Genomic DNA, 144,179 nt, shown 5'->3' on the forward strand with positions numbered 1-144,179 from the left:
ATAATTATTTTTAGATGATGGCAGTGTATTTGTGGGTGTGTCAGGTATGAACAAAAGCACTCTTCACCTTATGTTTTGAACATGTGAAATGACGTTTTGTGATTTATATTCAAGGCAAGTAAAATTATATATTACTATTCCTATTTTTTAAAAAAATTGTGGGAAAAACTTTTGCTGTTTTTTAAAGCTACCACTAGATGGTATGCAAATACTCTTTCTTCAATGCCAGTTCTACTGGTTTTAGATTGTTAGAATATGAGATGGACCTGTATGTGATGATCTGATTTAATCTTATTCTTGCCTTTGAGATGGGGGGGGGGTAGGCAGAAGGGATGCTGCTTGAATCAGGAATTTTTCATTAACTCATCAACTCCACAGGACCAGTTTTATTCCCCTGCATGATAATGGGGATGTTATGACTTATTTTAACTTTAAATTTTCTCATACCATTTCTCCAGTATAACCAAGAAGCAGCTATTAAATAATAATATTTAAGGATTTTCTGCAAGTATACTTTATATCTAGAAGTTCTTTGTACTTGAAGAACTAAAGATATTTTCCATTTGTGATTTTAAAAAATTACTTAGAGTTTTAAAAAACTACTTAGTTACCAAATATAGATATCACCTCATGGCAGGGAAAAAAGAAAAAATAAGTGTTTTTCATATAAATTATCTAATACTTTTAATAGCTAAAATTAATTTGTAATTTAGCCTATCTAAATACCTGTGTCTTTCAATATATGTGAATATGCTGAATGTCCCTCTAACTGAGATTCTGATCTGTTTTCTTCTAACTCATAAATAAAATTAGTGGGCTGCTATTCCAAATGAGGTAATGACATTCATCATTGTGTAACAAATCTATGGTGAGTCTAGGTCTTTCCAAAACAATTATTATTTGAAGTACCAATCAACTCTAGCTTCTAGTATTTGATAGTATGTCCACCATTCCAACTTCATTATTCCTGCTGTAATACAAGATACCTTCTGTGCAAAAGTCACCTACAAGATTTCCCAATTAATGGCTTCCAATCTGGCAGCAGTGGTCTTCCTGCCATTCTTCTGGACGGGGGGGTTAATGAAAGACCAGCAAAGAATAGGGAGGAAAGTGAAGATGAGGTGAGATGGCTATAAGAATCACTGACTCAGCCGTCAATGCTTAAAATTAACATTTTCTCAGACTATGTAACACAATACTTTGCAGTAGTGCAATTTCAGATAAAGAGCATCTGAACTCGTTACATTATTTAGCTGTTTATATAGCCACGTATACCTACACAACCATACACACTATAAATGTAAAAAGCCATCCACACAGAGAACCACATAAATCGTAAGGGAATGCCTTATATCTCAAATTATCTGAATTTTGCTGATTACTCATTTTCAGATAATTGAGACTTCATCATCAGCCTGAACTTCATGTTCCTCTCTTTCATTCCTCTTATTGCTACATTTTTTCTAAATCTTTGTCCTTTGGATCTCATACTTGCTTTCTCTGTTTTTGTTCTGAATCACAAAGTAATCCCCGAGGAAGATAGATAACCATGCAGATTTCATGCAGTACAGAGACCAGCTCAGCAGCAGCCCTTATGCTTGCTAATTTACTGCCGAAGACCCCAAAATAATTATACCCTTTGCTTAAGTTCTAGACTCACTTATTTCACACTTGCACTATTTGTGGATGAACTCACCTCTGGCTTCACTGAAGGAATGGAGACTCTTAGATCCATTCTCCTTGACCTAATTTCACATTTTCTGAAAAATATTTGCAGGAGAAGGTGTAGCAGTCTTTGTAATCCATAATCATTTGCCTTTGATCTCATCATTTGCTGACATAGGAAAACTGCTCCTTTACCTGATTCTGCACTGTTGTTTATCTTGAGCAACTTCTCCTTCTTTAATACATAGTATTTCTTTCTTCTCTTAAGAGAACAAATAAACAAAAACTAATGAATCCTTCCTTTGCCCCTCCACACTTATACCCAGTTACCAAATTTTATCTTTTATTTCACTGAAAATGTGTCAATATTCCAACATTTTTATTCTTCTCTTTATCAACTGTAACCTCTGCAATTTTACATCTGACCCCACTCTTCTGAAAAATGCTCACTTTCCAATATTCCATTTACTGCTACTTCTAATGACATTTCTTATCTGCCTAGACCTGTGGACTATATTTTATTGACCAAACTCCTTTGTGAACCTCCCTTGTGCTGTGAAATCTGTGATCACTACCTTGATTCTTCTCCCATCTTTTAGATAGCATATCCATTTATTTGAGGTCTCCAGCACTTCATTTTTCTTCTTAATTATAAACATTTCTCAGGGGTAACTGCATCCTAATCCTTTGCTCTTCTATTTATTTTCCACCTGTTTACTTTTTTATTCACCATTCCTTTTTTACAGCTATCATACCAGTCTACCCATACCACTACTAAATCTGTTACAGTTTCTTGTAGTATGGCTCTACAAGGAAAAGATCATTACAGAAGCGCTAATTGGCAAACATAGAAAAAATGCTGGGATTAGGAAATCATCATTTTGTAACCACAAAAACTTAAGTATATAAACCATGTAATCATAGTAAAGATTAGTTCAGGCAAGAATCATCAGGGGGGGACTTCCCTGGTGGAGCAGTTGTTGAGAATCTGCCTGCCAATGCAGGGGACACGGGTTCCAGCCCTGGTCCTGGAAGATCCCACATGCCGCGGAGCAGCTAGGCCCATGCGCTGCAACTACTGAGCCTGCACTCTAGAGCCCATGAGCCACAACTACTGAAGCCCACGCACCTAGAGCCCCTGCTCCGCAACAAGAGAGGCCACTGCAATAAAAAGCCCGTGCACTGCAGCGAGGAGTGGCCCCCGCTTATCGCAACTAGAGGAGGCCCATGCACAGCAATGAAAACCCAACGCAGCCAAAAAAAAAAAAAAAAAGGACATCAATGGATGCTAAATCTAGAAGGAAATTTTGATGAGGTGTAAGATATTTGTATTATCTTAAGTTGCCTTTCCAAATATTGGTTAATTGTTGCAAAAGGAATTACAGGAGAAAGTAAGCATCATCTTAGCTGAGTGATAACATTAATATCACAAAAGGAGAGAATGATGAACATCATCTGCCTCCAGATGTTACGCCCTGGTACAACATCACTTAAGCCATCAGTTCAGCTTCCTTAGCAATCAATTGAAGATGTGCCTTGTGAATTCAAGGGCTCAGCACTGTGCCTGAATCATTGTAAGCACTCAGTAAGTGTTAATTTGTTCTTTCAAATTCGTCCACAATAGGTCTTCATACAACACTTCTTACCTTTTATCTCATTGCTCTTCATTATGCCCTCTTCATTCAAGCCACATGTGTGTCTTCTTTCCCCAGCTAGATTGTCAGGTAATGTTTAGTACTGTTTCTCACATACAGTAGATACTGATACATGTTTGTTGTTGCCATTGGTGTTTGATTATTGTATGCACGATTTTGTTTGATGAATTGGAGGAGAAAGGACTCTTCTAATTTATACAAAGTCTGTTGCTATAGATACCACATTTTCCTCTAGGTTTTCATTTTTTTACTTCTCTCTGTGGTACCAGCAAATTATTTTCATCACATCTCTTTTTAACTTGATTTAGCTACACAAATAACAAACAAGAAATGTAATAATTTAATTTAAAAGACAATCTACATTCAATGCTTATAAACAATTGCTCTCATTATAAAGTTTATTTTCTAATAACCAAATATGTTGGAAGACATATTTATTGATTTTGCTGTGGTGTTTTAGCATAAGGCAACACTAAATTTTAAAGTAGTTCTTATCTAATGGTGGCTAAAGAAGCAAGTTAAGACTGCATACATGATGCAATTTAATTAAATAGTTTAAAATCTCATCAGTTACATTAAAATTGTATTGAAAAATCATGTTTATTGATTATACAGAGAAATACAAGGTAACTATTATGTTAAACTAAAGTTATTTTCTAATTGGGTCTAAGAAATAATTAAGGTGTTAAAGTTTAATGCATGATTTATTTTCATTAAATCACTTTGGAACTTCATCCTTTACATTGAAATGTGTTTGTCAAATTAGGAGTTTTGATTTGGAGACTAACAAGAAATATTGTTTTAGTTTTTCTTATTTATTATATTTAGCATAGAGTTTGTGCTCATGAAAGCATATTATGATTTGTCTATAGTATGGCATGAAATAAGCAAAAGGAATATTCATTCAATACAAATAAAATGGATGAATCAGAGTCAATTTAATATTTTGTGTAATTTCCTCAATTGATTGCTTAGTAGTTTAGTGATCTTTGTATAGTGATTTAATTTTTTAGCTGAGACAAAGATTTTTTAAGCTTTTTCTTAGGTAACCTTAGTGAACATATTGAGACAATAAATGTGTCAGAAATTAAGTACATATTCTTCAATTAGAAAATCAAATGCTTGCACTAGAACCTGAATTCTCTGAATATACAAATAAAACCAACCACCTCATTTGGCTAAAAAATTAGAAAAAGATATTAGCTTTATGACATCCTAATCCATAATATTTTGTAGCTTGTTTTTAAATTCAGAGTAGTATTGAATTCTTGAGATAAAAAGCATTGAATAACAAATAGAGCAATTCTGGTTTTTTCTTTGTTTTGTGGTATTTAAAGACACAGTGCTATTAAGAACAACTAAGGAAATGACATAACACTATTCTTTGTCTTAACTTACCTGTAATTTCAATACCTATCAAATAATGAATAAAAAGAAATAAAAAGTATATAACTAGTATATTCACCCAGCCTGGAGGATAAAAGAAGTATTATTTACCAGATTCTATATCAATAATATTAATAACCTCTATTTATCAATCTTGCCAGTATATAAATGGCAACTAACATACATTAATTTTCACCTTAACTCTATTAGCTGTGACAAGTAAGAAAATAGATTTGTATTATCTTTACTTGACAAATGAGAAAATAGAGACTTCCAGAGGTTAAGTAATCTGGCCAAGGTCATGAAGCAAGTATAAGCAGAATCAGAATTCAAAAATAGATCAGTCTGGGTTTAAAGTCTGTAGTTTTAACTGGTATGCATATTGCCTTCATGGGTATGTTTATATTTCAAGTGTGAAGGTCACACAAGCTTTTAGTTTCTATTGTTCTCTTTTGAACATGGATATATTTAACTTTCTTCTCACCAGAAAATTGGTCAAGAAAAATATGAGAACTTTCACATAATGTACCATCTTTCAACATTCCATTCCATGGAAAGAAATTATGGATACCAAGCTTAAAATGGTGATCTTCTCATCCTGATACTAATTACTTCCATTTTAAAATGAGGAAAATAATATCTACCCTCAAAGTTTGTCATAAGGAGTAAATGAGATAAGGCATCATGAAAGTTATGTATAAGAAATTACTCAAGTGTGTTCTACGAATGTGAGCATTATTTTTACATTTCTCTATGCTTTTAATGAGTGCTTAGCATCGTGATTTAGTTATAACTTGAAAGAGGAGCTTCAACTTTTGGATAAATAGTGCCACAAATTAGTTCTTAAGTGTGGTGCTCTAAAAAGTTCTGCATTGCCCCTGGAATGTAAGGCAGATATGAGTAATTTAAGAAATTCCAATCGGTACTCTAATACTCTGATACATTGGCTGGTTTAGACCCTCTGGGAAACTAAACATTTCATGAAATATTTGATTAGAATCAAAGTTTGTGTGTGTTTGCCCTTGTTTTGAAAGTAGATATATATCTATATATCTATGTATATGTATATATATGATTTTATGGATATTATATGAGTTGCCTGCATGCTCACCTGCCATAATAAATAAGAACTTGCAAGGTGACTGGTTCATACATCCTTTTCCTGTTAATGCATACTGCCGTGTGTCCATATAGAAAGTCCCTTCTGGGCAAGAATACAAGAAATACTTTAACATTTTTTCAACAGAGTGCCAAATCTGCACCTGCACATCTGTTATCTAAAGCATATGGCTCTCTCTGATGAATTACGTGAATATTATCATTTTAGACACTTGTCACAGAATTGAATCATGAATTGACTGTGATTTAATACTTGCCAAATGTTCACCTGAGCTAGCTAATGTTTTGGAGGTGGTACAGGGATTCATTAAGTATCCATTCCTCTGAGCTCTCTAAATTCTTCAGTTTTCTCTGTATTATATCAGGCCATCAAAAAGTAATATTAGGTTTTCTTAAAAGTTTAAGCTTCTCATAAAAGAATTTCAAAGTTGGGAAACAGGGGCCCCACCCCTATGGCTATAGCTGGCCACATGCAGATTATTATTCTTCCTCCATCATGAAAAATAACAATTTTATACCCTGACATGTAAAGAATTTGGAATCTTTACTCCCGTGCTCCCAGCAAGAAGAAAACAGAAAAACTGAAAATCAGCACCTAGGGACCCAGTCATAGGCCCACCCACTTTCATTATTTTTACCTTCTGGAACCCTACCAGGTTCTCACAGTGGACTGGAGAAAATCCTCCTGTGCTCAGGCAGGAGGAGGTGAAAAGTAACCATTTTGAGATCCACCTAGAGCATTCTGATCTCCCTAAGAAAGGTCCATCCTCAAGGGAAACTACTTTACCAGAGCCTCACCTGACCTGGGGGAAGGGCACTAAGGCAACTCTAGCGCCCACAAGCCTTCCTGTCTCATATAAATTGAGAAAGAAAAAGGCTAAGAAACTTCTCTGAAGGTCACAGTCCAGGGATTCTGCCCTCCCTTTTCTCCCAAATGAAGATTTAATCATAGGATTAAGAATGCTTTCCCTCTCAAATACTTCATACAATATCATCAGGGCTCTTGTATAATTGTAGCAGATTACATCTAAGAGAGATGTAAGACATAGACTTCCTTTAAGAAGTTACTAGGGAAATTCAAACACAACAGAGTAAACAAATATGAGGACACCAGAGAAACTGAAATCCCTGACACCTACAGCTAGCTATAGCAAACATTAAACATAGCCTAACTCCTAGACAGATAAATATAAAACCACTAACTAAAGGCATGTTTACTTCAGTTCCTATTACACAATATGTCATGTCCAACAGTCAACAGAAAATTACAAGGCATTCTAACAGGCAAGGAAAAATGCAGTTTGAAGAAATAAAGCAAACATCAGACCAGACTCCAGATATAACAGAGATTTTAGAATTATCAGAACAGGAATTTAAAGCAATGATGATTAATATGCTAAGGGCTGTGATAGAAAAAAAATGGACAACACGCAAGAACAGATGGGTAACCTAAGCAGAGAGATGGAAACTCTAAGAAAGAATCAAAAGGAAATGCTAGAAATAAAGCACACTGAAACAGAAATGAAGAATGCCTTTGATGGGCTAATCAATACAGTAGACTGGAAATAGACAAGGAGAGAATCAGTAATATTGTAAATATGGCAATAAACACTTCTAAAGCTGAAATTCAAACAGAAAAAAGAATGAAAATAAAAAGTAATAAAATATCCAAGAAAACTGGGGCAATTACAAAAAGAGAATAGGAATGGGAGTACCAGGAGGAGAAGAAAGCGAGAAAGGAGCACAAGAAATATTTGAAGTAATATTGGCTGAGAATTATCCAAAATTAATGACAGACATCAAAACAAAGATCCAGGTACTCAGAGAACTTCAGCAGGATAAATACCAAAAAGTACACCGAGGTATATAATACTCAAAGTACAGAAAGTCAAATACAATGAGAAAATCTTGAAAGAAGATGGGGTAGTGGGGAGCCTTACCTACAGAGGAACAAGGAGACAAATTACGTTGAACTTTTATTCAGAAATCATGCAAGCAAGAAGAGAGTGAAGTATTTAAAGTCTTAAAAGAAAAAAACAAAACTCACCTATCTTAAATTCTGTACCCAGTGAAATTATCCTTCAAAACTGAAGGAGAAATAAAGACTTCCTTAGACAAACAAAAGCTGTAGGAATTTGTTGTCAGTAGACTTGCCCTGCAAGAAATGTTAAAAGAAGTTCTTTTGGTGATATAGATCAGAGACTCGGATTTACATAAAGAAAAGAAAAGCATTAGAGAAGGAATAAATGAAGGTAAAATAAAACCTTTTTAAATTTTTTAACTAATTTAAAAGATAACTTCAAAATAATTATAGTAACAATGTATGGGGTGATTATATCTTATGAATCAGCAAAATGAATGACAGCAATGTTGTAAAGGATGGGAAGGAGAAATTGAGAATACTCTGTTGTACTCTTCATTACCCATGAAGTGGTATAGAGTTACTTGAAAGTGGACTTAGATTAGTTACGAAAGTATACTACAAAACCTAAGGCAGTCACACAAAAAATGAACGTGAAAGAATAACATCAAAGTTCGTGAGATGCAGCAAAAGCATTGCTTAGAGGAAGGTTTAAAATGTTGAATGCACATACTAGAATTGAAACAAGATATAAAATCAATCATCTAAATTACTACCTTAAGAAACTAGAGAAAGAAGACCAGTGTAAACCTAAAACACGAAAAGAAATGATAAAAATTAGAGCAGAAATTAATGGAATCGAAACAGCAATATTGTAAATAAAACCAAAAGCTAGTTCTTTAAAAAGAACAATAGAACTGATAAACCTCTACCCAGGCTAATTAAGAAAAAGAGAAGACAAATTGCTGATATCAGAAATGTAGGAAGGTCTATCACTACTGATTCCATGATATTAAAGTATAATAAAGAAATATAATGAACAACTCTGTACCTACAAATTTGATAACTCAGATGAAGTGAACCAATTATTTGAAAGACAACATCTACCAAAACTCAAACAAAGAGATAGACGATATGAACAGTCCCATATCTATGAAAGGAACTGAATCAACAACCAACAATCTTACAAAAAAGAAAGTATAAGGCCTAGGTGATGTCACTGGTGAATTCTACCAAATGGTATTTTTTTTTAAGAAAGGCAGACTGCCGCATGAAACACCTCATTTGGGTGTGTGTGGAGTCTTGTAAGCTTGACTACCCTATGTTCTCCTACAAAGGGACCTTGAGAACTTGTTTGGTCTACTAAACATTTAAGGAAGAAATGATATGTATTATCTACATTATCCAGAGAATCGAAACAGAGGGTACACTACCTAACTCATTCTATGAGTCTAGCATTATCCTAATGTCAAAACTAGACAAAGATATTACAAGAAACTACAAACCAACATCTTACATGAACATAGATGCAAAGATCCTCAACAAAATGTTAGCAAATCTAATCCAACAATGTATAAAAAAAAATTATACAGGAGCACTAAGCTGGGGCTTCTATTTTCCCCCATTTTGCTCCCACATGTTCTTTTCAGAGAAGTTAGAAAATATTCATAAGTGAAAAATATTTTAATTACCCATATCACCATTTAAAAATAACCACTGTTAATATTTTCACGGATGTACTTCCTGACGTTTTCTTATGTTCAAATCTCAGCTCCATTATTTAGTATATGACCTTGGACAGGTAACTTAACCTTTATGAATGAGTTTTATCTTCAACAACATGATAATGATAATAATTTTCTTCGTTGAATTGTTGTGAAGATTAAATGAAATAGTGCATGTTAAGTAGTTAGAATAGTGTCTGGTACTAGCTTATAAACTTAAATGTACACCTAGCCTTTGACCTGCTAATTATTCTCCTAGATATTTACTTATATCAATTCTACCCCCTCCCATAATGCACAAATATTGAAAGCAATCTGAATGCCCAGCAACAACAGAATGAAAAAAATGTGATAATGTGATAAATACCACCAAGCCTGAAAAAGCACAAGCTAGTGATAAACTCAACAATATGGGTAATCTCAAAAGCATTTTGCTAAGTGAAAGGAGCCAGAGGCAAACAACTACATAATATAGTATGTAATTCCATGTCTATGAAGTTCAAGAGCAAGCAAAACTAAACTGGTGAAATCAGAAGAGCAGTTACATTTGGGGATGGGGTTACACTAGAAATGGCATGACGAAAATTACTGGGCTATATCTCAATTGGAGTGATAATTGTATGGGTGTCTACATTTGACATAATTCTTTAAACTCTATTCCTAAAATTGCTTCTTTAATTTTGTGTGAGAATTGTACCTCAGTTTTTAAAAAAGTCTTCATTCTCACATAATACTTGACTATCATGCTGTCTCCAGTCTTAATGCTGGTCATTGCCACATCCAATCAACAACTTGTGGAAATCATCCTGTTCTCTTCATCTGCACTGCTGCCTCATGTATTCAGGATATTATTTTCTCTCATACGGTTTACTGAAATATCTCCTAATTAAGATCATTGTCCTCAACTTAGCTGAACGGATTTTTTAAAATGCAAAACAGATCAGATCACATTACATTATTACTTAAAATCCTCCAATGGCTGTCAATAAATCTTGACAATTCTCAAATCCCTTTCTGTATCTTCATGGGACCATTTGAGCTGGGCCCCCACAAACCACTTCAGTCTCATCATTCACTATTTACCCACTAGAATGTTTGGTCCCAGACATTAGAAATGTTTTTATTTAATTTCAACCCCTTTTCTTGATTCTAGTTCTTCCCCCATGCTTTTATTTGATATGGAGCAATTTTATTTTCCTCTTACTTGACTAATCCTACTAGATCATCTGGTTTCAACTGAATTAACCTTTTATTCTAGGAAGCTGTTCCCAACTATGTATTCTGTTCAGGGCATAAGTGCTACCGTAATATCCTATTCTTCTCATACTGTACTTAATTACTTATTTGTCCATATTTCTTTCTAGACTCTAAACATGTGATCTGAAGGATCACATCTGTGCCATTCACACTACCATCCACAACATCTACAACAATCCCTTGTCCATAGTAGGGTCTCAGTAAATATATGATTATTATTAAGCCATTGAATAATTGAATGAGTAAAATAAAGAATGGGTGAACATTATATTCTTGGGCTTTTTAAAAGAGAAACTATAAAATAGCCATTTAAAGAATAGTTGGATATCATCTACAAAACTGTAGTAAAAAGTTTCACACATAGAAGTCTCATGGATGCTTAAGTTTGCCAACATTTGTGTCCGTTGTTGACAAAAACCACTGCCTGATGTAGGGCAAAATGGTCATGACAATTTCTACTAATAATTTCTATATATTAAATATATTATGGTCTGTTTCTGTATAAATAGGATGTAGGTTATCCTGTGACAATAGCTGCTAGGTAGTTTGAAATGAAAATAAACAGTTTATAAGTCAGTCTCCCAAAGGAAACTCAAAGGAAGCAACATAGTTAATATCCTTTTATAAACCATCGTCAGTTTCTAATTAAAATAAAATTTTCAGTAGGAAATTTGGGATGTAGTTCATGGCACCTCTCAGGTAACACAAGAAAGCACAAATATCTAATGATAACTAAATTATTTCTTGTAAATTTATAGCTGCATAGTGACTTCTCATTATTTGTTAAACCTTCAGCATTTCCCCAGTTGAAGCCTGGAAAAACCATTAGATATAAAAACATTTGAGTGATAAATAAAACTTTAAAATAATTAAATAATTTTTTTCCTATCTGAAATGTTTTCAGCTTATTTTCTGTAGCAATAGGTTATAATGCTATTAGCCACCATTTACCACATGGTTATTAAATATCAGGCAATATTCAGTTAGTGAGCACTGGTCTTGTTTCATCTTCTCGAAAACTCAGTTAGGAAAATGAATGGTAGACATATGTCTATAATTTATTATTGGGAAATTAACATATTATTAAAAAACAGACTGACTACAATTATGATTATTTAAAATTATAGATATGCTGTGTATGTGTACATGTAAGAGACCCTAGGCAGATTCCTCACCAAAACGTTGACAAAGATTATGTCTTACTTTGAAAAAAATATTTGCAGGGTTACAAAATTCATTTTATGATGATCACACGTTATTTCACTTATCAGTAACTACCTCTTTTCTCTACACACATCTTCACTTTGAAGAGATATACTAGACTTTTTATTATATTTATAATCGTTCCTCTATTTCCATATCCATACAGAAGCCTCCTATTTTAAGCTTTATGGATTCAGATTTTTTTTCCTGTAGCTATTATGTCTGAATATTTTACCAGAATCAGAGGAGGTGGGAATGGCTCATTGAAAGATAAATGAATCATTTTAAATGGAATAAGTTGTAATTGTGTCTTGACTCCTATCTCTTCTTCTCATTATATACCTAAACAAATTAGTTTAGTTTTAAAATATATTGGATCAAGATGTCCCAACAGAGCTTAAGAATGTAATCACTAATCACATTTTTTTATTCTTTTTTTTTTTTTTTTTTTTTTGCGGTACGCAGACCTCTCACTGTTGCGGCCTCTCCCGTGGCGGAGCACAGGCTCCGGGCGCGCAGGCTCAGCGGCCATGGCTCACGGGCCCAGCCGCTCGGCAGCACGTGGGATCCTCCCGGACCGGGGCACGAACCCGTGTCCCCTGCATCAGCAGGCAGACTCTCAACCACTGCGCCACCAGGGAAGCCCCACATTTCTTTATTCTTAAAAGTTGGAATGTACTTAAGAAATTATTTAAAAACAATAACTTCACATAAACTATACCAAAAACTGAGTGTTTTCAAGACAAGAATTTCCCAGTTTTCAGGCAGACAATACAAAATCACTTCATCCAAAGTCTACTCAACAATTTATGAAGCTGAAACTTGAGACTACAGCTTGCAGCTAACATATTCTAGTAGGCTCAACAAAATCTGTGAACTTCAAGATCAGATATTCTATTAGAGCCATCTAGAGATTTTCTTATTGCTTATACTTACACTTAAAATTTTATAGGTTTCAATTCCTACTTCTCCAGGTTTTAGGGCAACTTTAGAGATCATTTTGAGAAAATATTTGGAACTTATTCCTACAGTGTTATCTCCTCTCAAGAGTACAATGGCACCATACCTTCAATAATGTATGTTGACACAATTACTTAATGAAATGTTATCTAAAGCAAGGGGAGTCTGTTCAACCATTTAAATAATTTCTGCCCTTTAGATATTGACCAGAGAGCTTCATCCTTCTTTATTGACTCTTCCAATTCTTGTCAAACAAATATTTGAAACAAGTGTTCCTTGAGAAAGAAAATCCAGAAAACATGCTATTTAGACTATCAGTAACTAATTGTGCTCACTTTCTTATGAAAAGGCTGCTTCTACAAATAAATCACTTGGAGGTAATTTCCTACTTCAGATGGGGAACCTTAGGGAATATGATCTAGTGAAGGACATGTCCCAGCTTCAGATGACAATAGCAAGTGAAAATTTTTAAATCCATCATGGTTATTTTCTTGATGCTTTGAGACCTGGTTATACTCTTTAATCTTGTGTTTTGAATTAGCATCAATGCTGAGGACCAAGAGGTGCAGTGGTGTCTCATCTTCTATCCATACTCAGTACACCTTGTCTTAGGGCTAAAGATGGTGTAAGAGAATACCTTGTCTTACCGCTAAGGGTTGTAAATGAAGGGAGGTGGTGGGGTGACACTATACTCGTATTCTTTATTTATAGTACTCCAACGAATAGGCTTCCTTCTTTTTGAAGATTTGGAATTTACTCTTTTAATATTGGTAATTGATCGTTTTGTAAAATTTGTACAAAATATTGTGTTCTAGAAGACAGTGATAGATTTTTTTTTTTTTTTTTTTTTACTTCACCTTTTATTCTTTGGACCAACATGCAGGGCCTTCTTTAGAAATGTCTATTGACAGGAAGGAAAGTTTGTTTGACTTCTATCAAGGATCAACTAAGTAAAAAGCCCTTTTCCATCATATACAAATATTTATTGCCCCTTAAGTAAATTGTTGTTCTTCCTAATAAGAAGAAGATAGGGAAGAATGATAAATTACTCAAACAGTTTGGGCAAGAAAATGTCTCTCTCGACAGTCTTTCTCCAAATGGCTGTAAGGATACAATATGCATTCTTTGCTAATCATAGTATACCATGAATTGATATTAAATCACTGCATATATAATTTTAAGAGCCTTATTACAATGTAATTCCATTTATGTCTCTCCTATTTTTCTGAGCTATTTTGTCATAAGTTTTACTTCTATATATGTTCCAAGCACCACATACATTATTACTATTTGTGAAAAATAATCAATTTACTTTAAAAAATTTTTAAGAAAAGAGATAATATTCATCATTCCTTCCTATATATAAGGCTTTCCATCAGGAGTCATTTACCCTAAGCCTGAGAACTTTATTTAGCCATATTTTAGTGTATATTTACTGTAATAAGTTCTATCAATTTTTGTTTACCTGAAAATGTCTTTTTTTTGCCTTGAAATTTTAAACATATTTTTCCTGGATATAGATTTTTTTTTCTTTCAGAATTTTTACCATTATCTTCTGATTTATACTATTTCTAAAAAGATGTAAGCAATATTTTAATTTTTATTCCACTGTACGTAATTTTTCTCTCATTATCAACAGTTTGACTATGATGTGCCTAGGTGCATTTTTCTTTTTATTTATGCTGTTTTGAGTTCACTGAGTGTCCTGCATTTTTGGTTGCTCTTTTTGATCAAATCTGAAAAAATTTCAGCCAGTATTTCTTTAAATATTTTTTTCCTACGCCTTTCTTTCTTCTTCTCCTGGGACTCTAATTTCATGAATGTTATACTAGTTGATGCTGTCATATTGACCATTGAGGCTCTGTTTATATTTTTCAGTCAGCTTTCTCGACATAGTTTAGTTTGGATAATTTCTGTTGACTTCTTTTCATGTTTACTGATCATTTCTCCTCTTTTTTGCAATCTGTTGTTAATCACCTGCAGTGTATTTTTCATTTCAAAATTTTTTTCAGTTTTACATTTTTTCTTTGTTTCTTCTTTACAGTCCTATAGCTTTTCTGAAATTTTCTATTACCTTACCAATTTTACCAACATTTTTCTATAATTCCTTTAACATATTTATCATAATTATATTAAAGTCCTGACTGCTAATTCCAAATCTGGGTCATATGTGGTTTTATTTTTAGTGAATTATATTTCCTGTTTCTTCACATATCTGGGATTTTTTTTCGGTAGTTGACATTATGCATTGTAGAGCATCTGGAATCTGTTATTGTCTTCTGAAAAGTGCTGTATTGTGTAAAAGCATGCAGTTAAACTACAATGCAGTTTATTTGATCTTTGAGACAATTATTTGTAGGCTTTCTTAGAGTGATCAATTTTCATTTTTTCTTTGAGTCTTCTGGCAAACTCCTTAGTCTTTGGGTGCAGTCTTTATTCAGAAGGTGTGACCCTTATGTTGTTTCAGTGGAGACCCTGAGATATTTACCAATTCCCTCAAAATGTTGAAATTCACATGCTAATCCTGTCTCCCCAGCAGAGGCAGCTACTAATATGTAAGTACATCTCTTTCAGCCTTCCAGATATTCTTTTCCCTAAATGGGTCTATTGATATCTTATTCTGTGGATGTATAGTTTAGGGGTCAGTGATTTGAGAGGGGTTTATATGCAGAGTTTCTGTGGTTCTTTCCTTTCTGGGATTCTCCCCTCACATTCTATCCACTCCTAGGTCCATGAATCCTATCGTCTGACCCCTTAAACCAATAAGACAGTGGCTTTTTTTCTTGAGTTTTGTCAAAGGCATGTCGTGTGGACTTGAGAGTTTCCTCAGGGGAAAACCACATAAATGGGGATCTTACCCAGAACGTTTCTACTCTTTCAGGGTTAAACCTCCTCCAGTTTGTACTTGTTTCTGTTACTCTCCAGTTATTTTAAGTATTTATGTTTTATATTTTGTCCATAGCTTATAATTACTAGCAGCAGATGAGTTAGTCCATTATAAGTTTTTCTATCATTGCCAGAAGCTAGACGCTTTCATCACTTTTATTTTCTTAATTTGCAAATTATTAGTGAACTAGGAGATCTTTAAAATATTTTACTAAAATTAAATTCATATGCATGCAAATTACCTCTTAATTATGTGACTGTTGGTACAACAAATGAGTAAGAGCCTCAGAATTAGATATGTCATTATTTTAAAGAATATTAGTCATTATGCAATGAGCACACTAAAATTTACACAGACAGATCCTTGGAAGATAGTAATCAAGAATCTCAAGTCATCTTTATTCAAGTATTTAATGAAGTTGCCAACATGTTTTCTAATATCTATTGCTACCACTCTTGCATTTTGGCTCTGTGATTGTTCAGATTACTTTGCCTATTTAAGGCAGCAGTAAATGTCTTGGGGAAGGATCTATAGATTTATTGCACAAAAATGATTATCCCTAAGGATATCTCACATTCATACAATATAGTTTGCAAACAAAATTCACATATGTTTACCTGGTTTAATTTTCTTGACTATCCTCTGAGGTAGCGTGTCAGTATCTCTATTTTATATTGAATAGATTATAAAATTAGAATCTTAAAGGGATTATGGTGACTTTCAAAAGAAAAAGAAAAGAAAAGAAACCCACAGATAGCAGGTGACGGAGCCAAGTCCCGGACTTGGACTTAGATATTCTGCCTCCCAATAGAACTTTGTTTCCACTAATCCGTAGCAATCTCCTTAACTGGATCCCCTCTAATTCTGCTTTAGATCTCAATGCCCTTCTTTGTATAAGTCAAATACTTTGTGTAATCCTTTTATAATACAGAGTAACATAGGATATTTGATGGTAACTTCAAATTTGAGACTAGTTACCTTGATGAGAAAATAAAATTCAGCAAGGATTAAATAGCATGTAAAGATACATTGATTGACATAGCTCAGATTAGAATTTAAGGATCCTAACTACTAAATGTTCCATTGCTTCATGCTTGGCAAAGTTAAAGAGATGCATTCTGGCTCATTGTTTTCTATTACCCATGTTTATATTTTAAAATATTGATCAGCTGAATACAATTTATTTGCATTTGAGCAGGAAAAGTTTTGTAGGAAAGAAATCAATAACTGCAATTTTGGAAGTAAATGTTAGACAAAAATCTGTCTCTCTTAGCATCCAGTGTCTTATATCAAGCCTGAAAACAAGTTTTAAAAATTACTTGCTAATAGCCTTTTATCTCTGAAATCTAGAACTAGTCGCATTTGTCCTCTGGGGAAAAGAAAAGGAAGATGAACAAGATTCAGTTTCTTATTTACAAGTCTCATTAATTTAACCACGCTTTGAAATTAAACTATTTTTTAACTTCTAGCTTTGAAAATAAAACTTCAGCCTCTCAAGCCCTATACAATGTGCAGCATTTTGATTATATTATTGACTATTGTGGGCATCTCCTTCTAGGTGACTTTTTTGAATTTTGCTGCCTGAGTATCTATTTGGCTTTTCCCTCATTTATGCTATAATTGCACCCTTACTTTGATTGTTAGATGTCCTGTGTAGAAAATGGAGCTGCTTCTGAAAACCTCTTACCTTGCTAACACACTGAAAGCTTGTGATTGTAGAGAGGGAGCTCCTTTAAAAACTAACATGTGATTCTTGTTACCAGGAAACCATATTCCTAGATTAAATCTCTCTCTCATACAGCCATTGCTCAATATAGACATCTATAGATATGTTATACATACATATGCATATCCAAAACTTTGGACATATATAAAAATCAAGTTAAAATAAAATATAGCTTTACAGAGATATGATTTCTACAAATCTAGTTGGACTGAAAAGCAGGTCACTTTTTCAGATGTCAAACAATCACATGATTAATTTTACATCTTATATTCTTGACCTTAGAAATATACAGAATGGAAATTAAAAGAATAAAACAACCTAAATTTGAAATCTTTCCAGTTTCTGTTTCTTCTGTATTGAAAATATGTGTGGAGGGTAGTAAGAGAGGCATTCAGTTAAATTGTCAGAGCTGAATTTAAATATATTACAGGATTTACAAATTTACTTTCTCTTAAGAGAGTAAGAAAGACATATGTATATCAATGTAATCAGTTCCCAGAAACTTAAAAAGTGTTCTAGACAATTCAGACAAAATTTTCTTCTATTAATACATTTTTTGTAAAATTACAGAAAGCTTCCTTTTGCAAATTGATAATAATGGTTAGGTGCATCCACCCAAGTACTATTGTTCAGAAAACTTCCTGTTGTCAAGGACTTTTCCTAAAATTAAGCCTGACATAGAGTAATATTAAAAAGAGAATCAGGGCTTCCCTGGTGGCGCAGTGGTTGAGAGTCCGCCTGCTGATGCAGGGGACACGGGTTCGGGCCCCGGTCTGCGAAGATCCTACGTGCCGCGGAGCGGCTGGGCCCGTGAGCCATGGCCGCTGAGCCTGCGCGTCCGGAGCCTGTGCTCTGCAACGGGAAAGGCCACAACGGTGAGAGGCCTGCGTACCCGCCCCCCTCCCAAAAAAAAGAATCATTTTGACCCAGTGGCCAGAATGACCACTGAGTTTCTTGGGACAGGAGGATAGCTCCGCTAATAGGAGCTGTCTCAGAGAGCACAATGGTAACTAGCTCAAATATATTTGAAGGAAGCGTGTTAGACTGGTGGAATACAAAAACCTAAAACCATTGTGAAGAAGAATTTACCAATAGCTGAAAAATAATTACCAATGAAATTACGCTTTCACTCAGTAATCTCACTTCTAGGGATTCACCTTTAATATACATCTTGAAGAAAACAAAACAAAGCAAATATTCACAGAGATATTTATTGCAGCAATATTTCTAATAGCAATATGTTTGAAACAAAATTCTCATTTATAAAAAATTGGTTGAATAAAATATATTAAATCCACACAAATGGACAGTTTTGCAGATGTAATAAAACTGAGGATGATCTCTATGAATCAATATTGTGTTATATTCAGGGTATATTGTGAAGTGGAAAAAAACAAGTTTGGAAAAATATATTTGCTGTAAGATCTTTGTTTAAGAATGAAGTGGGGGGGGGCTTCCCTGGTGGCGCAGTGGTTGAGAGTCCGCCTGCCGATGGAGGGGACACGGGTTCGTACCCCGGTCCAGGAAGATCCCACGTGCCATGGAGCGGCTGGGCCCGTGAGCCATGGCTGCTGAGCCTGCGCGTCCGGAGCCTGTGCTCCGCAACGGGAGAGGCCACAACAGTGAGAGGCCCGCGTACCGCAAAAAAAAAAAAGAATGAAGGGGGGGTAAAGTATTTATACATATTTTTTAAATTCCTATTTTAATAATAAAGAAATACAGAAAGGAACAATAAGACAGTAAAGAAAATGATTATACAGAGGGAGTGGTAGGAATTAGGTAGAAGGAAATGGGTTGGGAATGAGACTCTTCTAATGATATGTTTTCACATTGGAACTATATAAATAATTTATTTTAAACTGTGTAAATTATTTACATATTTTAAAATAAATTAAGTCAAAAAGGGTACAAAAGAAGCAAACACCTACATAAAAAACAAATAGCAACAAAGGAATGAAACGATGATATTAATAACTAAATGAAATGTGTGGTCCTTGATTGGATCATAGATTGAAAAGGAAAAAAAAAAGAAAAGGAAAATAGGCATTATTGGGACAATAGGGAAAACTTGAATATGGACTTGTTTTCAACTTCAGGAGAATGAAGCTTGTATATACTGAAATTAATTTAAATGAGTTATGTAAGAATTAAAATCACTCAGGAAAGATGGCCTAATTTGGCATTACTGACAACAGAACACCTTTTTTTAAACTTTTTATTTTATAATGGAATATAGGTGATTAACAATGTTGTGTTAGTTTCAGGTGTACAGCAAAGTGATTCAGTTATACATATACATGTATCTATTCTTTTTCAAATTCTTTTCCCATTTAGGTTGTTAAACAATATTGAGCAGAGCTCCCTGTGCTATACAGTAGGTCCTTGTTGGTCATCCATTTTAAATATAGCAATGTGTACATGTCAACCCCAAACTCCCTTCGCCCCCAGTAACCATAAGTTTGTTCTCTAAGTCTGTGAGTCTGTTTCTGTTTTGTAAATAAGTTCATTTGCATCATTTTTTTGATTCCGCATATAAGCAACATCATATATTTGTCTTTGTCTGACTTACTTCATTCAGTATGACAATCTCTAGGTCCATCCATGTTGCTGCAAATGGCATTATTTGATTATTTTTAATGGCTAAGTAACATTCCATTGTATATATGTACCACACCTTCTTTATCCATTCCTCTGTTGATGGACACTTAGGTTGCTTCCATGTCTTGGCTATTGTAAACAGTGCTGCAATGAACATTGGGGTGCATGTATCCTTTCAGACCATGGTTTTCTCTGGATATATGCCCAGGAGTGGGATTGCAGGATCATATGGTAGCTCTATTTTTAGTTTTTTAAGGAAGCTCCATACTGTTCTCCACAGTGGCTGTACCAATTTACATTCCCACCAACAGTGTAGGAGGGTTCCCTTCTCTCCACACCCTCTCCAGCATTTATTGTTTGTGGATTTTTTGATGATAGCCATTCTGACTGATGTAAGGTAATAGCTCATTGTAATTCTGATCTGCATTTCTCTAATAATTGGTGATGTTGAACATCTTTTCATATGCCTCTTGGCCATCTGTATGTCTTCTTTGGAGAAATGTTTATTTAGGTCTTCTGCCTATTTCTTGATTGGGTTCTTTGTTTTGATGATATTAATCCACATGAGCTCTTTGTAAATTTTGGAGATTAATCCCTTGTCAGTCACACAGTTTGCAAATATTTTCTCCCATTCTATGGGTTGCCTTTTCATTTTGTTTATGGTTTCCTTTGCTGTACAAAAGCTTTTGAGTTTAAATAGGTCCCATTTGTTTATTTTTGTTTTTATTTCCATTACTCTGGGAGACAGATTGAAAAAGATCTTGCTGTGATTTATGTCAGAGAGTGTTCTGCCTATGTTTTCCTCTAAGAGTTTTATAGTGTCTGGCCTTACATTTAGGTCTTTAATCCATTTTGAGTTTATTTTTGTGTATGGTGTTAAAGAATGTTCTAATTTCATTTTTTTTTAACATATAGCTGTCCAGTTTTCCCAGCACCATTTACTGAAGAGACTGTCTGTCTTCCATTGTGTAGTCTTGCCTCCTTTGTTGTAGATTAGTTGACCATAGGTGTGTGGGTTTACTTCTGGGCTTTCTATCCTGGTCCATTGATCTATATTTCTATTTTTGTGCCAGTACCATACTGTTTTGATGACTATAGTTTTGTGGTATAGTCTGAAGTATCCTCTGATACTATCATAGTATCCTATGATGTGGATCTACATCTTTCTGGTTTTATTTTCTAGATTGGTTTAGCAAGACTATTCTATGCTTAAGTTCACTTTTTCAGGAGGTATGATTCTTCCTAGGTTCTGGTGTGTGTGTTTGTAAATAAAAGGGAGCTCTAGTTGGACAAAATAATTTAAAACCCAGAAATGGTCTTCTTATGAAGTAAAGAATGTCCCCAGCCATATCGCACTAACAACCTCATGTTTTATTTGCTTTCTTTGTAAAATATTGAGTCTGGTTCTTGTTAGCTAAAGACATACAGCATCAAATGGAAATGCTGCTTGAAATGACAAGAATGTTAGTGTTTTTTTGATAGTATTTGTGCTTACGATAAATAGGGAAAGTTCTTAATCTAAATTGTTGGAGGCATAGCTTAGGGACTGCACTAGATCAGGGTAACTGGCAGAGACAGTCTCTCCGGCTGTGTTGCACTGGGTTTAGGCACAAAAGATCTCCCCGCTCCCTGCCCCAGGCAGGTGCTCTGACAGTCCCTCTCTCACACCTCTGGTGTCTTTCCATCACAGCTTGTCTCCTAGCTTCTGAAATGAGGTTCCATCTCCTCACACCTCATCCATGCAGTGCTCATGCACTCCCACACTTCATGCTGAGCTGAGCCGCCTCTTTTTTTGGAGTGTTTGTTTCCCCAGTGACTAGGTAAGCACAATTTTTTTGAAATCATATATGCGAACTTATACACTGATCAATCTAACTCCAGATCTGTAATTCACAAAAAACCCTCACTCTCTTTAAAATATTCCATAGACACATTGAAGTAAGAACTCACCTCTACACAACGTATTTACTTTGAAAATATTTGGACATTAAAACCCATTTCTTTCTGTATGTATGTGAAAACAATACACGCTTTGCATATTATAGGAATATCAGAGAAGGGCTTTTTGTGTTCAGACAGCCAGCAAGACAGAATTCAAGCATTAATATGGTTTAAATTTTTATTTTCATTTTAATTTAATTAACTGTGAGAGAAGCAAAAAGTAACTCTATTTTCCTTTTATTTTCCCCACGTATTCCCCACACCCCTCCAGCATAAGGAAAACCAGTGCTGCCCAATAACGTTGGTGGCATTAATTATTGCTGCATCACTTTCAGCTGCTACAAGAGGCTCACTGCAGTGATGGCTGGCTGCTGGCCAAAGGGCAATCTTCCTTCTCCTCAGCCTTTCTCTTCTTCTCTCATTAGCTGCCTGTGAAATTGTCACATATATTTTTATAAGAAGCCTTTTTCATGAGAACCTAATTCATTCAATATTATATCTAGCCTGAAATTCTGGCCATCACATGCTCCTATGTATTTCAAGAAACTTTATTCTTAGCTTGTCCCTTTTTGTGCCCTGTCAGCACTATGGCTTTCCTCCCTCTGTAGCTAGGTGATGAGGAAAGGCTAAAAAGAAAGATCTATTCAGAAAGAAGAGCCTTGTGAATCCTTGGGATCACTTTTTCTCTTGCTGTGCCAAATATTTATATAGCAGCCTATAAATGAGCATCGTTCAGTTGGGGTTCTTTCCATTGGCACCAAAGGTCAACACTGACTTTTATAGATTCTGTCTGTGTATATGTTTACACTCATGAAGCCCAGATTTTGGTTTCCGTCCCTTCATCATCCAAAATGATCCAGAAACAATGTAGTTCTGATATTCTGAATAAAAGGTCTGCTAGACCTAATCATAAAGCAGTCCATGAAATTGGCAGGCTCTCTTGAGTCACACTCTGTCACTCTTACTTTTTGAAAATAGTTTGTCAAACTGATCTACACACCCAGGAAATATAAATTACTTGTAGGGTTTCTTGGGGGGAGGGGGTGATGAAGAAAATAATTTACCAGGGTCAGTGCAAAAAATAGTGTTGTTACTACTTTTGGAAATTGATTATAATTGAGCCTAGTTTTTTAGTTTAAGGAATAAACCAGGTTCTCACACTCCACTCTGTGTGCCGTCCTTGGGCTGAAGGACAAACCCCAAAGTCTCTGATTAGTAACTCTGAGATGAGAAGATTTGAGATATTCACTGGCAGTGCTCTTTGGTGAAAATAATTAAGAGGAAATGAATGGATATGCTCATTGGTTTCACAACTTCAGCCTACCACAAATCACAACAGGCAACCAAATGTTTAAGTCTAAAAATAATCTTTTTTTCATGGATTGAACTGGTTTTTACACCAAGAAAATCAAAAGTAGCTAAACACTTTCTACCCTTGTTGTCTAAAAGTAGCAACATATTCCTCTAAAATTTTATGCTGTGAAATCTGAAAGCCTGTAAGTACTAAGGCTTTGTTCTTCAGTGGCTGTTGAAGTGGCCAACAGGAAAAGTTCTAGGGCTTATTGGCTGCAGCCAATGAAAGCAGGAACGGATGATTTCTATCAGCACACAGAGTCAAAATGCTAAATGTCACCAACCCAGCAAAAAAGGTATGAGAAGGAAACTTCATTAGAACTTTTAGCAATAGTAAATCTCCTACTGGTGTGTGTTTGGTGAGCTCCTTTTACTTGTGCTCTTTTTCTCCAAAAAAGTTTAAAGTTAATCATTATTTCTACCCTACTCATCCAACAACACAAGGGAGCTAGAATTATTTAACACAAACATTTCTTCTGTCTTATATGGTATTTTTGTCTGGTATTTAAGTTTATTTTTCTCTATTTTTAACACCACAAATAAATAATTATTATTTTTATAGAGTCAATGTTAATATAGATTTACCCACATATTTACCAATATTTTTGCACATTCTTCTGTTTTGCATCCTAAACTTTTCTTAAATACTTTTTTTTCTTGAAGTACATCTACTAGAAGTGTATTTAATGAGGCTCTACTGAAGGTAAATTTTCATCTAAATATGTATTTTATCCTACTCTTAAATATAATTTAAGGTAGGTTTAAAGTTTTAAGTTACAGTTATTTTCTTTTAGCAAATTGAGGATATTGTTCTGTTAACATCAGTTTCTATTGTTGTCAAGAAGTTGCCTGGCAGTCTAAATGCTGATCGTTTGCAGATAATCTGTCTTTTCTTTTTCATGACTTTTAAGATACTATCTTTGTCTCTGGAGTTCTACAGCTTCACCATGATGTGTCCAATGTTTGTTTGTTTGTCTGCTTTTTTTCCCTGTTTGGATTTTGTTGAGATTACGGAATCTGAGAATTCACGTCTTCAGGTGTTGAAAAGGTTTAACCATTATCTCTTCCAATGTTTCTCTCACATCTAATTTCTCCCTCTAGAATTCTGAAAAGAAAAGCATTCGATATTCTTTTTTAAATTTCAGTATCTCATGTTTTCTGTTCCTTTGCTTCCCTAGACTTCAGATTAATATCTCAGTTTACTAATTATCTTCAGTTGGGTTTATGTTATCCACTAATTTCAATGAGTGTCTGTTTATTGCACACATTCTATTTGTATGTTTTGTTTTGGTTTTGGTTTTAAAATCTGACTGCTTTTAGAAGTCTCTTGTTCCTGGCTCATGCCTTCAGTTCCCATTCAATTTTAAACATACTTTCCTCATATGCTCCTTCTGATCTTTCTAAAATCAGAAATATTTGTGGGTTAATTCTGCTGATGGTTGTTTCTGCTGACTTTACCCATGGTGTTTTATTTCTTAGTGTGTTTGATAATTTTGGATTGTGAGCTCATATTCAGTTAGTCTTTATTGAACTTCTGTAAGACTGGGTTGAGGTGTACCCTTCTAAAACTGAATTGTGCTGATACTCCCAGATACTTGGGACCACACTGAGTTCTCACCCTGGGGTTTCCTAGGACTTACAGGTAGTGTGAATTCAGGCCTACAACTGTGTGAAAACACCTCTGGCCACGAATTCCCAGGAGGGACATTTTTCTTCCAGATATAATTGAGGTGAAGACAGGCAAATTATCTTATTTTTAATTGCCGGAGGGAATATTTTTTTCTAGTGTGTCTTCCAACGAGGGAGTGTCTCCTAGAGATTCTTGGTTTCATGCACGTGTCTCAGTTTTAACTCACTTATTTCATTTCTATCATGAGACAACTTGCTGTATCAGCTTTAGCTTTCTATTACTCTTTCAGATTATTTTCCTTTTTATTTTTTACCACTTAGGATTTTGTTTTTATTCCTCAAAAGTTCACCTAGGCATTTTAAAAAATGTTTGTACTAGTTTATCAAGAATTTCTGTTTTTTCAAAAGAAAGTTTTTCAGGCTTTCTAACTTATCCATATAGCCAGAAGTTGAAGATCACATTATTTTTTTTCAATGTGATCCAAAGAATTAATGGAAATAAACATTAGAAATATGGATTATCATCCTAAATCCATCACAGATACTCTGTGAATGTTCATGTTTATGAACAATGAGCAATATGTCTCTTTCCCTGAAAAAAAAGTTTTTTTTTTCTATAGTGTAATCTTACTGGCTTCTCAGATCCAGATTCTGAGGCACTTTAATATGCCTCAAAAATTCAAGTTTGATCACCACTACGAATTATGTGAGAGGCACTTTAGATAGCTCATTTTATATTAGATAGTTTATTTTATATTGGTATACAGTTAACACTTTTCATTACTTGCAATTCTTTGTTTTTAATAAAGAGAAAGAGAGTGCCAAGCTTAAAGCCAAATGGATCAAACCGCAGTATGGTACCTAGTTAGGTTTTAAAAGCATAATTTTTGTGTTATTGCATTTATTTAAAAATTATCTTCTACTTTTGGCAATGTTACTATTTTCTTTTTATAGTAGTGATGTAAGTTTCCTTTATGTATTATTTGAGCTTAGAAAGTGAGTCATTTTAAAGAATATAGTGAGTAGATAATAAGGTATGTGAGTTGTGGACATGGTGAGACTTTAAAGGTAATATTCGGGAAACAGGATTATAAACCTAGGTTAAACATGTGCTCCGAGCTACTAGTCCATCAGTAACCATGAATTTACCCCAATATTAACCATACTTTTTAGTGTGCTTTCTTTGGTTATAAACAGCTTATTTAGAAGGCTCTTGGTGAAAAATTGGTGGACAAAATATGGTTACAGAATAGGGCTCTAATTATAACCTATGCCTTAGTAGTGTAATGATCTAGCTGGACAAGGTAAGTAATCTGATTATGATTAGCTTGTAACCCACATAATTTAAAGAAACCAAACCACCTCCAAAACTGTAAAAATCAAGTGAAAATCAGCCAAGGAACAAATTAGGAAAATTAAATTATCTAGAGAAGCTATTGCTAAATCATCACATTAGAATCACCTGGGAAACTTCTTTGACTTTTCATGCCTATTGCCCAGTCTGAATGATGAATAGAATTTTTAGTGGTAGATCCTCTAAAAATGAGTTTGAAGCAAATTACTACAGACAAATGATCTTGACAATATATTCCTGAAATATATTGGGATTGATGCAGTCTTATAATTTATTTCAGAGGAAAAAGGAATGTTTTAGATTAAAAGAAAGGAAAAGAACATAGGAATTAGATGATCAAGAAATGAATTTTAGATATAACACATATAAATATCTAAGTCATAAGATATTTATGTTTCTTTTCTTGGTTAGTATTATTAAAACATATGGATAGGAAGTAGAACTATTTGGTTTTGCCATCATTGTTATGTTACTCTATATATTGACTAAAGAGCAACATTTATAAATTCTGAACAAGACAGTAATTTCTAACGTTTCCTTTACAAAAGTTCAGTCATATTGAATATTTCTAGTCATTATCACTATTTAAATGATTTACTGAAAATACTTTCCTGAATGATTGAATGACTGGAATGAAAACAGGTTGCCATTAGGAAGAGTAAGCCATCTTTTTGCTAATGATGTGTATAAAAAGTTTAATTCATTGTCAGATATATAAGAATGTAAGTCATGGAATCCCTGTCCACCTGGCCAAAATTTGGTCCAAAATGCCATGCAAAACTCTTGCTCTCTAATCTTAAAATACGTACACGTATATGTACATATATAAAATATTTTAAATACAGCTTAAAGACACACAAAAAAAGAGGAGGTTGTTACAATCAAAATAATTTTAAAAGAGAATGGAATAGAGGATTTGCTCAGTTATTAGATTGGTTGAGTATAGAAGGGAAATTGTGACTTCATTACTAGTCCTGTCTACATCTATACTAAAAGAGGGAGAACTTGGTATTACATAATGTTTAATCTCATGAGTAGAAGCCTTGCACTTGATTTAATGACTTCCTCTAACTCATTTCTCTTAAGAGAAAAAAATATATGGAAAGGAGAAATTAAACTTTATAATTAACCTTTTACACATTTAGACCTCATGAAGTCACGACTATGCATATGTTCCAGAATTGCATATACTTTCAGGAATCGTATGATTATAAAATAGAGTGTAATAGAGTCATCCCACCACAAGTCAGCCATACAACATTTCTAGATGTTTTTTACCTCCTCCTTTATAAGAAGAAGCAATGAAGAAATAGATCTTAGATAAATAACATGAAAGTGAACCTTGCTACTATAGATTTTTTGTTTATTCATTTATTTTTTGTTCTTAGATGCTGGAATGCAAATCCCAAAAGGTAGTGGTCACTTGTTCTGCCGTGAGACTGCAGAAGTGATAGAAACTAGAAATTCTCTAATATTGTTTGAGTGCAGCAATAGCTGTATCTTTTTTTTTTTTTTTTTTTTTTGCGTTACGCGGGCCTCTCACTGTTGTGGCCTCTCCCGTTGCAGAGCACAGGCTCCGGACATGCAGGCTCAGCAGCCATGGCTCACAGGCCCAGCCGCTCCGCGGCATGTGGGATCTTCCCGGACCGGGGCACGAACCCATGTCCCCTGCATCGGCAGGCAGACTCTCAACCACTGCGCCACCAGGGAAGCCCAATAGCTGTATCTTTAAAGCCCTACCTGCAGGCACACACTCTGAAAATAGATCCCTTAGTAGTGTTTTCAGAAAATATCTTTATTTCTTTTCAGTTAGTTGCAGGAGGATGCAAGCTCTTGTATTCATACTTTATATGTGTTAAAAAGAAATAAAATAAATTCAACCATTGGCTTTTAGTTCAACTCTACTAAGTTTTTTCAACTTTAACACTTTTTGAAGTTAATTGACTACCAGTGAGTGAAACGAGGCAGAAAGTCCTTATATTCTACCTTTAATCACCCTTGATATTAAACTAGGGTTTAAGAAACCTCTCCAGTTATTTTCACTCCTTACTGTACCGACTGCACTTTTTCAGAAAGAGAAAGTACTCAAGCTAACTTTAAGGCATTTTCAGACTGTTTAAAGAAGGGAGATTTACAACAGTGAGCTAAGTCAAGAATATTAAAAGATATATGCATCAGTGCTAGCTCATGCTGTACACACACACACACTAGGTGTAAGAAAAAGAAAATGATTTTTGTGGTTTGGAAAAGGTGAAATGTGAGCTCTATTGTGATGGCGTAGATAAAATGTTAATTCAAGAGTAGGTAGGAAAAGGACTTATAGTCAGGGGAATGGAGATGACTAAACAAAATTTACAAACAGAATAAGATCAGCCTTACTGGTAAATATTGGTATTCCTCTCTAAAAGTTGAGAAAATGAAAGCATAAAAATTTAGTAAATTTGTCAAGATCACACATCTAATAAATGGCACTACATGAATTTCAAACTGTCAACAGGGCTTTGCCAATGAGTATCCCAAGGTTTGGCCAGAGGAGCAGTGAGAGACATTAATATGAATAGAAAGTGTTGGGCCTCTTCTAAAAACCCATTCCGCCAACTCACTCCTATTTCTCAGACTTCATTCTGGTTTCCTTTATATCCACTTTTCAATATTATCTCCGTTCCAATTTATTTTTCATTCTCGAATTTTCTCAAAATAAGATTCTTATCTTTAACTCGATTTCAGAATTCTCTGGCCACTGCCTGAGAAATACCAAAAACTCCATCCTGTTAGGAGATAGATACACTGAGGCATATTAAAAATTTTGAGTTTATTTGAACAAAAATCAATTCGAATCAGGCAGCATCCAATGTAGCAGATAGAAAGGAGCTCCTAGGGGCTGTACCAAATGAAAGACTTAGAGGCAGAAGGGAGCAGGAACAAGGAATTTATATTAGACCAAAAAGCAGGTTGTTTATTAAAGGTTACTTTCCTTTAGGGGATGGCAGAAGTCTGTCAGGCAGATTACCTAACTAGTGCTGCCAGGCATTCCTGATTGACTGGTTTCAGATGCCATTTCTGGGAGAGCCAAAAGTATAATTAAGTCTCAGCTTGGTGACATTGGGGCTTAGCATAAATGACTCCATTTTGGGTTTGTTATCTTGTTTTTTAATAATCTTCAACACCCTTTTTTCAGTATTTTAATTCGCTACAAAGAAAAAAAATCTTACTTCCCTCTCTCCCTTCTTTACAAGAAGTATTTGGAACTTTTTAGATTAATTGCCTGGTTGCAAAGGAGTAGTCCCTCTTTCACCTGTAAAATCCCTTAAAAATGTATTCTTAAGTTCTACTCCTGTTCAAAAGTTTAGAAAACACTATATTATCTATATTTGTTCTATCATCTAAATAATTATTTGGCCTTCAGTTGTTTTTCCCTAACACAAGTCATTCATTCCATGTTACACTACACGCATACTCACAAAGCAATCCTACAGTTGTGAAATAATCAGTGATGAAAGCAACAGATTGATTCGCTGCAAGACTTCTCAGAGCCTTTAATGTAGTAATGTGCATTGTGAATTCTCTTTAATTCTTTTTTAAAAATTAAGTTAAATTTTTTCTTCCAGCTTTATTGAGACATAATTAACATACAGCACTGTGTGAGCTTAAGCTGTACAGCGTAATGAATTGAGTGACATACTTCATGAAATGATTACCACAGTAAGTTTAGTGAACATCCATCATCTCGTATAGATACAAAATTTTAAAAACAGAAAAAAAAGTTTTTTCCTGTGATGAGCACTCTTAGGATTTACTTTCTTAACGGCTTTCATATGTAACATAGAGCAGTGCTACTTATATTTATCCTGTTGTACATTTCATCCCTAGTATTTATTTATCTTATAACTTGGAAGTTTGTACATTTTGACTGCCTTCATCCAATTCACTCTCTCCCTAGCCCACACCTCTGGTAACCTCAAATCTGATTTCTTTTCCTTTGAGTTTATTTGTTTGTTCTTTTTTGAATTATAATTGACCTACAATACTATGTTAGTTTCTGTTACACAGTATAATAATTTGATATTTCTATACATTTCAAAATGATCACCAGGATAAGTCTGGTTACGATATGCCACCATACAATGATATTATATAATTATTGACTATACTCTTCACACTGTACATTTCATACCTGTGACACTTATTTTGCACCTGGAAGTTCGTGTTCCTTAATCTCCTTCACCTATTTCTTTCCTCTCCTTACTCTCGTCCCCTCTGGCAACCACCTGTTTGTTCTCTGTATCTATAACTCTGCTACTGTTTTATTATGTTTATTCATTTGTTTTGTTTTCACTCATATATGGAAATATATGAGTGAAATCATACAGTATTTGTCTTTCTCTGTCTGACTTTTTTCACTTAGCATAGTATCCTCTAGCTCCATCCATATTGTTGAAAAGAGCAAGATTTCATTCTTTTTATAGCTGATTAATATTCAATTGTACACACCACATCTTCTTTATCCATTTATCTATTAAGGGGCATTTAGGTTGATTCCATATCTTGGCTGTTGTAAATAATGCTGCAATGAACATAGGGGTGCATATAGCTTTTCTAATTAGCATTTTTTTTTCTTTGGATACATACCCAGGAGTAGAATTGCTGGATCATATGGTAGTTCCTCTTTTAATTATTTGAAGACTCCATACTCTTTTCCATAGTGGCTGCACCAATTTACATTCCCACCAACAGTGCAGAGGATTCCCTTTTCTCCACATTCTACTAATACTTGGTATTTGTTGTCTTTTTGATAACAGCCATTCTGACAGGTGGGATGTGATACCTTATTGTGGTTTTGATTTGCATTTCCCTGGTGATTAGTGATGTTGGGCATCATTTCATATGCCTGTTGGCCATCTTTATGTCTTCTTTGGAAAAATATCTATTCAAATAGACATTTTAAAAATCGGGTTTGTTTTTCTGATGTTGATTTGTGTGAGTTCTTAGTATATTTTGGATATTAATTCCTTATCAGATATACCATTTGCAAATATTTTCTCCCATTCAGTAGGGTTTTTCATTTTGTTGATAGTTTCCTTCACTGTGCAAAACTCTTTACTTCTTTATTTTCTTTTTCATGATAGCACTAGTGCACCACAAACATACTGTGGCAAATATCATTGTATTTCCATATTTGTGTATATTTATATAATCAAAACAAATATCTCTATAAACAGTATTTGTTTTCTTTGCATAATAAAGAAAAAAGATTCCATTAAAGCTCTATCAGAAAAAAAATATTGACTCTAAAATAAGAAGAGCAGTATTGATATTCTAGTGTGACCTAGAAGTACCTTAGAGAATATATTCTAGGTTTCATGCTCCCTTGGTTCTTATGTTAAGAGTTAAAACATAGATTTCAGTTATAAACAGGGCTGACACACTAACAAAAATAGAACTTAAAATGGTCCATACTTATTTTTCCAAGATACCTTGAAAGGAAATATCACTTGGTAAAGATTTTGAGATTTAATTTAGAGGTAAAAAGAGTAACATTGATCTATTAATAATTGGTACATCTGACTCCAACGTTCGGTAGTTATCTTTATGACACATGATGTCTTTTTCCCAAAATGGAATTAAAATCTGACGACCATGTGTTCTCAGTATAAACATAGATATACACAGGAATACACAAGAATTATAAAGAGATTGCTTTACTGCCTTCTGCTATGTCTGCATAAAGTAAAAATTAAATATTTTTGAAAATTAAATTTTTTGAAGGTGGTAATTTAAACTGGAAAGCCACAAAAATTATGTTGAAAATAATATCTTTCTAATCCATGAGTCACTAATGATAAGATAGTTCTTTTAGGCACTCTGTTGTGAGTGGTTATTTAGATTTTCTCATTCTTGTAAGGAAATTATGTTTATCCAATTGTAGACTTGGGTTGTGTGTTTGCTGAGGGTTAAACAGATTTTTAATAAATGTGCTGTATTCAAAATTTGTCATCTTTCAAATCAATTTAAGCTTCCCCTTGAAAGTGGAGGTCTGCTTATAGTTTTCCACTTTGAATTGTCAATCTACATTAAAACTGATTAAGGTATTTTAACCTTCAGAAAGAAACATTAAGCTTAGTATATGTTGGAATGCTGACCTAATTTTTGAAACTTCAACACCACCAGTGACATATTTGCAATTAATATAGCATCAAGTTTCCTTCAAAGGGGCATGTTGGTAAAATCTGCAAAGACCTTCCAAGGTGGAAATTGGAAAATTAATAGCAGTGACCATGGGTTCAAGAGACTATATTTCTGTTTTCTTTATTTGCTCCTCTCCTAGCTCCTACTGGGAAATCCCCACACAGAGATGTTAATCAAAATTCCAATGGAAATTGCCTCAGTCTTTTCATGATGACCCGTCAGTGAAAAGTCTAGTGTGTGGAATCGAGTTTGAAAAGTAAGTTAAATTAAGAATGGCTATCTCAGAGCTGGGAAAGGGGTAGAAAATTTCCTTAACATTATTCTATCATTTGATACTAATACTCTGGATTCACATCACAGTTTTATATCTTATGGAACCCAATATATTTCAAAAGCTTTATCTCCCTTTCCCCCTTCTTCACAGAATCATTTCAACAGGGACATAAAGTATCATTTCTATTGTAAGAGAGGTCACATTGCACCAGGCAGTTTATAGAGAAGCCGGTCCTGTGTCATTCTAAATTTAGTAAGAAGATCCCACTCTGCACAAGCATTTGGTCTACGTAATTGCCAGAGAGTCTCAGGCTTTGTTACAGAAGCTTATGAAAACAAGTGTAACTCTCTACCACAGCAAAGGCCAAGTATCCTTGAGCATCTCTAGACCCTGTTTAACTGAAGCTTTTCTCAACAAAGCACCTACTCCTTAAACATGCAAAATTCCAGCCATATCTACACATAATGATCAGGTTGCAGAGGAGGGAAAGAGTGGAGAGAGTCCCTAAGGCATCATGAGTTCTGTACAGAACCTAGAAGCTGGTACTTCTGCCAGAACCAGAAATAAAGTATTCCTTTGACAGTAATAATTGGGAATAGCTGCTGAACTGTGTCCTCTTGAAAATGTTTCAAGGTTGCCTTCAATGGGAAGAAATACATGATGTTAATAAGCTTCAAATGATAATGAGAAAATATTTTATGGAGAATAACATAAGAACTGTACCATAAAAAATGGATATAGACATTATGAATCAGGAGACTGCAAAATGAATCCCACAAACAAAATTGTTTTGTCCTTCCTGCTTGCCTTGTTTTAATTTAAGTTTCTAACATTTAAGAATTAGGAGGGTTTCACTCAATCTCTGCCATCTCCAAAAAGTGGGAAGATCTGAACAACCTAAGTGTTCATCAGTGGATGAATGAATAAAGAATTTGTGATACACACACACACACACACACACACACACACACATACACACGCACACAGGAATATTATTCATTCATAAAAAAGAAGAAATTCTTGCCATTTGTGACAAAATGGATGGATCGTAAGGGCACTGTGCTAAGTGATATAAGCCTAACAGAGAAAGACAAATACTGTGTGATCTCACTTATATGTGAAATCTAAAAACATAGAACTTACAGAAACAGAGAGTAGAATGGTGGTTGCCAGGGGCTGAGGGGTGGAGAAAATGGGAAAATGTTGGTCAAAGGATACAAACTTCTAGTTATAAGATGAATAAGTACAGCATGGTGATGATAGTTAACTAGTTAACCACACTGTACTGTTTTGTATACTTGAAAGTTCTTTTGATACAAGTAGAGCTTTCGTGTTCTCATCATAACAGTATAAAAATAAAATGGTAATTAAGTGAGGTAAAGAAGGTAACTAACTTTATTGTGGTAAACATTTTGCAATATATACATGTATCAAATATCATGTTGTACACCTTAAATTTATACAAAGCTATATGTCAATTATATCTCAATAAAGCTGGAAAAATATATGTATTTTTTTAAATTGGAGGACCTGGCAATAGTGAACCCCTATTCCTTAATGTCAACAATGAACTGAAGCTTACATCACCCTGCTCCCTATACTTGGTTCGTTTTGCATGTCACTTGGCATCTGAGTTTGCAAATCCCGCTCTGAAAGTTTGAGATATAAAAAACGCCCCTGGATGTCACCTGGAGGCTCCAAAATGTATATAGAGAGATTTCTAGGAGATGGCATCAAGAGACGTCAGTTTGTAGATCATTGTAGTTTATCGCTGCTTCTGCATATAATGAGCTCAGAAATAGGTACCATAAAACAACTAATCTAATGTGAGTATATAAGCGTTACCAAGCCCATACTCAGGAACGACTGAGGCCCTGTGAAGCCACACTCCTCACCGTGAACACTTAAGATTGCCACATACATTCATCTGCTCTGACTTTAGGAAAAGCCCCAGGACTTTGGGAAGACCCTTGGGTTTAGTGTACAATATAATGACCTGTCTGTATTATGGTTTGTCTCCTGAAAACAAACAGGAAATTCTCTTTGCTGAGGTCTTAAGTCATAAGAAATTTAAGCCAATAACTACTTTCAATGACGTAGAAACACTTAATATGTGACAATTACATACAATAAATTTTCATAACATTTTACAACATTTAATGTGCTCTTACACGTATTAACTCCTTTTCTTAAAACAACTCTGGAAAGTAGGCAAAGCAGATATTTGCTGCTTCTCATAGTGTCTGACAGTAAAAATGACTTTTGTCCAAGCACACAAAAAAATTTGAAAAGCCATGAGCAGAGCTCTGGTCTATTATCTACCAATAATAAAATTTTGGAGTGTATTCTTTAAATACCTAAATTATCAGCAATTGAGTAAATGTTATAGAGAGGTACAGTTGTTAAGAAGGAAAGTTCTGGAATTAATAGATCTGGGTTACTACTCTGGGTATGATGCTTAACACCTCTAAGATGTTGGACAAGTTAATAATTTAAGTTTCATTTTTCTCATCCGTAAAATGTACATAATTGTAGTTACCTTACAGAATTATTGTGAAAATGAACGAGATAATGCCTGTTAAGTGTTTGTAACAGTGGCTGGCACACAATAGGAATTCAATAAATAATGCTTAAAAGAATTATATTAAGATTCATAAGAAAGTAGAGAATTTGAATTTACCTACCTGGCTGAAAAAGTGATTTAGGTTATTTTAATGTAACTTTCTTTAACGAATTTAATAGCATGTAAGGAAAGAAAAGGTCAATGTGGAATTTAACTTAGATTATTGAATATATATGTACAAAGACGCCTATAAACATGTCTGAATGGTACTTGGGAAAAAAATTACTGCTGGATTCTGTTATTCTTTTTTGTGCTACAAAAGTTTTTGAAAATCATTTTGTTTATTTATTGACAGGATATTTTTAATACTTGAAATGCTCTCAAGCACAATGCTTTCAACCGTTCATTTCACATTTGCATTGGCAAATGGAAATACTCTAAACCAATGCTTTCTCTATTACAAATGTGAACTTTTTGTAAAGCTCTTGGAGAGTTGCAACCTACTTCTTAGCTTGAAGCAAAGTTGACTGTTTTTTGTTTTTCTTTCTGTCTGTCAGAGTTGCTATAATTCTCTTACTGGGTTATGAGAAACAGGTGTACACGAGTCAAAATTCATTAAGATGAAAACCAACTGAGGCTCATATTTCTCTGTGTACCGTGTGACAGATGCAGGGCTCTCACAATCAAATAAGTATCAATGCTTAATTTGTTGCATGATTTTTGTTGATTAGAAGTGGATCCGGATAACAAAATTGCAGTACTATTGACTTAATCTGTGAACTACATCCTTACCAAACACAACTAAACTGCATATTCTTTATACTGCACTGCTCACATACTTCCTAAGTTCCAAGGGAACAATGCAGGCACCTCTAAATCGCTTTCATAGTGCTCATTGAATATCATGTCTTGTTTACTACCTTTAATATTCTAGATTTTCACACAGGATTCACTGTTTTATATTCAATTATTCAGAACATCTATATCAAATTGATAATTCTTTTGGGTCTCAGCTTAACTAAAGCACTGAAAGTTTAAATAAACCCATTGGTTTTTGAGGTTTCCATTTGTTAGTTTACTTATAGTTTATTTGTGTACATTTTTGCAAAAACAAAATGTAATGCCTCTCAAAACTTGGTAGTTTTAAGAATTATTTCTAAACGTGAAACCAATGTGTTCTTTCCCTTTAAAAATGGTCTTTTAAAAAGTTTAAGAATGGGCTTCCCTGGTGGTGCAGTGGTTGAGAGTCTGCCTGCCGATGAATCTCTTCATCTGGCTGTTGGTTCCTGTGCTTTAATATCCTCAGTAATAAACCACTCATCTGAGCTTTCTATCTAATGGAAAAGGACAGATAAAAATACAGTGCGGGGGGACCATCAAGATGGCGGAGAAGTAAGACGTGGAGATCACCTTCCTCCCCACAAATACATAAAAAATACATCTACCTGTGGAACAACTGCTACAGAACACTTACTGAATGCAAGCAGAAGACCTCAGACTTCCCAAAAGGCAAGAACATCCTCATGTACCTGGGTAGGGCAACAGAAAAAAGAAAAAGCAAAGACAAAAGAATAGGGATGGGACCTGCACCAGTGGGAGGGAGCTGTGAAGGAGGAAAAGTTTCCACACACTAGGAAGCCCCGGCACTGGTGGAGATGGAGGCTGGGCGGGGAGCAAGCTTCGGAGCCATGGAGGAGAGCACAGCAACAGAACTGCAGATGGCAAAGTGGAGAGATTCCTGCACAGCGGATCGCTGTGACCAGCACTCACTAGCCTGAGAGGCTTGCCAGCTCACCTGCCAGGGCGGGCGGGGGCTAGGAGCTGAGGCTTGGGCTTCGGAGGTCAGATCCCAGGGAGAGGACTGGGGTTGGCTGTGGGAACACAGCCTGAAGGGGGATAGTGCACCACAGCTAGCCGGGAGGGAGTCTGGGAAAAAGTCTGGACTTGCCTAAGAGGCAAGAGACCATTATTTCGGAGTGTGAAAGGAGAGGGGATTCCTTCCCCATCTGCCCACAGAAAGCAGAGCACCACCTAAATGAGCTCCAGAGATGGTGGCTATCAGCTCAGACCACAGAAACAGGCATGAAACGCTAACACCACTGCAGCAGCCACCAGAAATCCTGTGTGCAAGCACAGGTCACTATCTACACCCCCTCCCCGGAAGCCTGTGCAGCCCGCCACTGCCAGGGTCCCGTGATCCAGGGACAACTTCCCAAGGAGAACACACTGCACTCCTTAGGCTGTTGCAATGTCACACCGGCCTCTGCTGCTGCAGGCTCACCCCACATTCCAATCATAACTACTGTACCCCTCCCTCCCCCCGGCCCCAGTGAGCCAGAGCCCTGTAATCAGCCGCTGCTTTAACCCCCTCCTGTCTGGGTGGGAACAGTTGCCCTCAGGCGACCTACGTGCAGAGGTGGGGCCAAATCCAAAGCTGAACCCCAGGAGCTGTGCAAACAAAGGAGAGAAAGGGGAAGCTCTCTGTGCAGCCTCAAGAGCAGCACATGAAATCCACATAGTCAACTTGATGAACGCTGAATCCGTGGAATACCTTAGCAGACAATGAATCGTCCCAAAATTGAGACAGTGGATGTTGGGAGCAACTGTAGACATGGGGTTTGCTGTCTGTGACTGATTTGTTTCTGATTTTCATATTTATCTTAGGTGTCTTTTTAGCACTTGTTATCATTAGTGGATTTGTTTATTGGTTTGGTGGCTCTCTCCTTTTTTTTTATTCTTTTTTATTTTAATAATTTATTATTTTTTTCTTTCTTTCTTTATTTCTCCCTTTTCATCTGAGCCGTGTGGTTGACAGGGTCTTGGTGTTCTGGCCCAGTGTCAGGCCGGAGCCTCTGATGTGGCAGAGCTGAGTTCAGGACTTTGGACCACCAGAGAACTCCAGGCCCCACATAATATCAATCAGTGAGGGCTCTCCCAAAGAGCTCCATGTCAATGCTAAGACCCAGCTCAACCCAATGGCCAGCAAGCTCCAGTGCTGGATGCCGATGACAAACAACTAGCAAGACAGGAAAACAACCCCTCCCATTAGCACAGACTGCCTAAAATCATACTAAGTTCACAGACACCCCAAACACACCATTGGATGCAGCCCTGCCCATCAGAAAGACAAGATCCAGCCTCATCCACCAGAACAGAGGCACCAGTCCCTTCCACCAGGAAGCCTTCACAACCCACTGAAATAACCTTACCCATTGGTGGCAGACACCAAAAACAATGGGAACTACAAACGTGCAGCCTGAGAAAAGGAGACCCCAAACACAGTAAGTTAAACAAAATGAGAAGACAGAGAAATATGGAAGCAGATGAAGGAGCAAGGTAAAAAACCACCGGACCAAACAAATAAAGAGGAAGTGGGCAGTCTACCTGAAAAAGAATTCAGGGTAATGATAGTAAAGATGATCCAAAATCTTGGAAATAGAATAGAGAAAATACAAGAGCACTTAACTAGGACCTAGAAGAACTAAAGAGCAAACAAACAATGATGGACAACACAATAAATGAAATGAAAAATTCTCTAGAAGGAATCAATAGCAGAATAACTGAGGCAGAAGAACGGATAAGTGACGGGGAAGATAAAATAGTGGAAATAATGACCACAGAGCAGAATAAAGAAAAAAGAATGAAAAGAATTGAGGACAGTCTCAGAGACCACTGGGACAACATTAAATGCACCAACATTTGAATTATAGGGTTCCCAGAAGAAGAACAGGAAAAGAAAGGGTCTGAGAAAATATTTGAAGAGATTATAGTTGAAAACTTCCCTAACATGGGAAAGGAAATAGTCAATCAAGCCCAGGAAGCGCAGAGAGTCCCATACAGGATAAATCCAAGGAGACATATTAATCAAAGACACATATTAATCAAACTATCAAAAATTAAATACAAAGAAAATAATATTAAAAGCAGCAAGGGAAAAGCAACAAATAATATCCAAGGATATCCCCATAAGGTTAACAGCTGATCATTCAGCAAAACTCTGCAAGCCAGAAGAGAGTGACAGGACATATTTAAAGTGATGAAAGGGAAAAACCTACAACCAAGATTACTCTACCCAGCAGGGATCTCATTCAGATTCGACAGAGAAATTAAAACCCTACAGACAAGCAAAAGTTAAGAGAATTCAGCACCACCAAACCAGCTTTACAACAAATGCTAAAGGAACTTCTCTAAGCAGGAAACACAAGAGAAGGAAAAGACCTACAAAAACACACCCAAAACAATAAAGAAAATGGTAATAGGAACACACATATCGATAATTACCTTAAATGTAAATGGATTAAATGCTCCAACGAAAAGACATAGACTGGCTGAATGGATACAAAAACAAGTCCATATATATGCTGTCTACAAGACACCCACTTCAGACCTAGGGACACATACAGACTGAAAGTGAGGGGATAGAAAAAGATATTCCATGCAAATGGAAATCAGAAGAAATCTGGAGTAGCAATTCTCATACAGACAAAATAGAGTTTAAAATAGAGACTATTACATGAGACAAAGAAGGACACTACATAATGATGAAGGGATTGATCCAAGAAGATAAAACAATTGTAAATATTTGTGCACTCAATGTAAGAGCACCTCAATACATAAGGCAAATGCTAACAGCCATAAAAAGAGAAATCGACAGTAAAAGAATAATAGTAGAGGACTTTAACACCCCAATTTCACCAATGGATGCATCGACCAAAATGAAAAAAAAAAGGAAACACAAGCTTTAAATGACACATTAAACAAGATGGACTTAATTGATATTTAAAGGACATTCCATCCAAAAACAACAGAATATACTTTCTTCTCAAGTGCTCATGGAAAATTCTCCAGGATAGATCATATCCTGGGTCACAAATCAAGCTTTGGTAAATTTAAGAAACTTGAAATCGTATCAAGTATCCTTTCCGACCACAGTGCTATGCGACTAGATATCAATTACAGGAAAAAAAAAACGGTAAAAAATACAAACACATGGAGGCTAAACAATATGCCACTAAATAACAAAGCAATTACTGAGGAAATCAAAGAGGAAATCAAAAATTACCTAGAAACAAATGACAATGAAAACACGACAACCCAAAACCTATGGGATGCAGCAAAAGCAGTTCTAAGAGCAAAGTTTATAGCAACACAATCCTACCTCAAGAAACAAGAAAAATCTCAAATAAACAACCTAACCTTACACCTAAAGCAATTAGAGAAAGAACAAAAAAACCCCGAATTTAGTAGAAGGAAAGAAATCTTAAAGGTCAGATCAGAAATAAATGAAAAAGAAATGAAGGAAACAATAGCAAAGATCAATAAAATTAAAAGCTGGTTATTTGAGAAGATAAACAGAATTGATAAACCATTAGCCAGACTCATCAAGCAAAAAAGGGAGAAGACTCCAATCAATAGAATTAGAAATGAAAAAGGAGAAGTAACAACTGACACTGCAGAAATACACAGGATCATGAAAGATTACTACAAGTAACTATATACCAATAAATTGGACAAACTGGAAGAAATGGACAAATTCTTAGAAAAACACCAACTTCTGAGACTGAACCAGGAAGAAATAGAAAATATAAAAAGAACAATCACAAACACAGAAATTGAAACTGTGATTCAAAATCTTCCAACAAAAAAATACCTAGGATTAGATTGCTTCACAGGCAAATTCTATCAAACATTTAGAGAAGAGCTAACACCTAGCCTTCTCAAACTCTTCCAAAATATAACAGAGGGAGGAACACTCCCAAACTCATTCTACGAGGCCACCATCACCCTGATACCAAAACCAGACAAGGATGTCACAAAGAAAGAAAACTACAGGCCAATATCACTGATGAACATAGATGCAAAAAACTTCAGCAAAATACTAGCAAACAGAATCCAACAGCACATTAAAAGGATCATACACCATGATCAAGTGAGGTTTATCCCAGGAATGCAAGGATTCTTCAATATACGTAAATCAATCAATGTGATACACCATATTAAAAAGTTGAAGGATAAAAACCATATGATCATCTCAATAGATGCAGAATAAGCTTTCAACAAAATTCAACACCCATTTATGATAAAAACCCTCCAGAAAGTAGGCATAGAGGGAACTTACCTCAACAAAATAAAGGCCATATATGAAAAACCCACAGCCGACATCGTTCTCAGTGGTGAAAAACTGAAACCATTTCCACTAAGATGAGGAACAAGACAAGGTTGTCCACTCTCACCACTATTATTCAGCATAGTTTTGGAAGTTTTAGCCACAGCAATCAGAGAAGAAAAAGAAATAAAAGGAATCCAAATCGGAAAAGAAGAAGTAAAGCTGTCAGTGTTTGCAGATGACATGATACTATACATAGAGAATCCTAAAGATGCTACCAGAACACTGCTAGAGCTAATCAATGAATTTGGTAAAGTTTGCAGGATACAAAATTAATGCACAGAAATCTCTTGCATTCCTATACACTAATGATGAAAAATCTGAAAGAGAAATTAAGGAAACACTCCTATTTACCATTGCAACAAAAAGAATAAAATACCTAGGAATAAACGTACCTAAGGAGACAAAAGAACTGTATGCAGAAAACTATAAGACACTGATGAAAGAAATTAAAGATGATACAAATAGATGGAGAGATATATCATGTTCTTGGATTGGAAGAATATACATTATGAAAATGACTATACCACCTAAAGCAATCTACAGATTCAATGCAATCCCTATCAAACTACCAAAGGCATTTTCCACAGAACTAAAACAAAAAGTTTCACAATTTGTATGGAAACACAAGACCCCGTATAGCCAAAGCAATCTTGAGAAAGAAAAATGGAGCTGGAGGAGTCAGGCACCCTGACTTCAGACTATACTGCAAAGCTGCAGTAATCAAGGTAGTATGGTGCTGGCACAAAAACAGAAATATAGATCAATGGAACAGGATAGAAAGCCCAGAGATAAACCAATGCACATATGGTCACCTTATTTTTGATAAAGGAGGCAAGAATATACAGTGGAGAAAAGACAGCCTCTTCAATAAATAGTGCTGGGAAAACTGGAGAGCTACATGTAAAAGAATGAAATTAGAACACTCCCTAACACCATGCACAAAAATAAACTCAAAATGGATTAAAGATCTAAATGTAAGGCCAGACACTATAAAAATCTACCTATTCTTAAACTCAGAGAACAATGTATTGGAGAATTATAAATTTGAGATAGTAGCTGTTTTTAATTTCCTTTCAAACAAGTCAAATATTCTTTCTTATAAAATATCACAATGATAAAAATAAATACAGCAAAATGCTATAGGTCATTTGCATACTTCCTACCTTAAAAATTCCTTATCTCTTCTTAGAGTTAATAATTAGTTACATGCCCTTACAGATATTTTTCTATTCATATGTGCTTTTTAATTAGTTATAGATGTAGATAGATGAATGTTTTATACACAAATTTTGATATAGAGATAGTAACTAATATATGAGTTTTTAAAATGTCTCCAAAACTTTGTTGTGGAGAAAAAATACTTGCTTTACTTTTTTATACCTGAACTCTATATGTATCTGCATATTTTCCCATAAAGGAAAACATTTTTCCAATTCATGGTAAACTCAATTTAGACATTTCTCAATTGATTCAGAAATATCTTTAAGTTTCAAGGGCTTACATAAAGTCATGATGTCAGTAAGAAGACTCTGGTCCTTCTGGTATCTTCTGGTATCTTCTCAGGTATTAGGTCATACTCAGAACTGATGGCTTCTTTGCTGTTTGCAATCAATCTACTCTCACTCGCATGGAAACCTGCTTGTTTTCATCTACTTCTTCCACTGTGGTCCTTGGGGACTCATATTGGAAAAGGTCCATTTGCCTAAACATCCCCAGGTAGCCATTTCTACTTTACCCTCTTTTGCCATGGTAGCATGGAGAACTTTAAGGACACTTGCCATCCCTCAGGTCCCTGGGCAGGAGATAGAATAAAGGCCTTTCCTGTTATCTGGTCTCTGAACTTATCTAGCAGTTCTGTTGATTACCTCTGATCAGCACAAGGGCAGGCATAGGGTCATTTCTCAGCATATCTTGCCAGTGTCTAACATTCTTGCAACTTTCTCTATTGGAGTAAATTTTATCATTTGCAGAGTGGGAAAGGCTACCGACAGTTGTCTCTTCTCAGTTCTAATAATTATCTCTTTCTGTCTTTCTTAAAAAAATGGGAATAGCTAGGACCTCTCATAATTGTTAAATACAGTGGTGCTAGTGTGCAGTATTGCTTTTACTGTTCAGTACATGGACCTCTTTTTCAAGAAGATGCAACTTTATCAAGTTAAGAAAGTTTCCTTCTATTTCTGATTTACCATTTAAAAAAAAAATCTGCCAAATTCCTCATGCTGATTTTTCTCCTTGGAACTATTAATTTCCTTATAGGTTCCCTAATGTTGAGTTATTCTTGCATTCTTAGGATAAATCCTACTTGGTCAATACCAAATCTGTTAGTACACTGTTGACTCAATTTACAATATTTTATCTAGGATCTTTACATCTGTTCCCATAAATAAGATTGTTCTACGTTTCTCTCTCTTTTATTAATTTTATATTTTTATTTTAGTGTTGTCCAGCACTGTTATCAATATCCTCTATATAAGAATATTATGTGTCACTGCTGAATGACTAATGAACAGTGTCTTACAAGGTACTTAGATTAACCAAATTATATATATATATATATATAAAACATATAAATCATATATATATTTATAGAGTATTAATCTTTTTTTTGGTGGGGGGGGTTTCAGCCACCAAATTCCCATGGCTCTCCTTTGTTTTGCATTCTATTAAAACTAACTGAGCCTAATACATTGTCACCTTGCACTTGAACTCTGTATTAGTTACTATACTAATTTTATTCTATATCATTTTACTAATAGGTATGCCACCAGTATCACTGCTTTCTAAAACATTTTTTCTACCAACATTAATCTTCCAAAATCTTTTCATTGCCACATTTTCTTCCCTTTTCAAAATGCTTCTCCAATACTCATTCACTTGTAAATACTGTACCTTAATCAGGAAGAAGCTGGATAAATTTATTTCCTTATGTTGATGATTACAATAAAAAATAAGCATATATTAAATAAATAATATAAATAAATTATTAATTTTTACTTCTGAAAGTACTTTAGAATTATTAGAACAATATTAAGAACCTTCATTAAATCGTTTATCTTTGTATGGTGCTATAAAATTGGGGGAGGTATCTTATGTTTTGAGGTCCTAGATAAAATAAGTTTTTCTCTCCAAATTCAAGGGAAAAAATTGACAAATATGTATAAAGCAACAATAATATATTTTTCACTCTATATGAACATATGCAGTATTTGCATTTAAGAGTTTAAAGAAGCAAATATTGTCAGTTGTAATTTATAAAGAAAATGTGTATATTTGTCATTCATCAAAAAATTTGGAGTATTTTAGTGTATATGTCATCTTGAGAAAATTAAATGAATCTTGGCTAAATATAGAGTTCAAGTTTCTTTGAGTTTACTGAGTCTCATCTGTCTTTGCAGAATGTACAGCTTTCATTCATCTTGGGAAAAGATGCCTATATATATGTATATATATATATATATATATGTATATATGCACAACACACACATTAACTAATGTGACAAACAATTAAATGCATTCAGCTAAAGTGAGGGAACAGAACCCATGAAAATACAAAGAGTAGTGGAAACAGGGGCAACTGGAATTTCTGAAATATATATTGGAAAATGTAACTTGATATGAAACAGCACTTAGTTCCAGCATCAGAAAAATATACACAAGCCTCCCTGGTTGGATCTATTTTGGTCTATAGACTGCATTTTTATTTATATACCAATGTAGCTAAGTTCAGTACTTTTCTCTTCTCTGTTATCAGCTGTAAAACAGCACTCTTGGAATAAAAATATGCTTTTCACTGTAACCTATTTAATATTCATATTTTAAAGTTCAGTTTTACCATATGATTCAAGTATAAATTGATTTATTTTAGGCAATAACTAGATTCCCAACCTTACCCCCTTTCTTACACCTTTGCACTGTGTATTAATGCTACAAATTGACACAGAACCTCATGTTATGAACATGGGGCACAAAAAAACTACTGAAGTTAAATTTCCACACAGTTTGTTGGAATACTAGCTTGAAATAAAAATTATAGAAATAAAATATAGTTTTTACAGATATGAACTTGTAGACTGAAATTTATACCCCATGTAATCATACAATTTGTTGTTGTTTTGAGAAGGGAAATGCCAAAGAAAGGACATTCCAGGCAAGAATAATAGCCTATGGAAAGGCGAAATGTAAAACTGAATACTTCATATTGTGCCCAGAGACTGCATGGCCCCAATACAAAATAGCTGCAAAATAAATATTTATTAAATGTGCCAAATTTACCACTGACACAAATAGCTGATGAAACATTTTGCTTTCTCTATAAAGAGCCTATATCACTAAGTCCAGGGTATTCAAAAACACTTAAGAGACCTACTTCTTGACTTTCCAAATGCTTTTCATACATTCTCACTTTTGTTTCCTACCCCTAACTTAAAATCTAAAGTCCAAATGAAATGGTTTTCATTTACATCACCTAAACCAAATTGATTTTAATTTTTCACTCCTTCTCTCTGCATTTCTTCAATTATAGGATACCATACGACTACCCAGGTTGAGATATGTCTGCAACCTCTTGAGTCTCTTAATCCAAGTGTGTCTCTATTTCCATAGCCATCTACCAAGGGCAGACCCTTCATTAGCTCATATTCAGATACGTATGATTCCACTCAGCTGATTTTCACGTTCTTGGGCTCTTTCCTATCTGGTGCATCTACAGTATTTCTGCTCAAAAGGGAGCGTGGCCAGGTTTCCCCTGCCCACTTGGGCCCCCAGGAACTTTCTAAGATCCTGGGCCTATATTTCTCAAGAATCTTGTCAGTAACTTAAATCTCTTCAAGATTTAATAGATTTAATATTATAGAGTCTTCAATATCTTGTACTCTGTACTGTATAATTTTAGTTTTTCAAAATTTTCTATCACGTAGCCCTTAAATTGGTCCTTTCCCATATTGTCTACATACTTATATAGAATTGAACACTACTTCTTTGCCTTTTTGAAAACATGTTGGGATTTCTGCTTCTATATATGAGCTTCACTGACCTTTCTGTAAATTATTATTTTTGTATTTGTTACTCAAACCTAGTTAGTTCTATGACCTCATAACACTCCTAATAAAAGCAAATGGCTTTTCTCAATAGCCATGATTATGATTATGTGTCCTAATAAATTAACTCAGTAATTATCTTCATGGTAATTGGGATAACATTGACCTTTACATTTCAGTTTTTATTACTAGGACTTTATTTTTTTGTATCCTATATCTTGAGATTTTTATTTAAAAATATAAACAACAAAATTTGCTATTAAAAGTGATTACATCTGTCACTGTAGTTTGGAAGGCTGTGTTCAAAAGATATAGTTATTCAAATGTAATAGGCAGCAGAAAAGATGTGTGCTGGGAAATCCACAAACTCAAGGATAAATGTGTAAAAGAGAACTTTAAAAAAAATTTTATTGGAGTGTAGTTGATTTACGATGTTGTGTTAGTTTCGGGTATACAGCAAACTGATTCAGCTATACATATACATATATTCATTCTTTTTCAGATTCTTTTGCCATATAGGTTATTGCAGAATATTGAGTAGAATTCCCTGTGCTATATAGTAGGTCCTTTTTGATTACCTATTTTATATGTTGTACTGTGTATATGTTAATCCCAAACTCCTGATTTATTCCCCCCCCTTTGGTAAACATAAGTTTGTTCTCGAAATCTGTTGCTGTGTTGTAAATAAGTTCATTTAGATCATTTTAAAAAAATTAGATTCCACATATGAGGGATATCATATGATATTACTAGGCCTTTAAACAAAATGTTTCAATGAAAGTTCAAATGTATAGTAGATACATTTTGAATTCTATGACAATATGTTAAGGAAGTAAGGCAAGAATTATCTCCATCTCAAATGAAGGAAAATGAAACTTAGCAAAGTTGGGCAATTTATCAAAAGCTGTTTAGCTAATGGCATATTCAAAAAGAATATACAGTTTACTCTGAACATTTGTTGGCCAAACTTCTGTTTCTCAACTACAGCAATATCACAGCATACGAATAGAAAATTAATCAAAAATTCAGATCAAAGAGGATTTACATCTTAAAATAGATCATGTAGAATTCTACTTACATAGCATCTGTTCCCACACACCACCTCTTCTGATTTTCTTTCCCCAAAGTGCAAGGAAGTGGTGATTGATGACATTCTGCAATGTTCTTATGTGCTTTACCTCCAAATTCAAGGTTTAAATTGAACTTGTAATGTGAGCTACATTGTCCTATAAGGAACCAACTATATATTCGATAGTTAAAAATTCCTTAAATCCAAATAGATTTCATGCTAAGTTTTTGAAAATAGAATTTGAGGGCAGAGTCAAGGTGGAGGACGCGGAATTCACATCTCACAACTAAGGCACCTACCAGACACTGGAGGGGGACCACGGACACCTAAGGGGACAGGAGGAACCCCCAGTGACTGGGAAGGATGTGGGGTGTGGGGGGAGAGAAGGGGGAGGAGAAGTGGAGGCAGGACTGGACTTGTGCCCCTGAGAGGTGGCTGGGAGAGGGGAAAAGGGGGAAATTGGGGAACCACTGGGAGGGCAGAGGATCAAAAGGGAGCATGGCCAGGTTTCCCCTGCCCACTTGGGCCCCTGGGAACCTTCTAATATCCCGGGCCTGATCCTCTGCCCACCTAGGCCCCCTCAAGCTGCACGGGTCCTGAGAGAATGGGAGGGAGGGAAGGGGGAGCAAAAGTAAAGGCCGGACCTATAGGACTGGCACCCCTGAGGGGTGGCTGGGAGAGGGGAGGAGTTTCTACACTTAGGGGGACCCACCTACAGTTAGGGGTCCAGTGGCGATGAGGGAGACCCCGGGTGAGGGTCTCCCAGTGAGGTCAGGCCCAAGCTCCTTTGGTGGGACTCCGAGTCCAAACCACTGGCCTAACAGAGAACCTTAGGCCCGGGGGAAAATCAATTGGACTGAGGCCTCCTGAAGGTCCTCATCTCAGCACCAAGACTCAGCTCTATCCAACTGCCTACAAACTCTAGTACTGGACGTCCAAGCCCAAACAAGCAGTAAGACAGGAGTACAGCACCACCCATCAAAAAAAAAAAAAAAAAAAATGAAACAACAGAAATATATTTAACAGACGAAGGAGCAAGGTAAAAACCTACAAGACAAAATAAATGAAGATGAAATAGGCAACCTACCGGAAAAAGCATTCAGAGTAATCATGGTAAAGATGATCCAAAATCTTGGAAACGGAATGGAGAAAATACAAGAAACATTTAGCAAAGATCTAGAAGAACTAAAGAGCAAACAAACAATGATGAACAACACAATATATGAAATTAAAAATACCCTAGGGCTTCCCTGGTGGCGCAGTGGTTGAGAGTCTGCCTGCTGATGCAGGGGACATGGGTTCGTGCCCTGGTCCGGGAAGATCCCACATGCTGCAGAGCGGCTGCGCCTGTGAGCCATGGCTGCTAAGCCTGCGCGTCCAGAGCCTCTCCTCCGCAACAGGAGAGGCCACAACAGTGAGAGGCCCACGTACCGCAAAAAATAATAATAATAATAATTACCCTAGAAGGAATCAATAACAGAATAACTGAGGCAGAAGAACGGATAAGTGAGCTGGAAGATAACATGGTGGAAATAACTGCCAGGGAGCAGAATAAAAAAAAAGAATGAAAAGAATTGAGGACAGTCTAAGAGACCTCTGGGACAACAATGAATGCACCAACATTCAAATTATAGGGGTCCCAGAAGAAGAAGAGAAAAAGAAAAAAGAGATTGTAGTCGAAAACTACCCTTACATGGGAAAGGAAATAGTCAATCAAGCCCACGAAGCACAGAGAGCCCCATACAGGATAAATCCAAGGAGAAACACACCAATACACATATTAATCAAACTATCAAAAATTAAATACAAAGGAAAAATATTAAAAGCAGCAAGGAAAAAGCAACAAATAACATACAAGGGAATCCCCATAAGGTTAACAGCTGATTTTTCAGCAAAAACTCTGCAAGCCAGAAGGGAGTGGTAGGACATATTTAAAGTGATGAAAGGGAAAAACCTACAACCAAGATTACTCTACCCAGCAGGGATCTCATTCAGATTTGATGAAGAAATTAAAACCTTTACAGATAAGCAAAAGTTAAGAGAATTCAGCACCACCAAACCAGCTTTACAACAAATGCTAAAGGAACTTCTCTAAGCAGGAAACACAAGAGAAGAAAAAAACGTACAAAAACAAACCCAAAACAATTAAAACAATAGTAATAGGAGCATACGTATCGATAATTACCTTAAATGTAAATGAACTAAATGATCCAACCAAAACACATAGATTGGTTGAATGGATACAAAAACAAAACCCATACATAAGCTGCCTAAAAGAGACCACCTTCAGACCTAGCGACACACATACTGAAAGTGAGGGGATGGAAAAAGATATTACATGCAAATGGAAATCAAAAGAAAGCTGGGGTAGAAATTCTCATATCAGACAATATAGACTTTAAAATAAAGACTATTACAAGAGACAAAGAAAGACACTACATAATGATAAAGGGATCAATCTGGAAGAAGACGTAACAATTGTAAATATTTGTGCACGCAGCATAGGAGCACATCAATAGATAAAGCAAATGCTGACATCCATAAAAGGGGAAATAGACAGTAACACAATAATAGTAGAGGACTTTAACACCCCACTTTCACCAATGGACAGATCATCCAAAATGAAAATAAATAAGGAAACACAAGCTTTAAATGACACATTAAACAAGATGGACTTAATTGATATTTATAGGACATTCCATCTAAAAACAACAAAATACAATTTCTTCTCAAGTGCTCATGGAATATTCTCCAGGATAGATCATATCTTGGGTCACAAATCAACCCTTGGTAAATTTAAGAATATTGAAACTTTATCAAGTATCTTTTCTGACAACAACACTATGAGACTAAATAACAATTACAGGAAAAAAAATAAAAGAAATACAAACACATGGAGGCTAAACAATATGCTACTAAATAACCAAGAGATCACTGAAGAAATCAAAGAGGAAATCAAAAAATACCTAGAAACAAATGACAATGAAAACACAACAACCCAAAACCTATGGGATGCATCAAAAGCAGTTCGAAAAGGAAAGTTTACAGCAATACAATCCTAGCTCAAGAAACAAGAAAAATCTCAAATAAACAACTGAACCTTACACCCAAAGCAATTAGAAGAAGAACAAAAAAAAACCCAAAGATAGCAGAAGGAAAGAAATCATAAAGATCAGATCAGAAATAAATGAAAAACAAATGAAGGAAACAATAGCAAAGATCAATAAAACTAAAAGCTGGTTTAACAAGATAAACAGAATTGATAAACCATTAGCCAGACTCATCAAGAAGAAAAGGGAGAAGACTCAAATCAACAGAATTAGAAATGAAAAAGGAGAAGTAACAACTGACACTGCAGAAATACAAAGGATCATGAGAGATTACTACAAGCAACTATATGCCAATAAAATGGACAACCTGGAAGAAATGGACAAATTCTTAGAAAAGCACAAACTTCTGAGACTAAACCAGGAAGAAATAGAAAATATGAACAGACCAATCACAAACACAGAACTTGAAACTGTGATTCAAAATCTACCAGCAAATAAAAACCCAGGACTAGATAGCTTCAAGGGCAAGTTCTATCAAATATTTAGAGAAGAGCTAACACCTATACTTCTCAAACTCTTCCAAAATATAGCAGAGGAAGGAACACTCCCAAACTCTTTCTATGAGGCCACCGTCACCCTGATAGCAAAACCAAACAAAGATGTCACCAAAAAACAAAACTATAGGCCAATATCTCTGATGAACATAGATGCAAAAATCCTCAAGAACATACTAGCGAACAGAATCCAACAGCACATTGAAAGGATCATACACCATGATCAAGGGTGCTTTATCCAAGGAATGCAAGGATTATTCAATATATGCAAATCAATAAATGTGATACACCATATTAACAAATTGAAGGATATAACCACATGATAATCACAATAGACGCTTTTGACAAAATTCAACACCCATTTATGATAAAAACTCTCCAGAGCTTCCCTGGTGGCACAGTGGTTGAGAGTCCGCCTGCCAATGCAGGGGACATGCGTTCGTGCCCCAGTCCGGGAAGTTCCCACATGCCACATAGTGGCTGGGCCCGTGGGCCGTGGCCGCTAAACCTGCGCATGCAGAGCCTGTGCTCTGCAACGGGAGAGGCCACAGCAATGAGAGGCCCACATATTGCAAAAAAACAAAAAACAACTCTCCAGAAAGTAGGCATACCTCAAAATAATAAAGGCCATATGTGACAAACCCTCAGCCATCATTGTTCTCAATGGTGAAAAACTGAAACCATTTCTTCTAAGATCAGGAACAAGACAAGTTTGCCCACCTCACCACTATTATTCAACATAGTTTTTGGAAGTTTTAGCCACAGCAATCAGAGAAGAAAAATAAATAAATGGAATCCAAATTGGAAAAGAAGTAAAACTGTCACTGTTTGCAGATGACATGATACTATACATAAAGAATCCTATAGATGCTACCAGAAAACTAGTAGAGCTAATCAATGAATTTGGTAGAGTAGCAAGATACAAAATTAATGCACAGAAATCTCTTGCATTCTTATACACTAATGATGAAAAATCTGAAAGTAAAATTAATTATACACTCCCAGTTACCATTGCAACAAAAAGAATAAAATACCTAGGAATAAACCTATCTAAGGAGACAAAAGACCTGTATGCAGAAAACTGTAAGACACTGTTGAAAAAATTAAAGATGGTACAAACAGATGGAGAGATATACTATGTTCTTGGATTGGAAGAATCAACCTTGTGAAAATGACTATACTACCCAAAGCAATCTACAGATTCAGTGCAATCCCTTTCAAGCTATCAATGGAATTTTTTACTGAACTAGAACAAAAAATTGCACAAATTATATGGAAACACAAAAGACCCTGAAGAGCCAAAGCAATCTTGAGAAAGAGCAATAGAGCTGGAGGAATCAGGCTCCCTGACTTCAGGCTATACTGCAAAGCTACAGTAATCAAGACAGTATGGTATTGGCACAAGAACAGAAATATAGATCAATGGAACAGGATAGAAAGCCCAGAGATAATCCCATGCACATATGGTCACCTTATCTTTGATAAAGTAGGCAAGAATGAATGATGGAGAAAAGACAGTCTCTTCAATAAGTGGTGCTGGGAAAACTGGACAGCTACATGTAAAAGAATGAAATTAGAACATTCCCTAACACCATACACAGAAATAAACTCAAAATGGATTAAAGACATAAAGGTAAGGCCAGACACTATAAAACTGTCAGAGGAAAATGTAGGCAGAACACTCTGTGACGTAAATCACAGCAAGATCCTTTTTGACCCACCTCCTAGAGAAATGGAAATAAAAACAAAAATAAACAAATGGGACCTAATGAAACTTCATAGCTTTTGCATAGCAAAGGAAACCATAAACAAGACGAAGAGACAGCCCTCAGAATGGGAGAAAATATTTGCAGACAAAGCAACTGACAAAGGACTAATATCCAAAATATACAAGCAGCTCATGCAGCTCAATAACAAAAAAACAAACAACCTAATCCAAAAATGGGCAGAAGACCTATATAGCCTTTTCTCCAAAGAAGATATACAGATTGCCAAGAAACATATGAAAGGATGCTCAATATTAGAGAAATGCAAATCAAAACTACACTGAGGTATCACCTCACACAGGTCAAAATGGCCATCTTCAAAACATCTACAAACAATAAATGCTGGAGAGGGTGTGGAGAAAAGGGAACCCTCTTGCAATGTTGGTGGGAATGTAATTTGATACAGCTACTATGGAGAACAGTATGGGGGTTCCTTAAAAAACTAAAAATAGAACTACCATATGACCCAGCAATCCCACTACTGGACATATACCCAGAGAAAACCATAATTCAAAAAGAGTCATGTACCGCAACGTTCATTGAAGCACTATTTATAATAGCCAGGACATGGAAACAACCTAAGTGTCCATCGACAGATGAATGGATAAAGAAGATGTGGCACATATATACAATGGAATATTACTCAGCCATTAAAAGAAATAAAATTCAACTATTTGTAGTGAGTTGGATGGACCTAGAGTCTGTCATACAGAGTGAAGTAAGTCAGAAAGAGAAAATGAATACCCTATGCTAACACATATATATGGAATCAAAAAAAAAATAAAAAGCATTCTGATGAACCTAAGGGCAGGACAGGAATAAAGACACAGTCGTACAGAATGGACTTGAGGTCACGGGGAGGGGGAAGGGTAAGCTGGGACGAAGTGAGAGAGTAGCATCGACATACATACACTACCAAATGTAAAATAGATAGCTAGTGGGAAGCAGCTGCATAGCACAGGGAGATCAGCTCGGTGCTTTGTGACCACCTAGAGGAGTGAGATAAGGAGGGCAGGAGGGAGACGAAAGAGGGAGAGGATATGGTGATATATGTATGCATATAGTTGATTCATTTTTTATACAGCCGAAAGTAACACAACACTGTAAAGCAATTATACTTCAATAAAGATGTTAAAAAATAGAATTTGATATTCAGCTAATAAATTTTTATGGGAACATTATAACAAGGTTTTACTGAACATGATTTGTATATTTTTATTTTAGTCACAAATATGGTTTGTTTGCCAAATATATGATCTGCTCATTTTTGTTTTCCATTCTAGGGTTTTCTTTTATTTGCCTTTTCCCAGGATGATGATCTGAAGACATCCATATTTAGCACTCCATCACCTACAGAGCAGAATTACCAAAGCCTTTAGCTTTAATACCACACATGATTCCCAACTTCTTCTTAATATGTATTACCGTTTATTACCAGTCATTAAGGTCTGTAGAACTCCCATAGATGTTAGGAAGCACCTAGAAATATGTGCACCATTGGCAGGGCAGCAACTAATGAAAATGTGCCTCCATGTACAGCCTGCTGTGCTTATGTCTCCCCAGTATAGCTCTCTCCTTTCTCCTGCAAGAAAGGGAAGCAGGTTTGGATATTTATGGATGAGTTTCTTGGGATTCTGTGGAGGCAGAAAGTGGAAGGTGATATCCTTCTTATTTCTCAATTAGTAAGCACAAACTTACCAAGACAACAAGGTCTATGATTCAATACCAAAGATAACATTCCTAGTCCTTGGTGCTCCCTGGAGGATTTACAAATACACTGTGTAAACTAAAGAATAGGGTATTTTTTCGCAGTGGCCAGCATCTTGTTTCTCCTACCCAGAAATATAGGCAGGTTCAAATCCAGATTATGGCTCATAGATGCATCTTCCTTTTATATCTTTCTTTCTCTTACTTATTCCTTTCTTCTACCTCTCTTTCCATTTTCTTCTCCCAAAACTTTTAAAAGGTAACAGATCTTTCAAGTAGGAGCTAATATGATAGGTATTTCTCTAATTGGAGCATATTGAAATTGAACTTGGACCAACAGGCTTTCATGTTGGACATAGATTTTGGGGTCTCTCAGAACTCAGATTTTCTAAATTTGTCCACTGATTTTATCTTCTTTGATTGTAGCAGTTTTTATTCTACTCAATAGCTGTTAACATGCATTTAAGCTCATTTATTCCTTTTGGCTAACTAGCAGGAAGTGAGAGGGAGGAGAAAGAGAATCTAATGTTCAACCTTCTGTCCTACTATTTTTTACATCTTCTGGTGATGGTATCAGAATCATTAAGTCAGTCCTATTAAATACATTGTAGCCCAATACTCAGATTATTTATTGCACCCAGCACCCTGAAAGAGTGAAAGAGAGTGTGTGTGTATATTGTGTGTGTGTGTGTGTGTGTGTGTGCACGTGCACGTGTACTACACAGAAGATTTTAACAAAGCACTAAAACCTGACAGGGTATGACAGCAAAGATCCAGGATAGGACCATTTAAGTAAACATGAAAGTGTAAATATTAAGCCCAATGTCCACCTGAGAAAACCTTTCTGTCTTCATAGTTATATCACAGTAGAACAAAGAAGGTATCAATAATTAATTCAGTGGGCTAAGAAACATACAGTTGAGTAAATAATTATTTTGAAATGACAAAATTTAGAAGCATTTGCATGTTTATCTTTTGTATGAAATCATTATATTCTTTTTTGGTCACAGTCCATTGTTCAAAAATGGCTCCCGTTTTCTAAAAAAAAACCCATGAATGCTTTGGGAAACTTGTCTCAGCTTTGGATGTTAGATTCTAAAAATGGAGAGATTTCTGGAGATATTTTTGATGTTATTGATCACAATCAAATGGAAATGACCTGCAAAAATACTTTGTTAAACAAAATCAAAGTTAGGACAGCTTATGTCCCAACAATAGGTAATATTTATCAAGTAGTTAAAATGTGCCAGACACTATTCCAAGCATTTTACGCTTATTAATTTTGTAATCCTCACAATAACTCAGGGAGGTTATTTTAATTCTCCAAATATTCATATTGGTGGCAGTTTACATTAATTATGGTTCAAGCCAAATCATCTTACTTTTTCAGTAGAAAAACTCCATCATGGCTTATGTCTTTAAGTGCTATAATAATTAAATTATAAACAAAAAATAAAACAATTCAATCAACTATATTAAACTAAATTAGTTGAATCAAAACCAAAAAATATCTGTTAAAATTGAGAATATCAAGTGAAAATTTGGCATGATGATTCAAGAGATGATGATATTATGGTATTACAATCATTTTTAATAGCGCTTCCTTTGGAATTTTCCTGAAGGTCAATGACCAGTAGATATCTTTACTGTACATTGGTAGGAGGCTGTCTTAATCCATGAACAAATTACTTGGCGATTGATGAAGAGAAAATTTAGTCCATACATAACAATTGTTTTAAAAGAGACAATTTATTTAAGAAATTGACAATTAGTCCTTACGATTTTGAGTGCAATTTGAATCCATCCTCACTTCTAAACTCAACTGCCACTTCTTACTGTGAGTCACTTCACCAGCCAGAACAATTACTGTTGATTCCCAATTCCATTCTTTCAATCCTGCAGTAGTGCCTCCACTCAGCTTCTAAAATGGCCATTTTCTTGCTTAAAACCTTGCCTGGGAAAGTGTCCAGCTAGAGTTTAATGGTGACCACCTGAATCTGAATCTCTTGATACAACCTTCCAAAAACCACAAGATCAACAATGACAAGTAAAACAACACAAAGAACACGAAATTACTATTGGCCATACTTTAGATATGCTAAGGGACAGAGAATACCATGAATTTTTAATTACTTACAAGTAGAGACATGAAAAAAAAATCCCAACAAGCTCTCATGGCTGGTAAAAGTCTATAGGTATGAAGAGTGAGGGAAGGCAAACTTAAGAGAGTCTGTGAAAAAGAAAAGTAGAACAGAAGATGCAGATAAAGACAGACAAAATCACTTCCAGGAAGTGAAATTACAACAGTAAGTACCAAAATGCTAAACACAAGTTGAAGAATTGGCAGTTCCCAGCATCAGTTACAAGAATTGGGCTGGAAAGTAAGCAAAACTGTAGGTATTAGCCTTTGGGAAGCATTACTTCTGGGGGAAGAATCTGCCAAATAGAGAAGGAGTGGCAGTGAAAAGGAAGAAAGAAAACAAAAAAGGAAGAAGAAAATGTTAAGAATCCCACAGAAACTAAAGACAAACATGACAAACTACCTCTCTGCTCTTCGTGCCTCCACCCCTATCATGACAAACATAATCAGATTTTTTAAATGCATTTTAAAATACTGGTAGAAGAGGGCACTCTTGAGCCAGAAAAATTATCAACCAAAGGCCTAGGATTAAAAAACATTAACCCAATTCAACATAAAGTACTATAAAAAAGTAAACAGAAAATTCAAATTAAAATATTTCCTGTGATAGATATTCTTTCCAAAAATCAATAAGGGAGCAGAAGAACACTGTAACAAATTTCTAAATTGAATTAAATATTCTTAAACAAGCCATAGTTTTAAAACAATTTAAAAAATGCATTGAATCAGAAATTTTAAAAACTAATGACAAAAAAGGACAGAACACAAGAAAAAAAAAATGCAATGAAAGCCACTCAAGCTCAGAAGAGGAATTGAAGAAAAAGACAAAGTCAACCAGGAAATGAAGAACAAATTAGAGGGTGCCCAAGAGAGTATAAGGTGGAATAAAATTTTAATAAGGGACTTTGAAGAAAGGCAGGAAAACGACCAAGAGAGTACATTTGAGATTTTTAAAAAAGAGTAAAAATGTTTAAGGAGAAAGTGGATGAAATGCCAGGCAGGCAAGGAAGAAAAAATCTGCTCCTTATATAATTAGAGTTATTGGAAAAGAAAAATAAACACGACAGAAATAAATATTTAAATCTGTAAGGCAAGAGAACTATGGAAATAAAAAGTAAATTTACATGTTGAGAGGGCCTACCTCTCGTACCTTGGAAAATAAGTAAAAACCAAATGACTTTGAGAAATATGCTAGTAAAATGATTCTATTTAAAGGAAAAAAATCATCAGGACCTCTAAACAGAATAATCAAATTATCTATAATGAGAAGAATAATAGTCTAGCACCAGCCTCCCTAGAGTAACATACAACACAAAGCAACAGTAGAGCTGCTGGGACATCCCTGGTGGCACGGTGGTTAAGAATCTGCCTGCCAATGCAGAGGACACGGGTTTGAGCCTTGGTTCGGGAAGATCCTACATGCTGCGGAGCAACTAAGCCTGTGCACAACAACTACTGAGCCTGTGCTCTGGAACCCGCAATCCACAACTACTGAGCCCACGTGCCACAACTAGAAGCCCATGAGCCTGTGCTCCGCAACAAGAGAAGCCACCACAGTGAGAAGCCTGCGCACTGTAACCAAGTGTAGCCCCAACTTGTCACAACTAGAGAAAGCCTGCACACAGCAATAAAGACCCAATGCAGCTAAAAATAAATAAATAAATAATTTTAAAATTTATTTAAAAAACCGAAAAAAACCAGTGGAGCTGCATTTTCAAAATATTCCATAGAATAAAAGTTAACCAAGGTTTTCATATTCAGCCAAACTGTCTTTAATGTATCAAGTCTATAGGTAAACAGTTTCAGCTGTGCAATAACCCAGAGACTATTTTATTGTGAGTCCTACATGAGGAATCTGCTATAGAATGTGTACATGTAAACAGCACATACTGAGTAAACCTTGTAAATGGATTGCTGGTGGTTATTTAATACATTTAATTATAAATCAAACACTAACACAAGAGTAGGGTAATGGGTGAGAGAATAGTGTGTAAATGTTATATGTTCTGACTATGTGGAAAGAATTCCATTAAAAATATGAGGAGAGGAAAGGGAAAAGGGTGAAATTTGGAAAAGGTAACTGACTGTTGTATATATGAGTGTCAGTGAGTACCATTTAAAACTGACAGACGAGATAGTGAAAAGGTTTTTTAAGAAAAAAGAAAATTAAGGGCACTGTAACAGGTACACATATAAAGATTACTAGAACAAAACAGAATCTTTCCAAAAAACCAAATTAAATACTAAAAGAAAATTTTGTTATATTTATTGTAAATAAAACATATCAATTATAGCATAAAATAATATGTCAGAATTGAAACAAAATGTACTTATAACATTAAGAGTACAAGGGCAGGGACTTCCCTGGTGGTCCAGTGGTTAAGGCTTCAATTTCCAATGTAGGGGGTATGAGTTCGATCCCTGGTTGGGAGCTAAGATCCCACATGCCCCATGGCCAAAAAACCAAAACATAAAACAGAAGCAATATTGTAACAAATTCAATAAAGATTTTAAAAAAATGGTCCACATCAAAAAAAAAAAGTACAAGGGCAAGAATGTCTTTACTCAACACTTTTATTTAACATACTGGAAATCCTAACTAGTGCAACAAGACAAGAAAAAGAAACAAAAGATATACAGAATGGGTAGGAGAAAATAAACTGTTTTTATTTGCAGATGCAATAATTGTCTATGTAGAAAATGCAAAGAATCTTTAAAATAACCTACTAGAGCTAATAAGCAGTTTTGGTGAGTAGCAGGATATAAGGTCAATATCAATTGCTTTCCTATGTATCAGTAATGAAAAACCAGAATTTAAAAAAATACCATTTACAATACTATCAGAAAGTCAAACACTTAGGCATAAATTTAACAACATATATACAGAATCTATGTGTAGAAAACTGCAAAATACTGCTGAAAGAAATTAAAGCTGAAGTAAATGAATGGATAGATATTTGTGTTCATGGATTGGAAGACTCAATATAGTCAGACTGTCAGTTCTTTCCATCTTGATCTATAGGTTTAATGCAATCCCAATCTAAATTCCAGGGAGCTATTTTGTCACTATTGATAAACTGATTCAAAAGTTTACATGGAAAGGCAAAAGACTTGCAATCCTATTTAATGTAATATTTTTTCTTCATCAGTTACCATATTTCCTTTTAAAAATAGATTATTTTTATTCTTAATTCTAGACTTTCATTTTAGTAAAAACATATCATTAAAATATCTGAAAAGGTAAACTGGTTATTGGAAAATTACCTTGGAAACCAAACTCAAGTGTATCATCATGGGATGCACTTTTGCCATTCTTAAGGAAATTGGCAGTTAGTTGTTGATTTTGTTGCTCTGGAATTCCATTTTAAACTTTTCATCATTGTATACTCTAAAGCATTATACATGCCTGGTGGCAAGTATGCTGAGTGTGTACAATTTGATTCACTTCATTGCTTAGATGTTCAATACACATCATCGGAATATACAAACTGAAAATGACAATTTGCTTTTTACTGAACATAAGGGACTTATCAATACTGATGATTCTTTTCACTCAGGCTTCTGTTCCTGGTGCAATCTTTGAGACAGCTGATCAATGACTGGGTGCTGTGTGAAAACCCATTATGATCCCCAAGGCAGGCATAGCGCTGTGTTCTTTTTATAGCACAGGAAACTTCTGAAAAGCCTGCAACTACTCCCTTTGGCTTCTTGACTGAGGGTGGCCTATTTAGAAAATAAGAACTACAAACCCAGAGAGAAAGAAAGAAAAGAAAGAAGTAGGTTTCCTCTATTTAAAAATTTTCCAAACTCATTATAGATCTCTATGGAACAGAGTTAAAGTTAAATAGCATTATGGAACTAAAAAATTAGGTGAAAATTTATTAAACAAAAACAAAACTCAAAAAACTCAGTAGTTCAGTCTGGTAATAGAGTCTGTAAAATCAGATCGAAATTCTGTCCTTACTTAATCCTGCACATGAGTTGAATAGCTAAAATTTATGAAATCTGCTATTACTGATCATTATACTTAGAGCAGCTAAGTTTTGATTTGTATCATAACCACCTGGATAACTTGTTAAACTAATAGATAGCTAAGCCCCTGCCCCCACAAATTTACTATATGAAATCTCCTGCAGATTGATCTTTTCTGGTTTTAACTAGCTCCTTAGGTAATTTTGATGCACACCAATATCATGAATCACTGTCTTAGCACATGGTCAGCCCTCTAACATGGTGCAGGAAAGTAATTTGTTATTGATTACTCATTATCTGTATCCAGTATGTAGAGGACCTATTTCTTTTGGTGCAGCTACACTTCTTTGCCATCATTTTTTTGGGAATTTCACTTCACATTAATATATCTATCCTGTAGTAGTAAGAGAAGGGAAAGAGAGATGAAACAAAAATTTGTCAAATTTTCTTCTCAAAGGTTTTGGTAAAAGATTGAGTAAGAAATAGATTAAAATCAATTTTAAGAATTGTCTGGGGATTTTGTTATCTATACTCTCCATGTTTTTGGTTACCACAGATTAATAGAGGTGATTTTATTACCTTTGATCCTAAATAGGCCCTAAAACAGGTTCAAGAGTCATAGCACTGGAGAAGTAGCAACAGTCTCAGAAATTGTCTAAATTACCTCAGCTTTTTGATATGGAACCTGAATGATTTTTTAAAAATATTTATACAGGGTTTCACTTTGCATGATGGCTGCTTCAAACGAATACAAGTCAGCAATAGCGTGTAGGGTTGTTAACTTTTAACAAATGAGCATAATGTGATCATGAAGTCATCTGTACATCTACTCACGCTTATAAAACAGATTATTAGATGTATCTGGTCTTGAGCCAACCAGTTTGAAAGAAAGGAAAAATGTGAAGAACAATTTATAAAGAAGGATGTGTGAAGAACCTAAAGAACTTATAAGGGGGGACCTTCAAGATGGCGGAGGAGCAAGACATGGAGATCACCTGGCTCCCCCAAAATACATCAAAAATACATCTACATGTGAAACAACTCCTACAGAACACCTACTGAATGCTGGCAGAAGACCTCAGACTTCCCAAAGGGAAGAAAATACCCACGTACCTGGGTAGGGCAAAAGAAAAAAGAAAAAACAGAGACAAAAGAATAGGGATGGGACCTGCACCTCTGGGAGGGAGCTGTGAAGGAGGAAAAGTTTCTACACACTAGGAAGCCCCTTCACTGGTGGAGATGGGGGTGGGTGGGGAGGAACCTTTGGAGCCACAGAGGAGCGCACAGCAGTAGGGTTGCAGAAGGCAAAGCAGAGACATTCCCACACAGAGAATCGGTGCCGACCAGCACTCACCAGCCTGAGAGGCTTGTCTGCTCACCTGCTGGGGCGCGTGATGGTTGGAAGCTGATGCTCTGGCTTAGGAGGCCAGACCCCAGGGAGAGGACTGGGGTTGGCTGCGTAAACACAGCCTGAAGGGGGCTAGTGCGCCACAGCTAGCTGGGAGAGAGTCCAGAAAAAGATCTGGACCTGCCTAAGAGGCAGAGACCATTGTTTCGGGCTGCGCAAGGAGAGGGGATTCCTTCCCCATCTGCCCACAGAAGGCAGAGCACTGCCTAAATGAGCTCCAGAGATGGGCACGAGCTGCGGCTATCAGCTCGGACCCCAGAGACAAGCATGAAATGCTAACGCTACTGCTGCAGCCACCACGAATCCTATGTGCAAGCACAGGTCACTATCCACACAGCCACCTTGGGAGCCTGTGCAGCCCACCACTACCAGGATCCTGTCATCCAGAGACAACTTCCCCATGAGAACAAATGGCGCCTCTCAGGCTGTTGCAAAGTCATGGTGGCCTTTGCCACCACAGGTTTGCCTCACATTCCAATTGTAACTACCGTATCCCACCCTCTCCCTGGTCTGAACGAGCAAGAGCCCCCTTCAGCCGCTGCTTTCACCCCCTCCTGTCTGGGCGGGGAACAGATGCCTGAGGGCAACCTACACACAGAGGTGGGGACACAACCAAAGCTGAAACCCAGGAGCTGGGCGAACAAAGAAGAGAAAGGGAAATTTTTCCATGCAGCCTCAGGAACAGTGGATTAAATCCCCACAATCAACTTGACGAACCTTGCATCTGTGGAATACTTTAACATACAACAAATCATCCCAAAAATGAGGCAGTGGACTTTGGGAGCAACTGTAGACTTAGGGTTTGCTGTCTGTGACTGATATGTTTCTGATTTTTATGTTTATCTTAGTTTAGTTTTTAGCACTTGTAATCATTGGTGGATTTGTTATTGGTTTGGTTGCTCTCTTCTTTTTTTTATTATTTAAAAAATTTTTTTTATTTTATAATTTATTTTTTTATTTAATTATTTTTTTCTTTCTTTTTTCTCCCTTTTCTTCTGAGCTGTGTGGTTGACGGGGTCTTGGTGCTCTGGCCTGGTGTCAGGCCTGAGCTTCTGAGGTGGCAGAGCCGAGTACAGGATGCTGGACCACCAGAGACCTCCCAGTTCTATGTAATATCAATTGGCAAGAGCTCTCCCAGAGAACTCCATCTTATCGCTAAGACCCAGCTCCACCCAACGGCCAACAAGCTCCAGTGCTGGATGCCCCAGGACAAACAACTAGCAAGACAGGAACACAATCCCACCCATTAGCAGAGAAGCTACCTAAAATCATACTAAGTTCACAGACACCCCCAAAACACACCACTGGATGCAGCCCTGCCCACCAGAAAGACAAGATCCAGCCTTATCCACCAGAACACAGGAACCAGTCATCTCCACCAGGAAACCTACACAAGCCACTGAACCAACCTTACCTACTGGGGCAAACACCAAAAACAATGGGAACTACAAACCTGCAGCCTGAGGAAAGGAGACCCCAAACACCGTAAGTTAAACAAAATGAGAAGACAGAGAAATATGGAAGCAGATGAAGGAGCAAGGTAAAAAACCACCGGACCAAACAAATAAAGAGGAAGTGGGCAGTCTACCTGAAAAGGAATTCAGGGTAATAATAGTAAAGATGATCCAAAATCTTGGAAATAGAATAGAGAAAATACAAGAGCACTTAACTAGGACCTAGAAGAACTAAAGAGCAAACAAACAATGATGGACAACACAATAAATGAAATGAAAAATTCTCTAGAAGGAATCAATAGCAGAATAACTGAGGCAGAAGAACGGATAAGTGACGGGGAAGATAAAATAGTGGAAATAATGACCACAGAGCAGAATAAAGAAAAAAGAATGAAAAGAATTGAGGACAGTCTCAGAGACCACTGGGACAACATTAAATGCACCAACATTTGAATTATAGGGTTCCCAGAAGAAGAACAGGAAAAGAAAGGGTCTGAGAAAATATTTGAAGAGATTATAGTTGAAAACTTCCCTAACATGGGAAAGGAAATAGTCAATCAAGCCCAGGAAGCGCAGAGAGTCCCATACAGGATAAATCCAAGGAGACATATTAATCAAAGACACATATTAATCAAACTATCAAAAATTAAATACAAAGAAAATAATATTAAAAGCAGCAAGGGAAAAGCAACAAATAATATCCAAGGGTATCCCCATAAGGTTAACAGCTGATCATTCAGCAAAACTCTGCAAGCCAGAAGAGAGTGACAGGACATATTTAAAGTGATGAAAGGGAAAAACCTACAACCAAGATTACTCTACCCAGCAGGGATCTCATTCAGATTCGACAGAGAAATTAAAACCCTACAGACAAGCAAAAGTTAAGAGAATTCAGCACCACCAAACCAGCTTTACAACAAATGCTAAAGGAACTTCTCTAAGCAGGAAACACAAGAGAAGGAAAAGACCTACAAAAACACACCCAAAACCATAAAGAAAATGGTAATAGGAGCATACATATCGATAATTACCTTAAATGTAAATGGATTAAATGCTCCAACGAAAAGACATAGACTGGCTGAATGGATACAAAAACAAGTCCATATATATGCTGTCTACAAGACACCCACTTCAGACCTAGGGACACATACAGACTGAAAGTGAGGGGATAGAAAAAGATATTCCATGCAAATGGAAATCAGAAGAAATCTGGAGTAGCAATTCTCATACAGACAAAATAGAGTTTAAAATAGAGACTATTACATGAGACAAAGAAGGACACTACATAATGATGAAGGGATTGATCCACGAAGATAAAACAATTGTAAATATTTGTGCACCCAATATAAGAGATCCTCAATACATAAGGCAAATGCTAACAGCCATAGAAGGGAATTTGGACAGTAACACAATAATGGTAGGGGACTTTAATGCCCCAATTTCACCAATGGATGCATTGACCAAAATGAAAGGAAATAATGAAACACAAGCTTTAAATGACACATTAAACAAGATGGACTTAATTGATATTTAAAGGACATTCCATCCAAAAACAACAGAATACACTTTATTCTCAAGTGCTCATGGAATATTCTCCAGGATAGATCATATCTTCATCACAAATGAAGCCCTGGTAAATTTAAGAAAATTGAAATCATATCAAGTATGTGTTTCACCCACAATGCTATGAGACTAGATATCAATTACAGGAAAAAAAACTGTAAAAAATACAAACACATGGAGGCTAAATAATATGCTACTAAATAACCAAGAGACTGCTGAAGAAATCAAAGAGGAAATCAAATATTGCCTAGAAAAATTGACAATGAAAACGACCCAAAACCTATGGGATGCAGCAAAAGCAGTTGTAAGAGGGAAGTTTATAGCAATACAATCCTACCTCAAGAAATAAGAAACATCTCAAATAAACAAACTAACCTTACACCTAAAGCAATTAGAGAAAAAAGAACAAAAAACCCCCAAAGTTAGCAGAAGGAAAGTAATCATAAAGATCAGACCAGAAATAAATGAAAAAGAAATGAAGGAAACAACAGCAAAGACTAATAATACTAAAAGCTGCTTCTTTGAGAAGATAAACAAAATCGATAAACCATTAACCAGATAATCAAGAAAAAAAGGGAGAAGACTGAAATCAACAGAATTAGAAATGAAAAAGGGGAAGTAATACCTGAAACTGCAGAAATACAAAGGATCATGAGAGATTACTACAAGCAACTGTATGCCTATAAAATGGACAACCTGGAGGAAATGGACAAATTCATAGAAAAGCACAACCTTCCAAGACAACGAGGAAGAAATAGAAAATATAAACAGACCAATCACAAGCACAGAAAGTGAAATTGTGATTAAAAATCTTCCAACAAACAAAAGCCAGGGCTAGATGGCTTCACAGATGAATTCTATCAAACATTTAGAGACCAGCTAACACCCATCCTTCTCAAACTCTTCTGATATATAGCAGAGGGAGGAACACTCCCAAACTCATTCTATGAGGCCACCATCAACCGGATACCAAAACCAGAGAAAGATGTCACAAGGAAAGAAAACTACAGGCCATTATCACTGATGAACATAGATGCAAAAATCCTCAACATGATACTAGCAAACAGAATCCAACAGCACACTGAAAGGATCATACACCATGATCAAGTGGGGTTTATCCCAGGAATGCAAGGATTCTTCAATATATGTAAATCAATCAATGTGATACACCATATTAACAAATTGAAGGATAAAAACCATATGATAATCTCAATAGATGCAGAAAAAGCTTTTGACAAAATTCAGCATCGATTTACGATAAAAACTCTCCAGAAAGTAGGCAACGGGGAAACTATCTCAACATAATGAAGGCCATATATGACAAACCCACAGCCAACATCATTCTCATGGGTGAAAAACTGAAACCATTTCCTCTAAGATCGGGAACAGGAGAAGGTTGCCCACTCTCGCTGCTATTTTTCAACATAGTTTTGGAAGTTTTAGCCACTTCTGTTTAGCAATCAGAGAAGAAAAATAAATAAAAGGAATCCAAATTGGAAAAGAAGAAGTAAAACTGTCACTGTTTGCAGATGACATGATACTATACATAGAGAATCCTAAAAATGCTACCAGAACACTGCTAGAGCTAATCAATGAATTTGGTAAAGTAGCAGGATACAAAATTAATGCACAGAAATCTCTTGCATTCCTATACACTAATGATGAAAAATCTGAAAGAGAAATTCAGGAAACACTCCCATTTACCATTGCAACAAAAAGAATAAAATACCTAGGAATAGGGCTTCCCTGGTGGCACAGTCATTGAGAATCTGCCTGCTAATGCAGGGGACACGGGTTTGAGCCCTGGTCTGGGAGGATCCCACATACTGCGGAGTGACTAAGCCCGTGAGCCACAACTACTGAGCCTGTGCGTCTGGAGCCTGTACTCTGCTACAAGAGAGGCTGCGATAGTGAGAGGCCTGTGCACTGTGATGAAGAGTGGCCCCTGCTTGCCACAACTAGAGAAAGCCCTCACACAGAAATGAAGACCCAACACAGCCCAAAATAAATAAATTAATTAAAAAAAAACAAACTAGGAATAAACCTACCTAAGTAGACAAAACACCTATATGCAGAAAACTATAAGACACTGATGAAAGGTATTAAAGACAATACAAACAGATGGAGAGATATACCATGTTCTAGGATTGGAAGAATCAACATTTTGAAAATGACTATACTACTCAAAGCATACTACAGATTCAATGCAATCCCTTTCAAGCTACCAATGGTAATTTTCAGAGAACTAGAACAAAAAATTTCACAATTTGTATGGAAACACAAAAGACCCAGAATAGCTAAAACAATCTTGAGAAAGAAAAATGGAGCTGGAGGAATCAGGCTCCTGGACTTAAGACTATACTACAAAACTACAGTAATCAAGACAGTATGGTACTGGCACAAAAACAGAAATATAGATGAATGGAACAGGATAGAAAGCCCAGAGATAATCCCATGCACATATGGTCACCTTATCTTTGATAAAGGAGACAAGAATATATGATGGAGAAAAGACAGCCTCTTCAATAAGTGGTGCTGAGGAAACTGGACAGCTACATGTAAAAGAATGAAATTAGGACATTCCCTAACCATACACAGAAGTAAACTCAAAATGGATTAAAGACGTAAAGGTATAAAGACGTAAAGCTAAGGCCAGACACTATAAATCTCTCAGAGGAAAACGTAGGCAGAACACTCTATGACATAAATCACAGCAAGATCCTTTTTGACCCACCTCCTAGAAAAATGGAAATAAAAACAAAAATAAACAAATGGGACCTAATGAAACTTAAAAGCTTTTGCATAGCAAAGGAAACTATAAACAAGATTAAGAGACAACCCTCAGAATGGAAGAAAATATTTGCAGACAAAGCAACTGACAAAGGATTAATCTCCAAAATATACAAGCAGTTCATGCAGCTCAATAACAAAAGAACAAACAACCTAATCCAAAAATGGGCAGAAGACCTATATAGACATTTCTCCAAAGAAGATATACAGATTGCCAAGAAACACATGAAAAGATACTCAATATCACTAATCATTAGAGAAATGCAAATCAAAACTACAATGAGGTATCACCTCACCCTGGTCAGAATGGCCATATCAAGAAATCTACAATCAATGCTGGAGAGCATGTGGAGAAAAGGGAACCCTCTTGCACTGTTGGTCGGCATGTAAATTGATACAGCCACTATGGAGAACAGTATGGTAGTTCATTAAAAAACTAAAAGTAGACCTACCATATGACCCAGCAATCCCTCTACTGGGCATGTACGCTGAGAAAACCATAATTCAAAAAGGGACGTGAATCACAATGTTCATTGAAGCACTATTTACAATAGCCAGGATATGGAAACAACCTAAGGGTCCATCGACAGATGAACGGATACAGAAGATGTGGCACATATATACAATGGAATATTACTCAGCCATTAAAAGAAATAAAATTCAACTATTTGTAGTGAGTTGGATGGACCTAGAGTCTGTCATAGTGAGTGAAGTAAGTCAGAAAGAGAAAAACAAATACCATATATAACACATATATATGGAATAAAAAAAAAATGGTTCTGATGAACCTAGGGGCAGGAAAGGAATAAAGACACAGATGTGGAGAGTGAACTTGAAGACACAGGGATGGGGAAGGGGAAGCTGGGACGAAGTGAGAGAGTAGCACTGACCTATATACACTACCAATGTGGGAGGCGGCTGAATAGCACAGGGAGATCAGCTAGGTGATTTGTGACCACCTAGAGGGGTGGGATAAGGAGGACAGGAGGGAGACGCAAGAGGGAAGGGTTATGGAGATATACGTATGCATATAGCTGATTTGCTTTGTTTTACAGCAGAAAGTAACACAACACTGTAAAGCAATTATACTCCAATAAAGATGTTAAAAACAAAAATAGAATTTGATATTCAGCTAATAATTTCTTATGGGAACATTATAACAAGGTTTTACTGAACATGATTTGTTATACAGCAGAAACTAACACAACAATGTAAAGCAATTATACTCCAATAAAGATGTTAAAAAAAAAAAACAAGAAGAACTATCATGCAGGAGATGAGAAATGTGTTTTGTATTTCAATTGTGGAAAAAGTGAAGAATGTGTTTTAAATTGCTTTAGAAAAGGTTGGCCCTAACTTCTACTTGCAGGTTCACTAAACTAAGCACACTGTCCTGCCTCAGCCTCTTTGCACATGCTATTTTTTCTACATGGAATGCTCTTCTCTCTCTCTCGACTTTCTTTACTTCACCTACCATGCAGTTTTCCTTCTCTTGGGTTCTCACAAGGTGTAATTTAATTGTTCATGTGATTGGCTGCTACATCTCCTCCCTGGCAGAGATCATATTCAATTCATCTTTAATTCATCATTCTTATTGCAATGCCTTGCGTATACTGGTACTTGATGTTTGCTGAATGAATGAAAAGTTAAATGGAAAAAAAAAATTCCCAAAATTAGTCACTGGGGAAAAAAAATAAAACTGCCTTCTCTCACCAGAATTAGTTAGAAGGTAAATATGTGAAGCCTGTGATAATTTCTTCAAACCTATTCTCACTCCTAAGTATAAAGGGGAGGCAACGAGCATGGCAGCTGTGGGGGCCTCTGAGAAGCTTCTGCTTCAGTTAGATCTATCACTTTCCAAGTCTGAGCACAGAATCTGGAGGCAGACTGTTTGCAGTGATACTTTAAGTTGCAGTCCCTGTGTAACTGAATGGCATGAGCTATAAGTTGCAACCTTGTGTATCAGAGCAGCAACTTCATAGCCTGCAACCAGAAAGCCTGAAAACATAAGGGATGGCCTATAACCAGGTAAAAGTCAACTCGCATCACAATAGACAGGGAAGAAAACACACAGCACTTTGCTTTAACTAGAGCTTCCCCAAATTTAAAGTGTGTAAGATTCATGCAGGGAGCTTGTAAGCCCACATTCCCATAAGTTATTGATTCTGTAGGTGTAGGAAGCTGCCCAGGAACTTGCAGCTTAACACCAGTGCCTGGTGATTCTAATGCAGTTGGCTCTTTGAAAATCACCACTTTATATTGACTCCAGGGGAAATTTTTCTGCTAATTATATGGCAAAGTTCTAAAAATTTACCCAAATAAATAAAAATGATTTAAAAATTTAGCTTCTATGGAATTAATCAAATAATGTAGGAACTTTAATTCCTATTCTTTGCAAGATAGACGTATATGGTATATAGTAGTTCAGAGACTATTCTCTGGATTCTTCTTGTGCCCTTGGATTACTGGGCATTTTGGGGAAAGGGGCTTAAGTATTTTGCATCTTTACTTCTTCCTTCTTAAAGAATGGGAATAATAAAAGCACCTTCAGAGCTGCTGTAAGGATAAAATCAGTTAATATGAAGTGCTTAGTACTATGTGCTTCTCCCAGGAAAAGTTGAATAAAGGTTATCAGTTATGATGATGTTATAACGTACAGTTTTGAAGAGTAGAAAACATTTGGACAATACTAACTGTAATACAAAGGGGACTGGGAAAAAGCAAAAAATTTCTAAGTATCTATATTAGGACAAGAGCAATAGGTTGCACAAGGTATAAAACAGTCAATTCCACAACACAAGTAAATATACAGTTCTGTGGAGGTCCAGAAGACAGAAATAGTGTGTCCTGCCATGGAACGGGGAACAGAGGAGGCATTGAGGATGGAGTGAACTTTGATTTGGGCCGTGAAGGATCAGTAACCTATGAACATATGGACAAGAGCATCCCTGGCAGAGGAAACCTTGAACAAGGTTTGGAAATATTTAAGCACAAAAGGTATGTATGGGCGAGAGAGTGCATCTATTTTATTTATCAGGGTAGTAGTGAGAAATAAGATAGAAATGTTACATGAGACTGAAAAAAGTAGAAATGAAAGCCTTTGCTTATTTGATGGCTTTTTCCACACAGGTGCGTCTAACATGAACAGAGCAGCAGATACTTTTATTTCCAGCTTGAGAAGGAGTCTCAGAGGTAGTAACTGGAATGTCAATATCACGGACTTTTCAAAATGAGTCAATTGGAGTCTAGAAAAGAGGTCCTTATTAGTCACGGATAAACATACAACTGAGCCTGTCACATGAACCTAACAAGAGGGGAGGTGCAGACAGTATTGAACAGATGCAGCCTTTTCACACCATGGTCTCCAGCTTTTTTCTAAAGGGAACATTTAAAAAATGACAGTATTTATAACCAAAGAGAATTAACATCACAGCCTTTGGTAATGAGTGCCATAATGTAAGTAAGGGTGCCTGAGTCCAGTCTTGGCTCTAGCATTGACACCCCCTGTGGTTTGGGTAGATTCTAAAGCACTAAGGCCACTCTCCTTCCAGGGCTGTGAATCCTAACTAAATTGAAAGGGAAATCATTATAGTAAAAATATCTCAAGACCTTGCATCAGGCCAGCAAGGTTGATGCTATTACAAAGGAATATTAAATGAGTACTATGTTTTTTGGACTTAAAGTAAAAAATATGTTACATGCTCTCTTAATTCCATCAATACTGTAGCAATTGAAAATGAGTTTGTTGAACTTTGCAAAGAAGCAATGATATATGAAATCCATGTGTTAGCCATTCAATCATCTTTTGAATATCAAGTTACTGGAAGATAGTCATACCCACAATAAAGATTTTCTGATAATATAATGTATTTGTTATTTTTTTCCTTCAGGAAAATTATGTAACAAAAAAATGATGGAGCTGAGTTCAGATGTTATAAATTTATCACAGAAACTATTGGCTATGTTTATCTCTACATTAAAAATTCATATGCTTGAAATATATGTATGTATACGTGTGTATATACGTTAAAAACATATATGTTCAAAACATATATACACATATATGCATATGTGTTTAAAACAATAAGAAAAAAATTTGTAGGATTCCCCTGAGAGGATTTTCGTTCATATATGTTAATGTGATATGGTTAGAAAACCTGACTCCATTAAGAATCCAGAATTGTGCATGCTGTTCATATGCTGAAAAAGAAGTTATCCATGATGCCTCATTGAATAGACAACCCTAGATGATTTCTACTTTATGATAGGAATGAGCTGACCTCATGTAAAGTATAGGCCACGTTATTGTCCCTGAAGGTAATATTAACATGTCAAATGTAAGGGACATGTTTTGTTGAATAACCTCCAGAATTCAATATGGCAACCTCTAGCTCTGACACTTTTGCTGACTAATATACTTGGTAGCATTATTAGCTTTTGTGATGACACATCTTTTGTACTTCCAAAATGTATACATCAATTATTGACAACAACATCAGAATGACGATATACCAATACAACCTCACCGTTAGAGGTGCTACATAAAAAAGGTACCCAACCTGCTTATTCAAAAATTATCACTAGAAGAAGCATGCATTAGTTTGAGTATGAAGAATAATAGTAACATGAATCTAGGGACAAATAGAGGAGTAATTTCTGTAAACATCCGACTTAATCTTTAATATAAAAGAATGAGGGGGGCAGCTGAGTAGGTCAGAAAGCTTTAATTTAAATTATTTAATGAATTCTGTGATTTTGTTATTGCTAATGTTTTTATATCGAGAACAGGCCTTGTGGTATTACGTAGCTGGCAGCCCACATCTTAGTAATATTTTTTAGAATCACCATTTATATTCTAAAATATTAACAAGTGAATATTTTATCTGAGAACACTTTATGTACAGAAGTGATTCCAAATTTTCTTATCTGAATTGATAAAATACACTGCCTGTAGAAACATGTGTCTTTTAAAATAAGCTTAGGAAAATCTCACCTTTATTTTTTTTTTAAGCAATGTCTACTTCTGGTCTGATAGCAGAACATCGTGAATTTGGCTAGTTTTCCCAATAAATAAATTATGTCCTGAGGCAAATTAGCTTGCTTTGGGACTCTGGCTAAACAAAATCATGTTTTGGCTTTTTATTCCTCCTAAAACCCAATCCTCAGAGCTTGTAGGCAGAACTAAAATGGTTATTTAGTAATCATGTACCACCTTTTGGCATTTTATTGTTTTATTCTGTATGGGTATGTGCCCTATTTATCAAAAATATATAGAATACAGGGGGAAATAATTTACCATGGCCTAGAGCAATCTAGTTTAACAAAAATTTGCTACATACCTACTGTGAGTCAAGAAATGTTTACTTGAATTTTGGTTGATAGGTAGTATTCAAGAGTATTAAGCAAAGGCATTAGTCTGGATGTTGTGTGAGAGATGGATTTGAGGCAATCACCTCATCAGGAAGGTGATGCCATGGTCCAGGCTAGAAATGTCCAAACTTAGGCTGTGAGAAAGATGATGAAGAAAGAATTAGAGAAGAATTCAAGGAATCCTAAAGATGTAAACTGGGTCATTCTGATGATTAATTGTATATAGAGAATAGAGACAACTGAGGGAATGAAAAGAGTTGAGGGTGTTTGTAAGATTTTTAGCATAGGTTGGGATGGTTAATGATATCACCAGATGCAACAGAGAACACAGGAGAAGATATTGCTTGGAGGCAGAGGAATATGATGAGTTAAGCTTTAGGGTATATTAATTTGGAGGTTCTTCAAGGCATGCAGGTAGAGCTTTCCAGCTGGGATGTGAAAGTCTGAAGCTCAAGGAAATCTCAGGGATGGATATAGACATTTAGTCAGGATCAGTAAATGGTAGTAGAGTAGATGAAATCACTTCTGGAGAGAATGGAGAGGAAGAATAAAAACAGTTTGATGGCAAAACCTTGTAAAGAGTGTTGATGTTTAAGGCATAGATAGAATAAATGATACTATAAAGGAATGGAGTGGAAAGATAAGAAAGGTAGAAGAACCAACAACATGGTTTCAATGAAGCAAAGGAATTTGATGAATAACCAAACTGAGTGTTCACTTAAAATGTCAGCTTCCTTGGAGCAAGGCACTTGCCCGACTTGTTCACTGCTAAATCCCCGGCACAAGGAGCAATGTCTGAACCTTAAAGGACACTCAATAAGTGTTAAACGAATGAATCAAACAGCAGCATAATGTGCACTAGAGAGTTTATTCAAATAAACACTAAAAAAATCACCATTGATGAGGTAACTGAGGACGTTGACAAAAGTGATTTCAATGAGATGGTGGGAGCAGCAAACTCTAAGGAAAGGTTAAATAATACAAACACTGAGGGATGACTTCTTTTCAAAATTGTTGTATACAAAGGAAATGTAAGAGGAAGACAGCTCTTAAAGTAATAAAAATAAAGCTTGGGGGACAGAAGATTATCAAAAGAAGAAAGTCCTGAAATGTCAGAATACAAAGGATTGGAATCAAGTCATCCTGAAGTGGAGCACAGAAAGGAGAATCCCACCACCAGATTGTAATTTCTTGATAACAAAGACAGTATCTCACTCTATGGTCTTACTACAGGTTCTGACACGAAGCAGGTACTCAGATTGGGTGCTCTTGCTGAATCAACTACACCTAAACTAACTCTACTCCAAGATGAAACCTGTTTTAGTTTGTATTTATTAGTCCAGTCCATCCCCTCTATTCCCCACCCCCCCCAGCCCCCGTCAGCTTGGCAGCTGAAACAGAGATCTCAGGAGCTGGGCCCACACTTGAAGGAAAAATGATTGGAAATGGTCAGAAAGGGTGTTAGCACTATCTGTAGAAGGGGCTTAATTATGCTGCAGGGAACTCTGAGGAAATTGGATGAAACCATTGCTCTCCATTATGAAATTAATTCTCACTCATCAAGAGATAAGATGTGTTATACAGCACTTGAAATTTTTATAAGATTCAAAGGGTTTGAATCAGATACTAAAACTATTTGATATTGGCAAAATACATATCTTATAGATTTGTTGGCTCAAAAGTTTGTTCTAGTGGATACAATTAAACTACTTTCATGTGTTCACCTGTATATTGAAAAATAGTATTATTTTAAACCTGGAATTTGTTTCTGTTCCCTTTCCTTCCTTCTTTTCTCCCTCCCTCCCTCCCTCCCTCCCTTCCTTCCTTCCTTCCTTCCTTCTTCTTTCCTTCCTTCCTTCCTTCCTTCCATCTTTCTCCTAGAAGGCATATATGTATAAGCTGGATGTTTTCATCTAGGTGATTATATTCCTATTTTGCTTCATGTTTCTCTCTTGCATTTACACAGCTAGTTTACAGTGTTTGGATACATTCTTTGGTATCTGTAGTGATTTGCCAAAATGCTAATTATAGGTAGACTGTTAAATAAGTCACTGCTGCTGCTCTGAAGACTGAGCATTTGGAGCTTTGTCATTGACAGTTGCAGATATTGGGAGCTGTTTTATCTAGATTTACAGGATGTCTCAGCAGACCTTTAATCTGATGTGATTGTGCCAAAATAACCTGGTGCCATGCATATACAATATGTCTATGCTAAAAATTCCCACAAAAATTTGGATGAGTAATCTCGCAGGCAAAGTAATTGGGATCTGCTACTTTAAAAGCAGAACTAACACAATTGTGTTTGTTGTTTTCAAATAGCAAAAAGTATCTTATCACTAAATATGCTCAACTTCTTAACATCCTCTCTGTAAATATGTGTTATGCTAGGTCTCCCTTAGAAAATGTCAATTTAACATATAGGTACTTATTTATTTTTCTCTATAGTCATGACAGTAGAGCCCCCATTGTTCCTTTGTGATGGGAAACTACTTAGACTATCTCCTAAGACTATTTTTGACCACCTCAAAAGTCTATAATATAATCAGTTTTAGAATCAACTATAAGGACCAAATAATTAGCTATAAAAGGGAGGAAAAGCATTGAGACTTGACTTGTGTTAATATTTCTCAAACTTTCATGTGCCTAAGAGTCACTTGGGAGGCTTATTAAATTTGTAGTTTCATGGGCTCTGTCTCATGCCTACTAGACAGGAATCTATGGGTATGGAGGCTGGACCCGATAATCTAATAACCACCCTTGGTGAATTTTATGTCAGTGGCCTAGACACACACTGTATCCAGGCAAAACTTTAAAACTTTCTTGGATTCAATACCAGATTTTTTATCTTAGTTCTTATATTTTCTTTCAGTCTCTATTCATATAAGAAGGTATTGTGGGATTATCAATAGACCATCATGAGTCTGGCAACCGAGAGAGAGTGAAGGTCAAGAGAAGAGAAAGAGGTGACTCCCCCTCCTCTTTGGACAGGACATGGTGATAAAGCTATTCCTACTTATAAAGCAAAGTGCCCATTAGAGGCAAGTGACCAGGGAAGTGAAGGGAATTAGGTCATTCCCTGAGCAGGTAAATTTGCTATTTGAATCATCTGGGGAACCGGCCTGATTTTTTTTTTTTCTTGTCGATGGAGACTTGGCCTAAATTTGCCCTCACTGCACATACCAAGTATGATAAGTAGTCAGACAAATCCAGTGGTCCAGGGTGCTCTTGAAACATTTGTCTTAGTCTTTCATTAGCATCAACGCCGTATTAAGTTGAATTTTGATAACCCAAGTATGATAAGTAGTCAGACAAATCCAGTGGTCCAGGGTGCTCTTGAAACATTTGTCTTAGTCTTTCATTAGCATCAACGCCGTATTAAGTTGAATTTTGATAACCCCTTAGATATTATGAAGACTTTTCATGTAGGTTGTGTCATTTGAGCCTTAAAAATGCTTAGTACAGGATTTTGGTTCCATGTTAATGCTTAAAAGACTAAAAATCCGGGAAAATCTAACAGCTTGGCTATTTGGAAATCAGGGACTAAAACTCAGGTTCCCTGACATATTCAGTGTTATATCTTTTTTTTTTTTAAATAAATAAATTAATTTATTTATTTTTGGCTGCATTGTTTCTTTGTTGCTGCAAGCGGGCTTTCTCTAGTTGTTGTGAGCGGGGGCTACTCTTCGTTGCCTTGCGCAGGCTTCTCATTGCGGTGGCTTCTCTTGTTGTGGAGATGGGCTCTAGGCGCATGGGCTTCAGTAGTTGCGGCTCACGGGCTGCGTCGTTGTGGCTCATGGGCTCTAGAGCACAGGCTCAGTAGTTGTGGCGCCTGGGCTTAGTTGCTTCAAGGTATGTGGGATCTTCCTGGACCAGGGCTCGTACCTGTGTCCCCTGCATTGGCAGGAAGATTCTTAACCACTGTGCCACCAAGGAAGTCCCCAGTGTTATATCTTTGATTGTGCTTTGATTTCTTTTTTCTTTTAAAAAAATTAAGAAATAATTGTTGATACTTACTAATATGAATTGGAATCTATTAGAATATTTTAAGTCGCAAGTCACAGAAAGTCTCAATCTGGCCTAAACAATAAAGGTGATTTATCGACTCTTCAAAGCAAATGCTAGTATAACTAATATTGCTTCGGAGAGGCTTGATCCTGGAACTCAAATAAGGACTTGCTATTATCCTCTATTTCTTCACTCGGCTTACCATTGTTGACTCTGTTCTGCAGCACCATCTTTCTTTGTGGCCATAAAACAATGGCCAGCAGCACCCAAATCAAAATTTTTCTTCTTATCCAGCAGGAAAGAGAAAGCTTTTTGCTCTTCCTCCGGCCCATAGCAGGATTAAAATCTCATTAGCCTGATTTGGATCTTCTGTCCAGTTCTAGGGGTAGAATAGATGGTACGATGGTTTAAGTCAAACAGAGTTCACACTTGAAGTTATGGTTCTCAAAAACCCATTGTTAAGGGAAAAGGACGTTCACGGAGGTCAAAATAATTTTGTTTATCAGAATTCGGAGGTCAAAATAATTTTGTTTATCAGAATTCTGATTTCAAAGTCCCAATATCCTTTACTATTGATTTTAAAAATATTTGCCTGGTCAACTGGAGGTTTGTGATAGTGAAGTCAAAATACTGAGGAAAAAACTAATTAAACTAGTTTTATAGAGGAAAAATCCCATTATTCTCCTAATTCTGGCCAGCAATTCTGACAAAGTTTTCCTTTTGATAACAAAAGGAACCAGGATGGAGAGTGTACCTGATTCACAATAACCTTTTTTTATTAATATATAAAATATATAATAATTAATATATAGTAATGAAATATATAGGGTATGTTCTATAACAGTAAGTCTTAAATCACTGATCTTTTGAGTACATGGTGGGCCATTTCTGTGGCTTTATTCCTGCCCTGCTCTCCAGAGCCTTACTAGGATGAAGAAAGTTAGCTTCTTTGAAACAGCATTGGCACTAATTACTAGATATACAAAAAGAATGTATCAGTGGAAGAAAAATATGGAAGCAAAAGACAAATTAGGAGAGTAATTTTCATGGATCTTTCTTAGAATTCTCCTATGCCAAAAGAAAAACTCTCTAAAGTTTAGGAAGATTAGTTTATCTTGAGAGAAACCATTCCAATTTTAAGAGCAACAGGAGTTTACACAGAAAAAGTAAGCATTAAAGTGCTTCATTCAGTGAACAAATATTTCTTAAGCAACAACTCTGTGCAAAGGATTTATTTAAGCATCCTGTTCAATTACTGCAGAGGATCCACTGTGTTTGTTGGTTTTCTTTTATGTTTGTTTAATTTATGGATTGAGTAGCCTCTAATCCCAAACTTTCCTTAGGAGGATATTGATTTGCTTTTTGAAAATCACAACTTTGTAACTCTCAGTTCAAGTGGTTGCAACATACTAACCATACCTCAGTTCTAGCAATGAGCCGTGACCACCCGCCTGGCCAAGAGTAGAATTTTTGTTTTCCTCTCCACAGTAACTGGTTCAGAGATTTATCCTCACCAGATCAACAGCAGTTATTTCAGGACATTTTGCTGAAGCTATTAAGAAAGAGAAACTGTTATTACTCTTTACATGAACCACTGAGATACAGGCATCAAGCTTCTGGGGGCCACGACTGGGAAGGGAACTGCCTGGGAAATAAAAACAACATGGAAGAGAGAAGAGTTGAGAGATGCAGATGAAGATCTAGTCCTGATGATAACATCTGAGTGGCTATAACTGTAAGTGTCTGAAATGATACCATATACTTTTCAGTTAGGAAAGCCTATACACTCTCTTTCTTGTTTAAACCAGTTTGATTTGTGTTTCTTACACAATTAAATTATAGATTAACATAATTGCCAATGCTAACAGGTTTATAAATGTAAACCCTTATTTTTAAACGAAGAGAGAATTGAAAAAATATGTGTAATATAAAGAGAATATAGCTAGTTATAGTGGACATTGTGTTAAACTAAATAGAAACAGTTTGTATAAGCGACTGAAATTTTCTAAAGGGTAGACCCAATTTAATTGCAAAGTTTCCCAGTAGAAACCATACCCCTCCTTTATCACAAGGGGTCTGAGTTTCATCCCCTTGATAGAAAGACTAAAGCAGAAACCACATCTGTGCATATTTATGTTGTTTTTAAATAAAATGTGCCTATTTGTCAGAGGAGGCTACTCCAGGGTCAGGAAATTTTATTAATTAAATGCCTCGGTCATTTAATTTTACCTTAAACATGTTAAATGGGGAATTTGAAATTTGTAGATTTTTGGTCTAGCGTGTTCATCTAAGTGACTTTCTGTTTGTGACATTTGGAAAGTGCAAACCATGAAACAACTGAGTGTTTTGATAACTCCTAAAATAAATGGTAAGAAACCATAAGAAGGTGCCAAATTGTGCACTTTTAGTTTAGGTTCAAATAGGGAAAATCGTTCTTTCTTTTTTGGCGTAAAATTTTCATACAACAGCTCATTTTGAAATGTGGTACTTTGTTCCTTTCCACTGCTGAATATTATTCATTGTATCTTCTTATATGAATATACCATGATTTGTTTGTCTAAGGGCCAGTTGATGGATATTTTAAGTTTCTTCTAGTTTGAAACTATTAAGAATAAAGTTGCTATGAACATTCAAGTGCAAATGTTTTAAGGATAATTAGTTTCATTTTTCTGCTTACACAACTGGCTAGTTGGATAATTTGTATGGTAAATTTATATTTAACTTTATAAGAAATTAACAAGCGATTTTCCAATTTAGCTGTACCTCTTTGTATTGCTATTGGAGGAGGTCACCGAGAGGACACGACAGCTGATTGACCTGCATGCTGGACTCGGGCCATTCGAGGCTCCTCCACCCCTCCCCCGTCCTTGGAATGTACATTCCGCCCACCATTTCCGCCACTGGAAGCTGTTTGAAGAGCGCAGCCTTGAGAGAGTAAGGTGTTGTTGAGACCATCTGGACCGAATATGCTGACTGAACCCAGTTAAGGCCTCTACATAAACTTTTAAGACTGGCGGTCGGTGCGGAGATCTCGTCTTTCGGCTGCTGAAGACAAGCCTCGTGTGTAAGTTCTCTTACTTATTAAACGTGCCACCTACCAATCTGGAGTGGCCTGGCTTTCTTTGGCCTCAGATCCTTGCCCTCCGTGTACTGTGGTGGCCAGTTTGCAGGCCAACAGTTCTCACCAGCCATATATAAGAGTTCCAGTTTCTCTACCTTGTCACTAATAATACTTGTACTGTCAGTTTGTGTGTGTGTGTGTGTGTGATTTTTTTGGTTTGTTTTAGGAATTCTAGGAACTGTGAGGTAGCTATCTTATGTTTTTTTTGTTTGTTTGTTTGTTTTCGGTACGCGGGCCTCTCACTGTTGCGGCCTCTCCCGTTGCGGAGCACAGGCTCCGGACGCGCAGGCTCAGCGGCCATGGCTCACGGGCCTAGCCGCTCTGTGGCATGTGGGATCTTCCCGGACCGGGGCACGAACCCGTGTCCCCTGCATCGGCAGGCGGACTCTCAACCACTGAGCCACCAGGGAAGCCCTAAATAGTATATTTTAAAGAGCAAAATATTTTAATTTTGGTGAAGTCCCATTTATTTAGTTTGTTCATTCATGGTTTTGTATCCCATCTAAGAAATACTTTCTGAATCCAATTTTCTCCTATGGTGCTTTTTCTAGAAGTATATCTTTAGCTCTCACATTTAGGATTATTACTCATTCAAAATTCATAGTGGTGTAGGTAAGGTAGGAGTTTCATTTTTGCATATGGTTATCCAATTGTTCCAGTACCATTTGTTCAAAAGGCTATTGTATTTGTTTCCTATTAGTACTATGACAAATTATCAGAAATTTAGTAGCTTATAATAAGACAAATTGATTATCTTATAGTTTTGGAAGTCAGAAGTCCAAAATCAGTGTTATTGGGCTAAAGTCAAGATGTTGGCAGTGCTGGTTTCTTCTAGAGCTTCTAGGGGAGAATCCTTTTCTTACCTTTTTCAGATTCTAGAGGTTGCCAAGGCTCCTGGCCACTTCCTCCATCTTCAAAACCAGCAGTATAACACTGTCAAATCTAGTTTACTGAGTCTGCTTCTGTCATCACATTGCCTTCTTTCACTCTGAGTCTTCTTCCTCCCTCTGGTAAGTACCCTGGTAATTGTATTATGCCCACCTGAATAATTACATTGTGCCCACTCAGAAAAAAGGATCCTTAACATGAGCAACGTTCTTTTTTCCATACAAGGTAATATTTCATAGGTTTAGAGGATTAAGACATGGACATCTTTGGGAGGAGGCATTATTCAGTCTACCACACCTATCATTCCATCCATTGAGTTACTTCTGTTGAAAATCAATTGACCATATAGGTATGGGTCTGTTACTAGACTCTCTGTTCTGATCCACTGATCTATATTTCTGCATTTACACCAGTGCCACACAGTCTGAATTACTGTAGCCTTAGAATGATTACTGAATTCATGTAGTAAGAGTCCTGCAACTCTATTCTACTTTTTCACACATTTGACTATTCCAGATCCTCTACATTTATGTATAAATTTTAAAAGCCGGTTTTTAAAGTCTACATCAAAACCTATATATCAAGTTGAGGAGCATTAAGAGCTTAGTAATATTAGATTTCTGATCAACGAACATGATATATATGTATATGTATATATATACATATATCCTTTACTTAAGTCTTCTATAGTTCCCTAAGCAGTTTTTTATAGACTTCAGTATATAGGTCTTGCACATATTTTGTTAAGTTTATTTCTATGTAATTCATATGTTTTATGATATTAAAATGGTATTTGTTTTTACATTTTAATTTTCAATTGTTTGTGGCAAGTATATAGAAATACAGTTGAATTTTTACATTTACGTTATATCTTATAATTTTGATAAATCCATTTACTAAGTCTGGTAGTCTTTGTATATTCTTTAGATTTTTCTATATAGATGTTCAGATTATCTTGAATAAAGATGATTTAACTTCTTTCTTTTCAATCTGAATGCTTTTTACTATTTTCCTTGAATTATTGCTCTGGCTAGAATTTCCAGCATTATGCTGAATAAAAATTGTGACAGTGGACATCCTTGTCTTGTTCCCAGTCTTAGGGGATTTCATTATAAAGTATGATACAAATGAAGTCTTATGCAAATTCCTTTACTGGTTCAAGTTCCTTTGTATTATTAGTTTACTGAGAGTTTTTAATCATGAATTCATGTTAAATTTTTTATATGCCTTTTTTACATCTACTGATATATTACTTTTTTTTGTCTGTTGAGGTGAAATACATTGATTGGTTTTCATCTTAAAACCCCCAAATTTTAAAATTCATCTTGCATTCCTAGGTTGAACTCACTGAGTCATGATGTATTATCCCTTTTATATATTAACTAATTTTTTTACTGTATGATCTTATATGCGGAATCTAAAAAACAAAATCTCATGGATACAGAGAACAGATTGGTTGTTGCCAGAGGTGGAGGTTGGAGGGGTGCAAAATGGGTGAAGGGGGTTTAAAAAGTACAAACTTGCAGCTATAAAATAAGTCCTGGAGGTGTAATGTACAGCATGGTGACTGTAATTAATACTGTGTTTATACTTAAAAATTGCTAAGAGTAAATCTGAAAAGTTCTCATCACAAGAAAAAACATTGTAACTCTGCATGGTGATGTTAACTAGACTTATTTTTATATTGAGAAATGATCACAGTATCAAATTATGTTGCACCCCTGAAACTGTTATATGTCAATTCTGTCTCAATTTAAAAAACCTACTTTGAGCTATGACTGATACAGAAAGCTTGCACATATTTAGTGTAAACCATGTGATGAGTTTGCCTCATTTAAAATTTTTTTAATTACGAAATTTATAAGCCTGTGTCTTAGAAGAGATCTGATATCTTCCTGCTTGTCCTGTGTTGCACTTGGAGTTTCCCACACTGTTTTGTCATCATAAGTACCTTTCCCCCCTCCAACAAAGATATAAGAAGTAACACACTAGGAGGAATAGAGGAGTTGGGAAGCTTGTAATCATCATGGTATGGACCTAGTTGAGCAAGAAGCCCCAGTAAATGTTAAAGCTAGAGAGGAAGTGGTTGTGGAGAAGGGTGTTTCTCTGGTGTCAGTTTCTCCCCATCAGCTGCTCGTTAGTGGTCAGAATTTCAGTGAAATAAATACATTCCTAGTATTCAGAAGGCAGAGAGGAGAGACAGAGACCTACCTTATGCATACTCAGGATTTTGCCCCACCATGGCCTAAATATGCAGCCTTCAGACAACAACCCCCTCCAATGATAAACCCCACCTGAAGGGCTCTAGGGGTCTGAAGCCCTGGAGTGGGACCTATGTTGTGCCATCACACTGTGCATAGGGATGAATGGAGGGAGCTGCGCCTTGTGGGTTCCAGCTGGAAAGTGTTGAGCCTTGAATGAGATGATTCCCAACTGACACAAGCCAACATGCTCCCTTTCTACGCGCAGGGGCGCCCAGCAGACACTGGTTGGCCAAGGAGCTTTGTAAGCAGCTGAAAGGCTTTGAAAATCTCAGGAGACTGATTCGCAGCAAGGCCGTCTTAATGTCCTGGGGTGGAATGACTCAGCTGATTGTGAGTGATTGAACCTGCTCGGGCAGCAGCCTGAACTGATTAGTTACAGTCAGTGAGGTGTTGTGAGGGGAGCTCAGGAGCATGCTCCAGGTCAGGGAGAGCCGTTTCCTCCCTCAGGAAGGCTGACCTTGGTGGTCCACGTCCCGTCTTCATGTATTTGGACCATCTTTTCAGGTACCTAAGAAGGGGTCCGGAAGAGCCTGGGTCGTAAGTGTGGGGTGTCATGGGTGGTGAGGGGCTGCGATGCTCAGCTTGGGCAGCAGGTCCAGAGACATTGGGGCTTGCTTGTCTGCATGACACAAAGGTCCATCCCGAGAGCTTTCCTTTTCCAGTGGCTCTTTGACTGTAAAATGTGATAACAGATGAGGAGGCAGGGCAGCTGGGGACAGATGGTGTCCTCTGAGGGGTCCTTGAAGCCTTGCACAGCACTCACTCCTCAGGTGTCCGGAACGGGGCTCGAGGAGCTGATTCTTCCCTCAGCCTCCTCTCTATCATCCTCTCCTGCTTCTCCCTGAGGCAATTTTCTAACATTTTGTAAAGGTTTTTTGTGAGAGATGTTGAATTGTAGTCTTCTTGTAGTATCTTTGTCTAATTTTGAAACCAGGGTAATGGTGGCCTTATAAAATGAACTGAAAAACAGCTAGTGTAAAACTAGCATTATTATTATTATTATTTTTTTTGCGGTACGCGGGCCTCTCACCGTTGTGGCCTCTCCCGTTGCGGAGCACAGGCTCCGGACGCGCAGGCTCAGCGGCCATGGCTCACGGGCCTAGCCGCTCCGCGGCATGTGGGATCTTCCCAGACCGGGGCACGAACCTGTGTCCCCTGCATCGGCAGGTGGACTCTCAACCACTGCGCCATCAGGGAAGCCCCAAACTAGCATTATTTATGCCTTACATGATTGATAAAATTCACCAGAGAATCCATTAGGCCTAGAGTTTTCTTTCTTGGAAGGTTTTAAATTATGAATTCAGTTTCTTTTGTAGGCAACAGGCTATTTATGTTTTCTATTCTTGATTTAGTTTTGGTAATTTGTATCTTTCAAAATATTTGTTCATTTCATGTAAGTACTCCAATGTATTGGCATGAGTTTTTTCATAAAATTCCCTTATTATCAGTTGTCTATGGTAATGCCCCTAATTTCATTCCTTACACGGGTAAATTGTATTTTCTTCTTTTTTTAAAATCAGTTTATTTTATCCATTTATTGTGCTTTTCAAAGAACCAGCTTTTGAATTCACTGATTTTCTCTCCTTTTTTTGATTTTCTGTTTCACTTTATATTTCACTGATTTCTGTTATTATTTCCTTATTTCTACTTCCTTTAGATTTAGTTTGATATTTTTTCCTAGTTTCTTAAGTTGAAACTTAAATCACTGCTTTGAAACTTTTCCTCTTTCCTAAAATGATCATTTAATTTAATGCTATAAAATTCCCTGCAAGGCTTTAGTATGTGCCTCATATTTTCGTATGTGGTATTTTCATTTTCATTCAATTGAAAATATTTTATAATTTGCCTGTGATTTCTCTTTGACTATGAGTTTTTTGCAAGTGTGTTGTTTAGTTTTCAAATACTTGGGAAGTGTCCAGATATCTTTCTATAAGTTTAATTTTGTTTTGTTCAGAGGACATGCTTTGTATGAATTCAATCCTCTTAAATTTCTTTTGATTATGGACCAGAATATGGTCTGATTTGATGAATGTTCTGTGTACACTTTAGAAGAATGCTTAGTCACCTAACATGGACTAGAATGTTCTATACATGCCAGTTTGGCAGAGTTGATGGTGTTGTTCAATTCATCTATATCTTTACGTTCTATCAGTTTTTGAGAAAATGGTACTGGACTATACAATTGAGTTAATTTCAATTAACTTAATTGTGAGGTTGTTACAAGGACTCACAGGTCTCAAACAGTTTCTACTCACAAAACAACTTTATTATTGAAGGTCCCTAACCATTACCAACCTGCCTGTAAGCGAAGCACGTTAGTACCAGGAAGCCCAAGGTCTCTCATGATGAAGATTTTTTAGAGTATGCTGATTTTGTAGGCATATTGTAGTTATGTGACCAGCCCTAGTGGAGCCCCTGATTATCACTACCATTTACTGAAACCAGGTGCAAATCATAAATCCAATTAGTATTTCTCAACAGTATTGTCAAGCTATTAAATCCTGTTCTGGAACAACTCACAGACACATGGTTGCAGAATATTATTTATCTTTACAATAGGTTCCATAGCATTGCCCAAGGGTCAGTAGCTCTGGAGATAAGCATGAGATCAATCCAGGCCAGCTGAAATAAATCCACCCTGTACCAGTGAGGTATAGGTATCAATTTAAGGAGACAATTAAACTAACACAATTACTGTGCAAATTTTACCATATTTTTGCACCAACTTAACTCTTTTCTTACAGTCTTTGCCTACTGTAGTTTGAACTTTATTATAAGCTTATGCTTGTAGCTTATAATAAATAATTAATACATTATTAATGAGATAGAAGTCCTCTTCAGGCCACTATCTTCCATTGAGATTGCATCCTAGGCAGATTTTCACTCAGTTTCCTAGTACATTTGATCAACTATGTCTGTATTATCAGGTCTTCTTTTCACCTATCAAATTGACTTTACCAATGATCTCAGAATTGTACCAAATTGCACCATTTCTATGAATATTAAAAATATAATTACAAAACAAATCAGAAATTATGACTGTATTATTGTTACTTCCCAATAGAAATAACTATTTCCTGTGTGCCAAATATTATTATGTACACAGTTATTAACCAAAAATGATGTGTTAGTGAAATATGGAGTTCTAGGTGTTCTGAGTGAAGGTACCTTCCTTCATCACACAGGATCAAATCAAAATGGGATTCAAATGGAAGAGCCTTTTAAGAAAGCCCCTTAGCTGTCTTTTGGTAGTATTCATATAAAAGTTAAAGATTTTTCTATACTCACAAGTTGTACAATTGAGCTATCTTATTCTGGTCCATTGATGTTGCCAGAGCTGTTAAGAAGACTATGTAAGGGGCTTCCCTGGTGGTGCAGTGGTTGAGAGTCTGCCTGCCAATGCAGGGGACACGGGTTTGTGCCCCGGTCTGGGAAGATCCCACATGCCGCAGAGCGGCTGGGCCCGTGAGGCCCGTGTACCGCAAAAAAAAAAAAAAAAAAAAAAAAAAGAAGACTGTGTAAAATATACTCCCCATTTGGAAACTTGTGTTAACAAGGGGATCCATATAGTTCCATGAATGGACTACCTGTGTTTTGGCAGTTGTATACCAGGCCAATGGGATTGGCTTTTTTTTTTTTGGCCTCCATTTGAAGTAGTATAGATAAAACTCCTGCTGTGCTATAGTACAAAGCTTTTTCTTCACTGTTCTGTTCGGGCTTGTTGTCTTAACTGTTCCATTTGTAAAAACTATTTAGTTAAAACTGCATCATCAAACTAAACAGCTTGATGTCTACCTCATAAAATTTGAATACTCCCCAAGCCACCTTTTTTTGCAGGGTCTTTTTTTTTTTTTTTGAGAACTCTCTTAGTTAAAGCAAATTCTGTTCATGTAAACATTCCTAGGCTTTCTCTTATTCCCCATAAAGCACTCTTTGGTCTGGTAGTAAATGTTCTTTTATCCATCATGTATGTTGTTCCTACTATGCGCTAATTGCCTATGTGTAATTGGGAAACATATCTTGTAACCAAACACGCCCTGTTTCCCAGGACAAAGTCATATGGGAAATGAGTACTCCTATATATACTTTTGTGGATACCAGAATGTCCTCTATAGGTAGTCTCTCTAAATTGCAGATATTGTATCTCTAGTGTATGAAACCACTAGGTTAGCTGTATGGATTGATCAACCTCAATAACACCAATATTCTTTTCGTTTTTCCTTAAAGGTATTGGTGTATAATACTATGACACTAGGCAATTAATGCCTGCCATTATAATATTTTCTTAACATTTCATTAAAATTTATAGGTACACAATTATTTTCAGTTCTAACACAAAACGGAGTGCATGATGTTTGACCTAGGGAAAGAAATTCTCATAGGTATCTTCTCATTTGGGTTCCTAATAGTAAATATAACCTGTAAAATGAGAGCCAAAGACATACCATGTTAGTGTTGTTCCATTTAGACATCAGGAGGATTTCTGTGATTTCACTGGAGCATATGACATAAGCCATTCCAATAACGATGTTGCTTTATGCTGTCTCCCAGGTCATGGCATTTTATTCTAGTAAGGATGGAGCATAGGTGGAAAAAAATGTATCGTCCTTACCAGCATCTGAGTCAAAACTAAGAAAGAAAATTATTTTTTGGTTTTAAGTCTTTCTCAAGATACCAAAATAATATTTGATGTTCCCTTATGAATAATTCCTTTGTTAAGTCCTTTACCCTCAGTGATTATTTTACATTCTTTCCATTTATTTTAACCCAAACTTTTTCTCCGCATGTAAGCACTCAGGTTTGGCCTCTGTGCTGACCCACATGATGGGAGGAAATATGTGCCTTGCTAGTGCCTCCCTCTCCACCCATTGCTGTTTATTTGAAAGAGGATTAGAAAAATGTAAGCTTATGGACTATCTACCAGGTAGTAAGTCACTTGTTCTTGTTGAAGCCAGTTTGGGCTTTATATAGGTTTGAAGATTAGTTGCATATATATTTAGGATTTTATGTCTTTTGATAAATTGACCCATTTTTCCCCAATTTTATTGAGATAATTGGCATACAGCATTGTATAAGTTTAAGGTCGACATAATGACTTGCATATGTTGTGAAATGATTACCACGATACGTTTAGTTAACGTATCATTTCATATAGATACAAAAAAATTTTTATTATTTTTTTTGTGATGGGAACTTTTAGGATCTACTCTCTTAGCAACTTTCAAATATACAATACAGCAGTCAACTCTAGTCATCATGTTGTACATTACATCCCTAGTATGAGTACTTATTTATCTTGTAACTGGAAGTTTGTGTCTTTTGACCACCTTCATCCAATTCAATTATGAATTGACCCTGTAACATTATGAAACATCACTATTTATCCTTCATAATATTCCTTGCTCTAAAACTTTTATCTAATTATTTTTATAGCCATTCCAACTTTGTTTTAACTTGTGCTTATGTGGTATATCACTTCGTGTCCATTTACTTTTTTTTTTTTTAACATATCTTTGTCTTTAACTTAAAGTAGATTTCTTGTAGACAACATATAGTCGAGTCTTATTCTTCTCCATTTTACAATTGGAGCACTTGGACCATACTCATTTGATGTAACTGTCAGTATAGTTGCATTTACATCTATAATCTTCCTCTTTGTTTTATGTTTTGTCATGTGTTTTTTCTCTCTAGTTGGCAAAACATTTTGCTTATTTAAATTTTCCTAAAATATAAAAAACAGAATGGTTTCCTGAAATACAGTTTCTGGCAGTAAGTAAAGGTTACATTAAAGAACATTAAACCCCTAGTTTCCATAGCAGCTTTTATTTTTCTCTAAAAAGAAAGTTCATTTTCCTACAGAGACGTTCATTTAGATATGTATTCTACTGCACATAAAAGTTTTTTCTGAAGTGCCAAAACTCAAATAGTTTTCATTATTTCAGAGGAGAATTATAATAAGCAGAAGAATACATCAACTTAAATACTCAAGGTCATCTCAAATCCTGAAGAGTCCCTGGGTTCTGTGATAGGGAATTATTTTGATAGCAAATACTTGGACTGAAATCCAAGCAATATGCTCTAAATCTTTATCTTCTGATACTTAATTCTTTAAAATATAGTAACAGATTGCCTAGTCATATCTAATTATGTGGTCAAAAGACCCGAGAGTGTTTTGTAATGACTTGTTTTAAAAATTCCTACATAAACTTCATTTGTCAATTCTTTATTCCACCATCTATATTTTTCTCTGCTTTGTATGTCTTTTTTTATTTCCACCAATTCCCAAGGACAACCCTTCAAAAAACTATTCGTCCTGTTGTTTGGATGGAGGTAAATTGCCGCCGTAATCGTAAGGTCTGTGGCTGTCTAGAGTGTCAGTCTGGCAAGCCAGATGGTCTCCAGTGGTCAGAGCAGTGCAGCAGGGAGTGGTCTGGTCACTCTTCACTCCCACCAGGCTCAGGGCCCCCAGCATCATAACACTGAAGCCACTGAGCCACAGTGCCGTGGACTTAAGATAATCAGAACATCATCTCGTGTTCCAATGGGCATAGATAGTATCAAATATATGTGTCCACATAATTCCAGACAAATAAAGGCGCTGGTAAACAGATGGATCACAGGAGCCCTTGGTAGCAGACCATCTAAGTAATGTTCCCCAATTAAATGTCAACCCCGAGGCTAATTGAGGCCTTCCACTGATGCAGAACATATTTACAATTGCAAGAATCCCTCATGTTGCCATTATGTAGCCATATCCACTTTTCTCCCATCTCTAGCCTCTCCTTAACCACTGTCAACCACAAATCTGTTCTCCATTTCTATAACTTTGTCTTTTCAAGAATGTTGCATAAATGAGATCATACATTTTGTACTTTTTGATATTTTTTTCACTCAGCATAAGCCTCTGGGGTTTCATTCAGGTTTCCTTATGTCAGGTAATTCTAACATTTCTGTCAGTTTGGTCTTGGCATCTAATGATTGTATTTTCTTTTAAAATTCAGTCTGGCATCTTCCTTGTTCTTGGTATGAGGAGTGATTTTTCATTTGAAATCTGGACGTTTTCATATTATGGTCTCAGACTTTGGATCTTACTTAAACTTCTGGGTTACTTTGCTTTCTCTGTTTCATCAGAGAAAGGAGGGGAATGTTGCCTCATTACTAACAGTTGGAGATAGAAGTACAGGTTCCCCACTTGGTCTTTATTGACAACCAAGGGAGTGGAGGCTCCTTGTTACTCTTTGGTGGGCATGCGAGTTTGAGCTCCCCCTGTGGAGTCCACTGACATTGTGGTGGGATGGCCTCATTACCACTGTGTGACAGTCCTGAGTCTCCACTGGGCCGGCTATGACACCTGTGGGAGGGGCCCCTTGTTACTGCTGGGTGGCTGTGAAAGTCTAAGCTGTGGTATCCATTAACTCTGGGGAGCTCGTTACTAGATGATGGTGATGAAAATCTTAACTCCTTACTTGACCTTCTCTGACACTACCTCAGAGGGGTTGTTAGAGCACTTCATTACAGCCTCACAAGAGTGGAAATCTAGGTTTCCCACTCAGACTTTGCTGCTGTGGATGGGGTAGGCCATAGTTTTGTTTTTCGGTTTTGTTTGGAGTAGATTACTTTTTATCTAGGCATTTTCTTCTTCTAGATTGCCCTTTCCTGGTACCTTGGCTAGAGAGAATAGGCTCTTATGGGTACTTTTTTTGTCTGCACTCTTTGGCTTTTGTAGGCTACCAGCTTCTTCAACTCCAAGTCTGAGATATGAGCAAAAAGAAATCCCAGAGAACTCACCATCCTGCTGTCCCTCAGGTCCTGAAGTCCCTGCTGCTCTACCTTCTTCTTGCTGCCTTTCAGAGTCTTCTTAGAGTTTCTCTTTCTCTTTCTCTCTCTCTCTCACGCACACAATCTATCATCTATTTATTTATCTACCTGTCTATCGATCTAACTATCTTAGTTTTCTAGAACTGTCTTAACTAAGTACCATATACTGGCTGGCTTAAACAACAGAAATTTATTTTCTCACGGTTCTGGAGGCTAGAAGTCCACGATCAGTGTGTCAGCAAGTTTGGTTTCTTCTGAGGCTTCTCTCCTTGGCTGGTAGATGGCTGCCTTCTTGCTGTGTTCTCACATTGTCTTGCATATATCTGGTGTTTGTGTGTCTAGATTTCCTTTTCATGAGGGCACTAGTCACATTAGATTAAAGCCAACCATAATGCCCTCATTTTAACTTAATCATCTCTTTAAAGGCTGTATCTCCAAATACAATCATATTCTAAGGTACAGGGGTTTAGGGCTTCAAAATATGAATTTGAGGAAACACAATTCATACCATAAAACTCTCTTATTGTCTCTCTCTCTCTCTAGGTATGAACGTATGTGATACACACACACACACACACACACACACACACACACACACACACACACACACACACACACAATCTAGGAATTTTGCTGTAGTTAGAGGAGGGAATAAGGAAAAGTATCTGTACTCTGTCTTCCCAGAAATGGAAGTCTTTATTGTTATTTGTCTTAATGTCATCACTTTAAAGATGTCATTACATTCTGGTCTCCACTGTATTTAGTGAAATGTCAGCCAACATTTGTTGAGTTGTATCTCTCTTTGTAATTATATATATTTTTTCTTTTGGTTTTCAATAGTTTGATTGTATGTCTAGATATGGTCTAATTTGTGTTATACTACTTTGTATTTGCTGAGCTCTTTATTGGTTATGTTCTTCACCAAATTTTGAAGAAAATTAGCTCTTAAATCCTCATGCATTTTTTTCTGTCCTATTTTCTCTCGAGTCCTTTTGGAACTCCAATTACGCATAACAGATTACTTGATTTTGTGTCACAGATCTTTGGTGCACTTTTGTTTTCTTGTTATTTTCCTTTCTCTGTTTTTCAGATTAGATAATTTCCGTTGAATGTTTTCTACATACATTGATCCTTTCTTTGGCCATTTCCAACCATCTGTTGATCAGTTTCAGTGAACCTTTTATATCAGATACTGTGCTTCTAAACTCTAAAATTTCTATTGGGTTATTTTTTATATTTCCCATTTCTCTACTGAGATCCTCCAGATCTTCACTCATTTTGATAGTAGTTCCCGTTTGATTTTTGAATATGTTTTAAATACCTGCTCTAAAGTTCTTTTCTAGAAATTCCAACTTCTGGGTTATCTGGAAATCTGTTTTTTGACTTTTACAAAAACAAAATATGGGCCACATTTCCCTACTTTTAAAAATATATCTAGATATTTTAGATAATAATAGAATTCTGGATTCCATTAACTTCCTCTGAAGAATGTTGATTTTTGTTTTTCAGACAGTAAATTATTGGCTGTTAATCTTGAATTATGGAGGCTTGGTTTTATGCTTTATTAGAAGAGATCTCTTTTTGTTTTATCTTTGTTCAAGATAGATATTTTAGTCCTGCTACATCATCTGTAGCTTTAAGGCATGATCTTATGATGTTTCACTGAGAAGAACCCAAACTCAAAATTTTATCTTTCTTCTGTGGGAAGAAACTGAGGCATCTGTCCAGTTAATTCAGCCTTCCACTTGATGACTTCCACTTTTATCATTGGAGCCTTCTTCAGACGTACACAGTTTAGGGCACAGTCAACGATATGAGGATGGTTATATGCAGGTTTGGGACCTATTCTTTCAGTGTCCTCTTTTTTCCCAGGAGTTTTACTCTCAGTTTCCATCAGCTCTAGCTTCTGAAACCTTAAACCACTGAGGCAGCAGTTTTTGGCTTGAGTTTAGTCACTTCATGCCATGTGGACTGGAATATGGTATAGTGAAAGGTGGAATTCACTTTTAAAATATAATTTCTCTTAACTTTATGTTTTTATTTGATTGCCCATGCCTTCAAATAGTTACTTAAAAAGTATTTTGCTTAGAGTTTATAATTGTTATCTGGGAGATCGTGAAGTTATATCAGTAAAAACTACTCCAACATACCAAAACCAAAACTTTTCTTAATTTATATTTGTAAGTAGAAGAAAATAACCCAATTAAAAAATGAAAAGACAGAAGGAAATATAAATGATAGCAATTTACTGGCTTATTAGAATGGTATATATAAAGTGCCTTCTAGTGGGTTTTTGAGTTTTAGCCATTTGGTTTTGTTTGTATTTGGATAAATAGTAAGAATTTCAAGTAGTTCAATCGAACTATGAAAAATGTCGACAAAAACAGGAAAAAGTCAAAGAAATATGGAATTTGACTTTATAGCTCCATGCTAAAATTGGATTTTTAGGCTGAGTCTCACACCAAGTTTGCTAATTCTAAGGCTACATGGAACAATTTCAGTTACTATGTCTAAGACTTCAAAGGAGAAATAAATAATGAAGAATTTTAACGTTTTTTATCAGATTCTGTAAAAAGCAAGATTTCTTTTCTTATGACTAGCAAAATTATACTATCAGTAATAAAATTTCAGGCAGTGATGATGGCGTGCAACAGCATTTGCTAAACATATAACAAGTACGTGTTTAGGGGATATTCATGAGGAACGATTGGTGTCGACGGATGTAATTTTATGTTCTTTTTCAAAATTCTTCAGAATACTTGCAAACAGCTTTAACTTCCAGAGAGTAGAGTAATCAGCTAGTTCACCTTGAGTGGGAAGGGAGACTCAGTTTCATAAAACCAAATTTGTACTCTTGTGATTTCTGGGCAGTTTTCTTTTGCTTCCATATAAAATTTCAGGGATCAAAATTAATTCTTCCTTATAGCTATTCCTATAAAATTTGTCCTAGTAAATATAATTAAATAGAAATACAGCTATGTTCAAAGAATGAAATAATAATTATCTCAGCCTAAACATTGAATTTTCTAACTATGCCAGCATTGTAGCCTATCTTTTCTATTATTTAAGCTTGGTCCTTTTTTCTTAAACCCTCTTTTTCTTATTGAGCTTGCAAATACATGGAAAGGCTGCCTCTAGGAGGATTAAAAATAATTTTCTGGGAAAATACTTTTACACAATTAGGCTCTTCTTTTACAGATAAGTATTAAGAACTATGTGCACAGTTATAGTCCTTTAAGCTAAGCTACTATATACCCCATTGGATAAATCTGTATTCACACTTTATTTTTTCAACCCAATATTGTTTACAAAATAGACCAGAAATATTATGCAATTCAAGTTTGAAATACATGTTATCTATAAGAAAAAAATCATTGTTATTAAATCGGTTATTCATAAAATTTTGTTTATATTTTTTCTTTTTTATTTGTATACATATTTTTATTCCTAACAGTTGTCTTTTTTGGGGGGATTTCTATGCAAAATAGAGTTCAAATAGTAACACTAACTCAAAATGGTGCTGGCTGAGAACTTTTCAGTATCAGTCAATTAGATCAGATATTTGGATACTGTCTCTCTATGTGGCTCCATTATAGCATTTCTCTCTGTGAAGATGGGAATGAGTGTTTATTAGTATTTATCTTACATATAGTGTGTATACATGTGTGTGTCTTTCTTTTATCTTAATCATATGCCTCTTGCTCTCCCTCTCTCCCTGACTCCCCCTCCCACCTTAGTCTATCATTTCAATTTCATAAGTGTTTATTTTGCTACTGGCCTTCTTTCTAATTCATCACACTTTCTGGGTAGATGTTCATCATTTGCTTCCCTCCGCTAAGTACAAGTCTTATTTTCAAATCCTGTTTACTGTCAAATATTTTGCCCCTGCTTGTCAAGCAGGTAGAGTAATATTGAACTTCCTGGTATTTCTTTTACACCTACTGGTTCAAGAAACAGAGAAGGAATGCATTGGGTGAAGAAAAGTGTACATATCTAACTGTGAGCTCTTTTGGGGAATTGTAGTGTCAGGTCTTCATCTTTCTTAATATTTATTGTGCTTGTCGCTGCTTCTGCTAAAATGTATCTACAGTTTTCAGTAATTTGTATCTTGAACTCATTGCAGTATATGGGACACAAAGGATTATCGTTATGTTTTGGATCTTAACTCCTACTGTCTCCTACTATGCATGTTAGTGACTGTTCTGTTTTATATTTTGGAATAGTTTAACACATATTTTATCTAGCACCTAAAATAATTGTGCTATTTATATAATAACAGTTACACTAATAAAATTAAGTAACAACAGAATTTGATTGAATATGTTTTGGTCATATTACCTATTCCTGTCACCTGTCTGTCCGATAATATTTGCTCAATTTTGAGTTGCATTTATAGTGTGATTGAATATTTTTCACACAAATGCTGCATACTGTATGGCATTTTGTTAGTTGTAGCTTTCTCAGGTTTAAGGGGGTAAAGTGTATTCAATTCACCCACAGGTGCATGCCATTTATTGTAATTTATTTGCCAAAGGGCTGCCTGCCAGAGCTAAAGTCACATTCATCTTGTTCAAATCCTCTAAATATGTTGAAACATTTAAGAGGCAATGTCAACAATGATTCAGTTTAAAAAATCACACCAAGAGATGTTTGGCATGGTGTACAATCTAGGTTGCAATTAGGTTTTATCACTTGTTTATGGGCCAAATCAACTCCATCTCTACTGTCTTATGTTGAGTAGGATGTCGAAGGCCTGTTCTTAAGAAGAAAGAGTAATGGATTAATAGTCAAGAGACTAGGAGTGGCAGCCCTTATGCTATTCACTTTCCAACATTAGTGTATACCAAACCACTGCTGATTTACACAATTTGTTCACTTTCTTAGTAGTATGAGACTATGAACCCATGACTGTAGTTACACCTTAAAATTAATTATTCACAGATGGTGTAAACATTTTACTAAGGAGAGTCTAAAACAACAAGGTTAAAGATATTAAATAGTCTTAAATAAAGTAAAAGTTCTTAGTGTGTAAGGCTGAAGAGAGACTAGCATATACAGTAAGAAAGGGTTTTCTGTAGTTGGAAGTTATCAAAAGAAAAAAGTTCTAAAAAAACTTTTCTTGACAGATGTGAAAAATGATTGTTACTTAGTATTCCTAAACAATGATTAAGGAAGAAATGATGAAATATCTATAAATTCAAATTTTAAAAATAGGAAAATATAAAGAGATTAGTGTTGAACATTGAGTTGGAAATCATCAGCATCCCTACCAAATTATCAGACACTGAGCTTCTGTTTGGACTCTGGGAATGATGAGAAACTCATGATCTCATGAGCAAGCCTATACCCTCATTAGACAAATTTAACTGTCATTTAAAAAACTGTTAGCCAACATTTATTTCTATAGAATTTCCATGTACTGATAAACTTATGAGAATTAAAAGCAAATGTCAAGCTAAAACTATCATTCCTTACCATAATATATACTTTATTATTTGATTTTTTTTTGAAAAGTAAAATTCTGCTTTATTTTTAACTGCATGAGGACACTGACATGAAAATAAACAGGAAAGGAAATGAGTAATCTAAGACTGTGACTTTCCAATTTCATCCAGGTTGGGTTTGGTTGAAGTCTGAGTTGAAGTTATACACGTTTCTTTATTGTGACCTATCTTACTGATAAAGAATTCCATAATTTTTCATCCCTTTGCTAAATAAGTATAAAGATACTAAATGTCAATCTTCTTGCTAGTTTTTTTTTTTTTTTTCGGTACGGGGGCCTCTCACTGTGCCTCTCCCGTTGCGGAGCACAGGCTCCGGACGCGCAGGCTCAGTGGCCATGGCTTACGGGCCCAGCCTCTCCGCGGCATGTGGGATCTTCCCGGGCCAGGGCATGAACCCACGTCCCCTGCATCATCAGGCGGACTCTCAACCACTGCGCCACCAGGGACGCCCCCTTCTTGCTAGTTTTAAGATATAGCTCATAAGTCTGTTGCAGGAAAGGGGACCCCTTCCAGGGCCCAAGAGCGAGCTCTTGTCTAACACTCGGAAATGAATTGTCCAAGGAGACACAGGTACTGACAAAGCAAAAGACTTTATTGGGAAGAGGCGCCAGAGTAGAGAGCAGCAGGGTAAGGGAACCCAGGAGAACTGATCAGCTATGTGGCTTGAGGTCTCAGGTTTTATGCTAATGGGGTTAGTTTCCAGGTTGTCTCTGGCCAGTCATCTTGCTTGGCCCATATTTGGTCTGACTCAGGGTCCTTCCAGGTGGCACATGCATCTCTCAGCCAAGATGGATTCCAGCGTGAGGGTTTCTGGGAGGTTGGCAGGACATATCATCACCTCCCTCCTCCTTTCGGCCCCTCCCGAATTCTCTCGGTGGCAGCACCGTGTTCTTTATCAGGACCTCCTGTTGTGAGACAACTCAGGAAAGCAGTTATCATCCTGCCTGGCCAAGGCGGGCAGTTTTGGTCAACGGTTCCCTAACAATTCTGTTACCAATCTTGAAATGTACCTTGAGGCCTTATTTTTTGGGATGTGTGTACAGCTAATTTAACTTAGCTCAGTTATTAAACATGCTGTGCTGACTCTTCTAAGCCTTTTTTTTACCTTTCTTGACTGATAATAAAGTGACTTTTTGATGGTGGCTCAGGTGGTGTGCAGGGGTGGATTACACTGTCCTTCCCCTCTTTCCTCATCACCTGTTTCCATCCATTAGTCTCTAAATAAATATCTGTTATTCCTTAGAACATTCCAGGGGTATTCTTGTTGGGATTTCCAAAAAGTCCTCTTAAATAGCATCATTCTTTCTTACCCAGTTCTGAATAATTTGAGAAATAAAGAAAGAATGATAGCATGGGAGCCAAAATATTGCCTTTGTTACTGATAATGAACAGATTTTGGTAGTAGATCTGTTCATTTGGAAAACGAATGTTCCTATCACCCCTGCCCTGCAGGTTGCTGGCAACCCTGGATAATTGGAAGAGGCCACCATCCCAAAGAGTGTTTCTGCAGCTGACAGCTTCCTCCCAAGAGGAAGGAAGGCAGAGGTGAGTCAAGTGCCTGGTTAATTGCCTCAAATTTACACATCAAACAGATCATCTCACCTTCCTAATGACAAAGAAAGGTGACCAGTTTGTTGAGAAAAAAATTCTTCCTCAAGTTAGATAAGAGTGGTAGTGGGAGAAATGTTCCCAATTAACATACTCAGTGAGAAGGTATGGTGGGGCGGGGTCTTTCTCTGCTGGTCACAGAAGCTTCACAGCACCGTTTTCTTCCAGAAGTCCCCTGTTCCAAAGGGATATCAGGTGAGGTTAAAACATACTAGTTGACACTATTTTTTACACTGTTTTGACTAGTTTTTCTTCTAGCTTATACATTTTTTTCTTCTGGGGGCAGTCACAAGCACCCAAAACTCCTTAGCAAGTACCTGGCATTGCCACTGTGTTCCAACACTTATGCTTTTGTAGCCATTTATTAATGGTTACTTACTTCTTTTATTGTTTTCTATTAAGATCACATTTTAAAAATCTTTATTTATAATGAAGTATTTATATCATGACTTCCTTAGAACAAGAGAGGTTCTTAGTAAACATCACCCTATACTCACATTTTAAACATAAAGAAACTGAAGTCAAGAGACACAGACTTACATGAGGTCTCAAAATTAAGGTAAATAACCACTTTTTAAAAGAAAACAACCGTGTCCTGATTTTAAAATATGTTAAGTGACTAGAATATATATACTTTTGAATATATTTATTTTATAAATGTATATCTCAATTGATACTTACAACTCTGGAGGTATGTAATATTATTGTCCTAACTTTCTAGATAAAGAACTGAGGTTCAAAGGAATTATGCTGGTGTTAGAAAAGAATAGTTGGTTGGATTTGTAACATAAGAAAAAGCTGCAGTATATAAATTTTATCAAACTGGTGTTCAACTAATTCTTCATTTCATTAATGTAATCTATTTGGAGACTTTCTAGGATTCATTAGCGCAAATCACATTGCTCTCAGCTTCCTATACATTAGGTTTTGGTGAGTTTAGCTTTCTTAGGGTAGCCAATCAATTACTACTATTTCAACTGCTTTCCAGCTTCCAAAATTTGGTTGCTGTTTTCTACTCTACTGTCCTTTGGCTTTTTAATTTAACGTTCCTTACTTGTAATTTAGTGAGATTTTAGTAGGGAGCAGAAGGAAGGAGGTGGGTTCAATCTGTCTACTTTAACCAGAAACTATACTTGGTGAAGATTCTGGTTTTGATTAATTTAAGCCAATAAATTAAACTCATATATTCTTCAACATAAATTATTTTTTCCTATGTTCCCCATATTTTGCCTCTAGGTATTTAAAGAATTTGTTGTTTTATACCTATTGTGTATTCTAAGAAAGCGTTATTAGTAAAACAAAAGTTAATAATTTTCTGATATTTATGTGCCCAGACAATTAGAGAATTCTCTTAGTAATTTCAAACTGCTTAGTCTTCCAGATAGGTAATAAATCCTTTGTTAATGATGCTTTACTCTTGAAATGCACTTTTTTATCTGATATTCAATGAGATATAGACAATCAACTGAGTTATGAAATAAACACCTTCCACACCTTTATTTGTACTTAAACAAATTACACAACATTGGAATTAGTTGTGCCTTTAAACTTTGAATATATTGTTTATAAAATTGTCTACCTCTGGAGAGCATTCTTGAATTGATATCTGACTTTTAAAAATTTTGCTGTTTTATTAGTTATCTCTTTTCCTCTCTCTCTGTATAAATAATACAAATATATTTATATGATATATAGATGTATTTGATATATTTCATATATAATTATAGAAAATTTTTCATTTTACTCAAACTTAATATTCTGCATATAATTATGTAAAATATAAATTATACTTTTTATAGTATCTTGCCTACACTTTTTTACTTTTTTGAATTTTATTTTAAGTTTTTTAATACAGCAGGTTCTTATTAGTTATCTATTTTATAAATATCAGTGTGTATATGTCAATCCCAATCTCCCAATTCATCCTACCACCCCTGTCCCTGCTTTCCCCCCTTGATGTCCATACGTTTGTTCTCTATATCCATGTCTCTATTTCTGCCTTGCGAACTGGTTCATCTGTACCATTTTTCTAGATTCCACATAAATGTGTTAGTATACAATATTTGTTTTTTTCTTTCTGACTTACTTCACTCTGTATGACAAACTCTAGGTCCATCAATGTCTCTACAAATGACCCAATTTTATTCCTTTTTATGGTTGAGTAATATTCCTTTGTACATATGTACCACATCTTCTTTATCATTCATCTGTTGATTTCTTTCTTTCTGCTAACTTTGGGTTTTGTTTGTTCTTCTTTCTCTAGTTCTTTTAGGTGTAAGGTTAGATTGTTTATTTACGATTTTTCTTGTTTCTTGAGGTAGGATTGTATTGCTATGTATTTCCCTTTTAGAACTGCATTTGCTGCATCCCATAGGTTTTGGATAGTTGTGTTTTTGTTGTCGTTTGTTCCTAGGTAATTTTTGATTTCCTCTTTGATTTCTTCAATGATCTGTTGGTTATTTAGTAATGTGTTGTTTAGCCCCATGTGTTTGTGATTTTTATGTTTTTTTCCCCTGTAATTGATTTCTAATCTCATAGCATTGTGGTCAGAAAAGATGCTTGATATGATTTCAGTATTCTTAAATTTACCAAGACTTGATTTGTGACCAAGTTGTGATGTATCCTGGAGAATTTTCCATGTGCACTTGAGGAGAAAGTGTAATCTGCTGTTTTTGGATGGAATGTCCTATAAATATCACTTAAATCTATCTGGTCTATTGTGTCATTTAAAGTTTGTGTTTCCTTATTAAGTTTCTGTCTGGATGATCTGTCCATTGGTGTAAGTGAGGTGTTAAAGTCCCTGACTATTATTGTGTTACTGTTAGTTTCCTCTTTTATAGCTGTTAGCATTTGCCTTATGTATTGAAGTGCTCCTCTGTTGGGTGCATATGTATTTATAATTGTTATATCTTCTTCTCAGATTGATTCCTTGATCCTTATGTAGTGTCCTTCCTTATCTCTTGTAACATTCTTTATTTTAAAGTCTATTTTATCTGTTATGAGTATTGCTACTCCAGCTTTCTTTTGATTTCCATTTGCATGGAATATCTTTTTCCATCCCCTCACTTTCAGTCTGTATGTGTCCCTAGGTGTGAAGTGGGTCTGTTGTAGACAGCATATATATGGGTCTTGTTTTGGTATGCATTCAGCGAGCCTCTGTCTTTTGCTTGGAGCATTTAATCCATTCACATTTAAGGTAATTATTGATATGTATGTTCCTATGACCATTTTCTTAATTGTTTTGGGTTTGTTTTTGTAGGTCCTTTTCTTCTCCAGTGTTTTCCACTTAGAGAAGTTCCTTTAGCATTTGTTGTAGAGCTGGTTTGGTGGTGCTGAATTCTCTTAGCGTTGGCATCTCTGTAAAGCTTTTGATTTCTCCATCGAATCTGCATGAGATCCTTGCCAGATAGAGTAATATTGGTTGTAGATTCTTCCCTTCCATCAGTTTAAATATATTGTGCCACTCCCTTCTGGCTTGTAGAGCTTCTACCGAGAAATCAGCTGTTAACCTTATGGGAGTTCCCTTGTCTGTTACTTGTGATTTTTCCTGTGTTGCTTTTAATACTTTCTCTATGTCTTTAATTTTTGTCAGTTTGATTACTATGTGTCTTGGTGTGTTTCTCCTTGAGTTTATCTTGCCTGGGACTCTCTGTGCTTCCTGGACTTGGGTGGCTATTTCCTTTCCCATGTTAGGGAAGTTTTCGACTATAATCTCTTCAAATATTTTCTTGGGTCCTTTCTCTCTCTCTTCTCCTTCTGGGGCCCCTATAATGCAAATGTTGTTGTGTTTAATGTTGTCCCAGAGGTCTCTTAGGCTGTCTTCATTTCTTTTCAGTCTTTTTTCTGTATTCTGTTCAGCAGCAGTGAATTCCACCATTCTGTCTTCCAGGTCACTTATCAGTTCTTCTGCCTCAATTAGTCTGCTATTGATTCCTTCTAGTGTATTTTTCATTTCAATTATTGTATTGTTCATCTCTGTTTGTTTGTTCTTTAATTCTTCTAGGTGTTTCTTAATTCTTCTTGGTCATTGTTAAACATTTCTTGTACCTTATCGATCTTTGCCTCCATTCTTTTTCCAAAGTCCTGGATCATCTTCACTATCATTATTCTGAATTCTTTTTCTGGAAGGTTGTCTATCTCCACTTCATTTAATTATTTTTCTGGGGATTTATCTTGTTCCTTCGTCTGGTATGTAGCCCTCTGCCTTTTTATTTTGTCTATGTTTCTTTGAATGTGGTTTTCATTCCACAGGCTTCAGGATTGTAGTTCTTCTTGCTTCTGCTGTCTGCCCTATGGTGCATGAAGCTACCTAAGAGGCTTATGCAAGCTTCCTGATGGGAGGGACTGGTGGTGGGTAGAGATGGCTGTTTCTCTGATGGGCAGAGCTCAGTAAAAGTTTAATCCGATTGTCTGCTGATGGGTGGGGCTGAGTTCCCTCCCTGTTGGTTGTTTGGCCTGAGGCGACCCAGCACTGGAGGCTACAGGCTCTTTGGTGGGGCTAATGGCAGACTCCGGGAGGGCTCATGCCAAGGAGTACTTCCCAGAACTTCTGCTGCCAGTGTCCTTGTCCCCACAGTGAGCCACAGCCACCCCGTGCTTCTGCAGGAGACCCTTCAATACTAGCAGGTAGGTCTGATTCAGTCTCCTGTGGGGTCACTGCTCCTTCCCCCTTCCTGATGCACACACTACTTCGTGTGTGACCTCCAAGAGTGAAGTCTCTGTTTCCCCAGCCCTGTCAAAGTCCTGCAATCAAATCCCGCTAGCCTTCGAAGTCTGGTTCTCTGAGAATTCCCCCTCCTGTTGCCACACCACCAGGTTGGGAAGCCTGACATGGGGCTCAGAACCTTCACTCCAGTGGGTGGACTTCTGTGGTATAATTGTTCTCCAGTTTGTGAGTCACCCACCCAGTGGTTATGGGATTTGATTTTGTTGTGATTGTGCCCCTCGTACTGTCTCATTGCGGCTTCTCCTTTGTTTTTGGATGTGGGGTATCTTTTTTCATGAGTTCCAGTGTCTTCCTGTTGATGATTGTTCAGCAGTTAGTTGTGATTCTGGTGCTCTCTCAAGAGGGAGTGAGCGCACGTCCTTCTACTCCACTGTCTCTTTCCTACGCTTGTAATTACATCTCCTGTTGATTGTATTATCTGTTTCTCTGTTTGATTAGATTTGCCAGATGGCTATATAATTTTTGGTGAAAAAATTCTCATTTGCATATCAATTTTACGGCATTTTACACATTTTATGTTTAATATCTTCCCTTGTAATTTTCTTCATCATTTGTTAATTTAGTGAGTTGCATTTTTATCTCATTGATTTTAATTATTAATTTTCACAATAAAATAATTTAAAGTTAAGACTTGACACGTACAGCTTTGGGTACCTTTCATGTTTTTGTCAGGAAGTATGCTTTTTTCTGAATTATCTGGAAATGTAATGATGGTTTTGTTTTGGGTTGAGTTGTGTTCTCCTCAAATTTTTATGTGAAATTCTAACCCTCAGTGCCTTGGAATGTTCATCATTTGGAAATAAGAATGTTGTGGATGTAGTTAAGATGAGGTCATGTTGGAGTAAGGTGGGTCACTAATCCAATATGACTGGGGTCTTTTATAAAAAGAACCTCATGTGGAGGGATAGACATGCATACAGGGAGAACACCACTGGAACATGAAGACAGAGATCAGGGCGATGCAAGTCCAGCCAGGGAGCACCAGAGATTGCTAGCAAACCACCAGAAACTAGGAGGGAGGTATGGAATTGATTCTCCCTCACAGCCCTTAGAGAGAACCAGTCCTGCTGACACCTTGATTTCAGATTTCTAGCCTCCAGAGCTGTAAGACAATACATTTTTGTTATTTAAACCACTTTGTAAACCACTTTGTAGTACTTTGTTAGGGCAGCCCTAGGAAACTAACATAATTACAATTTTCCTTATACTGTATAAGACCTTATACTGTGAAAGGATTTTTCCATTGCAAAAAAGCAGTTGTGAAATATTTTGAACTTTCCTGTTTAGATGAACACTAAATATCATTATTGTTAGAGATATCCCAAAGTCACTTGAAGTTTTGTTCTTTCAGAATATAAAATGTGATATATATCAACTTCTTTATTCAATAAATATCCAGCTTATGTGGTACCAAGCATTGCTATAAGTGCTGGGGAAACTGTAGTGAACAAGTCACATAAGACCTGTACTTATGAAACTTAATATAAGTAACAGAGGAAAACACATAATAAACACATAAATAGATTTTCAGATTGTGTTACATCCTATGGAGGAAATATAGCGTTGTATATTACAAAGTAAAAAGGGTAAGGCATGGAGAATGGTTAAAGAAGCCCTGTCTAAAGAGATGCCTCAAACCAAGACTCGAAGATTGTGAGGGACCCAACCAGCTAGAATAGTGAGTGCACATTCTGAGCAGAAGCATTAGTAAGTGCATCTGCGAGATAAGAATAAATATGACCTGTTCAGAAAGGAGACCAGGTTGGCTGGAACAAGGTAGAGAGTGGTTAGAGAAGTAGACCAGGAACAAATCATGTACAACCAGAGAGTGGACTCTGCTGTGGTTTGGCATCTAGTGTCCATTTCTAATTTTCCTGGTAAGGAAACACAATTGTCTCAGTCCTGTGCAGAATCTCAGCTTGGATCTCTCCACCCAACTTTCCCAGAGGTAGATACGTGACTTGGGCCTGGCTAAGAAGCTTTCATATTACTCTGTCATATACTTGTGACCAAATCAGAGGAGGAGCGATTCCTAAAGGTGAGACGTACTCTCTTCTGCAGCATGAGAACCAGGCATTTCATCACGTGTAGATACCTAGTTATGATGCAGAGAGCCAGCCAAGAGTCAGGGAATGGATTCTGTAGACATCATCTAAGTCCTTCACTCAGGGAACTCTGAAGCCGGATCTATCCTGATGGGACACATCTATTTTGAGTTGGGTTTTCGGTCTATTAAGGTCATAATAGAAAGAGGTTATATGAATTAATTCTTCTTTATTAATTATATTGTTTTAATCATTTTCACTTTTTCTACTTATTCAGCCTTTGAATGATACCAGTATTTTTAAATCTCTCACTGCAGTTGTATTTCTGTCAACATTTCAATGTATATCTCTTCATTACAGTTTATACCATTTTCGATATAAAATGACCTGCTTTGACTGGTTTGCTTATTTTGCTTATTTTGGTCTGAGTTCCTGTTGCTAGTAGGAGAGGCCCAGCTTTGCTTTTGCTATTTTTTTTTTTTTTTTTACTTTTAGGCCATTACCCATTCTCTTGTTTTTATAATTTCTTTCTTTCTTTTTTTCTTTTGTTCTTTTTGAATTATTTCATGTGAATTGATTATTATTAGTTTTTCTTTTTTGTTTTAATTTTTCTTTTTTTAGATTTTTATTTTTCTTTTTAAGCAATCTGAATTCCTACCCTAATGTGCTAGGCCTTACGTGCCCTGGTTCTTCAGTAACTTCTGACTTCATGGGCAGATATGAACAATCTCATTGCTGTAGCTACCCTGGTCTTCTTGCTAATCTTTAAATACTCCTGACACATTTTCTCTTTAATATGTACCATTATCAAGCATACTTCATGTTTTACTTAATTTATCTTGTGGATCACCTGGTTCTCTTAGTAAAATGCAATGCTATGAGGGAAGAGATTTCTGTCTGTTAATCACTCTATACATGGGACCTAGAATATTGCTTAGTGTATAATAAGTATGTACAAATACTTGTTGACTGAATGAATTGAAGATATATATATGCTTTTTAAAGCTATAATATTTAATTTTGGCATCTATTTCTATTACTTTGTGCTTCTGAGCTGTTCTTTTTTTCTCTATATATAAGTAGTCTTTTTGTTTTTTGGTTTTTTTGGCCGCGCCACATGGCTTTGTGAGATCTCAATTCCCCGACTAGGGATTGAACCCGGGCCCTTGGCAGTGAGAGCTCAGAGTCCTAACCACTGGATGACCAGGAAATTCCCAGTAGTCTTATTCTTATTTGCTTATTAACTTCTGGAATTATTTCAAAGTTTGTCATATGCCTTTTAGTTAAATGAATGGTTTCCTTACAACTTTTCTGTGAAATTTATAAGCCAGCATTGTACTGTGGAATGAGGAGATTAAGGTTAAATTTTTGCTTCAGTACCTCCCAAATTCGTGACTTAGGCAAGTTCTTTAACCTCTCTGTGACAACTTCCTTATCCAGCTCCACAACACATGATATAAAATAGTGGAAGAGAAACACGATACCTATAAGAAAGGCACCTGGTTGGAAAACAGCAGAATAGGAAATGCAGCAGTGTCTTCTCCACAGCATGTATTTCCTGCTGAATAGAAATAGTTGAGTCCCTGCCTGCCAGGGGAATAGGCTTCTGCATTGTCTCTGCTCTCAAGGGAGAGGCTCCTTCTCCATTGTCCTCCATGACCACAACAGAGAGGGCTCTTTCTCCATCTATACTGCTTTGGTAGTCCATTTCCTGTTGTGGTGAGTCGGTGGCCCTAGGATTGAACATTTACATGTTGTTGTCAGGTCTTTAAGTGTATTTCATCAATAGAGTCTTCTCAAAAACTTAACAGTCTTCTGTAATACTTATTTGTTAGGCTAATAACTACAACCAAGATCTTGACTACACTCCTTTTTCTCCCCACATCTAACCTTTAGTTTAATGGCCTCTGCCTTGAGTCCAGGAAATAATGACCACGAATCAGATTTTCTTCTTAACCAAGTTTGTTCATTCTGCCTGGTGAAGAATGCCCAATGAAGGAGCCCTAGAATAGGCATGAGTCTCACTCTCAATAATCATATTTGCTGCAAAATTGCTTACTTCCTGATTCTCAGAAGGTATGAGCTTCAGCTCAAGGATAGAGAAATTGGTTTTATAAGCCTGGAAAAGCACCAAATGAAGGGATTCAGTCTGCTTAGAAGGCCTGTTATAGACAGAAAGCATGTTCCTTCTCAAGGTTGCATTTTCTTTTGTTTCTCCTTTCAGCTCAATCTTCCTTAGGCTGAATTTCTCTCTGTTGTATAGTCCTTTGCTGAAAGCCACAGTGTGAAACCAACTCATCAAACATTTTGAATTTTTTTTTTTATTTATTCATTTATTTATTTTTGGCTGTGTTGGGTCTTCGTTTCTGTGCGAGGGCTTTCTCTAGTTGTGGCAAGTGGGGGCTACTCTTCATCGCGGTGCGCGGGCCTCTCACTGTCGCGGCCTCTCTTGCTGCGGAGCACAGGCTCCAGATGCACTGAGCTCAGTATTTGTGGCTCACGGGCCCAGTTGCTCCGTGGCACGTGGGATCTTCCCAGACCAGGGCTCGAACCCGTGTCCCCTGCATTGGCAGGCAGACTCTCAACCACTGTGCCACCAGGGAAGCCCAACATTTTGAATTTTTCATGTTATTTTTTCCTATTTCTATATCTCTCTAGTAGGAGGCCTGTTTTGCTAAAAATAAAGCAAAAATGGTGGGAGGCGGGGTGTGAAGGTAGATAATGACTATTGATTAAAACAATCAGCAAAGTCTACCTGACTCAGGGCTTAATAAATGTTTATTGAATTATTTTACTTGGGTTCATAGTTGCTTCTGACAGCTCTTAACATTAAGAATGTTTCGTTATTTGAAAAATCTTTTCTTAAACTCTTTCTCCCCTGATGCTTGCATTAATTAGTATGATCAGGCTGCCATTTGAAATACCACAGGTTGAGTGGCTTAAAAACACATAAATTTATCTTCTCATAGCTCTGAAGGCTAGAAGTTCAAGATCAAGGTGTCAGCAGAGTTGGTTTCTGGTGAGACCTCTCTGCCTGTCTTACAGATGGCTGCCTTTTCTATGTGCATCAGTGGGGAGAGAGACCCAGTCATTGGATTAAGGCCCACCCTTAAAACTTCATTTAATCTTAATTATCTCCTTAAGGGACCTATCTCCAAATACAGTCACATTGAGGATTGGGGCTTCAACATATGAATTTTGGAGAGGTACAATTCCATCTGTAACAACCCCCTTTTTAAGCAAAATTTTAGTAGTAAGTAAGTTTCTCTTGGAGTATCTGTTGCTCTCACTGCAAATGACACAGTACCACTTATAGGACAGAGGAATTGCTCAGTAGTATTGATGAAATGGGAAATCTTTCACACTGAAGCAGATTAAGAATAATTAATATAGAATGTATTTAGTCAGAGGGTTAGAAAGGTACAATCACATGATTATTGTGCTTGAAAATGTATGTTGAGTTGTTAATATGTGTGTTGAGTTTGCAATATGCCAAATTAATAGAACGGGTAAAGGAGGTCTTAGTAAGATAGAGGAAGATACAAGAGAAAGTAGGAAGAAACTGTGAGGATTCTGCATTCTTGTAACTGTGAAAATGATGCATTATGGGAAATATTAAGTCTGACCAAGTAGGGTAAAGGCTTCAATTAAGAATGGACTGTGCCACATATATACAATGGAATATTACTCAGCCATAAAAAGAAATGAAATTATTTGTAGTGAGGTGGATGGACCTAGAGTCTATCATACAGAGTGAAGTAAGTCAGAAAGAGAAAAACAAATACTGTATGCTAACACATATATACGGAATCTAAAAAAAAAAAAAAACTGTTTCTGAAGAACCTAGGGGCAGGACGGGAATAAAGACTCAGACCGTAGAGAATGGACTTGAGGACACGGGGAAGGGGAAGCTGGGATGAAGTGAGAGACTGGCATTGACATATATACACTACCAAATGTAAAATAGATAGCTAGTGGGAAGCAGCCGCATAGCACAGGGAGATCAGCTCGGTGCTTTGTGACCACCTAGAGGGGTGGGATAGGGAAGGTGGGAGGGGCTGTGAGGGGCTGTCTCCTGACAGCCCAGGAGAACTGGGAATGATCTCTCAGGAGAGATCCCCTCAATGAGAGAATTCTGATGTACAGTCAATTGTGCTGTAATGCTTGTTTTGAAAATGTGAATTTGTTCCAACACAATATATTAAGGAATGATTTGAGCAGATTCCCAAGTCTTTTGTTTGTTTATTAGCATGACTTCTTCCATGAGAAACATTAAATTAGGGATTGGCAAACTCCGACCCATTGCCTGTTTTTGTAAATAAGTTTTCATTGGAGCAGCAGAGGCATGTTTGGTTTTTAAAAACCCTTTTTATGACTGTGGCAGTGTCTATATGGCCCTCAATACTGAAAATATTTACTCTCTGATCGTTTAAGAAAAAAGATGATGCATATAGGTAGGTGGCCAACAAACACATGAAAAGTTGCTCAGCATCACTAATCATTAGAGAAATGCAAATCAAAACTATAATGAGGTATCACCTCACACCAGTCAGAATGGCCATCATTAAAAAGTCTACCAATAACAAATGCTAGAGAGGGTGTGGCGAAAAGGGAACCCTCTTGTACTGTTGGTGGGAATGTAAATTGATATAGCCACTATAGAGAACAGTATGGAGGTTCCTTAAAAAACTAAAAATAGAATTACCATATGACCCAGCAATCCCACTACTGGGCATGTACCCAGAGAAAACCATAATTCAAAAAGATACGTGCACCCCAATGTTCATTGCAGCACTATTTACAATAACCAGGACATGGAAGCAACCTAAATGTCCATCCACAGAGGAATGGATAAAGAAGTATGGTGCATATACACAATGGAATATTACTCAGCCATAAAAAGGAATGAAATTGGGTCATTTGTGGAGACGTGGATGGACCTAGAGACTGTCATACAGAGTAAAGTAAGTCAGAAAGAGAAAAACAGATATTGTTTATTAATGCATATATGTGGAATCTATAAAAATGGTATAGATGATCTTATTTGCAAAGCAGAAATAGAGACACGGATGTAGAGAACAAACATGGATGCTAAAGGGGGGGATGAATTAGGAGATTGGGGTTGACATATACACACTATTGATGCTATGTATAAAATAGATAACTAAAAAAAAAAAAGATAACTAATGAGAACCTACTATATAGCTCAGGGAATTCTACTCAGTGCTCTGTGGTGACCTAAATGGGGAGGAAATACAAAAAAGAGGGGGTATATGTATATGTATGGCTGATTCACTTTGCTGTACAGTAGAAACTAATACAACATTGTAAAGTAACTACACTCCAATAACAATTAATTAAAAAAAAAGATGATAATCCCCGATTAGGTGAATGCAGGAAACAACATGCAGCTGACGAAAGCCAAATAAAAAAAAAAAGTGCACACACACACCTCGAACATCTCCCAGTGACCTGCATGTGTTATGAACCACACCCAGTCACTCCTAGCCTTCCAACTTTCTATCAGATTTCACATAATTCTTCTTCTACCACTTTGCAGTAACTCACAAACTGCAACCCTTCCAGCATGCCCTTCCACAAGCCAACATCAGGCCTTCGAAGTATAATGCCATATTTGTTGTAGATTTTATGTATTTCTTAAACTTTTAGCATGTGTGACACACTGTACTACCATTTTTTAAAAAATAAATTTATTTATTTAAATTTGGCTGTGTTGGGTCTGTTGCTGCGAGCGGGCTTTCTCTAGTGGCGGTGAGCGGGGGTTACTCTTCGTTGTGGTGCATGGGCTTTTCATTGCGGTGGCTTCTCTTGTTGCAGAGCGCGGGCTCTAGGTACACAGGCTTCAGTAATTGTGGCACATGGGCTCAGTAGTTGTGGCTCACAGGCTCTAGAGCGCAGGCTCAGTAGTTGTGGCACACGGGCTTATTTGCTCCGCGGCATGTGGGATCTTCCCGGACTAGGGATCGAACCCATGTCCCCTGCATTGGCAGGTGGATTCTTAACCACTGCGCCACCAGGGAAGTCCCTGTGTTACCATTTTTAAGGATTCTATCTTTTTTATGTGTGACTGATGAAGCTTTTGAGTATTGTGCTCCTAACTTCATTTTTCTCCATAAGCCCTGTGATTTTTATTGCATGGTTTTCTTTAGCACAGTGATTTTTTTTTAGGAACACATATGCCACATTCTATCAGAACTGGCTGTACTTTCTACACTCTATTTCTAGGAAGTTCTCCAGAAGAGTGCATCCCAATTGGCCAATCAGTGACTTGCTTATTAACAGACGGATTAAATGGCTTTTCTCTCTTCCCTGGCTCACTTCTCCCACTCCTTCTTTGTGCTTCCTTGGATCACTTTTCATGTAAGCCACTTTCTCCCAAGTCCTTGTCTCAGGCTCTAATTCTGGGGGAACAAATTAAGACAACAGGTTCCTGCCCTCAGGGAGCATACATCCTAATTTGGTAGAGAAACTATGATCAAGCAAATAAATGAGCAAACAACAAGCAAACAAGATAAATACAGATTGGGGTGTTTTATGTAGAAAATAGCCAGGGTGATGAGAGAAAAAAAAATGGGGGGTCACTTTAAAAAGGATTCAGGGAAGGGCTCTCTGAGGAGGAGACATTTGACTTGAGCCACGAAGGGTGAAAATGAGCCAACCAGGGTAAAATGGTGATGGGGTTATAATGAGAAATACTAGAGGCAAACCACTCAATGGAAAAGGACCGGTGTGGTACATAATGTAGTTATGTCAATACTTGAGGATGTGTTGGGCACTGCAGTGCTTGTCATTTCTCTTACTGGTATGACAACAACCAGTACAAGTACACTATCTCTTGATAAAGCCACATTGTACTCACTGTATGGAAGGGTCCACAGGCTGCAAGCATTTGTGAGTCAGCATAGGTGGGTAGAAACGCTAGCAACTCACTGCCTCATTTGTTTTCCCTGCCCTTTACTGCTATGAAAATCGAATTTTCAGAGAAAGGTAAGAACCAACAAGTGTGGTATAAAACTACAATGTGTGGTACAGATAAAGCATCTAAAATGATCCTGGGGATCCTCAAGTCCCCAGTAGAGGGTCTCAAGGAACAGTGATGGCTTTGACATTGCATTGACAGTTGTCATGGAGAGTGGTCACAATCACGATGCTGATTGATCATCAACCCTCAGTGCAGAAAAAAAAAAAAGAAAAATACTCTCAACTATTAGACTTCTTGCCAGTTTGGAAGAAACACGCAATTTGAACATTCGTTACAGGACTGGCTCCTAAAACTTAAGGTATCTTATCAAAAAGAAAGGAACAGAGGGAAGAAAGGATGGGTCAAGAGAAATGACATTGGGAGTGTCCACACGTCATCACTCTTCAGCACATTTTACATGTTATCCTACTCATCTTCACAGTAACCATATGTGATAGTCTACCCGACTTTTATATACAAGGAAACTGAATCTTGGAGAGGTTCCACAATTTGCCCAAGTTCACAGAGCTCCTTCAAACCAAAGTGTATCTGGCTTCATGCTAACAGAGAAAAAAATCAGTTACTAATATAGACTGAGTGGATATGAGTAATTTTAAAGAAAAGAACAAACATGGCAAAAAAATGAGTGCCAGCTTTAAGGCTTCGTTTGGAAAGGGTTGGAAAGGAGAGAAGACAAGAAATGCTGCAGTGGGACCTGAGGTTGTCTCAAATGTATTGTATGGTGTTTAGCAGTGGATCATCACCTCTGCTAAGATACACGGTGTTGGGCTTACTGTCAGTAATTAAACATTTGTGCTGATTTTGAAGAATTTTATGGACATAGTAGGGAAGTCAAACTGATATAATTGTTCTGCTAATTGCTAAGCAGCCTCAGTATAATGGCAGGTGTTTGCATTTGTGTAGTTAGGAAGAGGGCCAGAATATCATTTGTAAGAAATCCTACACTAAAATTTAAGTGAGAACTGTATCAGTTGACTAAATTCTGTCTCATAAAGCAGGTGGTTTGAATTTTTTTTTTTTTTTTTTTGGTGATATGTGGGCCTCTCACCGTCGCGGCCTCTCCCGTTGCGGAGCACAGGCTCCGGACGCGCAGGCTCAGCGGCCATGGCTCACGGGCCCAGCCGCTCCGCGGCATGTGGGATCTTCCCGGAACGGGACATGAACGTGTGTCCCCTGCATCGGCAGGCGGACTCTCAACCACTGCGCCACCAGGGAAGCCCTGAAATTTTTTTATGTTATAAGATTATATTAAGATGCAATTTCTCTAGCTCTTTTTCTACCATCTTCATGACAGTGCACTGATATACATCTAGATTTGTCTATCTAGTCTTTTTTTTTGCACATTTAGGAATGAGGCGGTTAATGAGCTAATAGGATTACTTAATATGGAAAAGTATGCAGCTAAAGTAAAACCCATCAAAGCAGCACCATTTTGTTTTCCCTGCCCTTTACTGCTATGAAAATAAAGGGCAGGGAGAACAAATGAGGCAGTGAGTTGCTAGCGTTTCTACCCACCTATGCTGACTCACAAATGCCAAGTGTGAACTTCGGTCTTGCAGGCTGTGGTCCCTTCCATACAGTGAGTATAACATGGCTTTATCAAGACATAGTGTACTTGTACTGGTTGTTGTCATACCAGTAAGGGAAATGACAAGTACTGCAGTGTCCAACACATCCTCAAGTATTGATATAACTTCATTATGTACCACACTGGTCCTTTTCCATCAAGTGATTTGCCTCTAGTATTTAACATTTCCAAGCTTTCCTTCCCCGTTCTTCATCTCTTTTTCTTCCTTTAAACTCTTCTTAAATTTATCTCCATATATTTCATATTTAACTTCATAAATTTATTCATAAATTTAAAATTTAAAAAAATTTATCTTCATTCTTTTTAAAAATCCTTTTCTTATTTGCATTATACTGCACTACTGTACTTTGTATTTAGTCTTCAAGTTGGCATATTTTCTGTGACAATAGGGATTCTCTGTGCATAAATGCTGTTTGAAATTTTTTATGTTCTACTTGAAAGACAAAACCCTATTACTGACAGAATGTCCTGTTGGTCAAATAGGTTAATCAAGATATCAGGAAGTTTGGGGAAATTGCTACAGACATACACTGCACTGTATTATTTTTTCATAACTGTTTTAGTAATATGAAGAAGGTGAAGAAGGAAGTAACTGTGCTAATCTTTATCTGAGCCATGTCTTTCCAGGAAACATCAGACAGTTAAGATATCCTCTCACCATTTTGTTTTCTGAAGTCTCCTCATCATTTTATGTTTCAACAAACTGGCTAACCTAAGAACAAAGGACCTACCCTCTCTCATACTCCAAAAAATGACTCACCTCCACCTCTCCTCAGTGATTCAGATTAGACCCATCTCTGTTCTTCTTCGTGACTCCCGTAAGACTCGCTGATAATTTTCCTGTTTACCTGCCTCTATAAAACTGTTCTTCATTAATGAACATTCTCACTATTGCAAAAGCCTTAATAGAATCATATCCTTAATTGTCCAGTGCCTTTTCTCTTTCAAAGAGAGTTGAATAACTTGGAAGAGACACTTGAATTTACACTTGGCAAAGGCTTTTACCCCACCCATTCTTCTTTGAGTGAAGAACATGGCATGTAACAACTAGCTGGTTCTGTTCACAAATTCTTGGCACCAATATGGCTCCTAAAGCAGAGGACACTGTGTTGAAGTTCATCACCACCAAGTGATATGAGTTGAGTATCATAGGATGACCTTCTACTCCAGAGTATCTTATTCCTACCTCACTGGTACACACTCACAGACCTAGCAAAAAGACATGCAAAGGTTTCAGTTCAGCGACTAACATGTAGTGAATATTCTATTAATAGTACTTTTTGCTATTATTGTTAACCAAGTACTCACAATTCTTCTAGTAAATTACACTTTCTTTGTCTTGGAAGGCCTTCTATATCTGAGATACTCACTAGTAAATGCAAATCCTCTTGGAATGGGTGACATCTGAACCTATTATTGGAAAAGTTCTAGATTAGTATGAATTACAACAACAGAGGAGCCAAAGCATTCTCTGTAGTAATGGGTGGCCAAGAAAGGAGAAGGTGCCACAAACAATCTGTTTATAATATGGCCTTCTACTGGTTGCTCAAGGTCATGGCTACATGTTAGAGTTTCATGTTATTATTAACAGAATAACAAATTTATACTTTATACTCAGATGTGCACAGAAAACATACTTTGCTTACTTTCTATAATGTATTGATATCTAACTTTACTTAAAAACATCCCACCACCACATTACATATATATCCATTCTACTGATAAAAAAAAAATCTATATATATTTAATATATACAGATATATCTTTTTCCTTTTGTATCTATTCCAGAAAAAAAACTAACTAGATGTAGTTCAATCTGTTGAACTCATTCCAATCTGATAACTTAATCTCTGTCTCTTTCATGTCAAAACAAATCTTTAAGATCCCTTCCTCTTCCTCCCTATTCCTTTCCTAGATAGATAGCCCCAGAGGGCAAAATTGCCCCTAGTTGAGAACAACTGGTCTACCATTGATCTATTTATATTTGAGCTTTGTCATTTTTCAGCTCTATGTAACCTTGGTTAGGTCACGCCACTACTGTAACCCTGTAACCCTCATCTATAAAATGTGTATAATAATAACTACTGCACGGGAGTGTTGTGAAGACTAAGTGACAAATAAGGCTTATATGAAATTGTATCTGAGGGGAGTGGGGAATGAAGACTGGACCTTTGATCCACATGGTAACTTTTATGCTCCTTGGCAAATGCTGTGGTGTGGCTAATTTGGGCTACCCTCCGAACCAGTAATTGCTGGTCCTGTTCAGCTATTGAAGCCATCTTGTCTCAGGCACTTGTCCTTGGTCAGGAAGTCTTCACACATGGTGGCTGCTTTGTCCAGATCCCAGGGCTTTGCAGATTTACCAACTTATCAATTTCTCTGGGCTCTTCAACCGGAGCACACAGAACACCTGAACTCCCTATGCTTTATACAGGACTTGGGAACCAGAAGCATTTCAAAGATTTTCTAGACACTTCCTTTGTGCTATACAATGTTCCCACATCATGATGGATGTGACTGTGTTGAGCTACACATAGAGGTTTGTGTCTTTCCCAGAAAAATATCCGTTGCCAGTGCTCTCCAGTCCCCCATCCAATTCAGCATTTCTCCCATTCTACTTTCACATCCTCCATTTCCCACTTTGGAAGATGGAAAGCAAGGACACATGTGTCTGATCTTTCTACCCTCTCCACATGTCTGTCTGCTCTTGGTTACAATACACTGGGGCCATAATGGGTGAAATTTCTTTATTTTTACCATCCTATTTAAGGCAGAAACCACCCAACATCCACTTCCATGTCCCATTTTCCACTGGGACAGTGGATCCTAAGGACTTGAAGAGACTCTGCTGGCTAGGACAAACAGGCATCCCCATGGTAAGCAGCATGAGAGAAAACCAGATGGACTACTCTCAAATGCACTGTATGAGACTCTCGGTATTTAACATGATTCTCTGGAGTAAACACCAAAAGCAATTGAGCTCTAGTTCCCCAGAAGGCCAGCTGGATGAGGGCTCTTTTTTGACCTGCACTGAATTTAATTAGATTAAAAAAATAAAGACATAAGACATCTCTTGCAAAGCTTAATTTGTGGACAACTCACATCTGCTATGAAATGTTGTTCCTCTCCACTATAAGTTTAAAATTTCTGATGTTTTGCTTAATATTCACAAGGACTAATGACATAAATTGATATTTTTAACTTAAAATAGATTTCTTCTTCCTCAAAGTGCAATTTTAACTGATTTACATTTGCATGCTTTGCACAGGCTTTCATAGTTATTTATTTCTCTGAAGGAAATCGAACATTTGCAATTTATTATGCTAGAATATCCTTGAGTTTCCCCATCATCATATAGTATGATAAGTATGTCATAGTTGCTGTATCTATATTTTTAACAGTTGTGGCTTTTAAGAATTTGAGGATTTTAGAGACAAGACATACTTAACTTACACATTAATTCTTTACGCTGTGCAAAATATCTAAATCAATACACATTTTAGAAGAAAAAAATCAATACTGCCCAAACTCCAGTGAGTAGAACATGTCCTTGTGCGTCAGGTAAGTGCTGAAGTTCTGTGGGGAGACGCATAATTGGGTTGATTCTGTTTTTGGCTTTGTGATACATCTTGATTATGATACGTGTTATATTACCATTGTCACTCGTTGCGAGAAACCTATGCATTCAGGATCAGAGCCACATTTTCACTGTATATGTTTAGTGTGTGAGGGACATCTTGGGTCATCTGCTTAAAGATATGAGGAAGTGACTATAAGAACAAAACGTTAAAGGTGTTTTGTAAACTGATGATTTATTTATTTATTTTCATTTACCAGACCATGGTAATAGAGAAGTATAGTGTTTTACCTAACCCTGGAAAAAAGAAGGAACATCAGAAATAACTGAGTTCTAATTCCCCAGCAACAGACCAGATGAGGGCCCTCCATTGACCTCTACTGAATTCAGTTTAATTAAAAGAAAATAAATAAATGAGACATTTCCTGCAAACAACTCAAAATGTTAATGTAAATTTGTTATAACTAGATAAAGGAGTACAGCTATAATCTCATTAGACGTTACCCCCCAAATCATATTTCTTTAAACATTAGTGTATTTTCTATAGTTTAGAGTCAATTGTTTGTTTGAAAAGTTAGGCATCCCTAACTTCCCAAGCCAGGGTTGCTGCATGTGTTCTTTTCAGTTATAATTAGGTTCCAAGGTGCATCCAGGTGGATCAGTTGGGGTTCACAGGTATTCCTCTTCATCACCTCCTGTGGACTTAATTGTGTCTCCTCCCAAAATTCATTTGTTGAAGCCCTAACCCCTCAATGTGACTGTCTTTGGAGATGGGGCTTTTAGGAGGTAATTAAGCTTAAATGAGACCATAAGGGTTGAGTCCTAATCCGATAGGATTAGTGACCTTACAAGAAGAGGGAGAGAGAGAGAGAGATCTCTGTCCATGTGCATGCCTCAGGGAAAAGCCATGTGAACACACACTGAGAAGGCAGCCATCTGCGAGCCAGGAAAAATCCCTCGTCAAAGCTCAACCATGCAGGCACTCTGCTCTCAGGCTATCAGCATCTAGAAGTGTGAGAAATTGATTCCTCTTGTTTAAGCCTCCCAATCTACAGTATCTTGTTACGGTAGCCTGAGCTAAGACAACACCGTTTTGTAAAAGCATCCCTACCTCTTTCTAATCAGTGTCTATTGCCTCTGCTGATATGATGATGACTCTTCTTGCCTGCTGGCCCTTGGTCACAAGGAATCCAAAGAGCCATGATGGCAGCTGTAGCTCGTAGTTCAGTGAGTCCCTTGCGGTGTCCCAAGAGTGCACCCTGTTTTGGAGACTATATCCTCTAACCCTATAGAAACCAGAGTTGCCAGGATAGAGAGCATAATTTTTTAAGTAGGTGTTTGGGAGTGATGGTAAGAGGGGCCAATCCTTCTAGCACCCCTCAGTTCTCAGATCAATGCATTCTTTTTTTTTTTTTTTTTTTTTTTTTTTTGGTACACGGGCCTCTCACTGTTGTGGCCTTTCCCGTTGCGGAGCACAGGCTCCGGACGCTCAGGCTCAGCGGCCATGGCTCACGGGCCCAGCCGCTCCGCGGCATGTGGGATCTTCCCGGGCCGGGGCACGAACCCGCGCCCCCCGCATCGTCAGGCGGACTCCCAACCACTGCGCCACCAGTTCTTTTTGGGATCACAGTGCCATGTATAGCTTTCTGATTTAGTACATATATAATGCCATGTATATACAGTGCCATGTATAGCTTTCTGATTTAGTACATATATAATGAGTCCTGAATGATGACACCAACTTCTTGCAGAGTACTACTTCCAAGCTGATACTTTAACGCTGTCTTCAACAGGCCATCCCTATATTAGAGGAGACTAGCTGCTTCTGGATGTTGCAGTATGAGATGTAACCAGTGGATCGCAACCTTATAGGCCCATTCTTGCATATTCTTTGCTGTAAAATGGGTCCTTGGGTTGGATGCTGCATTATGTGGAATTTAATGCCTGAGGATCATGCATTCCCTAAACCCATGGCTAGTGGTTCTGGCTGAAGTTTTGCAGGCAGGAAAGGCAAATCCATACCTGGGAGAGGTATCCATCTGTGTGAGGATAAACAACTGGCACTTCCAGGACAGAATGTCTAGTGTAGTTAACCTTGCATCAAGTGACCACTTGATCTCCTTGAGGAATTGTGCCATATTAGTGGCTCAGTGTTGGTCTTTGTTGCTGACATGTTGGACATTCAGGGGCAGCAGTAACTAGACTGACCTTGGCAAGTGCACTGCTAGAGTAAATGATATTTTAGGTACCTGCATGCAGGGATTTGATCAGTTTCTTTTTTTGGTTATTAGCATAACTTTCAACCATCATGTATCATATTTCCAATGTTTTTTTTTTTTTTAAATCTACCCTTTTACCATGCAGGCTGACAAAATAACTATCAAAGCGGAGAGGTGCCATGCTAAAGAGATTCATAGATTTGGCAGAAACATAAAGGTTTTGTGCTTCAAAGCAAGAAATGTCACCAACTGACTGGGTGTGCTTTGGCACCTTGATATATATGTTTTCCCACATCAAAAGTATGTGTAAGCATATCCAATCTTATTCTCGGAAGTTTTTATGAAAAATATTACCTAGTGGAAAACAAGACATTTTTTTCTGTTAGTTTCTCAGTGTGAATACACTTTATTCTTATGGCTTAATAGGTATAGGATACAAATACTTCTTGAATTTGCCATTGTTTGCCTTGATAAAACAGAGTCAGTACAGTTTTTTTTTTTTGATTAAGGATTCTTTTTCACTCTATGTTCAAACTACCTCTCACATCTATTGGCTTTAAACTAATCTCAGCACCTGTCTACAGGGTTCTTCACTGTTTACTGTTTCCTCCGTATATAGTTTCATCCATCTGTGAAAATCCCAGTTTTTCTTCTGCTGCTTTTTTCCCTGAGATAAATTTTCTCCTTCCTTTAGAGTAAAATTCATCAAAATAGGTATTTCATTTAGAATATGAGTAGTAATGTATATCAAACTTTCTTCATTGTTATACAAATTGAACTAGTAATACTAACATATATATTTGATTTATTATTTACAAATATATGTACCTATATAATATAATATATTTACTATACCTTGCTCTGAAAATCTGTTTAATAATTTTAAATGTTTTGTTTGGTAGTGAAAGCTACACTCTCTTAAGAAACCACTCCTTAGGAAATCTAGAAGTACCACTGAATTTAAATTCAAGTAACATGGCTACAAGCTAATTACTATGTTATGTGTTAAAAGGAAGTATTTTTCTTATTTAAAACTGAGAAAAATGTATCTCTTGAGGAAAGAGTTGTTTATAAATAAAATCTCTACTTCCTATCCCATTTATCCTTTATCTCAATCCATTCTGAATTTTCATTCAATTTAATTAACTTTGCCAAGGTCACAAATGTTTCCCAAATCCAGTGAACACTTATTAGTTCGTATCTCATTCAGTGGACTTAGGTTTTCATAGTTGAACAATCCTCCTTTGTAAATCACATTTCTATCTTGGCTTTCATGATGCCATGTTCAAATGTTTGTTTTGTTTTTCTCCTTTCTTACCTCCATGGCCACTATAATTTGATCTCCATTTCTGGCTCATCAAAATGTGGCGCAGTGTTCTATGAAGCCGAACTTGGTCTTACACACCTGGCCAATTATATTGGCCAGCTATTGCTGTAGAACAAACAAGTACAAAATTTCAGTGGCATATGATATTAAAAATTTGCTTCTTCCTACGTGTGTGTGGGTTGGCTGGAGAGGCTCTGCTGACCTGGCTGGGCTTGTTCATGCATCCATAGACTGGGGGTTGGATAGATAGGGAATTAGCTGGGCAGCTTTGATTCAAACTGAAGGTCTGCCGATAAGGCAGGTGGCTGTGCTTTATGTGTCTCCCATTCTTCTAGATTGCTGGGCTAGACAGAGCATGTTCTTCTTGTGAAGATGGCAGAGGTGTAACGGGGAAAGCCAAAGCATACATTGTTTGTAAAGATTAGATTCAGAAGTGGCACACTACCAATTCCATCCTTATTCCACTGATCAAAGAACATCAAGAGTACAAAGTCAAGAAACATCAAGATACACTCTGCCTTTAGTGCAAGAAAGTGAATTATTATGTGACAAAGGATGTGGTTGTAAGGATAAAGAATTGGAACCATAACTCAACCTACCATACTAAACTTACTTACTTTTGCCCCATAGCAGGATCTTTGCACATAATGTTCCCACTTTCTGGAATATTCTTCCTTTTAATATTTGCCTGTGTTTTATGCAAGATTCATCTTTTCAGAAGTATCTTTTCTGACCCTTATGGAATAATCAGCAATCTCCTCTCACTTATTCACAGTACCCTATTGTTTCCTTATAGCAATGTGTAGTATTCTATGTATTATTTTATTTGTGTTTTTGGTTGTTTCTTCCTCCACAATTCAAGCTTCATGAAAACAAAGAGGAGGTTTGTCATGTTCATCACTGTCCCTCAGCACCTAATGCAAGTTCTTGCATATGGTATTTAGTCAATAAATATTTGTTGAGAAATAAAATTAAAAATATGACTGGGCTACTGGTATTTTTTTATTGCAACGTTACAGGAAAAAAGGTAGAATCAAGAACATTATACCTAGCTTTTTATGCCCTAAATATTTCTTTGTTGTGGTTGAAAGGACGAGGCCAGTAAGACAGTTATTAAGGATAATGAAGTCTTATTTTCGTTTTCTTTTCTTCTTTTTATTTCAGATATTTTGTTACTGTTAGAAAAATTTCATTTTCTAACCTACAGTGAAATAACATCACAAAAGCAAAGAGACCAGTTAGAACATTATTGGAATTGTCAAGATGAGATAATGACTTGGAGTAGATTGGCAAAACAAATAGATTTGGGAGGAAGATAGTTCTACCATGAACATGTAGAGTTGAAGGGGTTTATGAAACATCTAGTAGGCCATTGGGAATGTAGGCCCAAGAAAGATATCTAGTAGGTCTCAAGAAATGTAGGCCGGAGCAATAAATTTGTTAAATGCTAATAGATAGTAATTGTAGCCATGGCAGTGGGTAATATTGTCTCTAGAGAATAAGTAAAGAGAGAGAATGAAAGATGAACTTTTTCCTAAAAAGCTCCAACATTTAAAGTTTAGTTGGAGAAGATGAAACAAAAAATGAAAATGAGAATACACAATTAAAAAGGTAGGAGGAACACTATGCCATCACAGATCACAATGGAAGACAATGTTTTCTGAAAGAGAAAATAGTAAACTAGGTTGACTGCTGTTGAAAGGTTAAATACAATATGAGAAGAAGAGTATCCATTGGATATGGACATGTAGAAGGCCTGTTTTATGCTATCAAGAGCAGATCAGAGGTGTCCTGTGGGTGGAAGCTAGAATGGAGTAGATGGCATATAAAATAAGGGCCAGAAATAAAGTAAGCAGGTGTAGATTTCTCTCTGAGAAGTTTCTCCAGGAAGGGGAAGAGGTATGAATGTAAAATTATCATTCCTCCATGTAAGTCTTATATCACTCCTGGGATCTTTTTCTTCTCCCTTGTCACATGAAGTAGTCAAATATCTAGATATGGACTAGTTAGCCCTGGGTTTGACTCTTAGCCCCACCAATTACCAGTTATTTTATTTAAGCTCTAAGCCTCAGTTCCTCATATGTAAAAATGGGGATGATAATACCAAATCTACTGTCATCCATAAGTATCAAAGACATGATTCATGAGAATATGGCTGTCATAGAGGACATGCTTCATAAAAATTTGATTTTAAAAGGGTAAATTACAAATACTTTAGAAACAAAGTACACTTTGTCAAACTGAGGGCCTTTTAAGATATTTTAAAAATTAATTTCTTGTCTTTCACTTTGGTTCTATGCTTTGTTTTACTCTTCTGTGATAGTATTTTCATTTCTCTTCACCTTTTCTCTCTTCATTAGTATCCATTCCATCGAGGTTTGGAAATACTTTATGTTCTTTGTCCTCCCTTTGACTTTCTGATTACCTGAACTTTTCTCCCTGGGTGCCTCCAGTATCCGTACATAATAGTTGCAATGTAGATGATTCCCCAGACTGCATTTCCTTCCCTTACACCCCAGTCTCTCTGGGCAGGTATTTATTTATGTCATTTGTTACTTATCTCTTGGGGGCCTATTAATATCAAACACTAAACAAAATGGTTCAGTAGCTTACTCTCACACAGCATGTATTTCATGATGGACAGTTATTCTCTGTCAAGCACTGTCATATATAACACCCTTTTTTTTCTTATAATAACCCTATGAGGTATGTAATTAGTATTATCCTCATTTTGTCGATGAGGAAACTAAAGTACAGAGAGGTTGAGAAACTTGTCCAAGAAACACAGTTACTAAATGGTGAAATTATTATGCTCTACAGGTCCATAGACTCTTGTTGCAACTCCCAAATCCAAAAATTCTAAAAACCATACATTTTAAAATTCATTTTCTGGCAAGAGAAACTTAACCTTAACATGACAGTCCAGGTGCCTAAGACAGCAGTAATATCAAGACAAAACTTTTTTCAGCATAAGGACACCCAAACATGTTTGCAGGTGGAAGGGAAGGTACTCATGGAAGAAAAAGAAAATACATTATTTCGACACATATATACTTAACTATATTTTTTCTACTTGACACTATGCTGAGTTCTGAGTATTCAGTGATGAACTCAGCATAGTCTCTGGCCTCATGGAGTCCATATTCCATAGAGGATAGAACAAGATTTCAGAGGAGGCAGGAGGAGGTGGGATTTAAGCAGTGTGATGCAAAGTGTGGTCCAGTGATGGCAGCATCAGCACCACCTGGGAGCCTTGCAGAAATGCAAATTCCCAGGCTCTCAGGCCCACTGCATCAGAGTCTCTGCCAGTGAGGCCTTGGAATCTGTGTACTAACACACTCTTTACCTGATTCCTATGCACACTCAAGTGTGAGAATCACTGATCTAGAGCACATGTAGATGGATCAGCTTTGTTAGGAAGAAAGAAACGAAAAGATAGTGAAGTCCTGAGGTATGGTGAAATGAGACACGGTAGATTACACCAGATGTTGACTTTTTATTGAAGTAGGAGTGAGGTCACCTGCTGAGCATATACTACCTGCTTTTGGTCCCTCTGCAGTTATATCTCCCACTATGTCCCTACATAATCTGCACTCTAGCCAGTGTTTCCTAAACACAACTAGCACCCTTTCTATCTCCTAGTCTTTCCCATTTATCTGAAGTGCCTTCCTGTTCCTCTAAATTTATTGAGGTGTCCCCTCCCCACTTTGAGTCAGTGTAGCCTTCTCATAGAAATGCCTTTCTTAGGAATTCCTGTTGCAGCCTGTAGAATATAGGTTTACTACAGTACAGACTCTGAAGCCAGGTGAATGGGTTTATATCTCCTCTACAACTTAACATGTGATTTGGGGGAAAGTTCTAAGTTGACTGAACTTCAGTTTCTTCATTGTAAATTGGAGATGATAATAGTATCTACCTCACAGGTACACTTGGCACATAGTAAGCTATCTTTAAATGTTAGCATTTATTGTTTATTACCTATTCCATGCTTGCTGTCAGCATATGCTATCTACATAGTTATTTTCTATATATATATCTCTATACAAACATGCACACATCATACATTATATATGTATACACATATATGTCACACACATGCACATACAGGTTCTCTTTTTACTTGAAAGTCAGGGCTGAATCTTAGTTGCACAACTCCATCTATCTCCAAACGGCTGTCTGAGGAGTTAATAAATGCATTGAATAAATGATGATATAATAGTTCTCCATTTTATGCTTTCTGTTTTGAGTTCTGGTCCAGATCATCCCTCTTAACATATCCTACACAGTATCTCAAAACTGTATTTCATATTATTGCTTTGATGGGTTCATTATTAGCCTCAGAGGAGGAACCAGTGATATGATAAGAACACTGAGCCTTGAATTTGAACACATCTATTTCAGGGTTTTTCAATCTCAGCACTATTGGTGCTTTAAGGCACCGATTGTATTGGCACTGTGTAGTTATACAGAGGATAATTATGTGTCCTTTGTATTGAAGAATGTTTGTCAGTATCCCTAGCTTCTACATACTGGATGCCACTAGTGCCCCCTTTTTTTTTTCAATTTTTGAATTTTATTTATTTTTTTATACAACAGGTTCTTATTAGTCATCAACTGTGTACACATCAGTGTATACATGTCCATCCCAATCGCCCAATTCATCCCCACGCCCTCACGGCTTTCCCCCCCTTAGTGTCCATACGTTTGTTCTCTACATCTGTGTCTCAACTTCTGCCCTGCAAATCAGTTCATCTGTACCATTTTTTTAGGTTCCACATACATGCGTTAATATACGATATTTGTTTTTCTCTTTCTGACTTACTTCACAATGTATGACAGTCTCTAGATCCATCCACGTCTCAACAAATGACCCAATTTCGTGCCTTTAAATGGCTGAGTAATATTCCATTGTATATATGTACCACATCTTCTTTATCCATTCGTCTGTCGATGGGCATTTAGGTTGAATCCATGACCTGGCTATTGTAAATAGTGCTGCAATGAACATTGGGGTGCATGTCTTTTTGAATTATGTTTTTTCTCTGGGTATATGCCCAGTAGTAGGATCATATGGTAATTTTATTTCTAGTTTTTTAAGGAACCTCCATACTGTTCTCCATAGTGGCTGTATCAATTTACATTCCCACCAACAATGCAAGAGGGTTCCCTTTTCTCCACACCCTCTCCAGCATTTGTTGTTTGTAGATTTTCTGATGATGCCCATTCTAACTGGTGTGAGGTGATACCTCATTGTAGTTTTGATTTGCATTTCTCTAATAATTAGTGATGTTGAGCAGCTTTTCATGTGTTTCCTGGCCATCTGTATGTCGTCTCTGGAGAAATGTCTATTTAGGTCTTATGCCCATTTTTGGATTGGGTTGTTTGTTTCTTTAATATTGAGCGCATGAGCTGTTTATATATTTTGGAGATTAATCCTTTGTCCGTTGACTCGTTTGCAAGTATTTTCTCCCATTCTGAGGATTGTCTTTTCGTCTTGTTTATGGTTTCCTTTGCTGTACAAAAGTTTTGAAGTTTCATTAGGTCCCATTTGTTTATTTTTGTTTTTCTTTCCATTACTCTAGGAGGTGGGTCAAAACAGATCTTGCTGTGATTTATGTCAAAGAGTGTTCTTCCTATGTTTTCCTCTAAGAGTTTGATAGTGTCTGGTCTTACATTTAGGCCTATAATCCATTTTGAGTTTATTTTTGTGTATGGTGTTAGGAAGTGTGCTAATTTCATTCTTTTACATGTAGCTGTCCAGTTTTCCCAGCACCACTTATTGAAGAGACTGTCTTTTCTCCATTGTATATCCTTGCCTCCTTTGTCATAGATTAGTTGACCATAGGTGTGTGGGTGTATCTCTGGGCTGTCTATCTTGTTGCATTGATCTATGTTTCTGATTTTGTGCCAGTACCATACTGTCTTGATTACTGTAGCTTTGTAGTATAGTCTGAAGTCAGGGAGTCTGATTCCTCCAGCTCTGATTTTTTCCCTCAAGACTGCTTTGTCTATTTGGGGTCTTTTGTGTCTCCATACAAATTTCAAGAGTTTTTGTTCTAGTTCCTTAAAAAAATACCATTGGTAATTTGATAGGGATTGCATTGAATCTGTAGATTGCTTTGGGTAGTAAAGTCATTTTCACAATATTGATTCTTCCAATCCAAGAACATGGTATATCTCTCCATCTTTGTGTGTCATCTTTGATTTCTTTCATCAGTGTCTTATAGTTTTCTGCATACAGTTCTTTTGTCTCCCTAGGTAGGTTTATTCCTAGGCATTTTATTCTTTTTGTTGCAATGGTAAATGGGAGTGTTCCCTTAATTTCTCTTTCTGATCTTTCATTGTTAGTGTATAGGAATGCAAGAGATGTCTGTGCATTAATTTTGTATCCTGCAACTTTACCAAATTCATTGATTAACTCTAGTAGTTTTCTGGTGGCATCCTTAGGGTTATCTAAGTATAGTATCATCATCTGCAAACAGTGACAGTTTTACTTCTTCTTTTCCAATTTGTATTCCTTTTCTTTTTCTTCTTTGACAGCCATTGCTAGGACTTCCAAAACTATGTTGAATAAGAGTGGTGAGAGTGGACATCCTTGTCTTGTTCCTGATCTTAGAGGAAATGCTTTCAGTTTTTCACCATTGAGAATGATGTTGGCTGTGGGTTTGTTATATATGGCCTTTATTATGTTGAGGTCGGTTCCCTCTATGCCCACTTTCTGGAGAGTTTTTATCATAAATGGGTGTTGAACTTTGTCAAAAGCTTTTTTTGCATCTATTGAGAGGATCATATGGTTTTTCTTCTTCAATTTGTTAATATGGTGTATCACATTGATTGATTTGTGTATATTGAAAAATGCTTGCCTCCCTGGGATAAATCCCAGTTGATCATGGTGTATGATCCTTTTAATGTATTGTTGGATTCTGTTTGCTAGTATTTTGTTGAGGATTTTTGCATCTATATTCATCAGTGATATTGGTCTGTAAGTTTCTTTTTTTGTAGGATCCTTGTCTGGTTTTGGTATTAGGGTGATGGTGGTCTCATAGAATGAGTTTGGCAGTGTTCCTTCCTCTTCAATTTTTTGGAAGAGTTTGAGAAGGATGGATGTTAGCTCTTCTCTAAATGTTTGATAGAATTCACCTGTGAAGCCATCTGGTCCTGGACTTTTGTTTTTTGGAAGATTTTTAATCACAGTTTCAATTTCATTACTTGTGATTTGTCTGTTCATATTTTCTATATCTTCCTGGTTCAGTCTTGGAAGGTTGTGATTTTCTAAGAATTTGTCCATTTCTTCCAGGTTGTCCATGTTATTGGCATAGAGTTGCTTGTAGTAGTCTCTTAGGATGCTTTGCATTTCTCTGGTGTCTGTTGTAACTTCTCCTTTTTCATTTCTAATTTTATTGATTTGAGTCCTCTTTTTCTTGGTGAGTCTGGCTAATGTTTTATCAATTTTGTTTATCTTCTCAAAGAACCAGCTTTTAGTTTTATTGATATTTGCTGTTGTTTTCTTTGTTTCTATTTCATTTATTTCTGCTCTGATCTTTATGATTTCTTTCTTCTGCTAACTTTGGGTTTTGTTTGCTCTTCTTTCTCTAGTTCCTTTAGGTGTAACATTAGATTGTTTATTTGAGATTTTTCTTGTTTCTTGAGATAGGCTTATGTAGCTATGCACTCCCTCTTAGAACTGCTTTTGCTGCATCCCATGTGTTTTGGATCGTCCTGTTTTCATTGTCATTTATCTCTAGGTATTTTTTGATTTCCTCTTTGATTTCGTCAGTGATCTCTTGGTTATTTAGTAACGTATTGTTTAGCCTCCATGTGTTTGTGTTTTTTACGTTTTTTCCCCTGTAATTCATTTCTAATCTCATAGCATTGTGGTCAGAAAAGATGCTTGATATGATTTCAATTTTATGAAATTTACTGAGGCTTGATTTGTCACCCAAGATGTGATCTATCCTGGAGAATGTTCTGTGCACACTTGAGAAGAAAGTGTAGTCTGCTGTTTTTGGATGGAATGTCCTATAAATATCAATTAAATCTATCTGGTCTATTGTGTCATTTAAAGCTTCTGTTTCCTTATTTATTTTCGTTTTGGATGATCTGTCCATTGGTGTAAGTGAGGTGTTAAAGTCCCCCACTATGACTGTGTCACTGTCGATTTCCTCTTTTATAGCGGTTAGCAGTTGCCTTGTGTATTGAGGTGCTCCCATGTTGGGTGCATATATATTTATAATTGTTATATCTTCTTCTTGGATTGATCCCTTGATCATTATGTAGTGTCCTACCTTGTCTCTTGTAACATTCTTTATTTTAAAGTATATTTTATCTGATGTGAGTATTGCTACTCTAGCTTTCCTTGATTTCCATTTGCATGGAATATCTTTTTCCATCCTCTCACTTTCAGTCTGAATGTGTCCCTAGGTCTGAAGTTGGTCTCTTGTAGACAGCATATATATGGGTCTTGTTTTTGTATCCATTCAGCAAGCCTGTGTCTTTTGGTTGGAGCATTTAATCCATTCATGTTTAAGGTAACTATAGATATGTATATTCCTATGACCATTTTCTTAATTGTTTTGGGTTTGCTTTTGTAGGTCCTTTTCTTCTCTTGTTTTCCCACTTAGAGAAGTTCCTTTAGCATTTGTTGTAGAGCTGGTTTGGTGGTGCTGAGTCCTCTTAGCTTTTTCTTGTCTGTAAAGCTTTTGATTTCTCCATCGAATCTGAATGAGATCCTTGCCGGGTCGAGTAATCTTGGTTGTAGGCTCTTCCCTTTCATCACTTTAAGTATATCATGCCACTCCCTTCTGGCTTGTAGAGTTTCTGCTGAGAAATCAACTGTTAACCTTATGGGAGTTCCCTTGTATGTTATTTGTCATTTTTCCCTTGCTGCTTTCAATAATTTTTCTTTGTCTTTAATTTTTACCAATTTGATTACTTTGTGTCTTGGCATGTTTCTCCTTGGGTTTATCCTGTATGGGACTCGCTGCGCTTTCTGGACTTGGGTGGCTATTTCCTTTCCCATGTTAGGGAAGTTTTTGACTATAATCTCTTCAAATATTTATTCTGGTCCTTTCTCTCTTCTCCTTCTGGGACCCCTATAATGCAAATGTTGTTGCATTTAATGTTGTCCCAGAGGTCTCTTAGGCTGTCTTCATTTCCTTTCATTCTTTTTTCTTTATTCTGTTCCACAGCAGTGAATTCCACCATTCTGTCTTCTAGGTCACTTATCTGTTCTTCTGTCTCAGTTATTGTGCTATTGATTCCTTCTAGTGTAATTTTCATTTCAGTTATTGTATTGTTCATCTCTTTTTGTTTGCTCATTAATTTTCTAGGTGTTTGTTAAACATTTCTTGCATCTTCTCGATCTTTGCCTCCATTCTTTTTCCAAGGTCCTGGATCATCTTCACTATTATTATTCTGAATTCTTTTTCTGGAAGGTTGCCTATCTCCACTTCATTTAGTTGTTTTTCTGGGGTTTTATCTTGTTCCTTCATCTGGTACATAGCCCTCTGCCTTTTCATCTTGTTTGTCTTTCTGTGAGTGTGGTTTTTGTCCCACAGGCTGCAGGATTGTAGTTCTTCTTGCTTCTGCTCTCTGCCCCCTGGTGGATGAGGCTGTCTAAGAGGTGTGTAAGTTTCCTGATGGGAGGGACTGGTGGTTGGTAGAGCTGACTGTTGCTATGGTGGGCAGAGCTTAGTAAAACTTCAATCCACTTGACTGCTGATGGGTGGGGCTGGGTTCCCTCCATGTTGGTTGTTTGGCGTGAGGCAACCCAGCACTGGAGCCTACCTGGGCTCTTTGGTGGGAAGTGCCCCTATTTTAGTTGTGTTAATAATAAATGTGTCTAGACATTACCAAATGCCCCTAAAGGGCAAAATTGCCCTAGTTGAGAACAACTGGTCTACCATTTTTTGCTCTATTTATATTTGAGCTTTGTCATTGTTTAGCTCTATGCAACCTTGGTTAGGTCACTCCACTACTCTAAGCCTCAGATACCTCATTTATAAAATGTCCATAAAAGGGACTTCTCTGGTGACACAGTGGTTAAGAATCTGCCTGCCAGTGCAGGGGACACAGGTTCGAGCACTGGTTCAGGAAGATCCCACCTGCCGCAGAGCAACTAAGCCCATGTGCCACAACTACTGAGCCTGCACTCTAGAGCCCACGAGCCACAACTACTGAGTCCATGTTCCACAACTACTGAAGCCTGCGTGCCTAGAGCTTCTGCTCTGCAACAAGAGAAGCCACTGCAATGAGGAGCCTGCACACCGCAATGAAGAGTAGCCCCCGCTTGCGGCAACTAGAGAAAGCCCGCACACAGCGATGAAGACCCAGTGCAGCCAAAAATAAAAATCAATTAATTAATTAATTAAATCAAATGTGCATGATAATAGCTACCACACAAGAGTGTTATAAAGACTAAATGAGAGGCTGTATTGCAGTGGCTTACACAAAAGTGTATCAATAATACAATTTGTTAATCTCAATTTTAGAAGTCTCTACTGTTTATTTAGGCAGAACAAGAGAAAATGCAAAAGGCACCTGAAGGGTGGAAGAAGATCATGCCCATTTCTAACTCTCCTACTTCTGTCCCACCTTGGCATCACTTTCCACGAAATTTTACCCCTCTTTTCTGCGGAGCTAAAATTGGCACTGTTGTTAAGTAGCCTTCATGCACCACCTGTTTCTTCTGGCAACCTAAACTTAAGGAGAGACAGGTTAGAAGTGGAAGGGGAAAAACAAAACAACAACCAAAACACACCAGCAGCCAGGAGTAGTGGAATTCTGTAGTTAGGGTAAAGTATTCATCTTTAGGGAATACAACACAGTTCCTGGGTGGCTTCATAAGTTTCAAGTATCTAGACCAAACTTGAGGGGTACTATTCTTGATATTTGAAAAAAAAAATAAATTCCTTAAATGGGAAATTTAATCATTACAGAAAGTAGAATATTAAATATTCCCTTCAGAGCTTGGTAGTTTAATGAAACTGCTAACCATGTAGAGTGAAATTATTCTTAAGAAATTGTTTGATTCAGCAAACCAGTTCTATCTTCCTATGGTATTGAAACTATAAATAAAATATCACGATTACTGAAATAATTATGAATGCCTTAGAAATATAAAACCAAAATGAAATATGTCAAAGGATGCAGATATGGGGTTCTTTCCCAAAGGATGTTGTAGCTCTGAGATGTAATGAAAAACCTGATAGACCAAAAAAGTTGCTGCAGAATTGAGCTATACTGTTTAACTTGAATAATTTTCTTTGCATAGAGTTTTCAAAAATTTCCAAATTGTTGTAAAAATCTCTTTGTACATTTTCCTGACTTCAGAAAGAAAACAAATTGAGACTTTCCTTGCCAATACATAGTCTTGAAATGCTTCAGGGGTTTTCAGTCTCATGAAGACTGAGTAATGAAGAGGTAGAAAGCATTTCATTGAAATATCCAGAAAACTATTTTTAAGGTTAAGTTCCAGAGACCCACTGATTTTCTTATATTCATTTCTGTTTGATAGAAGCCAAGTACAAAAATACCTAGATAATTTAGAGTTTATTGTAGTAAGGTTGATTTTTTTATCAGAGGGTATAATTTAAGATCACTAGAGTTCTTTCTGAGATCATAATTTGCTGAGCTGATATTAAAATATTTGTCTACTTAATACAATTAGCCTAAAATTTCCGATGGATTCTTGTTACAATGCACAATATACTGTTCTTTAACTTTTCCTTTCCTATTTCCTTCCCTCTCTCCCTTTCTTACCTTTCCTCCTTCTTTCCTTTCTCCCATTTTTCAGTCCTTTCTAGATTCAACAAATACTTACTGATTATGCTAACCTGTTTCAGATGGTCAGTTTAATCACTACTGATAAATAATAAGTTATCTCAACACTAAAATATAGTATCTTTGACACTAAGTGTGCTATAGACACATTGTTAGAGACACTAAGTATGTATTTTACAGTTACTTGATATCTAGCTATTATTATCATTATTTTAGAATAGAACTCAATCATAAACTGCCACACAAAATAATTTGACGGTATTTTATTTTGTTTCACACTATAATTTGAAAGGCCTACATCTGCCTTTCTTGATTTCAAAAGGATTGAAAGGAGAAAGGAAATAATCTCATGATTGCTCATAAATGGCAGGTAAATCGCCACTGTCACCCTGCCCTCGCACATATACACATATATACACTGAAACACACAAATAAATACACATAATCCTCCACTTCATCCATATACTGGTTTTATATAAGGATTTTTTAGAATAGCTTATTGCTCCAATGGAAAACTTTACCTAATGGAGAAAGCACAGGTTTGTCTGTGATGCAAAGAGTTTTTATCCTGGGGTTTAGTTAATTATTTGTAATTAATATTCTCTCTCATTCCAACTACTCAGTTTTATTTAATAGTCAACTTATAATTACTTCTCTGATGTTGCTCTGGGACTAGAATTTCTTTGACCTTTTGTATGAGAAACAAAAGATGAATTATTTTGCTTGACTTTCCTATTCTAGCTGTATTTTTCTGAAATTAATAAGAAAACTTGGCTCAGATTGTGTATCACTTAATAAGAAAATAAGTAGGAATGACCTTGGCCTTTCCCATGACTGCTTTATTCTGAAAATATATTTAATTTACTGTCATTTAATTAGAATTATAAATATTTTTATTTCAAATATCTCTCTCTCACATGCACAGACACACACACAAACACACACACAAAGGCATGATGAAAATTCTGACTTAAGAATTTATAGTTGAATACATCCTGACTAAATGTGTGTGTGTGTGTGTGTGTGTGTGTGTGTATATATATATATATATATAAACATTCTGTATATATATATACAATTTTATATTATCTATTTACCATTATCTATTATATATTTACAATTTTATACTTGTAATTATATATTTTTTCAGTTATATATAATTATGCATAAGTATATGCTTACATATTTTTTATTATATGTTTGCACATAAATTTGCAAATTGTACTTTTTACAACATTTTATATATTTTAAAGTATTTTTCATATGATTTAAATCACAAAATTTTTTCTCTCTGCTTGATAAAGAAGGAAACAAAATACAACTTGGTTAAATAGTTTGTTTAAGATCACATAAGCAGGCATGCTTAAACTGAGGCTAGAGTTTGAAGCTTCTGCTTCCTAGCCTCATAACGTTTCCACTACATGTTTTTGCTGGGTGGGGATGTTATAACTCTCATGAAGGCAGAACTCTTGAAATTGACTTGTTTGAGCCCAGTTAGATACACTGGAAATAAGAAATGTATAATTGTTAGTGTAACCTTGATACAGAACACTATTAACTTAAATCACATTTTGTGCATATCTTTCCAAGCAACACGGGCAGGCAAATTTCCTTTTATTGTCTGAATACCCAGTTTTGGATTGTAAATGTTTTGCCTCTCTATTCCGTTCACCTCCCCATGCTTGCATGCCCTTCTCGCCAGCATTGCTTGCCTTTTTCTGGGCAGTGTTCCCAGTTTAGGATGTGTGTGTATATGTACGTGTGTGCACTCATGATTGACTGTGTGTGCATGTGTTTCTTTTTGTTTATTGTGGTGTACTGCATTCCAGATTCTGTTTTTGAGTGAAGTGCTTTATAAATTGTTGTTGTTAATGTTCTCATTAAAGCTCTTTACAAATAGAATGCAGTATTCAAGCATCCTACCTGCCACAAAACAGGTAGACAGGGAGGCTAATTATTCATCTTTGCATTTCTAATCTTCCTCAAGGAAAAATAAGAGATGTGAGTTTAGAAAACACAGACAAGGTGAATACAAAATGTTGCTATTCTGAGACAGATGTCAGTGAATCAAGTCAATTCAAGAATAGCTGTGAAGTATTCAAAAAGCTATTGGGCTGGGAAAGCAGAACTAGCATGGTCCTGCATAAAAACTTTCAAGAAGCTGATTCATGTACAAGTCTGCTATTATTCCTTTATATGAGATGGAAGCTTGGGTAATTTGAAACGAGAGCCAGAATGTTTCACTTGGTCTTGAAAATGGAAAAAGAGGGAAAAAAAAACCTAAAACTAAAATAAAAGTGTTTTTCTTTTTATTTTCCTTGGTGAGAACAAATTGTACAATTTTTATCACTTACTGAACAACTCTAAATTCAATGGAAAATATCACCTAGCCTCTCTAACTTGTTGAGTAACATTTGAAAACAAAGCTGCACCGTTTGTGTGACTGGGCTTATCTTGAACTACAGTGGTGGCTGTCCCCAGTTGGACTTTGGTCATAGAAGCCATGCATTGGGGTTCAGAGAAGTGTGGCTGGCATCCAAATTTCTTTGTCATATTGTTTCATAGAACTGTGTGTTCACTATGATATTAACATACCAGGGGTTTTAGTTTAAATCAGTAATCATAAGTAAGATACAGTTTTAGTAATACGCTGACATTTTAATATAAATAGTGTCCTGTAAAATGTGTCAAGAACTTTTGGCTATATAAAACAAAATATATTAAATCTTTTGTTATTAATATCACCAGTATGATAGATTTACACTGGTGATCTGCTAAATCTTGCCTAATCTCTCAGCAAAACACATATAAACACCCTGTGAATAATACTGCTTGACACCCCAGCTGGGAATATCTGGTACTTATAAAAGCTTTCCAAGATAGTTTTCTAACAGTTTTTCTTTGCTCTTATCTGATTCACATTTTAATAACTTGAATCAAGGAGGAAAATGAAAAACTGGCCTCCAGAGGTGTCACAACTTACTCTCTGGAAATAAAACCAATATATCATCTAATTTCAAGGAATATAAAGAAGTACTTCTATTTCTGAACCTGAGTACTTTTAAGCCTGACAAGTATGAACAAGGTAATGATCTCTTAGCTACAGTTTTGAGATAGACTGTGTGAAGCAAAAGAGAAGTAAGGAAATTAGAATGCAGTGCAATAAAGCAGCTCATTAGTTATTTTCAAGGTTTTTCCTATCGAGTAGTCGTAGTAGCATCAAGGATTGCTCTAACCACGGGAGTCCAGTAGATTAGCATGATCCCACAGAGGTACTCCTTGTAAATAGCCTATATTGTGATGAGTCAATTCAACAGAAATTGGGAGGACATCTAATTTATGCCAGGCCCTGTATGGGAGCTCATGCCCAGAGCTGCTGTTAGCTTTATGACACTAAAATAAGCATAGGAATTGCTTTATGTGTAGCAGTTAGACTTTTGAGTATTGACACGGCCCTCACCCAGCCTAATATCACAAAAGGCTGTGAGCCGTCACCAATTCTAAGCTCCTAGGATCCTCGTTCTGCATAAGCTATGCTGACCACAAAACTTGGGAGGCATGTTGTGAAAAACTAGGAAACTCTAGTTCCCACTGGGGGGCTATAGCTGCTTGGTCATTTGCATCTTTATCTCATTTTCACTATTTGTTTATAGTCTGCTAGTAAACCAAAGTGAAAACAATTTGCAGCCAGTGTGAATCCTCATTTTAACAGGTTTTCTGAATGAAATAGATCTTTGTGGTTCACTTTGGCTCACATTTTGCTAGCTGCTCCTGAATATGCAAGAACATGGATTCTAAACGTGAAAAATTTAAGCTTTGACATTTGCTGTTCAATTTACATCCAAAGATTTTATTTTGGTCAATTAAATGAAAGAATCAGTCAAATAGTTTTTTTTTTTTTTATTGAAACTGACTCCAGTTGACCATGTGATTTAATTACATGTGAATGCTAAATATAGGAGTTATGTGGATAAAGATATATGGACTCCTCAGCTTTCCCTTTGATTCTATATGATTCCTTCTTTAAGACCATGGTGGATCGATCAAGATATCATATTATAATTAAGCTCTTCTTCATATTTTTTATATTTTAGATGGTATATTGTGTTTAACAAATAGAAGCTTTTAATCTGGACCTGATTTTTAAATCTGATTGTTGTATATTTGATCTTTACTTACAAACATACACATTATTTAAAGAGAAAAAGAGAGTAAGTGTACTGTACACATAGCTGGTGAGTGCATTCCACCCTCTGGAGAAAATGTCCCAGCGCCTCCCTCTGGAGGAAATGTCCCAGCACCTCCCTCATCTGTTGTTACCTAATCTGGAACCGAAGAGTTAATTTGCCCAAGATAGCAAAGAGGCCATCAACCTAATTTAGTTTATAACTGAAAATTCTCACAATGTATTCTGTTCTATATATACCCTGTGTTAAGTAGTATGAATATGCTCACTAGCATATTTGATAAACTTTAGTTTATCTAAATACTGAAAGTCAAACTTGACAAAGGTAGGGAATGCCAAACCTGAAACATAATCACGACAAAAGCTAATTACATCTCTTTTATAAAGGTAAATTATAGTTTACTAGATAAGTTTATTAATTAGAATAAATATTTGTATCTGGTTACATGGGGTGCTTCCCATGCATTCAAAGTAGTGGAATAATAAAAAGGATCAAACCTAGTCTTGGACACTATATAGATTTACCAAGAAAACTTAAAATTCTAAAAATAAATCAAATTTATAAAGCCTAATTATATTATTTAAATACTTAAAGCAATATTTACATTTGACTTTCAGTCAAATTCTGAATGCTCTTTCTTCCAAAATCCTGGAGTCTTTAAGAGTAATTCTTTTAGGTAAGCAGATGTTTCATTTGTTAAATGCCTGCCTTTAATTTATCCAAGGCCACTGCTAGCGTATCTAGTATTTGTGCAGGTAGAAAAAGTACTCATTCTGGGTAATTGATTAGAAAAAGGCTTTCCCTTTTGGTAGAAGCTCCTGCATGGGCACGGTGCTTGGTGAGCTGAGCACTGCCTAGATTTGAGTCCCCAGTCACAACCCTAGCTGGCTCCAATATACATGCTATATGATCATTATCTACATTCTCACTTAAAAAAATTCTTTGCTTGAGTTTAATAGTCTTGTTCTTTCATAAGAAACACCGGATAACCAATGGATTCCTTACCCTTTAGTTTTAAATCTCTGCAGCCAAGATTCTAGCTTTAAACATCCTTGTATTAAGAAAATGACAGCAGCAAAAAGACAAAGCTAAACTCCTTAAGAGATAACTTTGCAAAATGTGGAAATTTAAAGAGAATGAAAAAGCAGAAATCACCAGTGAGACCAAACAACTAAGACTTTTGAATATTTTAGCTTAAGTTCAATCCCATGAAGGCAGACATGAAATATTGACACTTTAATGTCCCCAGAGTAGTTTAATCTGGTCTGCTAAGTCACAGCTACAGCAGAATGCTATGTCCCAGGGTCAGGCAATGTGCTGAACTCAGCAGGTTGGGCTCAGTTTCCACAGACAAGAGTATATGTCCTACAGGCTTTGGTGAAAAGGCTGTAACTAAGCAACCCCCTCAACTCTCAGCCACAGAGCTCCTTTAGAAATATTAAAGAATTTTCTGTTTAGGTCTCTGGATTTATTATTCCTTAACTGATATTATGAGTGGGAGAGTCAATATTTGCAGATTTGTTACACAATTGCTACATACACACAAACAAGGTATTAACCAATTGTCAACAATTTTGAAGGACCATCTGCAATTAAAGTTCTAAAGTTGCTTCAAAATTTAAATGTTATTAATAGCTAGCAAAGAGAAGAGTTTTTAAAATGGAGCGATAGCGGAGTAAATCAATCTTAATTCATTTATCAGTTACTCAGAATAACACCATGATAAATAATTATCACCTAAACACGACTGGTTGTACCATTTCTTTTCAAGTGATATTTATGACATATTATCAGCGTACACAACTTAAGAGCTTACATATGTTTTTCTCATTTGTGTAATCTAATCAAAGGTGCAAAGCCTGGATCTACGCCAGTGCAAACCTTCCCTGTTACAGGGTTGCAGCCTGCATGGTCCATCTGGAGTTGCTGGTCTGCTTGATGTCAAATGACAGATCCTACCAGCATGGAAGATGAAAGGATGTTCAGGCCACGTGTCTGGGGATGACAGTTCTCTTTGTGATGAACCACAGAGTCACAGCTTGTTAAATAAGCCTGTGACAGTGATAAAAGACAAAGCCATCAGTTCATAGCAGAATATGGCCTATCTGCCCATGACAAACCATGCTATCTCTACTCACACAGGCTGACATCTCATAAAGCATTCCCACAAGTGGTGGCTAGAAATAGTCTCTGAAGACAGCCCCGAAAGAGAGTAACAGCTTGCTGCTTATCTTCGAGCAAATGAATGGAAAAAACCTGGAGTGCACAATGTAGTTCTCTTAGCCTCACAGATAAAGGTGGCTTTCTATTTAGAACATTTTGTATGGTGGGCCTATTTCACATAATATTAAAATTTTGAGCAGTGTCATAAAGATGGCTATGAGGCCTTTGTTTTTAAATACATGCTTATTTTGAACTCCCTTTCTATTGTTTCATAAGCCCACTTTACATGACTGCTTCTGTTTATTCAGAAACAATATATCTATTAACCAAATAATAATAAAAGAACATTAGTAAGAGCTATCACCTAGTCAGTGCGTACAACATGCTAGGCAGTTGTGCTAATCACACGACATACAGCTCAATGAATCCTATAACCCATATATCACCTAAACACAACTGGATGTACCATTTCCTTTCAAGTTATTACTATGCCTGTTTTGCAAATGAGGACACTGAGACCCAGAGAAGTAGTTTATCCAGTTCACTGAATGGATGCATCAGAGATTGGAATGTGAGACTCCTGATTTATCATTTCTATTCCACCAGAACAGTAACAAATATAGTGGGCCACATGATAAAAGTGGGTGGATGAAAACAATATGAGGTCTACAGTTTTATACCTCTATTTTTGATGAACTGAGAGTTGATATTGTTAAGTCCAGTTATCTTAGGTAGGTTCAGATATGTCAAATATAACTGACATACTGAGTTATGTCAGAGAATATTCTTCCAGATGTTTTGCATATGTGTGGTTATTCAGAAAAAGGGAACATTTAAAATAACATTCAACCACCCCTTTTCCTTTGCTTCTTTTTCCCTTCTTCCCATTTCCCTGGTTTCTTTCTAGCCATCTTACTTTCCATGACCCCATTTTTTTTCCATCTGATTCACTTATACCTTAGACTGTCCATGGTGCATTTGAACTTCGGTCTCTTCCTGATCAGCCATTTTACACACACACAGAAACACACACAGATGGAGATGTTAGGTTCTATTTAATCACAGGATGGTTTCACATAGTTCCATAATTGTTTTATATATGTAAATTTTGCCTCTCTACTCTTCCCAATAAATTTCTTGAGAATGTAAATGGGTCATACACTTCCTTTGTATTTGTATCAGACTTTGCAGAGCCTTGGACAAGTAGAAGACAATCAGTGAATGGTTACCCAATTGAAGTGCTTTTCTTAGCGAATGGTTTCAAAGACCAAAGAGGAGACTGAACCCCTAATGTTAGGCAACAATAATACCTGACAAATCTAAATTCTGAATAAGCTTCTCAGAAGCAATAGAAGTTTGCTTTGAAAAAAAAGTGACTTTTTCTAGTCCACTAAAATTGAAAAAAATCCTTTCAATCCAGTGGTTCCTACTGTTCTGAGGAGACTTACTAAACTTGCTGCTACTTTGGATTTGATGGCCACCTTAAATCAAAGTGCTTATGATAGGCTTGTAATAGAATTTACAGACATATTAGGATGCAAAGATTATTTCCGAAAAATACTGTTCTAATTATAACATAACAAAGTAAGAAATTTTCCGGCTGGAATTGAACATTTAGGTTTAAGTGCTTAATTGATCTTAACTGGTTCTCAACTTTGCATATTTCAGTCAATTCTAATGAGTGACTTGAGAAGATGTTGCAACTGATTCTTATTAACTTTAGTACTTCTATCATTTAACCGGGATCAGAAGTCTCAAATGAGTTGATTTGGTGAAACATTAGCTCAGTTGAAATGTGTGACAATTTACCACTTAAAAGGTCACACAAGTCAAACCTGAGAGATGGGACTTGAGGGGCCAAGGCATTTGAAAAGACATTTTCGGGTGATTCTGCTATGTATTTAGAGTCAGCCAGTGATTTAGTTTAACCGCAGATTGGTCCTAGGGTCTCTTCCATAACATGCCCTCCCAAGATCAAGCAACCTATTTTTTTAACACCTTCAAATACCAGAGCAGTATCAGTGTACATAATCACTCTCATGAACTAAAAGACTTGAAGTCACTTGCAAAATGTATTATTTACAACCAGAGAAGAGCAACTCACTTCCAATTAGAACACACAAGGCTCTTAGATCTCAAAATTAGCGTATTTAAAAAATTTACTTCAAAATTAAAAAACACATACCAGACAATATGACTTTAAACCCATGTCTTGTTCTTGGTGAGAAAAATGGGGAAATCAAGTGGAAAATGACTAAGGAGAGGACAGGGAAAGATTCACAAAAAGAAAGCAACAAGAGACTAAGGAGAACAAGAGATTAAGCTGGAAAAAGAACCATTACCTAGTACATTATTCTGGATGTTTGGCCATAACCTTTGCTTCATTTTCAGCTGCCAGCTTCAAGTCACAGGAGAACAATACTAGAAATCTGATCTGTTCAAGAACACTGACAGGCTTGCTAGGAGAATATCAAAACGCACTCTCAAGTGAAATCAACTAATATTTATTGAATATCTATTATATGAAAGGCACTGTTAGAAAAAGGACTTAAAGGAAGACAGCAGGACCAGCCAGCATATGGAGGGTCTGACAAAATTAAACAGACTTGTTGAGGTGGACCAGTCCGGTTTGAGAGACTAGAGGTAGCCTGTAGCTGGAGACAGAAGCACAAAAACTATCAGTGTCTCAGGGGAATGGTGAGAGCAGTGAACAATGATTCCAAGTGAGATGTGAGCTTGGCCTCCTGTAATCGGAGAAGAATAAAGGTCATTAGAAAATAATTACCCACTTAGGAATACGACCTTCTGACTGACTTGAAAATATTGAACTAAGAATTTGGGCTTCTGTCTTTTCCTCAACTAGGAATCCTATTATGATCCCCAAATTGGAGTTTAAAGAAAGGATAGGAAGGATTATATTGCAAGTGGAAGAGATGTGAATTTCGGCTGTAGTTATTTGAAGTTCACCTGGACAGAGGCCAAGAAGATCATCACAGACACCGTGCTATATATAATCAAAGATATCAAGGGGATTAAGGTATTCTCTTCCAACAGACAAGTTCATAAGGCAATAATAAGAAACAGTAAGATAAAGTTCAACTATAATAATAGAAGAGTTGTTATGAGATTATAGAATATTAATTGCACAAGGATGAGTTGTTCAGATACTAATGGCTCTGAGTCCCAAAGAGGTACAGATCCCTTCAAATAGAAAAAGGAAGAGAACTTACTATAAGGTAACATTCCAAGGGAGAAGTATTCTGTCATTAAACACTTAGAGGCAGGATCCTAAGACAGTCATATTAAATAATTTATTCATTTGGATGGATGGCTAGGTTTAGGTAGTTGAACACATGCTGAATAGTTTGGGCTTTATTTTATAAACAGTGGGAACTCACAGACCCTCCTTTTACAGAGGGAAGTTATTTGTTCTCAAAATAGTATTAGAGAAAATTGACTTGCTGGTTTATATAGAATGGATGGTAGGGGAGAGAAATCAGGGGGCTGAAAATCAGTTGGGGAATTATCACAAGAGAGTAAACCTAAGGGTCTGAATTTGGCTCATGGCAGTGGACTAGAAAGAAAAGTCCGATGTAGCAGTTATTCTAATGAGTGAACTGAGAAGATGTTGCAACCACTTCTTATTAACTTTAGTACTTCTATCATTTAACTGTAATCAGAAATCTCAAATGAATTGATTTGGTGAAACATTAGCTCAGTTGAAATGTGTGACAATTTGCCACTTAAAAGTTCACACAAGTCAAATCTGAAAAGCTTTCTTATCTGGATATAATTATTCAAACACCATTTGGAAGCAGCATTTCACTTAGATGCTGCCTACCAAAATGTAGCCAGTCCTCTCAGTTTGGTCTTTTCACCCATGGAACTCATCCAAGTCAACAATGTTCCTTGGCCTCTGATGTCCTTACCAAATCCTAGCTGACAGGGAGACAACCCACTGTCTGTACTGAAGATAGAAAATAGCATTAAATTAGAAGGCAATACGGATTCATGATCATTTAAAAGGATTTTGAAAACACAGAGGTTATGAATTTAAAAGCTCCACTTAGCTTGTACAGTGCTTTAGGCGATGGTGTCCAGTTTTGTAGGTGGCAAAAGCAATAACAATAATGAGAAAAAAAAAAACTTTAAAAGTGCTTAAAATATGATAAAAACGATTTAACATCTGGATTTTTCAAATAATTGAATATTTTCCAGGTAAATTCTGTTCATAGGGAGTAGTTGAATAATTGAAATATTTTATTACCTAAAATACATGAACTTTAGAAGAGTACATCCCCTAAATATACTAAATATCTCCCAAAGATCTATTGTTAGATGATGTAGGTAAAATCTTTACTTTTGTTCTATTTGCCTTACCTTCCTTGAAACGCCCCAGGTACATAAGGTGTAACTCTCTTATTTGTCAGTGACACTCTGTAATTTGTTCTATGTAGAATATTCTGGGATTATACAGGCATCTCCAGCAGATTAATATATTAATATATATTGGACTTCCAATAGCCAAGAGGGTTTTAAATTATTCAAATGAAAGGTAAAATCTAAGTCCCTTGTATTGCAATCACTAATATGATTATATCAGTTCTAGATATGGGTAGTTAATTTAGAGATCAGATAGTCTAGCTTCCTAATATGACATTTGAGGAAACTAATGAAATAAGTTGCACAATCATATGCCCAGAATCAAGAATGGAATCCACAGATTATTCTTTGACTGTAAAAGGTGGCCAAGAGGCTAGATCAGGACTTAAGAGCCCTAAGTAAAATTTTACTAAAAATATAAATACACACACACAAATGCGAGGCAAAATAATAATCCCCTAAAGATGTCCATATCCTAATCTCTAGAACTTGGAACCTGTGAATATATTACCTTACTTGGCAAAAGGGATTTGCAGCTGTGATTAAGGATAAGGACCTTGAGATGGGGATGTCATGGATAATA

This window comes from Lagenorhynchus albirostris, chromosome 6 (genome assembly GCF_949774975.1).
Source record: "Lagenorhynchus albirostris chromosome 6, mLagAlb1.1, whole genome shotgun sequence".
Taxonomy (NCBI): Eukaryota; Metazoa; Chordata; class Mammalia; order Artiodactyla; family Delphinidae; genus Lagenorhynchus; species Lagenorhynchus albirostris.